At 37.7% G+C, this 103,987-nt stretch overlaps 7 protein-coding genes and 1 long non-coding RNA gene across 11 annotated transcripts; 7 read left to right on the top strand and 1 right to left on the bottom strand.

Moving 5' to 3' along the window:
* Positions 1-2,420: 2,420 nt before the first annotated feature.
* Positions 2,421-3,239, bottom strand: LOC138908202 (uncharacterized). Its single transcript, XM_070198850.1, has one exon. The coding sequence runs from the start codon at positions 3,237-3,239 to the stop codon at positions 2,421-2,423; it is 819 nt and encodes a 272-aa protein (XP_070054951.1).
* Positions 3,240-9,075: 5,836 nt separating this feature from the next.
* Positions 9,076-9,748, top strand: LOC104100266 (uncharacterized). Its single transcript, XR_687208.4, has 2 exons — positions 9,076-9,273; positions 9,537-9,748. It is a non-coding gene; the product is annotated as an uncharacterized lncRNA (long non-coding RNA).
* A 1,395-nt stretch (positions 9,749-11,143) lies between these two features.
* Positions 11,144-18,528, top strand: LOC104100265 (ERAD-associated E3 ubiquitin-protein ligase HRD1B-like). 2 transcript variants are annotated; one of them, XM_009607467.4, is made up of 8 exons: positions 11,144-11,330; positions 11,805-12,366; positions 13,304-13,480; positions 14,735-14,884; positions 14,969-15,162; positions 15,531-15,690; positions 17,240-17,480; positions 18,124-18,528. In XM_009607467.4, the coding sequence occupies exons 2-8, from the start codon at positions 11,834-11,836 to the stop codon at positions 18,253-18,255; spliced, it is 1,587 nt and encodes a 528-aa protein (XP_009605762.1). In that variant the 5' UTR covers positions 11,144-11,330; positions 11,805-11,833; the 3' UTR covers positions 18,256-18,528. The 2 variants fall into 2 exon arrangements, with proteins under 2 accessions (XP_009605762.1, XP_009605761.1); XM_009607466.4 differs by having other exon boundaries at positions 11,147-11,330; positions 11,822-12,366.
* Positions 18,529-23,088: 4,560 nt separating this feature from the next.
* On the top strand, positions 23,089-42,885 carry LOC104100264 (protein EXPORTIN 1A). 2 transcript variants are annotated; one of them, XM_009607464.4, is made up of 32 exons: positions 23,089-23,571; positions 25,830-25,946; positions 26,474-26,566; positions 26,688-26,759; positions 26,916-27,023; positions 27,103-27,185; positions 27,923-28,061; positions 28,182-28,250; positions 28,347-28,424; positions 30,047-30,109; positions 30,185-30,229; positions 30,349-30,456; positions 30,531-30,629; positions 30,712-30,918; positions 31,096-31,155; positions 31,726-31,836; positions 32,123-32,220; positions 32,402-32,510; positions 32,985-33,050; positions 33,152-33,250; positions 33,558-33,638; positions 33,818-33,907; positions 34,883-34,968; positions 35,080-35,160; positions 35,237-35,419; positions 36,463-36,529; positions 37,062-37,172; positions 37,330-37,437; positions 37,516-37,653; positions 37,726-37,863; positions 37,952-38,056; positions 42,306-42,885. In XM_009607464.4, exons 1-32 carry the CDS (start codon positions 23,473-23,475, stop codon positions 42,426-42,428), a joined length of 3,234 nt encoding a protein of 1,077 aa, XP_009605759.1. In that variant the 5' UTR covers positions 23,089-23,472; the 3' UTR covers positions 42,429-42,885. The 2 variants fall into 2 exon arrangements, with proteins under 2 accessions (XP_009605759.1, XP_009605760.1); XM_009607465.4 differs by having other exon boundaries at positions 23,095-23,571; positions 30,715-30,918.
* A 962-nt stretch (positions 42,886-43,847) lies between these two features.
* LOC104110220 (uncharacterized) lies at positions 43,848-51,803 on the top strand. The gene is made up of 7 exons (XM_070197298.1): positions 43,848-44,206; positions 46,117-46,207; positions 46,992-47,107; positions 48,642-48,701; positions 48,826-48,891; positions 51,200-51,399; positions 51,476-51,803. The coding sequence occupies exons 1-6, from the start codon at positions 44,150-44,152 to the stop codon at positions 51,389-51,391; spliced, it is 582 nt and encodes a 193-aa protein (XP_070053399.1). The 5' UTR covers positions 43,848-44,149; the 3' UTR covers positions 51,392-51,399; positions 51,476-51,803.
* Positions 51,804-53,591: 1,788 nt separating this feature from the next.
* Positions 53,592-73,473, top strand: LOC104110216 (uncharacterized). Of its 2 annotated transcripts, none has more exons than XM_009619667.4 (18): positions 53,592-54,218; positions 55,177-55,235; positions 55,318-55,449; positions 55,639-55,779; positions 56,236-56,292; positions 61,207-61,301; positions 61,509-61,641; positions 61,728-61,907; positions 62,548-62,738; positions 62,842-62,908; positions 63,147-63,280; positions 63,552-63,618; positions 63,738-63,800; positions 63,969-64,207; positions 64,289-64,415; positions 71,752-71,844; positions 72,113-72,316; positions 72,945-73,473. In XM_009619667.4, the coding sequence occupies exons 1-18, from the start codon at positions 53,867-53,869 to the stop codon at positions 73,233-73,235; spliced, it is 2,625 nt and encodes an 874-aa protein (XP_009617962.1). In that variant the 5' UTR covers positions 53,592-53,866; the 3' UTR covers positions 73,236-73,473. The 2 variants fall into 2 exon arrangements, with proteins under 2 accessions (XP_009617962.1, XP_009617963.1); XM_009619668.4 differs by having other exon boundaries at positions 54,080-54,218; positions 55,314-55,449.
* Positions 73,474-74,508: 1,035 nt separating this feature from the next.
* Positions 74,509-75,613, top strand: LOC104110218 (uncharacterized). Its single transcript, XM_009619670.4, has 2 exons — positions 74,509-74,701; positions 75,032-75,613. Exons 1-2 carry the CDS (start codon positions 74,668-74,670, stop codon positions 75,484-75,486), a joined length of 489 nt encoding a protein of 162 aa, XP_009617965.1. The 5' UTR covers positions 74,509-74,667; the 3' UTR covers positions 75,487-75,613.
* Positions 75,614-86,813: 11,200 nt separating this feature from the next.
* On the top strand, positions 86,814-99,087 carry LOC104110219 (serine/threonine-protein kinase TIO). The gene is made up of 23 exons (XM_070197297.1): positions 86,814-86,991; positions 87,250-87,361; positions 87,480-87,554; positions 87,799-87,891; positions 88,035-88,109; positions 88,252-88,344; positions 89,840-89,903; positions 90,058-90,142; positions 90,522-90,594; positions 90,679-90,747; positions 90,833-90,913; positions 91,001-91,100; positions 91,179-91,328; positions 92,231-92,360; positions 92,871-93,042; positions 93,365-93,463; positions 93,545-94,066; positions 95,061-96,164; positions 96,598-96,831; positions 97,459-97,602; positions 97,778-97,858; positions 97,972-98,160; positions 98,414-99,087. Exons 2-23 carry the CDS (start codon positions 87,272-87,274, stop codon positions 98,657-98,659), a joined length of 3,969 nt encoding a protein of 1,322 aa, XP_070053398.1. The 5' UTR covers positions 86,814-86,991; positions 87,250-87,271; the 3' UTR covers positions 98,660-99,087.
* The last annotated feature ends 4,900 nt before the right edge of the window (positions 99,088-103,987 follow it).

Here is a 103,987-nt window from a genome sequence, read left to right as displayed (position 1 = left end):
ATACTTCTACCCATTTAGAGAAATATTCATTTAAAACCAAAAGGAATCGTACATTACCTCATCCTAATGGGAGGGGGCCTACAGTGTTTATTCACCATTTGATTAATGGCCATAGAGAGGTAACTCAGTGGAGATGTTCGTCTGCTTGGTAAATTATTGGGGCGTATTTCTGATATTGCTCGTATTTCTTCATGGGCTCTAAGGCATCCTTTTTCATGGTAGGCCAATAGTATCCTACCCGTATGAGACGCCTAACGAGCGCTCTATTGCCAGATTAAGCATCGCAATGGCCTTCATGGACTTCTTCAAGGACGCGCTAGGTTTGGTTTAGGCCCAAACATTTCGCTAAAGGGTCGTTGTATGTCCTCTTATGCAGGTCGTTGTGGAGGAGGCTGTATCTGGCTAGCTGCATTCTCAGATTCTTGACTTTTTTTTTGTTGTTTGGGAGTGCGACATCCTGTAAATAGGCAATAATATGACTGTGCCAGTCCTAAGTTAAGCTTACAGTTCTTACCTCGATTTGTCTAGCGATGAGTTGAGGAGGTGGACTACACTTTTATCCCCGATCATGATGCTTTTGGTAGTTGCGGCCAATTTGGCGAGTCCGTCCGTTTCGGCATTCTGCGCACGCGGGATCTGGTCGAGAAGGCATCCGTCAAACTCGGGCAGTTGCTTACAAATCTCGGTCTAATCTTTTTGCAACCTTTGCTCTTTGATTTGGAAAGTCCACATGACTTGGTTGACTACGATATGGGAATTATAGGAGAGTTTCAACCGCTTCGCCCCATACTTGAGTGCTAGCCTCAATACTATAATTACGGCCACATACTCAGCCTCGTTGTTAGTTATATCCGGAAATCTTATGGACTGGCGAATTACTTTGCCTGTAGGGACCTCGAGTACGAGTCTCAGTCCGGATCCAAAAATGTTGGATATGTCGTAGGTGTATAGGACCCACATATCTTATGTTTGGACGGAATCTTGGACGGGTTCCTTCTCGACTTCAGACACTATCTTTGCACTGAAGTATGAGACGAAGTCACCGAGCACTTGTGACTTTATCATCATTCGCGGCTGATATATGATATCATGCTCGCTTAGCTCGATGGCCCACTTGGCCAGCCTCCCCGATAGCTTAGGTTTATGCAAAATGCCTCTTAGGAGAAATATGGTAACGACCGAAATAGGGTGGCACTGTAAATAGGGTCTAAGCTTTCGTGAAGCTATGACTGGTTCCAAGGCAGTTCTCGAGGTGCGGGTACCTAGTCTCGGTGTCGACGAGTATTTTGCTAATGTAATAGATGGGAGATTGCATACCTTTGCTTTCTCGGATTAGGATTGCACTTACTGCTACTTCGGAGATGGCCAGATAGACGAAGAGATGTCCCCCGAGTTCGGGCTTTAAAAGAAGAGGCGGTGATGAGAGATACATCTTCAGTTCTCGCAGAGCTTGTACGCACTCGGGCGTCCATTCTAGGTCGTTGTCCTTTTTGAGCAAGCTGACAAATTTGTGACATTTGTCGCACGACCTTGAGATGAATCTCGATAAGGCGACGATTCGACCAGTCAACCTTTGGACTTGTTTCTTAGTAGTTAAGAGCTCTGGTATTCCTTTGATAGCTTTTATTTGGTCTGTGTTGACCTCGATCCCCCGTTGTGACACTAAGAAGCCCAAGAACTTTCCAGAGGCTGTGCCAAATGCGTATTTCTCCAGGTTTAGTTTCATTCCGTACCGTCTTAGTATGTCGAAGAATTTATTCAAATGGTCGATATAGTCCTATTCCTTTATGGATTTGACCAGCATGTCGTCGATATATACTTCCATGGTCTTGCCGAGCTGATCTTTGAACATCCTCGTGACCAGTCTTTGATACGTAGCCCTCGCATTCTTCAGTCCAAATGGCATAACCTTATAGCAATATTTTCCTTGGTAGGTGATGAACGTAGTTTTCTTCTTGCCATCTTCTTCCATAAGTATCTGGTTATATCCTGAGTACGCTTCCAAGAAACTTAGCATCTCGTGCGTTCGAGCATGCTTTGTTCAAGACCGTGAAATCCACGCACATCCATTATTTCCCATTTTTCTTTTTGACCATCACTATGTTGGCAATCCATTTGGGGTACTTCGACTCTCTAATGGAGCCATTTTCTAATAGTTTCTCCACCTCTGCGCGGACGGCATTGTTGATGGCAGGATTGAATTTATGTCTGACCTGCCTTACTGTGGTATAACGGGTCGACATTTAATTTGTGTGCGGCGATCTCCCTGAGGATGCCCGGTATATCTGCATGGCTGAAGGCAAATAAATCTGCATTAGTTATTAAGAATTGACTTAATTTACTTGGTTCTCGGAGTTTGCGGCTGATGTAGGAATTTTTGCTACAGTTATTGGGGTCTAATTAAACGGTGTTGAGGTCTTCTATGGCAGAGTCCGCAGCCTCGACCATTTCGGGATCCATAATGAAGTCCATAGTCTCTTCTTGCGTCGACCTCGGCCCTGTTGATTGTTATGCCTCTTTTTCATTGTCTTTTTCTGTTGGGTTATCGTGTTGTCCAAGGCAATGCGGTAGCACTCTCGAGATGTACGTTGTTCTCCGTGTATGCTGAATATCCCCCAAAGTGTTAGGAATTTAACTACTTGGTATAGGATGGAAGGGATATCTCTCATGGGATGTATCCATGGTTGTCCTACTATGGCATTGTACGTGGTGGCCTGGTCCATGATGTAGAATGTCGTCTCTAGCATTACACCACCGATAAAGATGAGGAGTGTAATTTCTCTCGATGTCCGCTCAAATGCATTATTAAAACTGGTTAACGTGATGTAGAGCGACACTATTTTATCCTCGAGTCTCATTTGGGTGAGGACTCGGGGATGGATTATGAAACACGCTCCACTTCCATCGTCCACCATAATATGGTTGACATCAGTATCTAAAATGTGCAAAGTAATGATGAGTGTATCATTATGAGGGATCAAACCATCAGCATTTGATTCGTTGAAGATGATACTTTCTTCGAGTCCGTCACACCATCTGTAGGTGATAGATCGCTTGAGCTTGTGAGTGGAGATGAATATAATGCCGTTAATGGAAGCGTCGCCGCTGCCGCCGATGATTATGTGGATAGTACGAGCTGGTGATGACGGCTTCGGCGGACCTTGGTGTTCACGTCCTCTGGCTAATTTATTCCTCTCATTGTCGCTTATCAGCTCTTTGAGGTGTCCCCGCAACAACATGTTTACAACTTCTTACCTGAGGGTGATGCAACCTTCTATTTTGTGCCCACGTTCCTAGTGGAACTCATGGTGGAACTCATAGAGGGCATCAGATTTTCTAGTGCTCGGATCGGACCTCATCTTCGGCGACCACTTTACCTTCTTTTCGAGTTTCTCCAGATCATAGACTATTTTTGTAGGTGATACACAAAAGTTGCGAGTAGATAATAAGGATGCATACTCTGTCATTTCAGTGAATCCCTATCCTCGGCCTAGATGGGTCTTCTTCATATCAGGGGGAAGGTGGGGCGTGGGCCCTGACGTATGGCTGATGTCTTTCCCTGTTGGGTCGTAAGACCGAGTGATCACTCCTAATGTTGTCTCTTCGTTCTTTTTTGGACTCGGCTTGTAGCGAGGTGAGCCGATGGGTTGGTCTATTGAGGTCATCCTCATCTGCTCGTACTTCAACACATTAAGCATTATGGATCTCGTCCCAAGTGGTTGGAGGATATTTCATCAACCGGCTCAGCAGTTTTCTCGTTTCTCTCGAACCATCTCTACTCAACCCGTTCTAAAAAGTTGTGACTGACATCCCCTCGGACAGGTTCACCAAAGTCATCTTTATCGTATTGGATTGGGTGAGGAAGTCCCTCAGTCCCTTTCCCAAGGACTGCTTGATGGCGAATATGTCGTTTACTCTTGTTTCAACTTTCTTGGCTCCGGCATATGTCGATACGAACTTATCAGCCATTTTCTCAAAAGTTTCTATGGAGCGGACTGGTAGCTGTGAGTACTGTGTTAATGCCCCTCCAGTAAGGGTTCCGCCAAACTTCTTAGCAAAATATAGGACACTTGTTCCTTGGTGAGGTCGTTGCCTTTCACGGAGGTGACCTAATGAGTCACAAGATCTTCGGGATCCGGTTTTCCATCGTATATCCTGAGGTAGGGTGGCATTTTGAAGGTTTTTGGTATGGCATGCGGGGCTGCTTCTTCGTTGTACGACTGCTCTACGAACCTGCCGGCGTCCCTCTTTGGCAATAGCATAGGAGCGCCCGGTATTTTGTCGACTCATTCTTGGTGTTCGTTCTTTGTTTTCATTCTCCATTTCCACCATCCTCTTTAGAACAACGACGAGGGCGCTATCACCTACATTATTAGTAACATTGTGAGCTATACCTGATGTTGAAGGGTGTGGTCGGTTACTTTGTTCGTCTGCTCATTGTACTGTGCAAGCTCTTGCGATTTATGTAGTCGTGCATATAGCAGGCTTGTTGAGCACGCTCGCTAGCGTATCAATCATCCATGCTTCGAGGAGCTTTTTCACGGCCGGTGGCGTCCCTTCTTCTGCGGACGTGGAAGCCCCCTTTCCATCGGGTTTTGTTATATTGTAATGGGGAGGAGTCGACCTCTAGCGCCTAGGGGAGCCAGTTGGTATCACGTCCTCGCCTAGCATTTCACAACTCTCGTTGATATCATTCATGAGGTTGTTATGGAAATCACTTGTTACTTTTGTCCTCTCTCCTTGGTTACCTGCCATATAGGATTTTGTACGTGCAAAAAAAGAGAAAAATCTTGGGGTTTGTGAGGTTAGTGATTTACGTTGTAGATCTAAAGAAAATTAAGAAATCCTCACAGACGGCGCCAAACTGTTTGACCAAAAATATCGATCTTGGTTCAACCAATTACATTTAAATGAATGAGAGTTAATCTTAGTTAAAAATAATATCCTAAATATAAAGTTGTTGGGACCGTAGCAAATAACTAGTATATTTGTCTGGATGGCAGTGAGTATAAGCAATAATAACAATATTCAATGATCCAAAAAGGTGAAGTATGACATTAAATAGTAATAAATAGCAATAAATGACGTCTAAGTAAATAAAACGTGTGAGTCACCCGAAAATGGATGAGATCAGTGGATATTCTTTATGACAATGATGAATAATTGATGAACCTTTAATTACTTAGGTTGTTCTTAGATCATGTGGAAAATGCTAGACATGAATCTTAGTAAAAATATTATTTTTGTGAGCCTGCAATAGGACAAGATTCTCTTTAAAAAGTCAATGTGTTTTCTTACAAATGAATTTCTGTCCTCTATCATTGTATCTTTTTCTATTTATATGAAACATGTTCCTAGAAAACCCTAATAGTATATATGCAGAGAATATCCACTAGAAAATTCTCCTTTATGTCTTATCTTAGTACTAGACGTTCTAACTCTGCCAAATATGCTCAACCTCGACCTCCACCTTGATCCTCGGTGACTTCGCGACCTTGATCTTTGCTGACTCTTCGACCGCATCCTTCATTGCTTTGAAGCTACTTCGCCTCGAGGCCAATCTTTGTGGGGACCTTACTGATAACACGTGCTGGTCGACGATGGCTATAGTAATGCTGACGTGGCTTACCCATATCAAAGATATTTTTGGGTCCATACAATATTGTGGTCATATTTATAAGGAGGTGACATATTTTTGTTATGTAGAACACCCTTCTTATCATTTTGTTAAATTAGTAAGAAATAAAATAGGAAATAAGTATTTTGGGGCAGCCAACCTTTTTATCCTTATCTAAGTAATATATATCTATTTTGTAATACTACTTTCGACAAGCACCTCTCATTTCATTCTTTTATGACAATGAAACCCCAATCCTCTCTCCTTCTTATCTTTAGAGAGATTATACCAAAACACTCCGGGTTCTTCAACTAAGTCAACCATCAAGTATTGTTCTTGTTAAATCACAAGTTGTACCTTTCTATTGTGGTAAGCTACTAAATTATTATGAATATCTTTTTAGATTAATATCTTCTTAGTATTTTAAGTAGTAAATTAGCTTTGTTTCGTAAGTAGCACCCTCCCAAAGAGATTGCTATATGTTTTGGTATCAGAGCTTTAGGTTTGTGATTCTAGGACTATTGTTGTGTCTTGTTAGTGCACTTGTTTCTTGTTAACATGCTTCATTTCGTGTATTGCCTACATGCATCATGTAAATGTCCATAATGCAATGTGATCTCCTTTATGTGGGAATCAAGCTGTGACTTCTTATTCTAATAGACATATGAAATCCACTCGTAAGGGTTCTAATAACTCTTATGCCCAACCTCACTTACATAAAGGTGTGTGAGAATATTTTCATGATCTTAATTTTTCTCGTACTAGTGGATCCGAAGAGAGAAATAATCAGGGTGCAAGAGTTGGTTCACATCCTCATATAATTCATAGTACTCCTCCTACAAACCCTTATTTTTAACAAGTGGCTAATTTATTTTATCACTTGGCCGAAACAATGTCTAATCCTAATGAAGTGAACTTTGAGAAAATGAGAAAAAATGGGTGGAGTTGAGTTTGAAGGCACTGTTGATGCTACTGATGCTGAACAATGACTTAGAGGCATAGAGAGAGTATTTGAGTAATTTGAGTGTTCAAAAGCTGCCAAATTTAAGTATGCAATCTCACTGTTACAAATGGATGGGCAATTGTACCATGCCAAAGCAAAACCTCTGGTGCTTACTTGGGATGATTTTGTCAAATAATTCCATTGAGTATGTCTCACTTGCTTATCGTGACATAAAGAAAAATGAGTTTCTGGATTTAAAGCTAAAGGGTACATCTATTGTTGAATATCAACAAAAGTTTCTCAGGTTTTCTCGTTGTGCTGGAGGTATTATCGATGATGAAAAAGATAAGTGCAGGCGATTCGAATATGGTTTGAATGATTCTATCTGAAAGTCTATAGCGGTCCTTCAACATGAACATTTTTCACTTTATCTTCAGTTTGTTGCACAATCTCACGACCAACCAATTTTCTTTAACCAACTTCACTCCAACATAGAAGAGTTCCATTTCCTCCCATATAAAGCTTCATAAGGAGACATGCATATACTTGATTAGCAGCTATTATTGTTGGCAAATTCTATCAAGGCTAAGTGTTTATCCCAACTACCTTCAAACTCAATAATACACGCTCGAAGCATATATTTTCAAGATTTGCATTATCCTCCCAGACTCGCCGTATGTGTAAGGGTGGAAAGAAGTATGAAAATTCAATCTAGTACGTACACAAAGCTTCTTGCAAGCTTGCCCATAATTTGGATGTAAACCTCTGTTCTCGATCATAAATAATAGAAACATGAACCCCATGCAGCCTCACAATCTCGTTGATGCATAATTCTGCTAAGTGTTCAAGTGAGTACTCCATTATGATTACCAATAAACGAGCACTCTTGCTTAGCTTATCAACTATAACCCAAATTACATCATGATTTCTTTAAGTGCACGGAAGTCCAGAAACAAAGTCCATAGTTATCCTTTTTCATTTTCACTCTAGTATCGACAAGGATTGTAGCAAACCATCAAAGAATAATATTGGTGGAATGGTATGAAGAAAGACATTGCGGCACCTTTGTGAGGGTGCCACTAGTGCAGCTTTTAAGGATGCAGTTTCTACTTTTTTATTTTATTTTTGTATTCAGTACAATTTTTGGTGTTTAGACTTATGAGATTTACGGGACTTTCATGCTGTTTTTTATTTTTTTTAAAATCACATTTTCTATTAAACTTAAGAGCCTAAATCTGCTAAGTGTTTGAGGAGGACCAAAAATGTTAATTTTCGAATAATTTAGAGAACCAAAATTATTCAAGAGTATACTTAATGGATTTCTAATCTACTCCAAAATGCAAGGTATCTTTTTTTTTTTAAAATATTTCCCTCACATTACGAAAGTGAAAAATTACAAAGTGCAAAATTAATTTTGATATTAATTTCTATTGTCATTAATATTGCATTGAGATGCCTTGCAAATTGATAATTATAGTATAATTCATGTGCTACGGTTCGGAAAGTACGTGCCTCATCAGAATAGTGATATTTTCAACCGCATTTTTTATTTGTTTGTTAGGAATTGGATGGTCTATATGCTCATATATATAGGATGTTATTTCGGTAACTGATAATTTAGCCAATTTTGGCCTTTAGTCAAGAATCTCATTTTAAATGGTATACGCTTATACCTTGACTCGTTTTGAATTGCATGCGCTTATGCCTCCTAGAATTTATTCGCTAAGTGGGAGAGACATTGTGTTTCATTCCCTTGCTTGATTTCTAGCTAGTTCATTTTGTTAAATTATTTTATTTTCAAATAAAAACAAATGACATATGCTAATGGGTGTCAATTTGCATCATTTGTGTCATGTAAATATGAACAAATACCTTATCGCTTTATAAAAAAAAGTCTAATGACATGTAATTTGATAAAACACACAAAGGAGATGTATAATTATTTTTGTACCCTAAAAGTTATCACTTTTTAGGCAAAAAATCAATCTCATGCGAAAATAGAAGATAAAAATTATACATAATTATATTCAAATTACTATCTATTTTTTGTAGTTCTTTATTTGAAGTTCCTTTGATTAGGATAGACTTAAATATATATATATATATATATATATATATATATTGGAAAAATCTTAATTTTGAATGATGGAAGTATTTTGTAGAGTTGCCAATAGAAGACCATCCTTCTATAAAATAAGCACGAGAAGAAGAAAATAACTCATAAATGCAAAAAAAATAGTGTAATGTCACATGACTGGTGAGTTAGGGCTGTTTATTTGGATCAGATATCCGAAATCCGAATCGATCCGCTTAATTTTGCATTTCGGATATTTGTACTGGATATGGATTATGTTTTATAAAATTTTGAATTTTCGGATTGGATTCGAATTGGTATAATTTTAATTCGATCTGATCCGAAATCCGAAATTATATAGACCTATATACTAAAATTTTAGAGTTAGGGAGTATTTCACTTTTTCACAGCCCACTAACCCATCCCACTGCCCACTTATGTTAGGTTATAACTTATAACCTATAAGTTATATCGAACTACTCTCTCTCACATTTCTCTGTTTCGGCTTCCGCCTTTCTTCTACAAGAACAAGAGTCCAACACTCTCCAACTCCTTGTTCGACTTCCGCCTCCAAGAGTCTAACTCCTTGCTCGACTTCCGCCTCCCTTTTCTGTCAAGACCAAACTACTCGACGCGACGGTAAGACACTTCTTGTTTTGTGTATTTTTTTTTATTGAATTTTCATGCTGTCTTTTTCCAATTTTTCTGTGTATATGTATGTATCGATTTGGCTTTGCCACTAGTATCTTCGGATCGAGTCTTTGCTCGTCAATGAATTGATTTTTTAGCTGTAATTTGCAAAAATTATGGAAAATTTATTGCTTTATGTGCTCATTTGAGCTCCGTAATTTATCTTACTTCTTCTTTTTTTGAAATGCTCTTTGAATTGTTTGAAATTGCAGATTCTTGACTGGTTGTCTCACAATCCTACTGAAATTGAGAGCTACATTAGGTCTGGTTGTGTTGTCTTAAAAGTATATATGCGACTTCCCGAAAGTTGGAACTTGGAACTCTTTTGTGTAATATGTTAAAGAATTTTTGTTGATTCAGTTTATTAGATAATTGTGGGAATTTTGGTTTGTTTTATTTTGATATGAAGATTGTGTTTTGTTTATTACAATGAAAGACAATTTTTGCCTTTCAATGTAATTCATATTGTGGTTTGAAACGTTAAGCACCATTCTTATGTTTTTATTGATAAACACCAATCTTAGTGGGCGTTTGGATATAAGAATTGTAAAATTCCAAAATAGGGGGAAAAAATTTTCAAGTGAAAATGAAATTTAAAATTTAAAGTTATGTTTGGACATGAATATAATTTTGGGTTATTTTTGAAGTTTTGTGAGTGATTTGAGTGAAAATTTTGAAAAATAATTTTTTGAAGTTTTTTAAATTTTCGAAAATTTTCAAAATGCATCTTCAAGTGAAAATTGTAAATTTTATGAACAAACGCTGATTTTGAAAAAAAAATATATTTTTTTTTTGGAAAAAGGGAAAAAATTTCTTATGTCCAAACGGGCTCTATAGTGGCAAAAAACATAGAGCATTACGAAAAAGTGAGTATGATTGGCAATAAGCCATAATAACGCGAACAATCCGATCCGACAATCCGAAATATTTATCTGATCCAAAGTTTAAAATCTGATCCGATCCAATATTAATTCATATCGGATTCAGATTGCATTTTGTAAAATACGAAATTCGAATTCGAAATGTACTAAATTCGATCCGATCCGATCCGTGCACAACAATATCCATAATGATTCAGTTAAGCATGTGTATAGTCTCCCTTTGTTCGAGGGTTCACTAGATCAAAACTTATTTTTGGCATGCACCATTAACATGTAGTTTATTTTTTATCACCACAAATAACTTACACTCAAATAATTTTCTACTTGTTCACCACCAACAAATAACGCAAAATATTTCTCTTACTTAAAAAATGAGGTCTTTATCTAGCACGATGAGAATTATTATGACTTTTATTTTTTCTAGAATATGGTTTATTTTTAGTAGCATGAACAACTCTTTTTGCAGAGTATATTATAATAAGTATAATTTGAAACTCTCACAATTTTTTAAATACAATAATATACGGTACTGATATTCAATCTTCATACTTGATCTTTGGATTTTTAGAACTTTTTAATTGCCTTAATCATTTTTCAGTTTTTTATATCAAATTTCCCTATTTGTCGGCATTCGATTCTTACATAATTCATGTTTGTGCATACCTGATTGATCCATGGATATTTTAGAAATGGCTTATTCCTAAGTCAATTAATTGATTTTGATTCTTTATTGATTCAAAGGTCTTTTCCTTAATCTTTGGAAGTATTTTAAAAAAAATATTTTTTCACAAAGTACATGGGTTGTAAGTGTTTAGTTTTTTATGCAAAGAGTGTATTTGCAATCAAGTTCACATTACTAAGGATGTAAATGTTTATTTCAGAAATACAGGGTGTATCAAGAAAATAAATTCAGTTGAAAACCGATATGGTTACCGGATCGGGTCAGGTTGTGCGTTGTGAATTCACACGTGGCGAATAACAATTGGCTAAACCTCCCTCGATGACGCGGAAAACAAATTCCTTCCTCCTCCTCATCCACCTTCTCCCATGGCTATCAAACTTACGCTTTAGACGATTTCAAGGAATAGCTAAGGAATCGCCGCGAGGATACAGTAATTTTGACAGGTAAATATCTGCGATCTGAACGCATTTCGTAACCCTTAATTTGCTGTTTCTATGTCCAGTCAATCAATCAATCAACTACTGTCTATTCCAAACTGGTTCAGTCAACTAACCGAATCCTCTATATCCATTATTTTGCTCCATTCGCGTCCGGTTCATACAAAAATTAGTTAAGTGTTTTTGTTCTGATTCCAGAGGTAATTTAAATCTCAGAATCATAGTAAAAGGTCTGAAATCTGTTCCCTAATTCGTAAGTTTATTGTTTCCATTGCGCCATTAGGTTAGGATCATAGTATCCTGTGGAATCGATCTACACACATGCATTGTTTTGATATTTGGCCTTTTTTATAACCTAGGATGTAAATTAACGTGATGCTCTTTCATTTTTTAGCTTATAAAACCAAAAACCATCCCTTTTAACACTTGTAATTTATGGAGATAAATATATTCTCTTCTTTTATTTGATCTGGTTTAAAGCTTTTTGATATTGACAGGATTTAGAGAAGATGGTGAGGTTACAAACTTATGCGGGGCTTAGCATAATAGCTACACTGGCCGTTATTTATCATGCGTTTAATAGCAGAGGCCAATTTTACCCAGCAATGGTTTATTTATCAACGTCCAAGATCAGTCTGGTTCTTCTTCTTAACATGGGTCTTGCCCTCATGTGCATTTTGTGGCAGCTGACTAAGAAAATCTTCCTTGGTTCTCTTCGAGAGGCTGAGGTGGAGAGGCTGAACGAGCAGTCTTGGAGGGAACTCATGGAAATACTTTTTGCCATCACAATTTTCCGGCAAGACTTCTCAGTTATGTTTCTTGCAATGGTAACTGCACTCTTGCTTATCAAGGGCTTGCACTGGTTGGCTCAAAAGAGGGTTGAGTATATTGAAACAACCCCAACTGTTACTACGTTGTCCCACGTTCGCATAGTCTCCTTCTTGGGCTTTCTCCTCCTCATAGACAGTCTCTTCTTGTACGACTCTGTCAGCTATTTGATTCAGACAAGACAGGCATCTGTTTCTCTATTCTTTGCATTCGAGTAAGTCAAGCTCTTCTGACCCACTGTTGTTGCTCCCTTTTTTGCTTAATATGTGCTCCATGAGTCCCACTACTAGTTTGTGGTGATTTTACTACTGTGAGTGATATTCCAAGAGAAGAAGCTAAAGATGTTAGTAGTCTTACTACCTTACCTTTTCAAAAAATAAAAAAAGAGACGTTAGTAGTCTTATTAGATTGAGGGCCTCCATAGTCGTGTTTCATGCCTTACAAATCATTTGGTTGGAGCATGGGATTGTATCATGTTTATGTGTGCGCTGGCGCGTTAGCAAAGTTGACAGTAGGCTTTGGATCTAAGAGTGCTATTTTCTTTTACGCAGTTCCTACTTTGCTTATCTTCTAAGCTGATGCAAAATGCCGTGATTTCGGTATACTTATTAGTATTGCATTGTTAAAGCTCGTGTTTGTTAGAAACCTGATTTGACTATTGTAAGGGCTGGATGATGTCAAATCTCTTGGAATAGCAGTCTTATCTCATATGTCATGTAAACTACGTTACAAATCTTAATCAGGTAAAGATGTTAGTACACCCAAGTTTCAATCCTCTTTGCTAGGATTGATCTTTTATAATGTATATTTTAATGATGATTCACTGTTTGGTTGGAATCCTTTGGTTTTTTCATGCATGTACTAACATTGTTATATCCATGAATTCTATTAACACATGGCTGATCCGCGTATCGTTCTTAAGTTCTGGATCATAGCTTTCAGTATATACTCTCCAGATGTCAAGTTGAGGATCATCATGAGGGAACTTCAAGACTGTGGTTACTAAGTATTAGTATTTCTAGCTGTTGGAAATATGTTCTTGAACTTGATTACTTCTCGTATTCTTTTTCCTAACTGCAGTTTGATCATGTTAACTGTATCCTATATTCTTCTCCCTAATGAAGAGCAACTTCTTTTGGGTAATGATTCAGGTACATGATACTTGTGACAACAACTGTCTCAACTTTTGTAAAATATGTCTTCTACATAAGCGACATGCTTATGGAAGGACAATGGGAGAGGAAGCCTGTCTATACTTTCTACTTAGAACTTATCCGAGACTTGCTCCACTTGTCTCTGTACTTGTGCTTCTTCATGGTGATTTTCATGTAAGTCAAATTTAACTTCTATTTTGCTATTGATTTCTCTGCTCATAAAGTGTCTAGAGGTTTTTCTACCAACAGCAAAAAAAGAGTAATTATATAGAGGTGTATCTCTTCTGGATATAAAAAATTTCATCCTTCTCTTACATAAGTTTCTATTGTGATCAAGAGCAGCCATAGTTTCTTGTAGAAAGCTCCATCCATTTATTTGACTGCTTTCACTTCTTTTTTTTCCGTAAGGAAACATTTATTAGTCCATTCCATTTTCCTTATCTAGACATTTATTGATGATATCAGTTGCCAATTTTGTTGCAAAAAAGCTGCTCTCGTCTTATTATACTTAGTCTGACCAACACAAGATTTAGAATAGAGTTGAAAATATACAGAATTTGGGATTATAGTATTAATGAACCGAGAGCTATAAGTTTGGCCGCACACCAGCATTCATATAATTGGTTGTCGTCGCTGTGAACCAAATGAGCCACATTTATAGGTTTCCCTGAAACGATTTTTTTTCTTTTTTAAATTTTCTTACAGTCAAGTTTCTGGATCAATAGGCCCTGTTAGATCTCTCTGCACGTTCTGTGGCCGGCTTTGCCTATGTGTTGGAAGGAGTGCCGAGGATACATAATTTTTTGGCCACCCTAATGGAAGTTATCATTATTTTGTGATGATGAAATAGGTGACAGTGAAGCATGTTCATTTCTTCGATGTGCTTGGTACTTTCTGTTGGTAAACTGGTACTAAGATGAACCCACTTGAGTACATCATTTCTCTTTTTCCCCTGGAGGCTTTCCTCTTTTATGATAGGTTCTGAAACACATTATCGATTCATGTACGGTTGGGGACATTCTTTTTGGTAAAGAAATAAACCTTGCAGCTGCCAGCAGTTCACCATGTTCTTTTTTATCCTCTGCCTCTTTTATGAGGGACATTTAGAAATAGGGAAGCACAATGTTCCAAAACCTTACTAAGGTTCCTCAGGTAGACATAGTTACATAGTCAAGCTGGTGTGTGATACTTGTTGCTTGTTCTGCAGATCTGTATGCCTTTTGATAGAAGCGCTCATTCTTCTTTATCTATGTTGATGTTACTTTCAATTTTTTGACCCAGGCTTGTTTATTAAGCCTTTTTTTTTCTTTCGCTCCTGTTATTAGTACATTGAGACACCTCACTTGGTTTTTCTCATGTTACTTGTTCATCTCCGTTTCCTTTTCCTTGCTTAGCACTTATATTTTATTTGTTTCTTCTACTTTCTAGGAACTATGGCGTGCCCCTGCATTTGATTCGGGAGCTTTATGAGACATTCCGCAACTTCAAGATTCGAGTTGCCGATTACATACGCTATCGGAGGATCACTTCAAATATGAATGACCGTTTTCCAGATGCTACACCAGAAGAGCTCGATGTGTAAGTTGATCACTCATAGCATTTGTATATTTTTGGTTTCTTCGCAACTTTCTAATGTAATCAGTTACTTCTATGCTTATGCAGAAGTGATGCTACCTGCATCATATGTCGTGAGGAGATGACCACTGCTAAGAAACTTATTTGTGGGCATCTGTTTCATGTACATTGCCTCCGTTCATGGCTAGAGCGTCAACACACCTGTCCTACTTGCAGAGCCCTTGTTGTGCCAGCTGAAAATGGGACGAATGTGGTAGGATCACGACCAGATGCTCAACAAGGTATAAGTTTTTCCATTCATTGCTAATAATCTGTTTTCGAGCATCAAATTGTAGCATAAGTGCTGAAGTGTGAATCACATTAATAGCAGGCCGTCCAATGGCAGACTTCTGACTTTTGAGGACGGTTTTGAATTTTTTTTCCCGAGGTTTATACTTTGTTGTCACTATGATTGTTGGATTGTATGTCTAGTTTTTTTTTTTTTTTCGAGAAGTGAATGTATGTCTAGTTTTCGTATGCTAAGGATGACAGTCATGTCGGAAGAGCTAATCCAGAGATGGGACACTTTTATGTATATATGTTTTTTGTACAAATGGATGAATGTGGCACTTGTATATATTTTACTGAACCTTTGTTAATTCTCTCTCAGGCCCTGGATCAAGTGGTGCAAGTACATCTCAGAGTGCGCAGGCAAATACCGTGGCAAATAATAATGTTAGCCAACACCAGGCTAGACTCCAAGCTGCAGCAGCAGCAGCAGCAGTTTATCAGAAGTCCTTTGTTTACCCTTCTGTACCAACGCTAGCGTGGTATTGATTTTCTTATCTTTTATGTAGACACATTATTGATTATTTGCTTTGCATATTTTTAGACCTTTCCTCATCTTACAGATGTGAAAAGCTGAAGTATACCTGTCTATATTCCTTTTTCAGCCTACTAGTTAGCGATAAGTAAATTGAGGAACTTTACAAGCAGGTTAGATAGGATTTCATTATAGACACCAATAAGAGGGAGTTTCATCTTTGTTATACACTAAGTTGCGCGGACTCTTCGTTTTTGGTGCCGCACCCGTCTCGATACGGGGCGGGAGCGGGATACGTCCCGGATTCGGTCAACTAACTTCGGATATTTTGACATGAGTCCATCAACAAATTTGGGGGGAAATTGAGATTTTGATTTCTCAAAATTAAAAATAAAACAGATTTAAGACATGGAGATGGCATACCTTCAATATTGTAGTACTTTTGTCTCATAGCAATGCTTTGTGTTTCGGAAAAACCAGGAATTTAAGGGGTCGTGTTCTGAGTTCGGACTTCTGGTAGACAGTGACAGCGAGAGTTGGTGGAAGGCCTTGAATTGCTTTCTTTTTCTCTTTATATCTCTATTTTTTATAATTTTGAATTTTTTTAGCCGAATCCCCGCGCCCGTATCCATACCTGGATCCACACCCCCAAATCTTAAAATTTAAATTTTGCCGAATCCGACACTCAGATCCGTGTCCGTATCGGATGCCCGAGTCCGAGCAGCTTAGGTTATACATGCTTCGTTTAACAACATAAAGTTGTTATCACTTGGTAAAGGGTCCACTCTGTTGTGCACTTTATTACTGCACTGCTCTTTTACACAGAGCAGATCTATTTTGGTTTTTGTATTCTATGGATAAGTCAACTCCTGCTTTTTCTCTTTGCCCTTGCGTTGCCACTGGATGGCTATGTTCATTTCTTGTGCTTCTCAAATAAATATCTTTCTTAAAAAGAAAATTTTGTTAGCATATTACGTGGTACAGAAGTTATTATCTATACCTTTGTGCTTCTTTTTTCGTATTCCGATTTTTACAAAATTACAAAATTAACTTGTGCCTCTTACATGCTCCCCAAAGAACATTTAAAATAGATCCATTTTAAGTGTCGTCTTGGTATATGGAAAGTCAAATATAGTTCTGCTTGAGATGAATTGAGCATGAAATTGTGAATTTGCAAACAATGTCTCGCACTAGCATGCCTTCAGGGATTGTGATGTAATCACTAGTCTGATTGTGGGTCATTTCCGATTCACTCAATTGGGTCAGTTTCCTAGAAATTACTTGCTTGTCATGGACCCTCTATTAATAGCTGCTCATTTAGCTGTCCATGACTGTCAATGAGGTTGCCTTCAACTTGTAGTTCTTTGTTCTGCGATAGAAACTAATGGTTGATGCAGAATGAGGTGGAAGGTGGCTGCTTCAAGTTCAACTTTTTGACAATGCACCCCCCTTCCTGTTTTCTTTCTTTCTGTTTTGGCAGTTGAAGATGGAGTCTGTATTTTAGTAAGTTTCATAACTGTTGGAAGGAAATTGAAACAATGGGGTCTTGCTTGCAGGTCTCCTGGATATGCTCCAGTTCCTCCGTACTATTGTCCAACAGGCAGTTCTGTCAATGTGCACCCAGATGGGGAGCGGGCATCGAATGAACAGTCACCGCAACATCAGTTAGCAAATATGCCCTTTGCTCAATATCCACAATGTGGTTTCCTCCCTTTTCAGTATCCTGGTGCTAACAACCTTAGTATTCCAAATGCTCAACTTGAGGCCCATAAGATACTTTTACAGCAACAAATTGAGGTATTAAAGTTTCTTTGCTTGATTGGTAACATTTTCTATATGCCTCTATTATACATTTGGTATTGCTCTGTAAAAGAGCAGGTAAATTCCAATGCACAAATCAATTCTACATGCGTGGAACTTGAAGTGTGGTCTTTTCTTCAATTCTACTCACCTATGTTTGTTTAGAGTTATGAAGTTATTGAAATAATCTTATGCTCCTTTGTCAATTCTACTCACATTTGTTTGTGTAAATTATTTCCTTTCTTTGTTCTCTAAGTAATTTATAGCTCACATGGCTCCTGTTTGGTATTTATGATTCATTCGATTCATTAGTTTGTTTGTGGACAATGATCTCTAGATAGAGTTCATTAACAGTCTGGATTGGAATGTTAATCTGGGATTTTGTTACTATTTTTAGACAATTGCAAGCTTTGCTTTATTTGTTATCTTATCATTTTTCTTGTTTTGGGGGGGGGCTAATAGGTGGATGAGATATATGAATCATGCACATGGCTGCTTTATAGTGGACCGGATTCTTATGTTGGATGATTGTTTTTTCTTACCTTCTCTCTATTTTTCTGTAATGCTTTTGTTTATTCTCTCATGGAGAGCTTAATTCTCATTCAATTATGCCGCTGTTGTACACTGTATTTATGATCAGGTTCTGCAAAACCAGCTCAAGCTTTTAGAGAATCCAAACACACAGAAACCAGCAGATGCTTTAGGAATTTCTGATAGTAAGGGAAAAACAATTTCGTCAGAGAACTCCCAAGGACAAAGCGAAGGTGCATAAATGTGAAGCTAGCACAACTGTATATTTGTCGTAAGTGCAGACTGAAGTTTGGACGTACAGTTAGAAATAGCAATTGAACAATGGAATTTACAAGAGGTTCTGTAAGTTGTATAAGTGTTGTATTTTAGTTCAGCAACTGACTACTTTTGTCTTCTGATAGGATTTCTTCTTGAGCATCTCAAAAATCTTGTACTCCTTTTGAGTTTTAACTTCACTTATTATATGCTACACCCAATTTTCCTTAAATAAACTTCACACTCTTGTTCTTTCTCATTCTTCTTCTTTAGTTTTTTCCCTTATGTGAGACATTTCAGGGGAAATAACAATTTTGTTATTCTTTTATAACTCACACAATGGGAATATATAGCAGTTTATCTGCCAGAGCTTAGACTATATGATTTTGCTCTTTCCCATACAATAGAATAGGAAAAACACTTGATAACAAAGCACTTACTTAGGACTGCACGTGAATTAGCATTTATGGAAAAAGATGACAGTATTAGGAATACAAATACAAGCAAAAAACAGTTTAACTGAAATGTTCTACTATCTGATTTAATTTGTATGATATTCTATATGTTTTTAACGTTTTTGAAACGTTTGGCCCTATTATTTATAATTTTCAGATTTGGAACTTTACGTAATATCTTTATACCAAACTAACATTTCGACCATTGTGTTAATATCTTTATTCTATTGTTACCAAACATAATATAAAGTCAAAACTAACGTATTGTCTATAAAATGTATCCCCTTGTTCAATAAAATGTGATGAATAGAATATTGTCTATGTGAAAATGAGGGTATACTACAAACACTAATAAAGAATAGAATACTAAGGATTTGTTTTGGTAATAACTGCGAAATATTACCATACAAAAACAAAAATTTAATACACCTAGAGAGCACCTCTCGATCACCTTCTAGGAAGAGTATTATGTCGATATAATAGAATACCATCAGTACTAAAAAGAGGAATTTTCTAAATCACTACAATTTAGAGCCTAATTATCATATGCACCTACAGTTTGTCTAATTATCATCTATAGTTATTGTTTAGTTGTTACCGGTTTGTATCACTTGTATTCAGACGCGCAACGAGTATAGCTTATATCAACTGTATTCCTTCGCGCACGAATACAATCTGTATCAACGAACACAACCTATATCAAATGTATTCTTTCACGCAATGAATATAACATGTATCGAATGAACACAATTTGTATTAACCTTATGTGTTCACGTAACGAATAAAACCAAGGCAAAATACAGGAGTGTGTACAAAGAATATTGTATTCGGGGTGGTTTAACAAATTGAGCTAAGAGAGCTTGTTGCTCTATTAATTCAGTTCAAAACAATTGATCTCTTGTTTCAGTATTATAGGTAGATTTGCTATAAAGATCAAATATAACTACGAATGAGTATATGTTTATTGTATCACGTAATTTTTCCTACTAAACAATGGTTAAGAGACCAATTCATAACTTCATACCAATAGTGTAATTATGGCCAATATTTGGCTAATGGAGTCCATCTCATATAAGCATAAGTATCTTTGCAAAGTGTAGACTTTGTTGACAATATTCTTTAGGACCCAAAAATATTGCATTATGTGGTGGATATCATTTGCACAAGTTGTATCTCTTCTTTTACACCTAAGAGGCCAAGACTTTTTTGCCCATAAAAGGGAAGGTAATTAGTTCATTTTAGACACATCAACAAGACTTGAGTCTTCATTTCTTGTTTCTTCCTTTATTAAGAGTGTTTTGTACGAGAGTTAAGTGTTGGGAAGCACTTGTGTGAACCCTTTCTTTGGAGTGATCTTGTGCGGTTATTTTCTTAGGGTATTTGGGATTAATTAGAGTGTTTACTCTAATTTTGTACTCTTATTGTTATAGTAAATTGCTCATCTCCACTTGTGGACGTAGATCACTTTGACCGAACCACGTTAACTTTGTGTTTTCTTTATCTACTTTAATTGTCGTTGTTATCAACTTCCATTGTCTTTGTTATTGTCATTATACCGTTGTTTGGCTAAATTTCGCACTATCCGGGTTCCCGATCCTAACAAATTGGTATCAGAGCCGAATCTAACCGGGTTAGTTTTAATAGCCAAAATGACTATAACAAAGATCTATGTTGAGAAATTTGACCGAAGTGCAAACTTCGGAATGTGGCAATCAAAAATATAAGTTATCCTAATTCAAGATGGCTTAGACTTGTCGTTGCAAGGAAAGGAGAAGAAGTCGGATAAAGTGACGGACGAAGAGTTTGCCATCATAGACAAAAAGGCAAAAACAGGTATCATTTTAAATCTCTCAAATGAGGTTTTACGTGAAGTTTCTATAGAAACCACAGCTAAAGGCATGTGAGAAAAAATAAAAACCTTATATATGAAGAGGACGGTGGAAAATAGACTTTACCTGAAGGAAAAGCTTTATACAATTCGTATGGGTGAAGGTACCTCTATTCTCTCTCATCTTGACACCTTTGATTCCATTCTTATGGATTTGAGTAATATAGATGCTGAAATTAAAGATGAGGATCAAGCCGTGTTACTGCTTTGTTCTCTACCCTCACCTCTTAAGCATATAAGAGATACTATGCTTTATGCAAAGGATAATATCTCTTATAAGGATATTAAATCTATTTTAAAATTAAAAGAACAAATAGATAGTGATATTACTAGGGAAGCTAGTGGAACTCAAGCGGAAGTAGGCTTGTTTGTTATGGGCAAATCCGACTCCATATCCAGATACAATAATTTAGAGTGTCGCTATTGTCATAAGAAAGGTCACACTATCTCTGAATGCTATAAGCTGAAAAATAAAGAAAAACATAAGGAAAGGAAAACTGAACACAAAAATACTGGCATTGCCGAAGCAAGTGTGGCTGTTGATGAGACTGAGGGAACTATTTTTTTAGCAACTAATAATAGTTTCAAATCTAACAATGAGTGAATTTTAGATCCGGGTTATTCTTATCATATGTGTCATAATCAGTATTTATTTACCACATATGAATCTATTGGAGGTGGAGTTGTCTTGATAGGCAACAATGCTGCCTGCAAAGTTTTTGGAAAAGGTACAGTCTGAATCAAAATGCACGATGGTGTGGTGAGAATTCTCACTGATGTTAGACATGTTCCTGACTTGAAAAACAATCTCATCTCTTTGGGCACTCTAAAATCTCTTGGGTGCAAGTACACAGGTGAAGGTGGAGTTCTGAAAGTTTCTCATGGTGCTCTTGTGATCATGAAAGCACACAGATCTGGTTCGTTGTATACTTTATTGGGATCCACTGTTATAGGCCTTACTACAGTTTCGGTATCGAATAACTTGTCTGATTTTGATGGCATTAAATTTTGACATATGCCCATTGGGGCTTTTGCGGAGAAGGTGGAGAAAATTTACTATTTCAGCTAAAATTAGACCAAGGTGGAGATTTATAATTATGGCCAATATTTTGGCTAATGGAGTCCATCTCATATAAGCATAAACATCTTTGCAAAGTGTGGACTTTGTTGGCAATATTCTTTGGTACCCAAAAATATTGCATTATGTGGTGGACATCATTTGCACAAGTTGTATCTTTTCTTTTACATCTAAGAGGCCAAGATTTTTTTGCCTATAAAAGGGAAGACAATTAGTTCATTTTAGACACACTAACAAGACTTGAGTCTTCATTTCTTATTTCTTCATTTATTCCTTTATTAAGAGTGTTTTGTATGAAAGTTAAGTGTTGGGAAGCACTTGTGTGAATCCTTTCTTTGGAGTGATCTTGTGACGTTATTCTCTTAGGGTATTTGGGATTAATTAGAGCGTTTACTTTAATTTTGTACTCTCTTTTATACTCTTATTGTTATAGTAAATTGCTTCTCTCCGCTTGTGGACGTAGGTCACTTTGACCGAACCATGTTAAATTTGTGTCTTCTTTATCTACTTTAATTATCGTTGTTACCAACTTCAATTGTCTTTGTTATTGTCATTATACCGTTGTTTGGCTAAAATTCGCACTGTCCGGGTTCCCGATCCTAACAAATAGGAAAACTACATTTCATATATGATCGATAATGTCAAAAAGATTTATATTGATCAAATAACGCGATTACTTTCCTATCATACTTAATAGTTACCATACCACAAGCATGAAACGTGATAAAATTTTATTGTGAAACACTCGCTCTCGCAATTCTAATCGTAACCTCTAAATCACATACAATCCTATTATCTTTGAGTGTAGATTGCTGATTCAAAGAATGAATATAATATCATTCAAGCACAACTACAGGGAGCAAAGTAGATCTTTTGGCAAAACAAGGAATCAAGAAGGAAGTTTTTGAAAAATTGACCATGTTCGTAGTTCCTGAGTGATTGCAAATGAAGCATTTTTGGCAATATTCTAGGAAGTACATTTACTAGACATATTACGGATTGTAAATTTGTAATATTAGCGGCCTAAATACAGTGGCTCAGTACCCGGATTTGATGGGGAATTCTAGCATTCCCTTTGTTGTACCTATTCAAACAGTTTAACTAATCTATGCATGCATCCCTTTAACCAAAAAAAAAAAAAAATCTCTAGAATCACACACCAAAGGTCCAAAACCAATGAAAAACAACCTAAAAGAAAAAAAGAAGAGTGAAACAGAAACTCCACTTTCACTGTTAAGTGTTCACTATTGGGAATGTGAGTGGGGCAATACCCTCATTTTCCCTCTTTTCCCCCTTTCCATATAAAAGCCAAAGCGGGGGACATTGCGGTACTCAAACCAGTCGCAACTCCCAAAACTTTGCCTCCTTGTTTTTCTAATTTCCCCTTTCACTAACCCTTTTTAAAAAAAAAAAAAAAAAACACGTAAAAAACGCTCCTCGCGCACACACTAATTATAAAAGGGAGGGAGGAGGGAAAAGCGCTTAAAATATTATTTCCCGAAGCCCCTATTTTATCTCTTTTTGTTTAGTACGTTTTGTTATTACTCCCCTCTAGTCTCTAGAAGACTGTTTCTGCTTCAAATTGAAGCTGTCTCTGTGTTTTTTCCTTTTTTGGCCTCTTTCTTCTAGAACTTAGCTTCAAAATCCCCACAACTTTGAACAGACTTAAGATTGAGCGCTCACGTTTTTTGCTAGGGTTTTTGTCCACATCTCTCTGTTTCTAGGGTTTTTGAACTGGACTGTTGATTTCTAGGGTTTATCACTCATTCATCTTTTCTCTCCATGGCGGCGGATAAGCTTAGAGATTTGAGTCAGCCTATTGATGTTTCGTTGCTCGACGCCACTGTTGCCGCTTTCTATGGCACCGGATCTAAGGAAGAGGTGAGAACTATTTGCCTTCTCTCCCAATTTGTCTAATTTTCTCCAGTTCATTTGCGTGACAATCTATTCCCCCTTACAATTGCTGGTTGATTTTGTTTTCAATTGCGTGGGACGCCAATTACTTTTCTGACTCGGTTGTTGAAAGTTTTCTGATTGCTAGTGTTTAGCTGAACAGTTTTACTTCGTTCTAAATTGGAAAATTGGCTCAACGAAGATAAATTTGTTACTTTACTGATTTTATGGTGCTATAAGTTCTACGGTTGGCTTTTAATTGGTTTCAAGGAAGCGTCACTTCCTTTCTTAAACTTGAAGATTTGTATTGCTTACGCCAGCCATTCCTATAGCTTTTCTCTAATTTTTTTAATTTAACTCATTGTTGTTATTCAAGATATTGACTTCTGTCCAATTCCTAAGGACTCTTAGTTTCAGAGGTCTGGAATATACATTGTTACCATTCTTTATTCTCACCACAAGTTAAAAAAAAAAGGAAAACGTGAGAGAAAACTGAAGGAAAGGGGAAAAGGCCCCACCTAAATACGCGGGCATGTTAAGAGGAGAAGTATAGAAGCCCCAGTCAGAAGGTGCGAGAGGTTAGCCTTAGTGGGTATCATGAGGGGTAGAGGTATGCCTAAAAAGTCTTGGGGATGTTATTAGGCGGGACATGGCGCAGCTTGAGTTGACTGAGGACATGGCGAAGCTTGAGTTGACTGAGGACATGGCGTAGCTTGAGTTGACTAAGGACATGGCCATAGATAGGAGGGTGTGGAGGTCGAGGATTATGGTAGAAGGCTAGTAGGTAGTCGAGCGTATCTCTTTGTCTTTCCCAGTTCGCTAGTATTAGTATTAGTATAATATCCTTTTATTCATAGATTGCTATTACTACCTAGAGTTTAACTGCTTTCTCGGCTTCAATATTTTTATCTTGTTGTTATTTCTTATTGTTGCCATTACTTTTGTCATCCGTTCTCCAGCCGAGGGTCTATCGGAAACAGCCTCTCTGTCCTTCTAGGGTAGGGGTAAGGCTGCCTACATCTTACCCTCCCCACACCCCACTTGTGGGAAAATACTGGGCTTGTGGTTGTTGTTGTTATCTTGAAGATAGATAGATAGTGGCATATTGGAAGGATTCTCAATCCTGATATGTGGATACGGAAAAATGCAATTAACTCTGCGGTTATTCAGTATGACACTAATTAGTAATTACCCAGTTGGTGTATATTGCCAGGCTGCTGCTAGAACACTTAAAAAGATGACCTACTGCATTCTATTCAGGATCATTTAAATGCTTTTCATACCCGTAGATTCACCAATTGGATAATGGGGTCTGTATTCTGTGAATTAGTAAGTATCAGATTTGGAAAAAAATGTTAAATATCATTAATGAGTGTTTAGTGTGAATAACAATTCAGTTAGGCAGTGTTAATTGTCCGTAGTTATAACAAGTATGTTAAGCAGTTACTGTTCGGTGCAGCAATTATTATTATTATTTTTTTGAATTCTAGGATTTGTGGTAGACCAGTCAAAGCAGTGTATCAACAAGCCTTAAATAGTGATGCTTCACGGAGACAGTTGTCTAATTCTGAGTTATTTCATGTCGTTGAAATGTATTACGATTGTGACTGTTTCTATTGATCAGCTGATAATGCCTTAAAAAACATCATTTTAGCTGGACTTATGGTTTACATGGAATTAACAAAGAAACAGGATGCGCGAAAGGGAATGATAGGTATAGTTGCATACACTAAAGGGTTTACTTTGAGGGCTGGAACTCGCAAAATCTTGTTCATGTTGCTAGCCATATTACAAGAAAATCTCAAAGACTCCTTATCAAAAAAAGAAAAGAAAATCTCAAAGACTGGAAAATAATAATAGTGGTAACTGATAGAAAATTCCATCTGGTATTTGATGTGACTTTTACATCTGCTTTCTTTTTGGAACCAGATATTTACGAGGACCTCTCTATTCTCTGATAGACTCGGAAGAAAAGAAACCTCAAGTATTTGTTGTTCCACGTTAGACATGTAGATTATAAATTAAAATTTATGTGGATAAATGGGAACTTCGGAGATGAACAATTATTGAGAATAAACAACAGAAGATGACTTACCCCCAAAGGATCACATCTATAGCTTGTCTGATGATGTGCTATGTCATCATCACTGATGATTCCCTTTTTTGGACGCATATACCTAGCTTTAGAAAGATTTGTTTTGCTTTTGCTCTTTTGGTAAGTATGTACTAAATTTATTGCTTTGCAGCGGGCTGCAGCTGACCACATTTTGCGCGATTTGCAAAATAACCCAGATATGTGGCTGCAAGTGGTTCACATTCTATCGAGCACTCAAAGCCTGAATACTAAGTTTTTCGCTTTGCAGGTCAGTTTTACAGTGTTTTTTTTGTGAAGTTTGACTTACGGCTATGACTTTTTTTTTTAAATTTTTAGTTTGGTGTTTAAATTAGAATAGGATTGTTTAACGCAACCGTCATACTATCATTAATGTTTTCTCTTATAAGTGTGACTTTGACTGATGTTGTACTGGCGAAAAAAGTAATTCATGTATTAATTTCTCATGATTTAAGATGAGAGCTTAAGTTCAGGAATTATACTTGGACATTGGAGAGATAAAGGAGGGCTGACAATCCAAATACCTTTTTTTAAAAATGGGAATTTGAATTGAGTTATCTAGTTTCGAGGAAAAAAAATTGAAACAGATGCTAAAGTTATGTGTTTTAATATTGATTGGTTACGATAGAGATGTTGATAGGTGGCATTTACCGTGTAACTGCCCAAAATAAAAAAATAACTGTTCTTTTGGCTCACTTCGTTGTCTTTGTTTGTTTGCGGTTTTTGATATATATGGCAGGAAACCGAGTAAAATACTTGACTGGCTTCACCCTGCAGGTTCTAGAAGGTGTTATAAAGTATAGATGGAATGCATTGCCAGTCGAACAACGAGATGGAATGAAAAACTATATATCTGAAGTTATTGTGAAGGTATAACTACATAATTCTTGTCATTTTTCTCTTTAAGTTATTGAGGATCTTGAATTGAATATTTCATTCCAATGGATTTTATTATCCGTTACATTTATGCATATCCATATATGGATCTCAGCTTTCCAGTGATGAAGCATCTCTTCGGCGGGAAAAGCTGTATATTAGCAAGCTAAACATAACATTGGTTCAGGTACTCTTAATACACAAAGCTCTCTCTCTCTCTCTCTCTCTCTCTCTCTCTCTCTCTTGGTGATTGCAAGTGATGGGACTGATTGTGACTCAAGATACACATGAAGTTGAAATGTCTTACAGAAATTATCTTTTTCTTGTGAATTTGTATTTTCAGATTTTGAAGCATGAGTGGCCTGCAAGATGGAGAAGCTTCATTCCTGACTTAGTTGCAGCCGCAAAGACAAGCGAAACTATATGTGAAAACTGCATGGCCATATTGAAGGTTCCTCTACATTCCATTTCCATCTTCCAGTGAAAACATTAGAATGTACACCTTGATAACTTGAAACACTATTCTTCAGCTTCTAAGCGAGGAAGTTTTTGATTTCTCGAGGGGTGAAATGACTCAACAAAAGATTAAGGAGCTCAAACAATCTTTAAACAGGTACAACTCCTGATTTATATGAGTTGTTTCCTGATACATTTTTTCATGTTTGTGATTTTCGACATAAGATTGTTTGATTTATAGGACTCTGAAAAACTAGCTTTTTGACATACTGATGTTGAATAGTGTCTAGAATTTGCCATCAAGTCGGGCCTTGGCTAAAGTTTTGAAGCTGCGGTATAAAAGAGAAGTAATTCAATAGAATTATGCAAATGGTAGAGAAATCCGAAACAGTTTGTTTGGCTGCTATAGAAAATAGGATAGAGTTATAACTGTTTTAGTGTGAGACTTTGTGGGCACAGGCGAAAATGTTTCGCCATTCTATTTTTTTCCCTTCACGAAAGAAGAAGATTTTATGCATAAATTTATCTTTTTCACCCCTTAATGCATACATTTGTATCTTTCTGTGATTAAATACTATTTTCTTCTTTTCGATTGTATTAGTCACTTGTTTTATAAACATAACACTTGTTCTTCCCTGCTAATTTTTATTTTTATTTTTCTCTTATTTGTTTTTCAAACATTCAATGCGATTAAAACCTGTTTATTTCTTCTATGCTTGGGTAATATCAGTCGGTTTTGAGAATTAAAAGAACCTATACACTGTATGAATTGCGGAGCTCCTTTTATCATTTTGAAGCCGAAGGTCTTTTATATAAGCATTATTTACATATTAGTTTATAACGAATTCTATTTAGACTTATCTTTTCTAAAGTGTTGGTTTTCTTTATTTACAGCGAGTTTCAACTCATCCATGAGCTATGCTTGTATGTGCTATCAGCATCCCAAAGAACCGAGCTCATCAGGGCTACTCTTGCTACACTCCATGCTTTCCTTTCATGGATTCCACTTGGCTATATTTTTGAATCAACACTGGTTCGTATTACTCAGCTGCTTATTATTTATCTTTTTGATTGAAGCATGTCTACAATTTATTGTTTCAATACAGATTGTGTTTGAGAGGTGCTGTCTGACCTTTGTCTCTTCATATTACAGCTGGAAACCCTGCTTAAACTTTTCCCCATGCCAGCTTATCGCAACCTCACACTTCAGTGTCTAACAGAGGTATATTATGACAAGATCTCTAGTAGAGTTTCTTCTAACAATTAAATCAATCCAAATTGATTCAGTATACTGTTGGTTGCTGTTTTAATATGACAGGTTGCTGCCCTTAATTTTGGGGAGTTTTATAACGACCAGTACGTCAAGAAGTACACCATATTCATGGTGCAGTTGCAGGTGGAGTTAAATTAATTCTTGATGTTGCGTTATGCTTTTTTAATTAGTTCAAGATGTACCAAGATGAAGGAAGTCTATGATTCTTAATTACATCTTTGTATTGTTGTATCTACACCCTCCATTCGCTTTTACTTTTGAAATGCTATCATTATTATGGGTATTATTGTAATACTTCATTTATTATTTCAAGGGGAGTGCAAAGTCCATTGTGGACAAGTAAAAATGAACGAGGGAATACTTTTTTTGCTTCTTTATAACGGCTGTCGGTGGAGTTGTATCTTTGGGTGTGGTACGGCCATTTGGTTTTACTCTGAAGCGAGGCTACCCTTCTCTTTGTTTCTCAATTGAGCCTTAAGAAATGTTCTCCTAGAATTGGTTGCTTGGTCTACACATGGATAGAAGTTATTAGAAGAATTACTAAACCTTCTGTAGGTATCAAATTTTGAATTGTTGTATGAATTGATGAGAGCAAGTGTCTTTTTCTCCATGTATTTCTGTAAAAGCAGCGCTCTTATGGTATTCCTATCCGTTTCTTTAGCAGTTAGCCAAATATATATCTATGTTTAAAGTTTCCTGTGAGCTTTGAAGGTTGTGGTTGACCTTGTACCGAATGCATGGTCTTCTTCTAATAAATTTGAAAATTTTAAAGGTGAAAGTTAGTCTCATGAAAACCTTTGTGTAGAACATTCAATCACTGACATACTGCAAACAAAATTTCATTATAGGAATAGCGGACAGTATTGATGCATTATGTTTGGAAGTTGAATTATTTGGATGATCTGGTGTGGTCCGAGGCGAACTATATTTGTCTGTTGGTCCCTTACTATTTTGTATACCACATGTATACCAGTGCTTCCTCACATCTGTGAAATTATTACTTTATCAATAAGAGTTATGTAGTCCAGTCTATCGGAAACAGCCTCTCTACTCCTCCGGAGTAGGGGTAAGGTTTGCGTACACACTACCCTCCCCAGACCCCACTTGTGGGGTTCCACTGGGCTGCTGCTGTTGTTGTTGTTTATGTAGTCCAGTAGGTGCAAAGGGAATCTTTTAAATTTTCTCCAAGTCTAGACACTGGCTGAAAGCAACAACAACACGATCAACTTGCTGATTGCATACAGTTTGGTTGCTTTGATATCCGAGTTGGAATGTCCCTGTAAACTCAGTTGATTGAAGCAAAATGTCCAAACTTCAGCTGAACTTAATTCATCTGCCGTCCTAGGTGTTAATGTTGTTGATAGAAAGCAAAGGTGTTAAAACTCATTAGACTAGGTTATTGTTCTCTTGTTAACACAACTGAGGCCTCCTTTAAATTGCTTATACTAGTCTTCAATTGTGTCTTTCAGCAGATGCTATGATAAGTTTGAGTTTGCCTTTCGATTTAGATTAAGTAACACATCACGTTCAACTTGCTGATTGCATACAGTTTGGTTGCTTTGATATCTGAGTTGGAATGTCCCTGTAAACTCAGTTGATTGAAGCAAAATGTCCAAACTTGCAGCTGAACTTTATTCATTTGCTGTCCTAGGTGTTTATGTTGTTGATAGGACTTATTTAGTTATACCTTATTGTATTAGCTAACTATCTTTGTGCTTTTGTGCTTTTGTGCTTGTGACATCTAGACTATTCTTCCTCCCAACACAAACATTCCCGAGGCCTATGCAAATGGAAGCAATGAAGAGCAGGTTTGTTTGAGACAGTGAATGGTTAGTCTATTGTTGTATCAACATGTAACTAATGCTTCTCTTTCCTTTATCCAGGCATTCATTCAAAATCTGGCATTGTTTTTTACGTCATTTTTTAAGGCAAGCTTCTTTACTCTGTGTTAACTACATGACAGCTTTCACTTTGTAGTTGCTTATTGACAATATGACTTTGGACCGTAGTAGTCAGCATTGTGTCTGAGAAGCTACTTTGTATGCAGTCTCATATACGTGTGCTAGAAACATCACAAGAGAATATAAATGCCCTCCTGTTGGGACTTGAGTATCTTATCAACATCTCGTACGTGGATGACACAGAGGTTTTTAAGGTATTGTTCCACTGTTTATTCGTGATGGATACACTTTCTTGGAAGTGTCTGATTCCTAATGTGTGGTTTCACAGGTTTGCTTGGATTACTGGAATTCCTTAGTTCTTGAGTTGTTTGAAGCGCATCATAATCTTGACAATCCTGCAATGACTGCAAATATGATGGGGCTTCAAGTATGAGAAGTTACCTGTATCCTTGCTGACTAAAATTCTCCAAAAACAAACTGCTCATATGCAAGTTTTTGTGTTAATTAAGCAGATACCATTGCTTTCCGGTATGGCTGATGGTCTTGGAGCGCAACTTATGCAGAGGAGACAACTTTATGCTGGTCCAATGTCCAAATTGAGGTTACTTATGATATCTCGTATGGCAAAACCTGAAGAAGTTCTCATTGTTGAAGATGAAAATGGGAACATTGTCCGTGAAACTATGAAGGACAATGACGTCCTTGTGCAATACAAGGTATCTATCTTATTACAGAATAACCTGTTGAATTTGATTGACATTTTTAGGCTCCTCTTGTTTGATTGGAGTAAGATGCATGCTATATTTGGCAAAAGGCACTTTGCCTGATTCTTGTTTTGCAATGTTGTGTCTTTCCCCCCCTTTTTATGTGTTTAATGATGTCTGATGTTGCAGATCATGAGGGAAACTTTGATCTACTTGTCACATCTTGATCACGACGATACCGAAAAGCAGGTGCACTTCTTTTGAAGCCATCAACTTTGATATGACCTAAATAAATGTAGTCGAAGCAGCATGCTGAATTTTTGTGTAATTCGTATGGGCAACATTATTTTCACATTATACTTTTTTGGTTGGTTAATCGGCACCCAAGAAGTCTACTTTAGAAATAGCTGGTTTGGATGTGTTATTATTACTTTTCTCAATTATGGTGAGCGTATGGGTAATTGCTGGGGATTCATTAAGTCCTGATATGTTGTAGTTTTAGTCGAGATAATGATCCTATCCTTCTTTACTAACTCCTGGAAAGGAGGTTCTAACAATTTCAATTGTCTTCGGGTTAATTTGCAATTTGTTTTATACTTCAGCGACTTAGTTATGGTTGAGCTGTTCATTTGTTTATCTTCAACATATTTTCAAGTGACTGTTGCTAGTTGCTTCTGGCTTTGATGAACCTTTACTTTTCATTGGGTGTTGTTAATTATCATTTCTTTACTTTGACATGGTGTTTCTGAAAAGATTGTTTTATGGTCCGCAGCTATGTTTCGAGATTCATAATGTTTCCATATTCTTGTATCACTCCAGATGCTGAAGAAACTTAGCAAACAACTCAATGGGGAGGATTGGTCATGGAACAATCTAAATACATTATGTTGGGCAATTGGGTCCATATCTGGGTCGATGCTGGAAGAGCAGGTATGCTTATAATAGTTTGTTTTATGTAGTTATTAACCAAATTACATGATTTTCACTGAGGCTCACAACTATATTTTGGCTGTGCAACTTTCTTGCTTAGCCCTCACACAAGATATGTCCTAAGTGTTGTTGCATGCTGTCATTTTTTGGTAAAGTTTTGCTTTATGTTCTTCTGTGTGCATCACTATTTTCTTGCATTGAACCAAGCAATATGACTTAGATCTTTTGTATCATTTGCATACTAAGATCTTGAATTTTCACATTTTCCTTGTGTTCACTTTGGCAGGAGAACAGATTTCTTGTCATGGTGATACGCGATTTGCTAAACCTATGTGAAATCACCAAAGGGAAAGACAACAAAGCTGTAATTGCAAGTAATATAATGTATGGATGCGATCTCATTGTTGTCTGCCAGTTCTATTCTCTTGCCAGAATTTTCAATTCTCGTGCTTTATATTTACAAATCTGATCTTCCAGAATGTTGCTTATACTAAATTTGTTAAATGGTTGTATTGCCTACGGGTACACTGAATTCTTTTCATGGCTTGTGTTGATTAAATGCTAGGTATGTGGTTGGGCAATATCCTAGATTTTTGAGAGCTCATTGGAAGTTCTTGAAGACTGTTGTGAACAAATTGTTCGAGTTCATGCATGAAACACATCCTGGAGTGCAGGTTTGACTACTGATTAATGATTTGGCTACAAGTTACTGTTTTGCTGTTTATCCTTATTTAGAAGTTTTTTTTCCCACTCAAATTACTGATTGGTTGGTTCACAAATCACCAATTGTTGTGCTGGCGCTTATGACTTGGTGATCGTTTGGGATGTCCTATGGAATAATGTCATATGGTATCAGGAATCAGATGTCTTTTTGTTATTAGTATTGGCCTCTAAATAAATTATCAAATGACTTACATATGAGTTGAGTTGCCACACACACCCTCCACACCCACCCACCCCCCCCCCCCCCCCTTTTTTTTTTTTTTCCGGGTAGTGTGGGTGGGGAGGGGTTAGAGTGCATGGTACTTATTTCACCTTTTGGCCTAGAAAACTGCACTGCAATAAACTATTTTCTTGTGCTTATATGCTATGGTTCATTGTCATGGCTTCATTTCTGTTCCTGATGACCTTTTGTCTCTGCTCTCTAGGATATGGCCTGTGATACATTTTTGAAAATCGTTCAGAAGTGCAAGCGCAAGTTTGTTGTAGTCCAGGTAAGAGAATTGTTTGTTAATAGCATCAGTTTTTATGACGATACAAGAGTTACAAAATGACTTAACACTGATCTTGTACTGACCACTATCCTTGTTCTCAGGTTGGAGAAAATGAGCCATTTGTCTCGGAGCTCCTAACCACTCTCCCGACAACTATTGCAGATTTAGAACCTCATCAGATTCATGCCTTCTACGAATCTGTAAGAGTTTTTTTGTTCGAAAGAATATACTTCATTTCGTTTTACTTGTTTCCTTAGATGTATTGTATTCACTATGTCTTATTCTATATATCAAGGGGTACAGAGTTAGGAAATAAAGATACTTTCGTTACATACTTGAATTCATTATTGGTAAAATGGGGAGTTTAAAATTAAAGAGTTTCCAAATATGGGAAGGTGTACATTTTTCCGAAACAAACTAACAAGGAAAGAATGATATAACATTGAAAAGAGGGAGTAGTACTTTATCTTTATTACTGAAAGGTGGGGTTCTATATCATTTTGTTAGGTTGGTCAAATGATTCAAGCAGAGCCTGATCCCCCCAAAAGAGATGAGTATCTGCAGAGGTTGATGGTGCTTCCAAATCAGGTATTTACCTATGGTCTAGATAAGATGTATTTGGGTGGTGCTATCTATTTCTTTATTTGTTTATTTATATTTTTTTGTGTATTAATATCTGGCTTTTGCGTTCGTTAAATGCGCCACATAACAATACGTGGAGTATACACTGCATATTATTTTGGCTTACGAACATATACTTTTTACAGAGATGGACTGAAATTATAGGACAGGCACGACAAAGCGTGGACTATCTTAAAGATCAAGATGTTATCCGAGCTGTGCTAAATATATTGCAGGTTACCTTTTATAGATGATAAATTCTTAAGCTCTTTCTGTAAATGTATAAGTTGGCATGCGCTTGTGATTTTGTTTTTTCCTTTCGCCTTCTTTCTCTTCTCATTGTAGTTACTCACAAAGTCTTGCGAGTTGCCAGAGTAAGGAAGAAGCCGGGGGCAGGGACAAGTATCCCAACCGACTGCTTTCTACTTCCAATAGGCCATGAACTGGATCAGATCATTTTCAGCGAGTCCATAAGAAGTGTTCCATGCTCTTTAATAGTCATTTTTTATATAATCTTACTAGTGCTATCAAATCTTTCAGGTTTAATTTTGGTGATTTACTTTTCTCCAAAATAGAAAATACTTTGGTGATTTAGACTTAAAGAAAGCGTGTGGTATGATATATGATCCTTTTCTCCTTATGCATGATCTGTTTGCACATTTGTCAGACCTCAGAAAATCATCCCAGTTTTAGTTTTACCGCATGTTAAATTTTCTACCTTGAATACTGTAGTCACAAAATGTGGTACACAGTTTGTCATGTCATTATGACAGGATATTAAATGGGACTTGCTAACACAAGCTGGCTAGTATACTTGGGGTTCTTAATGCAGGCCTCTCATTAGTACTATATGTTCCTTTTATTTTTTCTATGACAAACTTAGCAGGCACTTGGACCTGCATATTATTTGAAAATAATGAAATATTATTTGCAAATCAATGTTCATTCTATTTTGTCCATTATTCCAACTTTAACTTGAAATAGAGAATTTTGAAGTTGAGAAACTAGTTTGAGGAGTATTCTGAGCGTCAACCAATATGTCCAATCCGGATGCTGTGTTATTTTGAAATCACGTGGCTACTTCTGTGTGCTGGTCAGGGAGCTTTGATGATCTCCTATTTGGTTTTAAATGTTATCCTAGCAATGCCTTTTGCATAATATTCTCTTATTCTGAACATGAGTTTTTTTTTTTTTTTTTTTTTGCATTGCAGACTAATACAAGTGCTGCTAGCTCACTTGGGACTTATTTCTTACCTCAAATTACTCTCATCTTTTTGGACATGCTCAATGTTTATAGGTATGGATATCATATTTATTTGATTTTATGTTTTTTAAATATTTAGATGGCATCTTTATTATAAATATTTGGTGCTTTCTGATTTTTAATTGCGAACCTTTTCTGTTGCAGAATGTACAGTGAGCTTATATCTACAAGCATAGGACAAGGAGGGCCCTTTGCCTCAAGGACATCCATTGTGAAACTCTTGCGGTAGGTTCCAGTTTAGATTTCCCATTTTTTTTGCCAGCTTTAAGATGCATTTACTTACATGTGTCATATGTGGCAGCTCGGTAAAAAGGGAAACATTAAAGCTTATTGAAACATTTTTGGACAAGGCCGAAGATCAACCACATATCGGGAAGCAATTTGTGCCACCAATGATGGACCCAGTTTTAGGAGACTATGCAAGGAATGTGCCTGATGCTAGGGAATCTGAAGTTCTCTCGCTTTTTGCAACAATTATTAACAAGTAAGCTAACTGCCTCCAACTCCCAACTGGCACTAAGGATGGTCATCGGTCGCTTCGGTTGTCAATGTTATTGGTTCGGCATATCGGTTATCAGTTTATAAATATGCTAAACCGATAATCGAACCGATAAGATATCGGTTATCTGGTATCGGTTAGTCGGTTATCGATCCTTATCGGTTCAGTTATCGGTTTACCCGATAAGAATCAAAACACCCAAAAATTTTATGTTTTTATTATAGAAATCGCGATCATACTGTTTTGAGAAAGGAACTAAATTTTTGTTCTTAAGAAAGGATTAAATTTCAACTTTAGAAAAGAAAACTTTCTTTGCATTTAAAAATCCCGTGAATTATCTCAATTTTCAAAGTTATAAGTTAGTAGGAGTAAAGAAAAAGACATCAACAATTTAATCTTACTAACTATCTCACTGTGGGCGAGCATAATTCCTAGAAAAAAAATAAAATCCTAATCTTTTAAATGCTAAAGAATCGGTGCAAAAAAAGAAACAAATAGAAAAACTAAAAGTCTGAATAATTAATTCTTTAAAGTTTAAAACTAAAAATCTTAACTGAAAAAATTAATATGAGAAACTCAAAAAAGTTTAAAACTTACTCTAAGAATTAAGGTCTGAAGATGAAGAGTAACTGCTGAGAGAATTGAGAGAATGAAGCCGTACTTAATGGAAAATTATAAATTGATAAAGCTTATTGGGTTATCGGTTAAACCGTTAATAAAATTAGGCAAATCGAACCCAATAGTCAAATAATATTAAACCGTTACCAAGCTGTTTACTCAATAACCCGATATCGATAACCCAATAACATTTTGTCGGTTCGGGCTACCGGTTATACCCCATATATGCCCAGCCCTAACTGGCACTCAGCAGGACTGACAATTCATAAGTTGTGACTGTCTGCTCCATACATTAACTGACTGTCTTTGTAACACACAATGCGCTCAAGATTCCATGACTTTCTTTTGTGCACAATACTGTCCATATTCTTATGGTGCATTTGCTTCTGTATCTAACATTTTTTTGTTAGGTACAAGGGTGCTATGATTGAGGATGTCCCTCGCATTTTTGAAGCTGTTTTCCAGTGTACTCTGGAGGTTAGACACCCCCCCCCCCCCCCCCCCCCTTTTTTTTTTTTTTAAATTTATTCTGAGTTGATAAGTTTTATAATATTATATGTAGTCTCTTCTGTACTAAATATTCCCCAACGTTATGTAATTAAAATATATACTTATAAAGTACTTTTTTGATGATGTGTTTTCCTAATTTAACAATGCTGCATCTTCTCATAAATGTTATAGATGTATTCATTTAAATCTTTAATTTAGATGATACTATTCACCATCTTCATTCATTTGATTGCATGTTTCTTTGTTCTGCTACTTTTGCATCCTGTTTCTTGGTGACTAACTGCTTTTATCATCGTGGTTTTATTAGAGGTAACCTTTTGTTGACTGCCAAACAATTTTAACGGGTAGTAAGGTCATTATCATATGCCCTATCAGGGTGACTCAGCTGCAGACCTGTTATATGCTTTAGATATAATTTGGTTACTATAATAAACATTTGGGAAGCTCAGCATTGAGATGACACATGATCTGTTTGATGAATTCATTCTATGTATAACAGATGATTACAAAAAACTTTGAAGATTATCCAGAGCACCGGCTTAAGTTCTTTTCGTTACTTCGTGCAATTGCTACACATTGTTTTCCTGCTTTGATACGGCTGTCGAGCGAGGTATGTTTTTTTGCCTGCTCTTGGTATCTGTATGGACCACCAATTCTAATTTATGAAGCTTAGAATTCTTCAGAGATTTATTTATACGGTATCACATTTATTTTAGTGTCTGCATAAGCTTGTGCTGGATTTTCATAATGTACTGATTATTTTTCAGCAACTAAAACTTGTTATGGATTCTATAATATGGGCGTTTCGGCACACAGAGAGGAACATTGCTGAGACTGGACTTAATCTCTTGCTGGAAATGCTAAAAAATTTTCAGGTGCATCTTTATTGTTGGCCTTCCTATTGATTGTTAAATCTACGCGGTGGGGTTTAATAGTTTCTTCTTTCATGGCAGGCTTCTGAATTTGCTAACCAGTTTTATAGGACTTACTTTTTGACGATCGAGCAAGAAATTTTTGCTGTACTAACAGATACGTTTCATAAGCCTGGGTTTAAATTGCATGTATTGGTGCTACGGCATTTGTTTTGCCTGGTATGTGTCTAGCTAACAGATTGGTTTCCTATCTATACTTGCATTTTTTGTAACATAGTGATGTGATTCCAGGTGGAGTCTAGCATATTGACTGAGCCACTATGGGATGCATCAACAGTACCTTATCCATATCCAAATAATGCAATGTTTGTTCGTGAATACACCATTAAACTTCTTAGTACATCCTTCCCCAACATGACATCAGCTGAAGTATGACCATAAGTTTTACATAGTGTTTTTTCACCTAAATTTGTTTATAGTTTTTCTTTAGATGTTAATAATGCTTTGCTCTTTTCAGGTGACTCAGTTTGTCAGTGGGCTATTTGAGTCAACAAATGACCTTCCCACATTCAAGAATCACATAAGGGACTTCCTCGTTCAATCAAAAGAGTTCTCCTCTCAGGTTAGTGTTACTAGTAGACCATTTGTTTCCGAGCTTTATTGGTATGTCTTTTGTGGGGGAGGGGTTTTAAGTGGAGGTTTTCTATTTCTCTACCCTGCCCCTTATATACGTGCTCCAGAAGATCCAAACAGATTGTCATGCTTTAATTTTGGCATAATGGTACCCAGTTTCCTTGAAAAGAAAACTCATAAGATGTAGGACCCTACTTTCAATCTATTCATTACTCATTTTTCTCAAATTCTTCAAAAGTGTAAAAATCAGCGCATGAGTCACATGTTCCCACAAAAAATAAAAAATGGTTCACAATTTCGAAGTTATCTCTAATGTCTATGCTAGGTCATACTGAGACCATTTAAACAGGATGGAGTTACTAAGAAATTATCATGGATCTGATGAATTAAATTGTGTAGGGCTTTAGAATGTCTTTTTTTTTGTCATGGGTTAGCACTCGTGGTCCTTCTGTGAATTTCATATCAGCTTACATGCTAATTTTCTACCCTATGTCCACTAATTCATGTACCTTTAAATAATTCTTTGGCATAAACGTTTCTGAATTGAACTCTGTTTAGGTCGTATTGTGAGTTCCAGACAACCTGCTTGTTCATATCTCAAGTAGAGCTGTTTGGATGACTTGTGGAAAATGTTTTGTGAAAAAAAAACGTGCTTGGATAGTTGTTATTTTGAAGATCTCTGAGCATTTCTTGAGTGAATAACTTTTTTCTACGTAGTACCCTAAAACAACTTACTCAAATAACAATTCTTTGTAAAAACTGCTTTTATAAAACATCAACAAAAATGTGATTTCAGAAGCAATTTTTTTGCTGGATATCAAAAAGTTGCACAAACAAAAGCCATTAGTTTTAGAGCCGTTTGGATGACTTGTGGAAAAATTCTATGAAAAAATATTGGGAAAAAAAGCTTCTGAAAAAGAAACGTGCTTGGACATTTATAGTTATTTTTGAAGATCTCTGAGCATTTCTTGAATGGAACAACTTTTCTCTAAAAGGTACCGTAAAAACATTTTTTCGCAAAAACTTCTTTTGGAAAAAACTTAAAACAAAAACATGATTTCATAATCTCCTGTTACTGGATATCAAAAAGTTACACAATCAAAGTTCAGTAGTTTTATCCCCTTTCCTTCTGAAGTTTGATATATGTGGATTGCTTTCTCATGAGTCTGGGCTTAGTCTATTAAGGTTTTTGGTTCTTCAATCTTGGTCTTATAAGTATAACGTTCGAGAATGGCAATGAGCGGGGAGAAACCTTAGATGGGCATGGGCGAGTGGGTCAAAATTTATTTCCTGAAAATCTATAACAGGGCAAGATGGGTGGCAGGTTGTGAAATACTCAACCTAAACCGACTCAAATTAGCAAGCAATGTACAAAGTCTCTGGCTTTCACAGTTTGCAGCTTGAGGACCTTCTCATGGTTGGCTGCCTAAGTTAGAGCCCATTTGGTCATTTAGAAGTGCTTTTTGCAATATTTGATAAGCAAATGTTATTTGGCTAATCTTTCCAAAAAGTATTTTTGAGTATCAAATTACGAAAAAAGTACAGTAAGTGTTCAATTTACAATTGATATTATTTGTAAAAGAGAATTGTATTTATAAAATATAAAGTAAAAATATATATTAAAGATTTTAATGAATATAAAATATAGTTATCCAAAGAAATAATATTGCATATATGGCATTACTTATTGTTTACATGATGATTCAGACATATCAATATACATTGTTCAGTATAAACTAAAAACCCACTCCATAAATTCTATATAAAAGAAAGCTATATTTATAGCGGAGAGACTATTCCAAAGAAAAATAGGAGAAGAATAAAAAACGATAGAAAATAAGAAAAATGAAGAAATGGATGGTAGAAAGAAAAAAGTTAAATTAATGAGGGGATAATTTGGGAAATATAAATTTTCAGTAAGGATATTTTTGTGTTGAATTTTTTTTCTGCTTCTACTTCTCGGAAGAAGCTAGAATTTATTGCTTTTTTCCAAAAGCCGAAAAACTGCTTCTGCTGGTGCTCAAAAGCTAAGTTGCTCGGACTCTTCACTTTCAGTGCCGCACCCGTGTCGACACGACGGGGTGTGGGTATGGGTGTGGGATCCGTACCGGATCTGGTCAACCGATTTTGGGTACTTTGACCAAAATCAACGGAGAAATTTGGGATAGATACAATGATTTTTGAAAACAAATCAAAAGCTAGGGTGATATGGAAGAAAATGGAATACCTTGTATATATAAATTTCTATGTCAGTCCTTTTCCTTTTATCTCCTTCTAAAATTCTACTCTTGTTCAATATTTTCTCCTTCTCGGAATACCTTGTAAGTTTTTCACATAATGTCTCATAATTTAGACATATTTTTATAACTCTATTTTTAAATAATTGAATTATTTTTAGCCGAATCCCTGCACCCGTATTCGTACCTGGATCTGTACCCCCGAATCTTTAAATTTAGATCATGAAGGATTTGACCTCTAGATCCGCACCCGTATCGGACACCGCACCCGAGTCTGAGCAACTTAGCTCAAAAGCAACTTCCTTGTATTGGCCAAATGCCTTAAATATCCAAAAAAGTGCTTTTGGCTTCTTAAATTAGCCAAATGGGCTCTTAAACATCTATACAAACATGATTGTTCTTGTCATTTAGTTCTGGGAAGTTCTTGTCATGTCTAAGATTATGACATGATCTCGTCCAAGATTTTGGCATGATTGTTCTTCCGGCAAAGGGTGAAATATACCCATGTACTTTCGAAAATGGTCTAAGAATACCCCTCGTCATACTATTGGGCTATATATACCCTTCTCGTCATACTTTGGAACAAATATACCCTTATTTTGGATGGAGTGCCACGTGGCAGCGCCAGATGAAAAGACCTATTTTTTTTACCCGATCCGTTTTAAAAAACTCACCACCCGACCCGTTTTAAAATTCAGTTTTTTCAGTTTTTTTAAAGCATATATTTTGTAAAAACTGGAAATAAAGAAGGAATTTGCAATATATATATATTTAAGTCTTTTCAGTTTTTAAAGTATTTTTTTTTTGTAAAAATTGAAAAAACATTTTTTTTTTTGTAAAAACTGAAAAAAAAAACTCTCCTAAAGCAGTGGACTACATATGCATTAGTTTAAAAAAAATAAAAATATTTTGCAAAATCTTTTTTTCTTCATTTTTTACAAAAAAAAAATACTTTAAAAACTGAAAAATATATATTTTGTAAATTCTTTTTTTTTTCTTTTCAGTTTTTACAAAATATAGAATTTTCAGTTTTTTAAAGTATTTTTTTTTTTGTAAAAACTGGAAAAAAAAAAGACTTTGCAAAATATTTTCATTTTTTTAAAACTAATGCATATGTAGTCCACTGCTTTAGGAGTCTTTTTTTTTCAGTTTTTACAAAAAATATTTTTTTTTCCAGTTTTTACAAAAATATACTTTAAAAAAACTGAATTTTAAAACGGGTCGGGCGGTTGGTTTTTTAAAACGAATCGGGTAGAAAAAAAAGAAATGGGTCGTTTTCATCTGGTGCTGCCACGTGGCACCTCCATCCAAAATAAGGGTATATTTGTTCCAAAGTATGACGGGAAGGGTATATATAGCCCAATAGTATAACGAAGGGTATTTTTAGACCATTTTCGAAAGTACATGGGTATATTTGGCCTTTTGCCGTTCTTCAAAAAGCTTTAGCTTCTTCACAGCGACTTCCTCTTTCTTGTTGTACATGACCTATTAGCATCATTTGGAGGATACCAAAGATGCAACGCAGCAGGTTTGGATTCTATCTAGCCAAAACTGGAAAGAAAAAGCTCAAATGTTTGTTCTAGATTTCAAGAAATCACTTTCTGTGACACAATTCCCATTCTCAGTATTAAAAGAGCCATTTTCCATTCTAAGAAAATAAAATCGAAAAAGTGAAAAAATAAATAGAATATTATGAAGTGAAAAAACGAAAGAACATAAATGGGGCATGCCAGGGCAGGAGGCAAAATTATGGAAAAATGCTAAACGGGGCAGGGCTGGCGGGTTGGAATTTTAGGGGGGTTAAGGCTTGCCTATCCCGCCCTGCCCCATTTACATCCAAACTAATGTTTTTCTTTCCCTAGTAATGTTATTAACTAGCTTGTCATTTTTTTCCGTCTTTTGCTGTTCTTTGAACCACTTAATCCTGTTCAAAATAAAGATCTATCTTTTCCTTTGCTGGATTTTTGATATCCTCACTTGGATGCTTCATTTTTCTTGCAGGACAATAAGGACCTTTTTGCCGAGGAAGCAGCTGCTCAGAGAGAAAGGGAACGACAGCGAATGCTTTCTATTCCCGGTCTAATTGCACCTAATGAGATACAGGATGAAATGGTGGACTCATGAGATACAAAATGTCCACCATGTATTGATACTTCATTCCGTTTTATGCCCCTGGAGGTGGTGTGGGTGCTTGGAGTGTGTTATCACGAACTGTAGTGGCCAGCACATCCTATTTTAAAAGAATTTCTATCGTGTTGCGAAAATTCTCGGAGTAGTAGTGGAAGTGGTTTCTAGGACTCATGACAATGGTTCCAAGAAAAGGATTGGCTGGGTGTAGAGTAGTTAGATCCTAATCTAGGAGTACAGTGTGTTTATTGGACATTCATGGTTTCATTCGATATTGTAGTTTGTTAGAGTAGTTGATGGATTGTTGAATTGACATAATTCAGCCATTGAGAGTAGGTTTATTACGTATACATACAGGCATCGGCCAGTGGTGCAGAAATCATTTTTGTTTATTGGTGGAAACAACAGTGTATTTCTGGACTATACTCAGAAATATGATTTTTGGTTATTGGTATATGCGGTTTGTGGTTTGAAATGTATTAATGAAGGGCATCTATGAATTTTCAGCGAAGTTTAGGGATAATATTCTCTGTTTCATTACGGGAACATTACCGTTGGTTTTGCACAAAAGGAATAGAAAGGAATATAGGCACATGTGCTGAGTATTCTATTTTATTTGTTTTATTTTCGCTGGAATATAGACCACGCGTGGCTGCAGAAGACGCAGACTCATTCAAATTTATTGAATGACTTAACAAATTAGAGCAATGAAAGAAATTTATAGCTTGTTTGACCAAGTTCTCCACTCCTAGAGGCATTTTTTTTTTATTTTAAAAAAAGTGCTTTTTTCCAAAGTTTAAGTCTTTGGCCAAGCTTTTGAAAAAAAAGTGCTTTTGCGGAGAAAATAGTTTCTCTCCAAAAGTATTTTTTTGAAAAGTCTTTTTGAGAAAAATACACGTAGAAGTAGTTTTTAAAAATTTGATCAAAAATTAATTGCTGCTCAGAAGTATTTTTTAAATTAATTAGTCTAACACAAACTGCTTTCTCAAAAAGTAGCTGATTTTCGCAGAGTGTTTGCTACATTTAAATTATAATTTGTTTTCTATTTTGATATTATCACTTTATTTATTAGTGTAAAGTTTAAAGCGGCTAGAAGTTATACGAAAAGGTCGACAACATGCTTATGGTAAACAGAAAATTATGAGAATATGAAAGTTACTTAATTTACGGCAGTTATTACAAGCCGTTCAGTTCAATGAGTTTGACTGTTTGGATCTGAATTAAAATATTTGCTCAATTGTACAGCTTTTCTCCCTTTGAGAAATTTCTAGAAGTTTCAAGGCAAAAACAATATACGTATATTGTGATGCGACTTGATTCCAGTGGCAATTCTTCTGGAAATATAAAAAAGAGGGACAAAGAAAAGTCAATTATGATGTGTTACTTAAACAATGGTAAGTACAAGGAAAGGGGAAAAGGGGAAAAGAGCAAATAAAAGAAACTCAGAGAAGTTGCCAGCAGAAAGTGAAACCAAAAGGAAAAACAACGCAACCTTCTCTTCAAGCACAAGTTGTACTCTTTCCGCCTGTCTGTTTCTCAAATTCGATCATCCAATTAACAAGCTGCTTTATCATCAGATCATCTAAATATACTTTTAGGTGAAATAGCTTCCGTGGCATCGATTCTTGAAGTTTCACTCTCCAGTTTCATCTTATTTGCTTTTGGAGACAGACAGAAGGAGGGATAGAGAAGCGAGAAGAAGAGAAAGGCGAGGTAAAATGGGGCAAGCCTTTCGCAAGCTCTTCGATACCTTCTTCGGAAATTCTGAGATGAGGGTATAACAATCCCGGCCTAGTCCTTCTCCTGTTATTTGTCCATTATAATATGATCTATTGATTGCTCTTTTTCTGTAGCGCTTTGTCTGAATTTGCGTAATTTATTTGCCAATTTAAGCTTTCCGCACTTGTTCTTAGCTCGTTTTCTTTCATATGTTTCCAAATTTCCTTTCTTTGGATTAGAAGAAGCCAAGTGTTATATGAAACATGTTTGAGCTTATTCAGGACTATCTGTAATAAGCTGGATCGTGCTGAGCCTTCAACTAATGTGTATTTCGTTTGTGTTTCTAGCCAGCATATCACAAATATTGTCTTTGTGTATGAGCTGGAAAACTTTTTGAGTTGATTTCTAATTTTAAAACTTCCCGTTTTTTTTTTTTTTTTTTTTTTGAGAATATTGAATGAGAAAGAAACTTATCTTTGAAAGCACATGAAAATAATTAAAGGCACCTTAACATAATTAAGTATCTGTTGGTAAGGGATATTGGACGAATTTATGACAAGTACTGTGATGTATGTTCCATTTTTCGTGTTAAGTGCTAGTTAGAATGATTGATTGAAAATGTTTTCTTCCGCAGCAGACCAATGTTAATAATATTTTCTCTGATGAAGGTAGAATTTTACTAAATAGGATAGTACCAAGGCAGTACTAATCTGTAAACAGTGTCTGGTCCTTTACTACTCCTAAGCCTGTAAGGAATACACAAGAGCTAAAATTTCTACAATTTCAGCTGCTATGTTTCTAATCCTCCAACACTACAAATCCTGAATACAGCTAAACTTAGTATGGGGAATACAGTCTTTTAACCCCACTAATGTTAGTAATATCTGTTGTGCACTTACTGCAGCTAGTATGCTTCTTCAAGGTTGCTTCCTTTCTGACATTGATTGAATGCACTGTTGTAGTGCATATAGTTAAGTGATAAATTAGATCCTTTGAAACATGAAAGTAGTTTAATTGAAATACAAAACTGCACATTGTCAGTTCGGAATAACAAGTGAGAGATTTCCAAAACTACCTATCCGTATGCAGGTTGTGATTGATCATAGGTATAAGGAATGGGAAGAAATAAGAGTATACATCACTTCACATCCAAGTGTCTTTTTAGTTTTGTCAGAGACTTGTATGTTGGTGTAGAGATAAATGTGAGATTTAGAGAATCCCTAATTTAGTTTGAAAGATAAATTACTTAGTACCAGAATGAATTCATATAGCCGACCCAAAGTAGTTGGGGTTGAGTTGCAGTTGAAGAAAACAATGCAAGATGTCAGCTAGCAAATTGGAATAAATAACTTGGAAATCAGTTTCCACTTTCCCTTCAAGAAGGGCCTTAAGTAGATAGGGTAACCAGTTGAAAGTCAGAGAGGGTAAAAGGCCCTCCATAAATTTGTTGGCACCTTCACTGTGTCAGAGGTAATATGATCCTAGTCAGCATCCTTAATTTCTCCTTTAAGGCAAGCCCGAACATATGAAATATCATCAAATAAACTTTTCTCCCTTGGGGTATTAGGCATGTGGTACAGCGTCCAACGTGTTGAAACATTAGAAGGAATGGGTTCTTTGAGCCAAATCAGTCTGCTTCCCCTAATGGCTATTATTGCTCTCTCTTAGCAAACAACTGGTGCAAGTTGTTCGGGTTTCCGCAGCAGAAAATTCGTTTTCTGCAGAAGTAATAAATGATCACAAAATGCAACTTTTATTATCCACACTTCAAGAATTTGCTTTCATTATTCGTCCATTGCTATCTATGTTCACCAACCTCAGTTTCATCTTGAATCATTTCCTGCAGGATGATCTTAAATTTTCTGCTTGTATGTGTAGTTACTTTTTAATAATACGTGTTTCTTGTTCTCTTGTTTTCCCTCTACTGTTATTTGCTTGTCTCTGATTCTAATTTCAACTGGGATAGGTTGTAATGCTTGGGCTCGATGCGGCTGGCAAAACAACTATATTATACAAACTGCACATAGGAGAAGTTCTATCAACCGTTCCTACCATTGGTATGCTGTTTGTTTTAGCTTCTGCTTACTGTGGTATGGGAACAATTATGAAGTTCGTATTTCTAGAACTTCAATCAATCTGGTTGTGGTAAAGTCATTGTCAGCATGGGCATATTGCTTTCTTTTTTGTTTCTTGTTGTTTGACAGAGCTACCCGGTATCCAAAAGAATAGATGGGAAAATGTTTGTCGGAGACGACAGTTTATAACTTTCTATTGGTCATTGTTAGTTCATTATGAATTTCTGAGAGTGGCTGGTGCATACTACTTCATGAAGTAACTTATTTGGGAAATTGCTCCCAGCACTAACCAAAATAGTTAATGGAACCTTAACAAAAGCTGGCTTATCCTATCTAATTGACTTCCTCTTTACTTGCAAACTGCCTCCCGGTTATCAGGTGCAACACTTGATTCCATGGCATACTTTCTACATCTTTTTTTTTTCTTTTGGGGATAAATCACATACTTCTCTCTTCTTCCTTAGGTGAATCCTTTTCATTTTCTTACATTACTTTGGCTGTCGCGTCTCGGAGTCAGATCTTATCTTATGTGACTTAAAATACGTTATGGTTTTTCTAATTTTGATGTCATTGCTTTTTATCTCAACATAATATTTGCATCAGGGAAGTTTGAAATCTTGAGCGTTGATGTGAAAATTCGTCCTGCTTGTAATGTCATTAAAGCTTTGGGAGAAAATACCCTAAAACATCTGCATCACCAGGTGAATACTTGTCTATGCGTGTCTGAAACCACTGTAAAAAATGATTGTATTTGCATGTCTTGCAGGATTCAATGTGGAAAAAGTACAGTACAAAAATGTAATTTTTACGGTGTGGGATGTTGGTGGACAAGAGAAATTAAGGCCACTCTGGAGGCACTACTTCAATAACACAGATGGACTGGTAACTGCACCCATTATTATTCTTTGTTTTCTATTTCTTAAAAGAATAAAGATTGTATTCTTTCGTTTCTACTCTATATCTGCAAATCATTTCTTTACTTTGCGTAACAACAAAGAGGAATTTAAAGTCTTGAAAGTGATGAAATTAATTATCAAGGATCTAACTATACACTCAATTGTATACTTCTCCCTCCAACTTTGGGGCCAAGTTTATTTGCCCCTTCCTTCTGAGCCCCACCCCTCCACAGACCACGCAGAAGGACAAAAGGGAATGAAAAGAGATGAATATTTCAAATAAGAAAACATATGAATATTTTTATCCAAATGCTTGAATTTGGTATACAAAATAAACATGCATTATTAAATATATTTTTGCCCAATCCTTACGATTGACAAAACTTACCGCTTCTCTTGTTTACGAGACGCGAGACGGTGTGAACACGCAATTAGAGGTATGGAGGCAGACCCTGGAATCTAAAGGTTTCAAGTTGAGCCGGACTAAGACAGAATACTTGGAGTGTAAGTTCAGTGGCGAGACTCAAGGAGGGGAAGGGGAGGTGAGGCTGGACTCGCAGGTCATCCTTAGGAGAGGGAGTTTTAAGTACCTTGGGTCTATTATTCAGGGGGATGGGGAGATTGATGAAGATGTCACCCATCGTATTGGGGCGGGATGGATGAAATGGAGACTCGCTTCCGGTGTTTTGTGTGACAAGAAGGTGCCACCGAAACTTAAGGGTAAGTTCTACAGAGTGGTGATCAGACCAACGATGTTGTATGGGGCGAAGTGTTGGCCAGTCAAGATCGCTCATGTCCAGAAGATGAAGGTAGCAGAGAGGAGGATGTTGAAATGGATGTGCGGGCACACCAGGTTAGATAGGATCATAAATGAAGTTATTCGCGACAAGGTGGGTATGACCCCTATTGAGGACAAGATGCGGGAAGCGCGGCTTAGGTGGTTTGGTCATGTGAGGAGGAGGAGCACATACGTACCGGTGAGGAGGCGTGAGAGGTTGACATTGGAGGGCCTACAGAGAGGTAGAGATAGGCTAAGGAAGAGGTGGGGAGAGGTGATTAGGCAAGACATGGTGCAGTTTCAGCTGACCGAGGACATGACCCTTAATAGGAAGATATGGAGGTCGAGGATTTGGGTAGTAGAGTAGGTAGTCTAAAGTGTTCATAACAGTAGTATTGGCACGCAGTCTCGCTTTCTGTTGGTAGTAGGTTTTTATGACTAACTGTTTTCTTTCATTGTTGATCACCTTACTGTCTTGTTGTTTTTATTCTGCTTTTATATGACTTTTTGGTACCGTCTCTTCTTGTCTATATTTTCATTAATGTGGTGCTTATGCTTTCCTGAGCCGAGGGTTTATTGAAAACAACCTCTCTATCCTCACAAGGTAGGGGTAAGGTCCGCGTACACACTACCCTCCCCAGACCCCACAGTGTGGGATATTACTGGGTATTTGTTGTTGTTGTAAATTGCCTCTCTAAACTATATACAATATCTCTTCACTAAGTGTATTAATGTTATACAGATTTATGTCGTCGACTCTTTGGACCGGGAGAGAATTGGAAAGGCGAAACAAGAATTTCAGGTTGTTTCTCTAGACCTTAATTTATGAGTCAGGCTTCTTTGTCGATGACAGAATTAAATGGCCTTTATAATGTGTTTTCCTGTTCAAAAATAGGTTTTCCTTATAAAAATTATTGTGTTTTCAGGCCATCATCAGAGATCCATTCATGCTTAATGCAATCATCTTGATTTTTGCTAACAAACAGGACATGGTAAGTTGCTTTTTGTTCCAGTATGTTACTCGTCCTCAAAATGCAATTAAATGCTTATTTTCCATTTTTCTCTTATTACTTGGTCTTTACACAACAACAACAACAACTAAATACCCCATGTAATCCCACAAGTGGGGTCTAGGGAGGGTAATCTTTATGTAGACCTTAGCCCTAGGTAGAGAGACTGTTTCCAATAAGACCATCGGTTCAAGGATTACTTGGTTTTTAGACATTAAAAAAAAGTAGGCTAAAGCTACTAAATGAATCCAAGAAACTATAAAGGTTCAACTTACTGTTACCATTTTTATTTTAAAAAGAAAATAAAGGTTCAAAGGTGTTGTAGATGTTATTGAGCAACGTATCAGATTTATTGTCCTTGACTTTGAGATGTTCTGCTCTGTAGTTTGTTATAACTAAAATTTCCTTTGGATGAGGATGATATGCTGTAGTCCTTGATTCCTTGATTAGTGAAACTGAACTATTGTCCATATCTCATAAGATAGGTTCTACCTAAATCTAAGCGGACTTAACACATGTATTCTGATCCTTTATTATTGAAACCAAAGTGGTATCTGTCTCAGTAGATAGTTTCTCACTCAGTTCCGGTATTCAAAGTAGGCAGTGGCGGATCAAGGATTTAGAGGTTGCGGGTGCCATTGTTTATATAAATCATATATCTACCTCTAGTCGCAAAGGCCGAATAAAAAAGGCGGGTAGATTCAATAAGGTTTTTGTTACTCCGATTAAGTTGATTAAGTATTTCATTTACATAAGCAACAAATAAGTTCGATTTTGTCTAGTTACTTTTTTTTTCAACCTTAAATTTAAATTATATCATGAAAGGAAATTGCGGGAAAAAAAATTAATGAAGGAGCACCCCCAATTATAAAATTTGCTTATAAAATAGCTTAACCACTTCAAATTGTTTGTTTAACTAGATTAATTTACCTTCAATATTCTCGAGTTCATTATTTCTCTTAATTCCCAAGTTTGTATAGCAATTCTTTGCAAAGCAAAAGCTTTAAAGTTTCAATCTATGAGAATCAACTCAAATATATCTACAACTCAAAGAGATTTATTTTTTTTTAAAAGTCAATAGAAGAGAGTGATATTGCTCAATTATACTCCAGTATATATAGATTAATGTCGCGTCATCTTAAAAAAGAGATACTTCCTAAAATTAATTCAAATGACTTATCAAAAGAAGTTGCTTCTGAAGTAAGTATACTTGTGGGCAAAAAGGAAGGTTAATGCAAAGATTTTTTTTTTAAGAAAAGAAGAAGCAAAAAAAGAAAAAAAAAGAAGAAAAAGAACAAGAGAGAGGGACACATAGCAAACAAATGGAAGAAAAAGAGAGGTTAGAACAAGAGCTCAGCAGAGGAAAAAAAGGAAATAAAAAAGAATAGGAACAAGGAAAATGAAAAGCACACCAGCAACCTAGAGCATTAAATGTGTCCATAGAGATTCAAGCTCAGGTTCTTTAGGATACAAAGACCTTAAAGCCTTCGACAAACCAGTGGCACCCACATCTCATTTTTGTATTGCGGGTGGCACTTAATTTATATATTCGTCTTGTACTAGATATATGGATACATTTTCAAAATTTTTGCAAAAGCTTGCGGGTGCTGTACCACCCCTATCTCTCAAGGTAGATCCGCCCCTGAAAGTAGGTTAACATGGTCTCCAATGAACAAGTGCACAGACCACCCTTATTTCTCTTTCTTGCTTTCCAGTTTCCACCAAAGAAACAACTCATTCTTTTTCCTTATCTTTCTGTCTTGTCTTTGCAAATCTACCTGCATAAGGTAGGGCTAAGGCTGCGTATATAATACCCTCCCCAGACCCCCTATTTGTGGAATACACTGGGTTTGTTGTTGTTGTTATTATTTCTGTCTTTGCAATAAAACCTTCAGAAAGTAGACGTCCGTAATCATTGAATTGCTTGGCTCTGCCTGGATGCTGATTCTTGTAGCTGAGTGAGCTTCTAGAAAAGCGTTGTTAAAAGCAAGAATTTTATCACTTAAAAGCAATAGTCTGTCAAAGCAAGAAATTGTGGTAAGATGGATTTTGTAAATGACTCAGAGACCCAGGTAACAGTGTACAGAGAATCTGCATAGATAGTAAACAGGCACAATCGTTGTGCTATTCCAATTCTATAATATATTTACCATTTCGAAGAAAAAAAAGATGATGTTTCATGTAGTCACGTAGTGGCAAGAAACTATAAGTTTCATTTATCCACATGCTATTTCCTCCCTTTAGTGTTGGTCTCTAATTTTTATTATCTTGAATATCTTTTTTTATCCAGAAAGGAGCAATGACACCAATGGAAGTGTGTGAAGGCCTTGGTCTCTATGAGCTTAAAAACCGAAAATGGCATATACAAGGTACATGTGCTCTTAGAGGGGATGGCCTATACGAGGGACTGGACTGGTTAGCCAGCACTTTGAAAGAACACAAGGCTGTTGGATACTCTTCGATAGGCCCTTCATCCTTCTGAATGATCAGGTTTAGACCTAGCCTAGATGTCTTCACAGTTGTAGCTAGTATCCATAACCTGCTGATCTTACTTGACCCTTTGCAGGCTCAGTGAAGAACTTAAACAACTTTTGAGGGGCAACACTCAATACCCGGCTGTTTATAAATTCAAAGATTATGAACTCGCGATGATAGTTTTTTTCCCTTCTCTTCTTGGCGCTGTGCTTTTGGTGCTAGTGGAGTAGATAAGGCACTTGATTTCGGGCCTAATGTGAAACTTGATCTTTGATTTCTGTTGTATACTGAAACTTGGGCCTTACAATTGATGTTAACTTGACGCTAAGAATGCTTATGTCGATACCTACTGCACTACTCTCAGTATAAATGCTTTCATGTGAATATGGTAACTAATCATCTAGTTTCCAGATGCCCAACTATCGAATTTTTTGGAAAACATGCTTTCCCAGATGGTGCACGAGAAGCTTTTGCTTTCAAAAGTCAAAATATTAATGTCATTTTCTTCTTAAGCAAATCTTATTCCTGGAACAATTTTGTCATCCTGGAAATACATGTATCAAATAAAGTAGTGTTCTTTAAAAGAAATTCAAACCCACCAAGCGGTTGTGTATAGACTTTACCTCATTGTACATAATTCCCTGTGCTTACTAGTTCTGTATTCAGAAACCAGTCTTGTCTCGATCACTTAGCTTTTAATTCAATAGTAGGTCGACAGCGTCGATACACAGAAGACTAACTCGAGAATATATGTATATGTATTTTGTGCTCATCTGCATTGCCAGTTTGGGAGTTAAAATTGAGTTGATTAAATTTCTTTTATAGTAGTATTATATTTGTTAAAGTTGTGTGTGTGTGTTTGGGGGGGGGGGGGGGGGGGGGGGATCTATGAGGCAAGACGACCAATAATTCTGGAGGAAAAGAAAAGCAATAATGGCAATATAAACCATTCAAAGGCCAGCCTCTAATAAAATATGAATGTCAGACAGATAAGTATCAATTCTCAAACAGTCAAACTACTCCATTGATAAGGACCTAAAGAGAATGAAAGAATGAAAAAATCAATTAACTTGCTCGCTGGTATCATTCTCGTCTGCGTTCATAATGCAACTCTAAATTTTTTGTTTACCACTGACCATTGTTCTTCTTATTCTTAGTATAGACAACGTAAAATTATATGTGATCGAAGTTATAAATGCACTTTATTGCTGTCAAAATTTAGATTCACTAGTTTTACCAGTAGAGAATTATGCGGACATGACCTACCTATAATAGAAGAAAAAATATTACTACTACATTTTCTTTTTTCTTTTCTTTTTTTATTTTTGTTATGGATAAGACCAATACTATTCTGGTGGATCCAATTTTCCTTTTTAGGTTTCCTAGGATAAGAATGAAAAACTAAACTATTGGACATTTAATAGTACTATTTTCTAAATTTCACCATTCACCAACAAAGAATGATGTGGACGACCTTAGAGAGTTCAATCATTCTTAATATAGCAAGTGCAGACGCTTTGTTTTCTTCCTAAAATGAGTAAGAGAAATTCAAGTTTTTTTTTTTTGTGCGTGTGTCGTAAAGAATGAAATGGGATCCAGTTAGCTTAAAAACTACCGCATGATTATCAAAAAAGGAAGGTTTAATTTTGATCAATTATGATGGTGTAAACATCTTTTGTACTTAAAAGATTAACCTAATATGATCATACACTTGACATTTTGCCATTCAAAAACTAAAGAATATCACAGAAGGTCTCCTAATTGCACCATATACTTTTAAAATTAAGATACAATATGTACCATTCAAGAAGTTAAATAGAAAAAAATTATACAACTCTTGTACTTGGTAAATTGCTATTAAACCTTACATTTTAGCTTTCTTGGTAGTATCAAACTTTATTTTGGTATTTTCAATTTTTAATAGTCAGAATTTTGAAGCAATAGTAACGTTATCTCCGAATTATTTTTAATTCAAGCTGTGAAAACAGTCGGTAATACTTGCAATACAGCAAGCTATCTACCTCGTGCCCAGATACGATACTTCATTGGACTCACACAGAATTCCACGCGCATCGGACTTTTCTACCCACTTTTTGATCGTAGTACCATTTGGGGGAAAAAGGAACAGTGTTACTATTTTTTTAAATTATAAATTATCAGGAAAACCGCAGTGCAGCACACACTGGTTAATCTGTTCAGTTTGCAATAGCTCTCTTACTAATTTTGTTCTATCACATTTGACCCTTTTTCCAAAAGAAATTCACTATGCTGGAACCATAACTGATTAACTGTCACTGTCTCTCTCTCCTCGGTGGAATAAAAAAGAAACCACAACCACCAGTAACCAAAATAAGGTCTCTCACTTGTACCACACATTACCTACTGTTAAATCACACATATTTCATGTTATACTCCAATTTTCATGGATGGAATTATTTGAAGTTTAGATTTGATTTATCTCTCCTAAAAGATCAAAATAGAGATGCGTTCATGTCAAAATCCCGCTATGTTTTGCCATAAACGCGCCTTGATTTCGCATAGGAATCCGCTGTTGCTTTACTTCCCCTGCTGTCAAGGTTTTCGTAGAAATGCGAAATTCCGATGTGTTCTCGATCAGATAGTCCCCAAATTCGCCGTTTCCTCTTCTCTGAGCTCAGTTTTGACTTCCGGCAACGCGATTGCTGCAGCGGCCGCGGTGGCAGGTACCGGCTCACTTCACGGAGCGGTTTCGTCGGCGATAACTCAGGTTGCCGTCACGGCGGTGGCGATCGCCTCCGGAGCTTGCCTTTCCACTAAGGTGGATTTTTTGTGGCCCAAAGTAGATGAACAACCTGGTGAGCTCCTACTTTTTGTCCTTTTTCCTTTCCTATGTATATTTTTGGAGTTAAGTTATATATACTAATAGTGTAATGAATTTTTTACTCTATTAGTGTAATTTAACCTATTATAACAGGTTACTTATCATTTATTTTAGGCTACAGTTCAATGTTATTAAATAGAGTTATCTGCAATTACCATTTCAGTGACATGATTGTGGAAATATTTTTTACACTGTCAGAGTATAGCTTAAACTCTATCTTTTTATATTTATTTTGATTTTAAAAAGAAAAGTTGCATTGAAAGTATATGTTCCATTAGAAGTAAGTGATGCTGTTAGTAGAGTTGCAGTTTTGGTTATCAGGGAAGCAACTTTGACTGCAATTGGGTTTTGGAAGAATTGATGTGTTCTGTTAAACTAGGAAAAACGTATAGCAAGATATATTACACCTTTTAAATTTAGGAATCCTAGTGGACAGTGACAGAGTCTGTTAGTTTTTGTTTCTACCTTTTGTAGTGGACACCCTGGAGCTTGTCCTTTCAAAGATTTTAACGGGAGCTTGACCCTAACGTTTGCATGTATTATGGTCTTTAAATTGGAACTGCGTTTAGAACTATTGCTAGGGCAATACTTACATTTTATGCAATTTCTTACATGTTCAACTAAACTAGAAAGAAGCAGCTTTCACTTTCTTATTTCCTTTGTTGCACGTAGCATGTGCATTCTGCACCATTACCTCTAAAGCATTCATGGAAGATGTCTTATGTTCCATTCTATATTTGAAAGTGTAGGGATTATCAGATTATGTGTGCCTGAGATGTAGATAGGAGATGAGAAAGCTCCTTAGTTCTCTGGTTTTTGGAAGATAGAATCCGATAGTATACGAGCTTTGACTCAGTAACAGATTGACTTCTTTTTTTACTGTAAAGAGTATACATTAGAAGGGCTAGTAAGTAAGTGTAATTATTCTGCAGGATCACTCTTATTGGATGGAGTAGATGTCACCGGATACCCCATATTCAATGATGATAAGGTTTACCATCTCAACTTGCACCTGTTGATGTCCATATAAACATTTGTCAATAGTACTTAAGATTCTGAATCTATGAAGGCAGGTGCAGAAGGCTATTGCATTTGCACGAAAAGCTCACCATGGACAGCTACGCAGAACTGGAGAACCTTATTTAACACACTGTATCCACACTGGAAAAATCGTAGCTGTCTTGGTTCCATCAACTGGGAAAAGGGTACAATTCTGTCTTTCCAATGGCAGTAGTTTTTTGATCATCTCATATCACTTGAAGGTCTATGTGTCTCTCTTCATATATAGCTAGGTTCCTTGTTCTCATTTAATTTATATTGGAAGTAATGCATGAACTGTATTATGCATATCTCATAAATGAATTTGCTTACTGTAACTGCAAAATTTTTTGTAGGCGATTGATACGGTTGTTGCTGGAATTCTCCATGATGTGATTGATGATACTAGTGAAAGTCTGGACACTATAGAGAGAGAGTTTGACACTGATGTTGCAAATTTAGTAGCAGGTGTTTCTAGGTTAAGTTACATCAATCAGGTACAGTATGCACTATGATCACTAATGAGGGATTTGAAGTCACAACTATGGTTGATATGAGTTTAAATCAGGACATGATAAATAAAAAAAGATAGATGAGTCAATGATATGCCTCAATTTAAATTCAGAAAATTGCAGACCCTCGGAACCATATTATCTGGGTTACTTTGACTGGGCACAGAACAAGAATCTAAGATCACTGTGTTTAAATGGAAGTTATCGGAAAAAGGAAAGATAGAGATAACTCCTCTGGAAAAATGTATTTTTAAGGTAATATGATCTTTGAAATAGACTGTGGTGTAAAAGAAAAGTATATCTTTTAGACAAGTGACATAGTTACGGATGCCCCAAACTGGCCAACAGGATTGTTGATTTGGGTGAATCAATTGGTTTTCTCCTTCGTCTTCTTCATGGTTCTCTGTTCTCTTCTAACTTTTAACTAAATTTGCCATGCAGCTGCTAAGGAGGCATCGCAGGTTAAATGTGAATCAAGCTGCACTTAGCCAAGAAGAGGTACTTGAATGCACATTAAGATAGTTCACCATTGCATATAATCTGAAATAATGTGATGGCTTGTTTGGAGAATGTTAGTAATAAGAGGATCTCTTAATTCATTCTTGTGTATTCTTTGATATTCTGAGAGTAGTCCTGCTACTTCCATCTTGCCAGCATACTCTTCTCATTGTTTTCTGAGTAAAACTGAATATATGAATAGATGTGATGATATCCATCCTTTTTGTAAGGCAGTATGTAAATGTAATGTTCCTCTTCTCATATTTTATATTCGTTCACACTTTCAGCTCTTTATTATTTCTAAAGTTATCAAACAAGTGTGACTTCTGAGAGCAGCGAAAAAAAGGGCTTTGAACTGTTCTTTTTAGCATCATAATATGGTAGTGGATAAAGTATAAAACTTTGTTTAGTCCTGAAGTTAGTAGCTATGATAGAGGAAGGGTTCAGACACATGCTATAACTCCTCTAGTATTCCATGATTAATACAATATTTTGGAATATAAGGGAGGTGAGGTCTAAAAAGGCCATATATAGATTAAAATATCTTATTGACATTAACAAGGTTGTCTTTGTTGCAATCATGGAACCTTTTGTTGATAAGAACAAGATTGAAGGTTACAAGAGATTTCTGGGATTCCAACATGGTGCCGCTAATCCTAATGGCCAAATTTGGTGCTTCTGGAATAGTCAATGTGACCCTATAATTATTGCAGAAGATGATCAACAAATCACTCTTAATATCAAAGATAAGATGCAAGACAAGGGTCTCTATGTTACTGCAGTATATGATAAATGCACAACTGTGGAAAGGAAAGATCTTTGGAGCAGTATTGAGGATATTAATTTGCTCATAGATGGTCCATGGTGTATTGGAGGTGATTTCCATGTTATCATGGATCCGGAAGAGAAATTAGGTGGCAAACCTCATAGAGCTTACAAAAGTATTGACTTTATCACTACTATGGAAGCTTGTGGATTTAGTGACATTGGTTTCACTGATCCCAGATTTACTTGGTGCAACAATAGGAGACCTAGAAAAAGGATTTGGAAAAGATTAGACACGATTCTTGTGAATGACCAATGGAGTTAGGTCTTTCAACATAATTGTGTAAAGCACCTGGTGAGGACTGGCTCTGACCATAGACCTCTTCTTTTGAAGTGTCACAATGATCATCAGGAAGTCATCAAATATTTCAGATTCCTTGATTTTTGGACTGAACAACAGGACTTCTTGGAGGTAGTTCAAAAAGCTTGGGATGTGCAGGTTATTGGGAATGCTATGTGGAGGCTGAAGAGCAATCTTCAGGAGCATGGTAAAAAGCTCGGTCAATGGTCCAGAGATAAAGTGGGAGATATTCACCGGCAAGTAAGTGAATGGGAAGCTAAGGTCCATATACCGGAAGATCTTGATATTCAGCTGAATTCGAAACACAGTAGGGAGGACCTAATTAAAGCTCATGCAGAATACACAAATTGGTTGGGATTACAAGAGAATCTTTTGAGACAGAAGACTCAAACTAAGTGGTTTCAAGAAGGAGACTACAATAGTAAGTATTTCCATTGTGTGTTGAGAGAAAGCTGAAGAAGGCTTCAGCTTCATAGAATAAAGAACAACAGAGGTAGATAGGTAGAGGGTGATGATAAGATTGCAAGAACAGCGATCAGACACTTCTCCAAGTTGTTCAATCTTCCTCAACCTAAGATCAATCACAATGTGTTTAGTTGTATACCAAAATGCCTCACAAAAGATGAAAATGCTATGCTCTTTGAGCTTCCAGATGAATCAGAGATCAGGAATGCAGTATTTAGTCTGAGTGTAGACAGTACCGCTGGACCATATGGGTATAATGGAACATTTTTCCAACACTGTTCGGAGATCATTAAGAAGGATGTGGTGGATTTTGTTCTGGAACTTTTTAAAGGAAAGGAGCTTACAAGATTTTACTCACACACTTGCTTAGTCTTAATCCCAAAAGTTGAATCACCGACCAGCTTCTCTGAGTTGAGACCAATCAGCCTTAGCAACTTTACCACAAAAATCATTTCTAAAATCTTGGCTGAGAGGCTCAATCCTCTTCTTCCCAAACTGATTTCAGACAACCAAAGTGGTTTTGTCAAGGGTAGACTCATCACTGAAAATATTCTATTAGCACAAGAAATTATTCAAAATATCACCAAGACCAACATGAGAGGAAATATGGTTATTAAGCTAGACATGGCTAAGGCATACGATAGGATGTCATGGTCATTTCTAGTAGAGGTCTTAAAAAGGTTTGGCTCTGAGTAATTTTGGATTGATATGATTTGGAGGGTGATTGCTGATGTATGGTATTCTATCATTATCAATGGTACTAGAAATGGTTTTTTCACCTCTTCACAGGGTCTTAAGCAAGGAGACCCACTGCCACCTTCTCTCTTTATCTTGGTAGCCGATGTCTTGTCTAGATCTCTTATTGCTCTTCATGACAATGTTGATTTCATTCCTTTCACCATGAGTCACAGAGGCCCTCCCATTAACCATCTAGCCTATGCAGATGATATAGTCATCTTCACCAGCAGTAACAATAAGTCAGTAAAGCTCATAATGAAGCAGATAAGTAACTATGAAGCCTCCTCTGGACAAAATGTAAACACTGACAAGAGCTTCTTCCTCACAGATCCTAAGACTGGTGCACACAGAATTAATAGAATGAGGGAGTGTACTAGCTTTCTGGAAAAAACTTTCCCCTTCAATTATATTGGTTGTCCCTTGTACATTGGAAGGAATAAGTTAGAATTATTTGATGGCATGGTTACTAAAGTGGTAAAAAGATTAAATGGTTGGCGGGGAAAGATGTCCTATGGAGGAAGAGTAGTGTTGATTAAAAGTGTATTGCAGTCGGTGCCTGTGTATACTTTGTCAGCTATGAGTCCACCTAAGGGTACTTTGAACCTATTGGAGAAGCATTTTGCTAATTTCTTTTAGGGCTCCAAAAGTGATAAAACTAAATATCACTGGAGTTTTTGGAAGAATTTATGTACTCCTAAGGGTGAGAGAGGTATTGGTATTAGAACCATGGAGGATATCAGTAATACTTTTGCTATGAAAAGATGGTGGAGGTTCAGAACTCAACCATCTTTGTGGGCTTCTTTTATTGAGGCAAAATACTGTGCTAGAGCTCACCCAACCACTAAAGTTTGGGTCTCAGGTAATTCCCATGCGTGGAAGCATATAACTCTTGTTAGGAAACAAGTAGAGGCAAATATTGTTTGGAAAATAAATGCAGGTACTTGCAACTTCTGGCTCGATAATTGGACAAAGAAGGGTACTCTAGATACTATGTGTCCTGATTCAGGGGGCAGCAGAAAGGCTAAGGTACAGGAATACATTACACAATGTCAATGGAACCTGGAAAAACTTGGTATGATCATAGATAATGAAACTCTGCAACATATAGCTAACATTAGGATTGGGGAGCAGAATGAATAAGACTATGCCATCTGGAGCCCTACAGAGGATGGTAAATACACAAATAAATCTTCATGGCAGAGCACTAGATGCAAAAGGCAGAGAAATGAAGCACTTTACCGGCTATGGCACAAGTGCGTTCCCTTCAAAATTTCCTTCCTGTCCCGGAGATTATGCCATAGTAAATTACCTTTGGATGAGATAATCGCCAAGTTTGGTAACCAGCCAGTTTCTAGATGTAATTGTTGTCAAAGACCAAAATGTAATTCCATTCATCATACATTCAGTGAAGGTGATGCTGCTAGATACCTTTGGAATAGATTTGGTATGCCTCTAGGCATCAGACATCAGAATTGGCCTATTAGGATGATTCTCAAGAAGAGGTGGGGAGTCGAGCATAAAAATAACATTCATAAATTATTGCTGCAGATTGTACCATCTTCTGGGAAATCTGGAAAAGTTGGAGTTCTTGCAAGTTTGGAGACCAAAAATGGTTTGTCTATATTCACATGGAGCAGCAAATCACCTGGACCATTCAAGTTGCTGTTACTCTAGCATATCCTAACTGCAAACTGAATTGGCCTTGGGTGAGACTTTGTGAAGAGGTGGAAAGAATGAAACCTATTGTGAGATATTGGCAAGTAACATGGATGAAACCATCATGAGATATGATTAAGGCAAATACAGATGGGAGCTTTTTGGTTGACACTGGTATGGCAGGTATAGGAGGGGTAATAAGAGATTCACATGGAGATCTCATCATGGCCTTCTCCATACCAATCCACTGTAGAAGCAACAATGAAGCAGAGGCAATAGCAGCCAAGTTTGGTGGAGAGTGGTGCATTAAACAAGGATATACCAAACTCTGCTTAGAGCGTAACTCTCTTATAGTGACCAATATGTTAAAAGAGAGGAACACCAACAACATGAAGATGAACCATACAATTAGTGCCATCACACAGATTCTAGACCAGGCAGAAGTTCAAATTACCCATTGCTATAGAGAAGCCAACCAGGTGGCTGATCTTCTTGCCAAAAAAGCTGCAAACATTGGCAATAGCTCATATTACTACACATTCCAGCAGTTGCCTCGAGAAGCTAAGGGTCCTTTTTGCTTAGATAAATGACAGTTGCCTAGCATAAGAAGTAGATTTGACAAAGCCAATTTTTTTGTAAGTTAATGTAGTTTCTTTCCTCATGGAAGAGAAGCTGTATATGATTAGCTCTTTCATGAGTTTTTTTTAAGGCTGTTGCAGCTACAGTCTTGTGTATATGGAAGGTCAGGTATATGCCCCCTTCTCTTTTGTCATCTTTACCTTCTATATACATGGTAGGGATCAAGCCCCCCCCCCCCCAAACACCTCAGGATCCTCTCCCTGGGTGATGGCTTTTAAATTTTAAAAAAAAAAAAAAAGTAGCTATGCACTATGCTTTATATGTTTATTTCTTTGTATATCTGTTTACAGGCAAATAGTTTACGAGTGATGCTACTGGGCATGGTTGATGATCCACGTGTGGTGCTTATCAAACTAGCAGATCGTCTTCACAACATGAGAACCATGTACAATCTTCGAACCAATAGTTTTAGTTTGTTTCAGTTAGATTGATTTATGCATGAGTGTGTCCAATTGGGTTTCGATAATTAGAAAAATGTTGACTTTTTTATTTGAGTTCCTAACTTCAATATTTTGTCTTTGCAAATCCTAAACACCGACGCGTGACACTATTTTTTATGTGGTTGATTACTTGTTCATGGGAACTCTTCTAGATATGCATTACCTCCAGCCAAGGCTCAAGCTGTTGCTCAGGAGACTCTGGCTATTTGGTGCTCACTTGCTTCGAGATTGGGTCTTTGGGCATTAAAAGCCGAACTTGAAGATCTATGTTTTGCAGTGCTTCAGGTGTGTCATGCTTTATTCATTTATACAGCAAATGCTGTCATGTGAGAAGGCAAAAATTTGTAGTAACTGGAGAGTATATAATGCAGCCTCAAATTTTTCTTCGCATGAGAGCTGACCTAGCCTCCATGTGGAGCCACCCAAACAGGACAGGCAATGCAAGAAAAATATATGGCAAATCCAGCTCTCTTTTGCACCAGAGAATGAAAAGTATGACTGCTGAGCATGAAGAACCCGCAGAAACTGATGAGGAATACATATGCATGAAGGTGAAGACTGTTTGAAATTTAGTTTCATCTTTATTATTGAAACCGTTATTGATGCATTGCAACGATAAATTGATAATTAACTGATAATTTGGGTCTGTTCTTTCTGTTACCGGTCACTATATGAATGATCTATGTTCTATCAAGAGAATCACCATGTCATTCGAGCTCATATGCTTCTGCTTTGGTTGATTTTTCTTTTGCCTTTTTGTGCCAAATCATCTTTCACTAGTCACAACTTGTCAGAAGAAGCTTCTTATTAGAATTTTCTAAAAGCAGATATTGCATTTCCAACTGACGCCAAAGGTGCGCAATAAAGCATTACAACTTTACAAAACTAGAAGTTCAAACTGATCGTATTTCTGAACTTGTAACTTTCCAATAGCAAATTCAGTGTACCTGTTTCTGCACAGTCTATCAGTCATAACTTGACTTGAACAAGAATTTGATATTTTTACCAAAACCTTTTCCTTTGCCCCCTATGTGGGCAGGGGATGCCAGTATTATTCTTTCCTCCAACAGTTTTCGTCACTCTGTTTTTGCGGGTGGGTTGGTGCAGGTTGTTCATTCATCTGTGTTTATGTCTGCTCTTGTATTACCTAAACAGCTAATGAATTTGAGTCTAACTATCATTAACCTCCAGGTTCTTTTGCAAGCTGTACTTCCTTTTGATCTTTTACTAGATAGAAAGAAGCGTATTGACTTCTTCAACAAGCTTGTGGAAAATTCAAATTTGGAGACAAAACCAAAGGTCGTAAGGGATGCTGCTTTTGCACTAGGATCTCTGGTAGTTTGCGAGGAGGCTTTGGAGCGTGAATTATTCATTTCTACCTCGTATGTTTTGCTCATCAATCAACGCTATACATTTGGAATAAAAGAAAGGGCACATGACCTATTATAATGCTCTTTAACATTGTGTATCTGTTTTATGTTGCAGATATGTGCCTGGGATGGAAGTCACATTATCTGCACGCTTAAAAAGCTTGTTCAGTATTTACAGTAAGGTAGAAAGATAAATTCATAAAGCACAATAATGCAAAGTTGTTGCTTGTTAAAAATTATCAGAAATGTGGAAAATCTATTGTGGTGCTAAAGATGCTTTAAATTATAAAGATTTTGAGGTCTTTGTTGATTATCTTTCTTCTTTTGCTACTTCATACTCGGATATCTTCTCGTGCATTGCTTCTTTGTCATATTGATTTTAAGGACAATCTATTTATATTTTTATTTTACTTGACACAGATGAAAAGGAAAGAAATTGGCATAAACAAAGTATATGATGCCCGTGCCTTGAGGGTTATTGTCGGAGATAAGAACGGAGCACTACACGGCCAGGCAGTTCAGTGTTGCTATAATCTTCTCAACATTGTGCACAGGTGTATAAATAGATATTTTTTGTTTTGTTTAATATCCACCTTTATACATATAATTGGATTAGACATGCGAGCAGCAATGGCACAAAAAGTAAGAAAATGGTTTGTTCCCTTCGAAGAATCTGCACATTTATTAAGAACATATTGATCATCTGCTTGTTTTAATTTAATTATCAGATATCATATAAACTTTCTTAAGCTAAATTGAATATGCATGTCAATAATGTGCCTATAGAGGTTCAAACTTGACCTATTCTGCTTTTCAATTGTTTAGGCTATGGTCCCCTATTGATGGAGAGTTTGATGACTACATTGTTAACCCAAAACCAAGTGGCTACCAGGTTTGAACTTCCTTTTTACTTCAGTGGGTTACTGCTTTTATTAAGTTAGATTTGCCATCTTTGTGGCATAACCACTGTTCTGACTGCTATCCATCCTTAAATTCTCCTTCTGATCTCAGTCCCTACACACTGCAGTACAAGGTCCCGACAATTCACCCCTGGAAATTCAAATAAGAACCCAGGTATTGATCCTCAAACCTTTCAGTTGATAATAGATAGTTATTCTCTATACTTTTGGTCTTTCCTTTTCTTTTTTTCTTTTCTTTTTTTAATTTTCTTTTGTTAGTCGGTAGAGTGGTGATTATCGTTAAGTTTTATGTAGCTCTAAAATGCTGATCTTGAATATTCAGAGGATGCATGAGTGTGCTGAACATGGACTTGCTGCACATTGGCTTTATAAAGAAACTGAAGATAAGCTGCCCTTGGAGACCAGTGTAACTGGTTCTGGAACAACTACACCCTTCTCAACAGATATTGAAGATCAAGGTTCTATTGTAGATGATGGGTCACATAAGTATAGCTCGTTAAAAGTGGGACATCCTGTCCTCAGAGTGGAAGCAGGTCACCTGCTTGCTGCAGTTATTGTGAGGTAGATCATCGCTGAATTCATAGTATGTATCTCGAAAGCTTTTCATTTAACTTGTATGTGCATAATTTTCTTTTTCACCAGAGTGGACAAGGATGCAAGAGAATTGCTTGTTGCTGTAAGCTTTGGGCTAGCAGCTTCTGAGGCAGTAGCTGACAGAAGATCTTCTCAAACAAAAAGATGGGAAGCTTATGCAAGCTTATATAAGAAGGTACTCGGTGGAAGTTTTATAACTTATCATTTCAGGATAATATGGTTCTTATAACTCGCAAGTTCTGTGCTGAATAGTTGGCTGATCACTGCATGTCTGTTAGCCTATTCATGTTTTGTGCCAAGGAAATATAAGTCACATCTCTTAATGAAATCTCAAGAACTACTCCTCATTTTCCAATTCATTTACTTTGAAGTACTTAGAGATGGTTAGTTGACCTTGATTGCTGGATGAAAAGAAACCTTTATATTCTCTTGATATAACCTGATAAGCTAGCTATCACCCACACTAATCATGAAAGTGGCTTAAGTTTATTACGGGAAACTTTTCCTCTTTCATAGTTTTGTTGACCTTAAAAATGGAATACTAGATAAATAATAGAATTGTGAAACCAATATTGCCTCTTTAACTTACCTGATAGCTAGCTTGCTCTTACATCTGTGATGATAGCATTAAATAGTTGCATGGTGCCCGTAGATCAATATATAATGGGGGAGGCCAAACACATCTATCTGCAAGTGCAGATAGAGCAGCAGATCAAAATCTGAAAGCAGGTAGGAGGAAGAAGCTAATCAATCAGAATTGAGACAAGGAGGAGAGACAATATTGTCAAAAAGAGAAATTTACCTTGGAGTATTGGAATATGTAATTGAGTCCAGGAAATCTGCAGTTGATATAGCAACATTTAGTGTTCCTAGTTAGCCCTTTGATTGAGAATCGATATTCAGATTATAACTTTTAGGTATACAGGATCATCATCATCATCAACAACAATAATAATAACAATAATGATGATGAGATGGTGACGTAAGTTCTGTCATGGGCGGCTTTCCAACCATGCCCCATGACCCCTTGGACGCGCCCCGTGGCGTCCTGGCCAGCCTCCCAACGCCCGTCGCCACGGTCGGCCCCGTGGTCTCGGCAGCTCCAAGTGACAAGCGCGCATGTGCCTCTGTCGCCCCACCGATAGCCATCGCCAGCGCCCAGCCACAGGCAAAAGCCAACAGCGCCGCGCGCGCAGACAATGCCGCGCGCGCAGACCCTGATGCTGAAGACAAAGTTGCTGCCAACGGGCTTGTTGCTGCTTTGTAGAAGACTAAGTCCTTTTCATTGTAGATATAGAGTAGTTTTGCTGCATTTTCTTTAAGTGTGATTTTCCAGCTTTCATAGATCTAGTCTTGTAACTTTGGTTTATTTTTTTTAAGCATTATTAAGGGGGACCAAGCAATCAAAACTTTCAAGCAAGCAAACAATTCTCTGTACTGGTGTCTCTCCCCCCCGACACCGTCTTGTTTTCTGTAATAGCTTTCATTCAATGCAATCAAGCTTTCTTTCATTCTCAATTCTCTTTTCTGCTCTCTTTCAATTGCTCATGACATTGGTTTTCCCGTACGGCACTGACAATCTAGTCTAGCGTACGGAGGGGACCTCAGTTGGCGGACAGCAACCGTACTGACATCGGTTGCTTAGCCTTACGTCGCCCTTCCAAGGAACTTCAGGAAGGCGCCGCGTAACCGTTGGTATCAGAGCCTAGGCTCGACATCGGACGAGGGATTACATTGCAATCACCACCATTTCTGACTATGGTGAATTATGGGGATCGCATCGCGACCCTTGAGGGAACGGTTGACTCATTACGGCCCATCGTGGAAATGGTGCCCGATCTAAAGACCAGCCTAGTGCAAAGGTTGGACGACCTGGACCGCAGACTCATCCAGGCCGAAGTTGACATAGAAAACATCAGTCGCGACTCTGAAGGAGACCGACAAACAGCAGCCACAGAGGCAGCTGAAATTTTTGGTAAATTTGAGGTCCTCCAGTAGGAGCGTGCCGAGGATTTAGCCAACAGGGAACAAGCGGCAGACAGGGTGACTGCCATGCAACAAACTATAGACAACTTGACAGGCCAGCTCAATGTTGTCAATGCTGCTTTACAAGGCCTACTTCGAGGAGGCGGAAACCAATTTGGGGGTGGTGTGAACCTCGCCCCTATGGCACAAAAGCTGAAAATTCCTGAGCCAAAGCCATACAGTGGAGCTCGGAATGCCAAAGAAGTGGAAAATTTCATTTTCGACATCGAGCAATACTTCGATGCCGTGGGAGGCCTAGAAGAAGCTAAGAAGGTAGCAACTGCTGCCATGTATCTTCAGGGTGATGCCAAACTCTGGTGGCGGGTGAAGTACGAAGCCATCAAGGCTGGTGACGATGCCCTCGAGACATGGGCGGAACTGAAAGCAGCCATACGCCTACAGTTCTTCCCCGAAAATGTTGAGTACAATGCCAGGAGAAAGTTGCGGGAGCTCCGCCAGACCAAATCAGTGCGAGATTACGTGCGGGAATTCTCCGCGCTCATGCTGAACATCCGTGACATGGGGGACAAAGACAAACTCTTCACCTTCCTGGAAGGGTTGAAACCTTATGCCCGGATGGAGTTGCAGAGACAAAGGGTAGACACGTTGCCTAAGGCAATCCAAGCAGCAGAGTGCCTTGGGGATTACCAAGTGGAAGCCCGGAAGGATAGGCCTCAACAGCCTGTCCGAGGAGGATACAAAGGGGGCCAACCAAACACTAGTGGCCCTAGCAGAAGTGGAGGAGACCGGAGTGCACCCAAATCCAAGGCTCCCTCTTCCGGCAGTACTAGTGCTGCATCTAACAACAATGATCGGGGGAGGAAGCCCCCCTCAGGATGTCGCCATTGCGGCGGACCACATTGGAATAATGAATGCCCCCATGCACAAATGAACGCCCATCAAGCTTTTGAGGATGGGACGGATGACGACGCCGATGATGCGGACCAGACCGAGCCAGTAGGTGCATTCAATGCAATTGTTGGCTCCATTTCTGAGCTCTTAGCGGGAACCAGTGCCGGTATCCGCAAGAAGAAGGACCCCTGTCCAATTGCCAGGAAAGGAAATAAGAAGGCGAATTTGAGGACTCCTCCTCATCAGGAGAGGACCCTAATGTTCGTTGACATGAAGGTAAATGGCAAGCCCATTCGGGAAATGATAGACACGGGTGCCACCCACAACTACTTAGCCTCGACTCAGGTGGAGCGTCTTGGACTAGTTGTAGGAAAGGGCAAAGGTCGTGTGAAGGCTATCAACTCACCACCTCAACCAGTGGGTGGAATAGCCAAAGAAGTACCAGTGAAGCTTGGCCCTTATGAAGGAAAGTTCAACCTGCGCGTAGTGATCATAGATGACTTTGAGTTAATAGTGGGGTTGGAATTCCTGAGACAGACCAATACCATGCCCGCACCGTATGCAGACATGCTACTGATGATGGGAGCAAATGGGGCCAAGCCCTGCATTATTCCGTGCATTCCCATGAAGATGGCAGCCGAGAACATCTCGGCCTTGCAGTTGAAGAAGGGGGTAAAAAGACATGCACCCACGTTCCTGGCTACCCTCTGCATGGAAGATATAGAACGCTCCTCGAGTCCCATTCCTGCACCCGTGAAGGAGTTGCTTCTGAAATTTGAAGACATCATGCCACAAGACATGCCAAAGGCCTTCCGCCTAGGTGAACTGTGGACCATGAGATTGAGTTGGTGCCGGGTGCGAAGCCACCTGCCCGGGCGCCGTACAGAATGTCACAACCCGAACTCTCCGAGCTTCGGAGACAATTGACGGAAATGCTAGACACAGGGATCATCGTGCCCTCCAAGTCCCCATACGGGTCCCCTGTGCTATTCCAAAAGAAACATGATGGTAGTTTACGACTCTGTGTGGATTACCGGGCTCTAAACAAAATCACCGTGAAAAACAAGTATCCTATTCCGCTAATGGCAGACTTGTTTGATAGACTGGGTGGTGCGACGGTATTCACCAAAATAGACCTGAGGACAGGTTATTGGCAAGTTCGGATTGCAGATGGTGATGAGCACAAGACGACCTGTGTGACAAGATATGGGTCGTACGACTTCCTGTTTATGCCCTTTGGCTTGACTAACGCGCCAGCCACATTTTGCACTTTGATGAACCAAGTTTTCCGAGAATACATTGATGAATTCGTCGTGGTTTATTTGGATGACATTGTGGTATATAGCCAGACACTAGAAGAACACCTGGAGCATTTGCGGAAGGTCCTAGCCCGATTGCGGGAGCACGAATTATATGCGAAGCTATCCAAGTGCTCCTTTGCTCAGAAACAAATTGACTTCCTCGGACATGTCATCGAGGAAGGGAGGATCAAGATGGACCAGCAGAAGATTCAGGCCATTACAGAATGGCCGCCTCCTAAGGATATACATGCCTTGAGGTCGTTCCTTGGTCTATGCAACTTCTACCGGCGTTTTGTGAAAAGTTACTCCCTCATTGCAGTGCCGCTGACAGAACTTCTCAAGAAGGCTACCCCGTGGGATTAGGGCCACAAGCGGGCAGAGGCCTTCGACGCATTGAAGATGGCTATGTCTAGTAGCCCAGTCTTGGCCCTCCCTGACTTGGCCAAGCCATTCGAAGTGCAAACGGATGCCTCCGACTATGCACTTGGTGGAGTATTGCTACAAGAAGGGCATCCCGTAGCGTACGAGAGCCGGAAACTGAAGGATGCAGAGCGGCGCTATGCCGCCCATGAGAAAGAATTATTGGTTGTCGTTCATTGCTTACGCCTTTGGAGGCATTATCTACTGGGAGCCCCATTCGTGGTCAAGACAGACAATACAGCCGTTAGCCATTTCATGACCCAGCCAAAGCTGAATGGACGACAGGCTAGGTGGCAGGAACTCCTAGCGGAATTTCACTTCAACCTGGAGTACCGAAGTGGAAAGACCAATCATGTTGCTGATGCACTCAGTCGGAGAGCTGATCTAGCATCGATGTGTGTACTCGCCGCCCTAAAGGGAAGCGAAGTAACCACCACCATAAAAGACCAGATACAGGATCTACTCATCAAGGATCCTGCTGCACAGTATTTGGTTGATTTGGTAGGACAGGGCAAGACTCGCCAGTTCTACACCGAAGATGGGTTCCTGAAGGTGAAAGGGAACCGACTTTATGTTCCTAAAGGAGGAGATCTGCGACGGACTCTTCTTGCAGAATGCCACGATACTTTGTGGGCCGGTCATCCCGGCGAGGAACGCACCATGGCATTACTTCGCCGTGCATATTATTGGCCTCAAATGGTCGATGACGTCGCTCAGTATGTGAAGACTTGTCTAGTATGCCAGAAAGATAAGTCAGACCGCTTGACGCAGGCAGGGCTCTTGGAACCACTAGCTGTCCCAAAAAGACCTTGGGAAAGCGTTTCCCTGGACTTCATCATCGGATTGCCCAAGGTCGGAGATCTCACAACTATCTTGGTTGTGGTGGATCAGTTTTCCAAGTATGCTACCTTTATAGCAGCCCCACAGTATATATCAGCAGAAGATACAGCTCGACTATTCTTCTCTCATGTCGTCAAATATTGGGGCTTACCTAAAGACATTGTTAGTGATCGCGACTCACGCTTCACTAGCAATTTTTGGACCCAACTCTTTAAGTGCCTCGGGTCAAAATTGAGTCATAGCTCAAGTTTTCATCCGCAATCTGATGGCCAGACGGAGCGATTCAATGGCATGCTAGAGGAATATCTCCGGCACTTTGTGACCGGATCGCAGAAGAATTGGGTGAAGCTTCTGGATGCTGCTCAACTGTGTTTCAATTCACAAAAGAGCTCAAGTACCAACAAAAGCGCTTTTGAAATTGTTACCGGACAGCAACCGCTACTCCCACACACAGTGAACGCACCAAACATGTCAAAATCTCCTCGGGCTGCCAGCTTCTCAAAAGAATGGAAGCAAAATTTGGAGATAGTGCGGAGCTATCTTGTCAAAGCCCAAAAGCGGATGAAGAGGCATGCTGATCAGAATCGCCGCTTTGTGGAATACCAGGTGGGAGACAAAGTGATGGTCAAAATCCCAAAGCGGTACTTGTTTGCAGGGGTCCATGACCCTCGCCTATTGCAAAAATATATTGGACCCTTGTCCATTGAAAGGCGCATTGGGAAAGTTGCATACCGGGTGGATACCCCAGCTTGGTGGAAAATCCATCCTGTTTTCCATGTCAGTCTCCTGAAACCTTTTCGGGAAGATATAGAGGATCCTTCACGAAGCCAACTCACAATACCAAGTATTCGAGGCCCCAATTCAACCGGGAAAAGGCGTGCTGAAGCTATTCTTGATGATCGAGTGATTCACGCCTCAAGAAAAGATCACCAGGAGTTCTTGGTGAAATGGCAGGGATGTGATGCAGAGGAGAATACTTGGGAGAGGGGAACAAACCTCAAAGCCTACAAGAGCCTGATTGATGATTACCTTGCAAGGAAGGCGCCGAGGACGTCGCCAACTCAGGTGGGGGAGAATGTCATGGGCGGCTTTCCAGCCATGCCCCATGATCCCTTGGACGCGCCCCGTGGCGTCCTGGCCAGCCTCCCAACGCCCGTCGCCACGGTCGGCCCCGTGGTCTCGGCAGCTCCAAGTGACAAGCGCGCATGTGCCTCTGTCGCCCCACCGATAGCCATCGCCAGCGCCCAGCCACAGGCAAAAGCCAACAGCGCCGCGCGCGCAGACCCTGATGCTAAAGACAAAGTTGCTGCCAACGGACTTGTTGCTGCTTTGTAGAAGACTAGGTCCTTTTCATTGTAAATATAGAGTAGTTTTGCTGCATTTTCTTTAAGTGTGATTTTCCAGCTTTCATAGATCTAGTCTTGTAACTTTGGTTTATTTTTTTTAAGCATTATTAAGGGGGACCAAGCAATCAAAACTTTCAAGCAAGCAAACAATTCTCTGTACTGGTGTCTCTCCCCCGACACCGTCTTGTTTTCTGTAATAGTTTTCATTCAATGCAATCAAGCTTTCTTTCATTCTCAATTCTCTTTTCTGCTCTCTTTCAATTGCTCATGACATTGGTTTTCCCGTACGGCACTGACAATCTAGTCTAGCGTACGGAGGGGACCTCAGTTGGCGGACAGCAACCGTACTGACATCGGTTGCTTAGCCTTACGCCGCCCTTCCAAGGAACTTCAGGAAGGCGCCGCGTAACAGTTCCATCGGGCGCAAAAAATACTAGGCGATTTCTTCCCATCTGTCGAAACCTTGGTGGGCAGAGTTACCCGGTACCTGTGTTGGTGGAAGGTAGCAGGTACCCGGTAGAATTAGAAGAGGTGCACGCAAGCTGGCGTCGACACCACCGTTATCGAAACAAACAAAAAAGATGGTGATGTAAGTTCCTGTCTCTTCAAATTTCTGTTTACAACATACATCTTTTTGACATTATCAGCATATTTGCAGGCAAGTAGTCATCTCTTAGTGCCTAAGATCGTCAAATTTTAACTTTAGGGATTACAACATGGTTTTCAGGTATCTGATGAATGGTGGTTCGAACCAGGACATGGCGATTGGTGTACTTGCCTGGAAAAGTATACACTTTGTCAAGATGGCATGTACCACAAGGTATGAATCTCATACCATGGCTTGAAAGTTTAATTTTAAGAATGCAAAAGTAAATCATGATGTTATGTTTCCTTTGATACTTCCCAAACTGCTCCTTGAATATGTTCTTATTCTAGGATCAGCATAATTCACAAGTCAACTTATTAATCCCATGTGCAATCAATTTGTGTTACATAAAATGGGATGTATGGAGTAGTTGCGAATGAACAGTTAACATGTCTCTTTATTCTGCTGGGATCTTGTAACAACTACTATTTTGTTGATGCAGCAAGACCAGTTCCAGCGCATGTTGCCGACTTTCATCCAAATCATTGAATTGACAGAGGAGGAAGAAAATCTTTATTGGGCTATCATGTCTGCCGTCTTTGAGGGGAAACCTGTTGCTTCTGTTACATCTAACCCAAGTTTTCAGAATAAGCTTGGCTATACCTCTGCTAATCCAACACTAACGGACTCTGGCATCAACAATAAGGTACTGACTGCTAGTACATACCCGAAGTTCGCAATAGCAGTATGATGAACTTCTTATCATTGTTGTGCTCTTATCTAATACTAGGGAGAAGTAGTACTGTCGTCAGTGATGATGAATGAAGTTAGCCACTAAACCATGTAAATGGACTTTAGGTGTCTTTGTCTGATCAATGTCCATCCAATGTATGGGAAGAGACTAACAAAAGGGCATCAGTAGATGTTGTCACAAGATAGTGTTTTGCTTCATGGTCAGCGACAATGGTGTGGTGGGTGGGTATTTGGAAAAAAAAGAGGGAAAAGTTAGAGGACGGTTTGGTTCATTAAAGTAGTTGACTAATTCGACCAATGAAACTTTAGCTGCTTTGTGAGGTGACTAAAGATTGTAGAACATGAACTTATTTAAAAAAAAAAAAAGAACAGAAAGATTGTAAAACATGATACAGTGACATGATAAGAAAGCATTTTGTAGATCCTGTCTTTGTATCTCTTTTCAGTCTCAGGTGATCTATCCATTCCTATTTCCTTCAATCTTCATTGTTTTGCACATAAATGTACAGTGTATAAGCTAAACATGTCCCCCATATGACCCGTAATGGTTCATCTAGCTGATGAATTTTGAAAATGTACAGGTATATTTGCTAAGGACAATGCTTCAATGGGAGAAGCAGCTGCGCTCTGAAGCAAGTCTCCAGCAAGTGGAGTATGCTACAAAACCATACGATGCTAGCTCCGGTTTGCTAGGAGAGGTGGTGATTGTATGCTGGCCCAATGGTGAGATAATGCGCCTGAGCACTGGCAGCACTGCAGCTGATGCTGCTAGGAGAGCAGGCGTAGAGGGGAAGTTGGTTTCAGTAAATGGCCAGCTGGTAGTGCCCAATACAAAGTTAAGAGATGGTGATGTGGTTGAGATCAGAATGTAGATATGTTTCATTACGTTCAAATCTAGTACAGGCTGTACAGCATGTATATTCGTTGCAGTTGTGGGAAGCGCTCGCAACATATTGAAGTTCTATGTTCTTGCTTTGATTTGGTCACAGTAGTCATAGTACCTAGCTGCTGTGCAGATTCCCCTTTTTGTTCATAGTTAGGCCTTGAAGTGGCTCTTCAAAATGTACATATTTTTAACTTTAAGGCTCAAATGAAAACACTCTTGACGCAGGGCAAGCGCGATACCGTTCAAAGAAAAATGAAAAAAAAAGAGGTTAAACTAAACACCTTTTAGTCATTCGATCTGATTTCACAAAACTTCCTTTGTTTCTGTTGCGTAAAGAAAAACACGTAGGAAAAAGGAAATGTTTGTGATAAATTACAACAGATTCATGTACTTTATAAAATATGCTTTGCAAAAGTAGTTTTTAAGTTTCAAATAATTTGATATTTTTAGAATAGCCTGGAAAAAGTGTTACTCCCTTTTTAAACAACTTTGTGAACAAACAAAGCTTCAAACATTGTTAAGCAAACGCGAATGCAATTTTGACAGGGCAGTAATCAATGTTGTGCTGTTGCCTGTTGGATGAAGTAATTCAACTAATTAGATGCAACATTTTTTCTCAAAGAATAAATAGTAATATATCATCCCTATTTCATCCTCACAAAATGAACTCTTTTTGATTTTGTAAATAAATGAAAAGGTAGAGGATCAAATGGAAAAAGATAGAAGGATCGAGTGTAAAATCAAAGAATAGTATATACATCAAGGGTGCGAAATGCAAAGAAGTCTTTTTATCATTTTCATAACAAAAGGGCCTTCCCATAATTTGGATCAAAGTGAAATTATTGTTTAGGCTGCTTCTTTTTTCCTAACAGCTTGTTTGGATGATATCGTTTCATAATATATTATATATTATTATATTGTATTGTAATGTATCGTTCTGATATACACAATGTTTGAAAAGATTGTATTGTTTAACGTTATTTTATGATGTTATGCACCAACAATACGAAGAATAAACTTGTAATATTATTTTTTTTAAAGTATGAGTAATAATTATTATATAACAAAAATAAGATAAAAGATAAAATATAATTATTTAATAATAAGAAAGGGAAAGATGAAAGAAAAAATAAGTTAACGATGCGATCACACCAAATGAGTCATTCCATAAAGTATAACTATAAATTTAACATACGATAAAATAAAATTTAAATAACAATCAAAACAAATATTTAAGTAACAATACAATACATCCAAACAAGCTTGAGGAAGTGAAACCGGAGGACAAGCCACCTGTAACACAGTGAAATGTGCACTGAATTAGAAGAATGCAATAAATAAGCGACTAAAGTGAAACCAGAGGACAAGCAAAAGCAAAGAGAAATTTGTGATCCTACTTCTCCTCTCCACCTTCCTCGATGGTTCGCAAGCGATTTCATGATGTCAAAACAGGTGAAGAACCAATAATTTTGAGCTTATTTTGTTTGCTTTTCAAGTTTTTCCCCCTCTTATGATTCGACTATCACTTCTAGTATTTGCCGCAACCCATTTCTAAAAGCTCCAAAATCAGACTAAAAGAAGTATTAACTCTGTATATTCTTCTGTAAAACAGGATATATCATCCAATGAAATGGAATTTTAGGTTTAACAAATGTTGAGTTTACTCTAACTGTATGAGGCATGACAGTTGTTCGACGGAATGTTTGAACTAAATTTTCGTTATGCAAACGACAAAAAGATGAGTAATTTTATACATATATGTGAATGCGACTGTTTTGGTAGGTGCTTTGGTTGCAAAATCATTCGATGCCCAGAAATTCCTGAAGAGAGTTGGGTTAGGAAAAGAAGACTATCACTTCTGGAAGCAAGTGGGCAAGGCGTTGCTTTGTACTTACACTTTGTTCGGCGTAGCGTGGTTATGGAATGAGACTTCGCCACTTGGTTGGTGGACCCTGAAACCCAAGCCAAAGGAAGAAAAAGAACTAGCACACCTATACGAACGCCGGAAATTTCCATATCCAGGTGATGAGAAGGCAATGGAGGAGTTTATTGCCAGAGGTGGGATGATTGGTACCACTATTGGTCCTAAGGGAGTTGTTGAATCTGATAAAGATTCCTATAATTTTCAGGAAGCATTGCAGGATAAGAAATTTGATCAAGAAGCCTTCAAGTTGTGGATGAGGATGAAGAATGAAGTTATTTCGGAGCTCCAAGAGAAAGGGTTTGATGTAGAGTGAGTGAATATAGTTACTTCCTGCAATCAGATTATGTCTTACATTCATTGGTTAGAAGTGGTGTGATTATGTGTCAAACTTATGAGACTGCTTTGAAGTTCTTGTTATCATATCTGCTACTTTTCCGCGAGTTGATTTTTCCTATATTTGTATTCTTATAGAATCATTGTTATGCTCTTATATAATACTCTGGAGACGTAATAATGTTGTCAATGATGATGAATGAAGTTAGCCACCAAACCATGTAAATAGACATTAGGCTTGTTCTTTTGATCAATGCCCATCCAATGTATGGGAAGAGACTATAACAAAAAGGCATCACCAGTTATTGAAAAGTACTTATTCCTGGCAGGCTGGCACTGATCAGTGGTTACGACACCAAAAGTGTGGCATGTATGGGAATTTCATTTCCTTTCCCTCTAATAATCTTGCTATTTCAGCTTCCTGTTGTTTGACATAAGCTATCATTTTGATAACAAATGTTGTCAGAAAGATAGTGATTTGCTTCACGGTCAGCATAGTGCAGGTGGTTGAGAATTTGAAACAGAAAAAAAAAAGGGGGGGGAAAAGATAGAGGACAGTTTGGCTCATCAAAGTAGTGGATTAACTCGATGGATGAAACTTTAAAAGCTGGTTTTGTCAGGTGACTGACTAAAGATTGTAGAACATGAACTTATTTTTAAAGAAAGAGAGAGAGAATGTAGAACCTGAAACTGTGACTTTATAAGAAGGCATTTTTTGGATCCTGGGTTTGTATTTCTTTTCAGCCTCGGTTGATCTATCCATGCCTATTTCCTTCAATCTTCATTGTGTTTGCACATAAATGTACAGTGAATGAGTTAGCATAGGCTAGGAATTATCCCAAAAGTGATCATATTCAATAAGTCATGCATAACCCATTTTCTATCTGTATTAAATATGGGTCGGGTCAGATAATTTATCCGTTTTTACATTACCCATTTTCGACCCGCCCATATCCGATCTGACCTGCCAAATTGCCACCCCTACTGAGATATAATGCGCATGAGCACCACTAGCACTGCAGCTTAGCTGCTAGGTGAGCTGGCGTAGAGAGGAAGTTGGTTTCAGTATATGGCCAGCTGGTAGTGCCCAATACAAAGTTAAAAGATGGTTATGTGGTTGAGATCAGAATGTAGTTATGTTTCTATCTGGTTCGTCTTGCTTAAAGAAAACAATGGAGGAATAGGAAAAGATTTGTGTTATATAGAATAATAATAGAAGTAGTTTTTCAGTTTTTCAAATAAGTTGATTTGTTCTTAAAGTTGAAAAAAAATTACTCTTTTTGCCAAAAACTTTGTGACCAAACGAAGTTTGATGTTCTGAAAAGAATGTGCAAAAGTTTAAATATATTTCCAAACAACGCCTTTAATTTCGAAATAACAATCATAGGAGTACTTATTTTCAGTTATGCGATAATAGAAATTTCTTTTGGAAGCATTTGGTGGAAAATTCGAAAACTTAAACATATTTGTGAACTTTATAAGTTTTTCTATACGCTATTTGTACGATGATGAAAAACTTTGAAATTCGACTTAAAAAATTTTGTTGCCAATGAAGCTGAATTTCTTAATTTGGTAAAATGGCACAACTAAGTCAATTTTAGTTTTTCTTTGCAGAAAATGTGAATAAGAAAAACTTTTTTATGTATTTGCTCTGAAACTCACTAAAATCAATAAAAAAAAATAGATTCTGTTTTTATAGAACGTATATTATTAATAAATCAAGAATATAATGAACATACTCGTGTATAATCATAGTTTCTTTTAAGACAAATTTGTAAGCCACATAAATGCTTCTACGTAAATTTTGATGTACAATATATATGATTCATCGAAATAATTTTTACAAACAGAGGAATGTGATATAATTTCCTAAGTTAATTTTGTCATATATTTTAGCAATTTAAACTCATTCCCTAAGCTAGATGGAACACGTGTTATAAATCTTGATACCCAATTTTGCCCTCATATTTTCTCGAATAGTATATATACTTTTAAAACATCATTTGGCATCATTATTTAGTTACAAATCTATACAAGCATTTTTCTATAATTTTTCATAATTTTCAGAGCTTTAAAATTGATTTTTCTGTATTTAAATTACTTAAGTATTTTTTAATTACTCCTTTCAATTATTTTGTGATGACTTAATAACCTAAAATTATTATTTTGCATCTATAATACTTGCTTCAGATATTTTACTCTGTTTTTTATAATTACATTAGTATATTTAGGACATTTGCACAATCTTGCAATAATAGCCCGTATTTTATAATTTTTATTGCATTTATCATTTTATTTAAGGTAAAAATAATATCTTACATTTTTATAATCTTCTACTATTATTTTAAAATATTACTTTGCATAAATAGTATTTTTTATAATTTATTATTAAATTATTTTCCTTAATTTTCTATTTTTAAAATCTGGCCCAAAATTAGGATTAATTTTGGACCAATAGACCCTTGGCCCAATAACCCCACCAGCCCAAGCAACCTAATGAACCTACCTAGTCCAAAACCTGACCCAGCCTATTTAAATCTCAGTCGTTGATCAAAATTGATCAAAATTGATCAACGGCTCACAACACTCCCCTCATTTTCCTTATACTCCCAATACCCAAACCCTAGAGACAAATCCCACTACCCGCCACCTCTAAACTCTCTCTGTCTCGCCTCTCTCTGAAGAACCCTAATCGTCGCCCTTCACCAATCCCTCTTCTAATCCCATTAGACATGGATTCACCTGTTATTTACTTATCATATCCATATTTCTTCTCCATTTGTTACCTCTTTGTGGTATTACATAGTACTTGCTCTATTTTTGGCAAGGTACAAATCTTCAAATCAAAGGGAATCAGTTCTAATCGTTGGGATTCAGACAATATTTCGTCTAGATACATTTATATCAAGGCTATATGGGTCCTATTAGCCAAGATCTCCAGCCAATTTTCGATTTCTGTCAACTAGGGTTTACCTAATTTTTCTCTAATCTGACTTTTACTGATTCTACATGTTATTATTTCCTTATTTTTGTTGATTTTATGGTATTTCCTTGATTTGTTTGTTTGATTTCTACTACTATATAAACCCTTCCCCTTTTCCCCTTTGAAACAGACTTTTTAATTATCCGGATTCACTAAAAATATTGAAGCTATTACTCTATTGTTCTCTTATTCTCTTGTTCTATACTCTTGTTCTTGGCCGGCTGAAAGCCAAGGCCACCGGAATTCAATTTTTAACTTTTCTTGGTGCGAGCACTGCCCGGGATTCATTTGAAGCCCTTGAAAACTCTGACGCATTAAGAATCTGGGTTCTTGCTCTTTGTTGACATTCAGAGCACTGTGGAATTAGTTCTTTCTCGTTGTCTGTTTATTCAACTGATAACTGGTAAGTCTCTTGGCTTTACGATTTCATTCTTCTGTGTTTATGTCCTGTATATTCACGCCTCTGAATTTCATGACCTAATGTGTTCTTAGACCATCTCTGTGTGTAACTTTGCTAGTATTAAACTTGTCTTATGATCTGAACCTCTTTAGCATTTAATTTTTACCTAAAATTTTTAATTTTTGAGAGATGTTATTTGAATATACTTCCCTTGAATAATTTAGACCCTCTTAAGTTCATTTAGCCTAATGTTTTGGCACCTGAACGCTTACATTTACTATTTGACATGAGTTTTCATTCCTACTCTATTTCGAATTCCTGTAATGGCTGACTTGTATTTATAATGTGTTCTAATCTATGTTAAGACCTTCACTATCAACTATGACTTGTGATCACGCCCAATTATGCCTTATAAAAAGGACTAAGCGGTCGTTGTAAATATATTACGGTTAACAAGTCCGGAGTCGAATCCCACAAGGAATTAACATATTAAGCACAACTACTAGACTCGCACAAATTCACGCAATCAATATTCATAAATATTTAAATAATAAATTGGATATTTACTAACTAAATATCACGTAATGAAAATGCAGTAATTAATAACTAACTATGAACAGGTTGTAGACAAGAATTGGAATGGTCTAAGGTTTTGATTTCCCCTATTGTCGGAATCCTTTCCGCTATGTTTCCTATAAATTTGCCTAAGTTTTTTCTACTGATCATGAGCTCTCCGAGTGTCATAATTCTCTCCCGAGTAACTATCATAATTTACTAGACATATTTTTCCGAATTACTCTAGCTGGCACTAAGCTATGGCTCACTCGGATCGCACAGAGGTTTCGTTATTCCTAATCCCACCTTTAAACCCTCCGTATTGATCCCTCATATATGTTAGGAGTGATGTTGCTCAACAACTACCTAAATATGCACTCTCTTCCGAGTAATACACACTAAATAGGCACAGTCGATTGAGAGCTCTTCAACCAACCACAATATAAACGTAGTTGAACAAATAGAGAAAAACTACGGCAAATCTATATTAACGTAACAGGAAAATCATCCTCCAATAGGTTCCATCAAAACCCTAGATTAGAAGTTTAGCTACTGATACTCATAGTAACAATATCCCAAGTATTTTGCATAAATAAATTACAAAATAAAGAGATGAAGGAATGTAAAAACCGATGATTCTATCTCCCAACTGGTGTTTCACGAGCTATTCTTGCCTCCCATCGCAAAACTCCTTCCAAAGTGGTGTTAAATGTCTATTTATATGTGTAGAAAAAGACCTAAATGACATAGCCCAAGTCCTAGTCAAACAAGGAGACGAAATAAGCCTTCAAAATTCGGATCAGGCTCGCTCCAGACCGTGCGGCGCCAGGCATTCAATGCGCTCATCCTCGCCTTACCCCTCGCATCGCCTGCTCCCACGCGAGTCAGAGGCTCGCCTCGCCAGCTCTAACGCGAGCTCCATAGCTCGCTTCGCCAGCTTCTTCATTTTTTCGCTGCTCACTTTTTTCTTTCTTCTTTCCAACTGTTTTCGAGCACGCTACTTTAAATCTTCCTTTTTCTCTAATTTCATCTCCAATGTACCTACACATAAAATAGACTCAATTACGTGCAAATAAAGTATAGTTTGGCACCAAATCATCTAAAATGTAAGGTAAACAATGTACTAAAATATGAAATTATAGCCGAACATCAACTTGCTTCCCATGTTAATGTGTCCCTCGGCATGTCTTTGGTTTGCATGATTCTGTAGCCTCAGTGATTATTTGGGACCTTTGGAATGACTATCTTAATTTGTGTTTCCCTACCATGCTTGACATTGTTTTGCTTCACAATGTAAGTTAACATGTCTGTCTTTTGATTTGGGATGGATATTTAGCATAATTTGGATCCTTAAGCTTTAAACCTTCTAAGTTAGTGTCCTACTTAGACTTGTTTGGTATTATGCACCTTTGTATGTTAATCTTGTAATCTTAGAAAACTTGATTCTCCTCTAACTCTCTCAATGTGTTTTCTGCCAATATGTTATTTCTTGCTAAGTGTTAAACCTGTAATAGCAACCTGTCTCTAAGTCTTGTTGACCCTCTTAACTAGCATGTTCTGGTTTTAAGCAACTTTGCTATGTCTGCTTTCTAAAATACAAGTGCATCTCTCCAAATTTTGTCCCTTAATCATTGTTCTCCCACTCTCATTGGTTACCTACACTATTCTGAATCTATTACTCTTGGCCGGCTGAAAGTCAAGGCCACTAAGACTTTCTCTATTGATCTCCCTAGTGTGAGAACTGCTCAGGGTCCATTTGAGACCCTTGTGAACTCTGACACACTATGATTTGGGGTTCGTCTCTGACACTCAGTTATTTCCTCATTCTATCTACTGAATATGGAAACTGGTTTGTTTAAGTGATTTCCGTATGATTCAATGTTTGGGTCATATGATCAATCTGTGGTTGTTTGGTTTGGTTTGAGTTCCTCTATGGTTTGTGGGCTGTGCTGGTGAATATAGTCACTGTTGGGATTTGAGTATAATATTTGTGAAGAAAGCGTTTGTTGAAGGCCCAGGAAATACTGGGTATCTCCTTTTGGGCCTGCTATAGGTCTACTCTTATTGCTTGTATAATATTTTATAATTACATTCATCATTGGGTCTGTAATAATTTTGTAATAAACAATTGGGATGTTATTGAAATCGAAAAAATGGGCATACTCTAATGTTTGCATTAAAGAGTAGAAAACATGCCTATTGGGTTCGTATGATCTACTTGTTATTTTATCTAACCTGTCATTTGTGCTATTCAATTTACATGTACATTGGTAGAAATCATGCCATTAGGAGAATCACACACTCACACAACTTATCTACTATCAAAGCATACGTGCTTTATTTATTCCTATGTCTACTGCCATGTGTTACTAGACAACATGCCTATAGGAAACAAATATCAATAACCATTCCTTCAATAACTGTAGCATATTCATTAGATAGCATGCCTATAGGATTATACTAGCTTATGTTTTATTGATCTTCATCCAGAAATCATGCCTATAGGACTTTAATTGGTTAATTTGCTATTATTATTATACTGCTCACCTAGAAAATATGCCTATAGGGGCTATAAAAAATCAGTTTCAACCGTTAATCGTTAGAAATCCTGCCTATGGGGTATTACCACTTGCTTTAAAGTGTCAATACTGAACTTTCAAACACTGTTTCATTGCTTAGCCATGCCACTATTAGAGAGCATGCCCATAGGATCAAACACGAGTAATTCTGAATATTTCTGATGGTTCTTACTGCCCCCTATTGCGTAAATCACCTAGAGATCATGTCTATAAGCTTAAAGTGTCATCTTTGCATCTGTAACTGTCTGCACGTCTGAATCCAAGGTCATATAGAAACCATGTCTATAGGGCTTAAATGGCTTTAATTTGTCTCAGTTCTGAAACTGTCTAACGCCTAATGTGAGAACCTGCTTTTGTACGTATTTGTTGTTTAAGTGTGGAGGCTAACTTGAGCCCTTAACTATCCTTACATGAAGTCTAACTTGTTTTGTGTGTCGTCTAGTTTTATCATTTGAGTAGCCTAAGTAAAGTCTAGAACCAACCTTAAATAGAGGTCCAATGCCTCCTGGACCATAGGTACGGGACGAGCAGTGCACACATAGGGCACGACTTATAATTGAATTAGAGCGCTTAAATAAACAACTTTAACATAGTAATCAGGTAGTAGGAGGTGATAGTCTGTGCCCGCTGAATAATATGAGTAATTCCCTACCCCAAGAGAATTGCGAAGTATTATTTATGCTGCACGGGGTGATCCTTTAGGCTAAAAACTTAGGATCCCCCCCCTTCCCACTTAGGATCCCCCCCTCTTCTTTATACTTTTAGCCGTCTAATATAGACCGTCATAGTTATATCCTTGTAATCCTTATTTCTCATTGTGTTATAATAAATTTCTTTGACCCTTACTCTCTTTGTTTATCTTGCCTAATTATAATCCACATAATCTTAAGTTCGGGCGGGACCCACAGTTGTAGACCTCGAAAAGTACATAACACCTTCTCTTTGAGGTAATTTGAGCCCTTACCCGATCTTTGGTAGCGTTGACTAGTCAAACAGAGTTATCTACATAATAAGTGTCCTAACGCACCTCAAAAAACGTTAGGTAGTGACTCTTCTTTTTTTACCACTCTATCTCCCATCCAAAAGAGTTGTCACAAAGTCGAAACCTGCTTTTGCGAGAAAATAGGGCGCGACAATAAAGTTATATTGGTGTCTCCACTCGAGCAAGATTCGAATATGTCTCTTACTCGATATTAGGATATTTTATTGTTGTATTAATTGAAGTAAGTATGATATAAAAACTTATATTGTTCTATGGTTACTAGTTTAAATTGTAACATATGTAATCCTCATATACTTATAAACCAGTTAACGTGTTATTTACGTGAGATAATTGTGGAATAACAATATCACGGTTAAATAACATGCGCACTTGAATGACAGAACTGCCATTGAGGTTCTCCTCAAATTACTTTCCAAACTCTTATGCAGTTTAACCAAATACAAATTTAAGTTATGCATTGTATGTTTAATTTTTAATAGTGAACCAAATATCTTACTAAACAATCTTTGCATTACAATCTATGCATTACTAATCTTATATTATTAATCCAAAAATTACAACCTCAGTATAATTTGGTTCTAAATCAAACGACCCCAACATGTTTTCAAATTAGAGAAGATATCTGGCACATTCTAAAAGGGTGAAAATTATTTATACCCCTCAACTTTGCTTTAAAAATCAAACTCTCCCCTCATCATTGAACAATAATCATTCCCCCCTCCCTCTTTTATGTCCATTGTCTTTTTTAAATACCTATTTACCCTTACATATCAACCTTTATCTCTCTCTCTCTCTCTCTCTTAAATTTTTTAAAATCATGAAAAAATTCTTTCGTTTATTAAAATTTATATAACAAAAGTACCTGTAGAAAGCAGAAAAATTATTTCTGAGACGAAAAAAGAAGAGTGAGAAATAGTAATTTAAGTAATATATCCTATAGTGAAGTAAATGAGCAGAATACAAATAATTTTATTTTTTTTGTAGCAATCAAAGCTCTAATATATATTTATAAAGTGACAATAAAAGGGAGTAAAATTTTTATAAACATATTTGAATGGAAGTAATACAAAATAATTAATAAAAATATAGATAAATTTATAATAGAATTCTATATAGATAAATGATCAGTTTTGATCGTTATTGATGAAATAAAAATAGAGATAAATTTTATAGTAGATTTCTAAAAGATTATCTATTTATATTGTAAATGCATTCTAAATTATAATTTAAAAATTATTTCATTAATGACGATCAAAACTCATTTATCTATATAGACGATAGAGAATAAGAGAGCGAAACTAAAATCTATGCGTACGCATACATACATACATACATACTTGATGCACGTAAAATTTAAATAACAAATATAAAAAAACAGTGTTAGATTTTTTAATAAAATTATAAAAAAAATTATTTTACTTATAATGTTAATGAACTTAAGTAAATCTACACTAAGAAAGAAAATTATTTAAACTATAGGTAGGTTAAAAAATAAAAGATTATCCTATTTAATATAAAAAAAAGGCATTACATAGATGAAGAATTAAAAATGTCAAGGTCAAAATTGATATTGCATAGGATAAGAGGGAGAGAATGACTATTGTTCAAAGTTAAGAGGAAAGTTTGATTTTTAGAGAAAAATTGAAGGGGGTAAATGATTTTTACCCCATTCTAAAAACTTATGAAATTTTCGGGAGGAGGGATTTCAAATTATACATGGTTATATTATTTTTCTCGGAAAAAAAAAGAGGAAAAATGAAAAAAATAGTTCCTTTATTTTGGGGGATAAGTTAAAATTGACCCTTTAAATATATTGATGAGCACTTGTGGTTATTTAAGTTTGTGAAAAATAGCACTTTTGGTCTCTATCAAATATTTAAATTATATATTTATAATTTATTATGTTTAATGGGAAATGTGAGGGAAAAAAAAAAAAGATTTAACACGAGCACATTTAGAGGTGTAGTTTTTGTAGTTTTTCCAATTTATGTTTTTATATACTTCTAGAATCATCTATATTTTCACCTAGAGTCATCTATCTTTTCCAATTTATGTTTTTATATACTTCTAGAATCATCTATCTATCGGAAAACAGTCTCTCTGCTAGGGGGTCAATGGTTCGGTTCGGTCGGTTATTTTGTAAAATTTGTACCATACTAATTTTTCGGTTATTCTATTATATATAACCAAAATTAGACTTTTTGAAACCGTCCCAATCATATCGGTTTCTCTTCGGTATCGGTTCGGTTCGGTTAATTTTCGGTATTTTTTTAAAATATCATGTAAAAGTCACTAGTAGAAGTAGAATGCAATAACATACGTATTTTTATAGGACTTAGCAAAACTCTCTAGACATTTTTACTTTTTAAAGGGTGATGAATTAAGAAAATATGAAAGATGGCTAGAGTATAGATCCATCAACTATTCTATAACAACGTAAAAGAAACTAAGCAAATTAATATAAAAAAATATAAATCACACGAGTGGAAAGATGTTAACCAAGCTGGGACTGGGACTCAAGAATAAAATTTATAGAAGATTAAATATTCAAAAAGATAAATCTAAATTATACGAAAGGAAACATATTTAATACATTGTAGTTTACTACTCATAATCGCTACAATACCTTGTGTCTTGCTAGTGAATATACTGAAAATAATTTAGTTTTAATAGGAGTAGCATAATAGGTTTGGGAATTAGGATTTTGAGTTTAATTACTTGTTGGCTTGTAACTGTTTTCATAATCCCAAGACCCAAGAAAAAATTTAATATTTTATTATTTTTAAAATTAATATGTAAATATATTTTTCACATGTAAATTTATTCGATTCGATTCGGTATTTTTTCGGTTTATTTTCATAAAATAAAAAACCTACCTTAATTATCGGTACGGTTATAGGTTTATATAAAAACCTATGGTTTTATTAAAAGAAACCTAAAAATTTTGGTCGGTTTAGTCGGTTTTTAAATATCCATTGACACCCCTACTCTCTGCCCTTCTAGGATAGGAGTAAGGCCGCGTACATCCTACCCTCCCTAGTCCCCTCTGGTGGGATTGCATTAGATTGTTGTTATTGTTGTTGTATACTCCTAGAATCAGATACAACTTTTTGAGATGCACTATCCGTATTTTTATTGTTCTTAGTTTTCGATGCAATGTTTTGATACCGCGCTTATCGAATTTGCAAAGTTCTAGTGTTGTTTCTCATTAATTATTTTTTTCTATTTCACAGTTTCCATTATATCTGGGGTTCTTTAGCAAATACCCATGGGGCGAAAAGTATTTACCCGCCCTTATGCACTTTATTTTCTCGTACCCATCTTTTTAATATCCAACCAAATAAAGTCAAACTAAGCTACTATAAACCAAGTCAATTCAAGTAAAGTCAAGCAAATTCAAGCCAAAACAAAGCCAAGCCAAACCAATCCAAACTCAATCAAGCCAAATCAAGCTAAGCTAAGTCAAATGAGTAAAAAAAAGTTGGGATGAGTGGGTAGGCAGGGGTAATTAATTTTAATTGGGTAGGTATATATCGTAAATAGTTTTTAAATGGGTAGAAAAGGGTAATTATTTTAAGCTTAACGGGGTATTTTGCATAAATTGCTCAATGAAATATTTGATGGAGACAAAAAAATGTTCAATGTTAACAAGCCTAGAGGACCAAAAATGCTCAAGTATATATTTAAGGACTATTGTGAACATACCCTCAAACATAAGAGACCGTTTATGTCATTTTTCTCGAAAAATGAGTAAGTAAAAATCTGACAAGCGGGAAAAGGTTTTGAGGGGACCGTATGGTATTATTTCAAACGCAAATCCACCTCTCCATCTAAATTCTAACATCTACATTTCTCCCCTAAAAACACCCAAAATCTACTGTTCCCGTTTCGAATTTCACATCTCTCTGCAACATATATTCCAGTTCATCACACGCCAGGTGGTGCAGGCATTCATCAATTAAAGGGTAATACTCACTTGTTTCGGATTTAGCAGCATTCATCAGTTAGTAGAGAGAAGAAATTGTAACTCGAAAACTTGTAAATTAGTTCTACAGTGAAATAAATATATATTTATGCAAGAAAAACTCTATGTTTCGACTTATCCCGTCAGCTCCAATGCAGTTCGATCTAAATTTATAGCTATCTGTCCGCAATAATTGTGAGGATTTTAGGTTTTAGAATTTATTGGATGAATTATAATTATTTGTACATTTTTGTGCCAGAAAATTTCGACTACTTTTTAAGATGGGTGTGGAGAGCTACCATGTTATAGAGCTTGTGGGCGAGGGCTCTTTTGGGAAGGTGTACAAAGGGAGGAGAAAGTTTACTGGCCAGGTACAATTTTTTTAAGTCTCGGGCAAGACTGTTTGTTGTTCTTTCGGGATAAGGATTGTTAGTGCTTTTGCTAGTCATTCTTATTTTGGTTCTTACTTTTAAATTTGGTTACTCTCAGACTGTTGCGATGAAATTTATCCCGAAACATGGGAAAAGCGATAAGGACATTCACAACTTAAGGCAGGAAATTGAGGTATTCTCTGTGCTGCTGCCTTTTTTGGGAGTTATTATTTGTGAATATTCCTGTTCGAGAATGCAGCTAGGTCTATATAATGTGGTTTAAAAAAAAAACAACCATTTCCTTGGATTTTGCTGAAACAGGACTCGTATGCTTGCTCTTTGATCTTAAGTTTTAATTTCATCTTGATTACTGTTTTTTTGAGGTTCTGCTTGCACTGTCTCTATTTTCTCTGAAGGAGGTTATTTAAATGGTGCAGATTCTAAGAAAGTTGAAGCATGAAAATATTATAGCAATGCTCGATTCTTTTGAAAGCCTGCAGGAGTTTTGTGTTGTTACAGAATTTGCTCAAGTAATTGGTCTCCTCTCTCTATTCTCTCTTCCAAATGTTAGGTCACAATGCCATGTGCATTTTCTCCATGCATAAGACGTATTGAATTTCTATCCCGTAGTAGCAGGGCAGCATGGCTGACTAATGAAACCTATCATATCCAGGGTGAGCTTTTTGAAATTCTTGAAGACGATAAATGTCTTCCTGAAGAACAAGTCCAAGCAATAGCAAAGCAGTTGGTAATCTACACAAAATTTTGATTTCTTTTATATCTAAGCACTACTATTCTTCTATCGACTACTTATATGCAGAGGAATTCCATCACTGTCCCATATTATATATTTTATTTATTCATTTAACTGTTTTTTTCTTTCGTTTCAGGTAAGAGCACTGCATTATTTACACTCAAATCGTATAATACATCGTGACATGAAACCGCAAAATATTCTCATTGGTGCTGGATCTATTGTCAAGGTTGGTTATACACTAATTTATTATATGAACCAATAGTTTCATGGAATTGTGTTACAATTAGATATTACGAAAACATAATTGACGCGTTTATTTCTCATGGATATTATTCTAGTTATGATCTCTTACTTAGCCAATTCTGTAACAAAGTTTTGCTCATTCAAAATGTTGTGATTTCATGTTACCTGCAGTCTCAGAAGTTCCTTCTTTTTAGGTTTATGATTGTGTATGAGTGATGTCTTTCCTAGCACACCTAGAATTTGAAAAACAGTGCCATAAGCACAAAACTCAAGCAAAAGAAAACCATACAGTTCTCTATTCATTCTTTATTCACCATCAGATCCTCTGTGAGTATATTTTGACATCATTAAGCTCAACCGGAAGCAGTGGCAGAAAGGCAGTGTATCCTCTAATATGTTGAATGGAGGTTTGCATTTTGCGTATTAGAACAACTGCCCTACTGGCAATGTATGGGAGTGGATATTGGATCTAAACATATCCACAAGATGAGCGACCCATAAATGTGTATATTTAGATGGCTATGCTGTCATATAAGGTTAGAAATAATCATATTAGGCAGAAGGTGCAAGTAGCATAGATAGATGATAAAACAAGAGAAGGTCGCTTGAGATTGTTTGGTCATGTCCCATGTAGATCTTTAGAAGGATCGGTCTACATGGGTGAAATTCATCGGAGGTGCTAAAAGGGGACGAGGTAGACCTAAAATCAGATGGGAAGAAGTTATCTCGAAAGACTCAAAATTCATGAAAGCAACCTTAGCACAAAATACAGTAAAATGGAAGAAAAGATCCACATAGGCTATACCAACAAGTTGGGATTAAGATTTAGTCATGTTGATACAATTACTTTAGGTTCCTTAGCACAAAATACAGCAAAATGGAAGAAAAGATCCACATAGGCTATACCAACAAGTTGGGATTAAGATTTAGTCATGTTGATACAATTACTTTAGGTTCAATGTCCACTTTGAGTTTTGGAGTATTAAAGAGATCTATATGCTACTAGAAAATTTAAAGAGCTTCTATTTGGTATAGAACTTCAATTATTGAATATTGCATAGAGGCGCATCTAATGGAGTGACGTGGATACTTAGGATTCATATAGATTATTATTGCCGATCCAAACTAATTTGGGATTGAAGCATAGATGTTGTTTAGTTATTGTTATCATCATACATTCAAGTGATCTTTTTTGCCAGAGATCTAGTCTTATTTTAATTCCTTTAGGGAACATAATTTAGCTTATTCATTGGTATGTTCTGTGGCTATATGACAACTAGCCTGCAATATCTGTTAAAGCATTATTACATGATACGAACTTGCGATGATACTGGAAATGCATTTGAGCTTGTTTTATCTTCATGTTTTTGTGGATAATTTGGCAGTGTATAACTTGGTACTTATTGTACTCTGTGTTCAGCAGTAAAGATATAACCCTATCTTCTCATGTCTCCCTCTTATTATTTTTTATTTAACAGCTTTGTGACTTCGGTTTTGCACGAGCCATGTCCACAAACACAGTAGTTTTGCGATCCATAAAAGGTGACTTTTGCCTCACTTCGTAGGATTGCTTCAGTTTCCGGTCATAAATGGACATCAAGTGGTTGATGCAAGCTACATTTTCAAAAAAGTGGCTGATACAAGCTCCTGTTGGTCCATTCCTTACCTGATCTCTGTTTTCTTTCCATTTTCTTAGGTACACCATTGTATATGGCTCCAGAATTGGTACGAGAACAACCATACAACCACACTGCTGATTTGTGGTCTCTTGGTGTTATCTTGTATGTGACATCTACTTAATTTAGGAATGCTTTCGGTGTTTTGAGTAACTTCAAAAAGATTCCTTGTGATTGTTGGAAACGAATTGCCTTCTAGCTGGAGGGAAGCTTGACTCCTGTTAGATGAAATGGGCTCCTCTCTTATCAAAAAATGAAATGAGCTCCTCTAATGCTAAGAAAAAAAAAGAACAAACTTTTCAGCTTGGCGGCATTAAGAATCTGAACCTTCTAAAATAGGAACAAACGTCTGAATAGGAACATGCTCATACATTGACAAGGAAAACAGTTGCAGACTAGTCCAATTATACCCTTTATTGGCTTCTTTCCTTCTTCTGCATATTTTTATTTCTCCTTATGAATTTGATCAGCTGATTTTATGCAGATATGAGCTGTTTGTTGGTCAACCTCCATTTTATACTAATTCAGTTTATGCTCTTGTTCGCCACATCATCAAGGTAACCAAGGTTATGCTTGAATAGATTTTGGATCTAGAGCTGTGATTGATTAGACCACTAACTTGTAATCGCACTCGTACTCAGGACCCAGTTAAGTATCCAGACAATATGAGCTCAAGCTTCAAGAGTTTTCTGAAGGGCCTGCTTAACAAGGTTTCCATCTGTAAATATAAAAGCCCTTGCACTACTATATTTTTAGCTTCCTACTTTTGATCTAGTGATCAATTCTGTGAATCAGGTACCGCAGAATAGACTGACCTGGCCTGCACTTCTTGAGCATCCATTTGTTCAAGAAACATTGGAGGATGTGGAAGCCAGGGTAACTATAGATATTGAAAAGCAAGCTAATAATATTTAATCTTCCATTTTGGTCTTTCATTAATGGAGCAATTTATCAAAATAACAGGAGATTCGTGCTGCAGCAGCTGCTGCAAAGGGATCTGATGCAACTTGGAGGGGAAAGGGAGATATTCAATCAACTCAGTTGAATGTTGCAAGTCCCGAAAGTAAGTCCATCCATTAACATATTCCACACGCACTTCTAATTTTGCCCAATTCATCTATCTCAAATGATACCACTGCAGGTAAAAATCATATTCAAGCTGTAAGTGGAAATGGAAACATTGGGAGCCTTCAGACTGATGTTCATTTGAAAAGTCCAGACAACGTCACGGTCAATGCTTCACCAGAGGAGTTCCCAGGTTTCTCACAGCCTGATGATATTGTACAGTCAGGTAAGTTGTGTTCTGAAATGTAGAATAGACATATTTTTCTACTTATGTGATCATGCTGCAAAATCATAGGCTTTCTATGAGCTTACATACAATACAGCATTACAGCTGATACAATTGTTTTCAACATAGGAATAAAGGAAGAGCTTCATTCTTGTATTACCTCTTTGCCGATTGTAATCTAAGATATATGACCTGTATATATATTTTTTACTTAAATTTTTTTTAGTATTAGTTCCTGAATGTTGAAAAGGTCAATTTCACTTAGAAAAAGTCAAATCATGACACATTAGGATGGAAGGAGTAAACTAAACTCTTGTCACGACTTTCATTTAATTTTCTTTTTTAAATTGAATCAGTAGTGGCTCCACAGTTAATCTCTTTTGTTTCTGATCATGTAAGTAACTGAATATTTTCTTCTTCCGCACCCCTACGGGATAAAAGGCCACCGGGTTTTGCCTTGAGGTACATTAGTTCCTATCAGTTAGAGTTTCGTGTGTACATAGGACAGACAAAAAGTTCAACTTTTTGAAGAATTGTCAGTAGGCGCTGCATACATGTAATATAATATTTACAACACTATTCTTTATCTGAGTTTTATATGGATAAATAATAGCTCTTTCTTCATCTGTCAGTTTCTCCAGCTCATCTTTCTTAGCTTCGTAGGACATTTGAATTTCACTCACAAGATAGTTCTTGATCATGCTTTTAACTGCTTAGTTACTTATGATATCTCATTCATATGTTTCTGTTAGTCATTCTTGTGTTTCTTTCGGGAGGGGAGGATCAAGCAATCTTTACCAATTCTCCTATATCACATCCCGTATTTTATTATGTATAGCCCCGTGTGAGATTTCCATGATTTATGATGTGTACGATATCCATGATATATGTCATCTTATCAGGTTGTCAGGTTTTGGACAGACTGGAAAGCAACTCCCGAACAGTCAAGGGTGCAAAAATTATTGGGCAAGATAATGATGCATTATCAGCTATTTTGGTTCCGTTAAGAAACTTGTGTGAAGTTCCTGGCAGGTAAGAGCTCTGTATAAGAGGTGTGCATCATCTTATTTCATGATTAGACATGATATTTTATATTTTACATGATATTTGTAAAACATATTTGTTCAACGAGCAGGTAGTCCAAATGACCAGTTTTTGTTAGTCTAGATAAATCATTCGCCTTGTTTTTGATGTTCTTACTATCTAATTTGCCTCCAATTGAGAAAGAGTTTTTCATATTGAGGGATTCCGTCACCCTCTGCTGCAATAATGCTACTAGAATGAATTCCATCTGCATGTCTCTAAATACTTAAAGGAGAAAGATATAATTTATTTTCTCAGAGGTTTTGATATTATGTGTCACACGTATTAGAAGATCAGTTCAGAGAATTTTCGCTGCTTGCTGTTGTTTGACTTTGGTATCATTTATGAAGCCAAAGTTGGTAACATTTGATGGTTACAAGAACTGATATCTGGTTGAAGTAAGTAGGCACAACATTGCTACTTTTTTTAATATTAGTAACCTGCTTGTTTCTTGCACAGGGATCATGATTTTGTCATATTAAACCAATCACTTAGGATCCTTTCGAACTTAGTTGCAGCAGCTGCCATCAACTCAAATGGGACTCTTGATCAAGTTATATGTGTCCTTCTTGGTTTCACTTCTGCTGTACTTAAAATCAGGTCTTCTAATGGAACTGAATTGCTGATGAAGGTAATTTCATGAGAACGATCCTTACTTACCAGACCAAAGTAAAAGAGGAAGAGATTTTGCTCTGATATGGGTTTCTCTTCTTGTGGACTATAATTGCACATCTTTTCGTTGGACTTCAATGAGATAGCTAAAATCTCAAACTTTGTGCTTAATTTTTGTCCAAACTTAAGTGTTAAAATATGAAAAGAGAGCTACGTTTCACTAGGACTAATATGAATTTTGAATAACCCGTGTATCCTTCAAAACAAATTTTCAATAATATTGCTGGTGCTGTTTTGCTTCCTTAAAAACTAATAATTAACGTGGTCTGACTGTAATGCAGAGTTTCTCCGTCACCAGAAAATTGTTAGATATCTTTGGAGGTGCTATTGGAGGCTCATGTCTAGGGCATTGGAGAACACTTCATGAATTGTACTCGCAGGTTTCGTTTCCTAACTTGGAAAACTGTGCACTGATGTCAGCATTTTATACTTGCTTTTAACTGTTATATACTAATGTACAGGTGATAAATAACCTGGATGATGCTTCTGGTCGAGTTTTGTCTGAGTCAACTGGTTGCATTGCAGCTATGTTGTTTCGAGTGGCTCAGGCTCTTAAAGTATCATCTTCTCCGCCAACCCTTATAGGAACTCTCAAAGAACTGTTAGACCATGCTACCAGTTCTGGCATAGCAGACCTTTTGATTTTGTGCTTAGCTACATCAGGGTCAAACCTCATATCAGGTTCCTCAAATTTACTGCGAGCTGCTGCTGAAGCCTGCAGGGCTCTTTGGTTGCTGGTGGACGCATTTGAACTACTATGTCTAAGAGATAATAGATACCATTTTCCAATTAGCTGTTTGCGAAGTCCATCTTTACATCGACTTGACATCAAGGACCATGAGCGAGGTCCATTACTTGGAAAGGATTCAACAAAAATTATTGATTCCATGACAAAGGCATTTCTAAGGTCCAAAGCCATACAAGTTGCTGTTTATTATTGTCTGCATCAGCGTCTTGAGCCTTCTATCTGTGCTGGAGTACAGGTATCTATCTTTTTGCTGTCACTTACTATGTTTTACTGGAACTTGCTTAATGAGTTTGGAGCTGTTGGATTTTTGTGGATAGGTACCATATGAATCACAGTAACTTGGATTTTTTTTTTCTCTACTCTTTCTCTCTCTCTGTGTGTGTGATGTATTTACAAATCCACCAATGTCCATTTCTCAGCTAACTTTTACCATCTCTAGGCTAGTAATTTCATAGCAAAATGTTCTGGAACAATTATTAACTGACATTTGATGAAAGGTCCTGTGCTATTATCATTATATCTTGGAGCCATTGACCAATAGATCTATTTGGTGGTCCTGGTCGTGCATAGTTGGTTGCTTAAGTACTTCTATTCCCGCTCAAGCTAATGTAGTAAAGTAAGATTGCTCTCTACATTTTTCCTAAACATGACATCTAATAATGTAACGGGAAAGGGAAGAATAACGTGTGTCAGCTCAAAGTAGCAGGACAAGGACCATAGGGCTTGAAGGGAATAGCAAGAAGTTAAGCACGTGCTTTTTTGAAGTGAAGCGCACAAGTCATGACATTAAAGTAACAAACAAATGACTCTACTATTATTATGGTCAAATTGCAACTAAAATGACTGATCTCAGTATCCAATAATAATAATGCCAATATTAATCCAACTCCTCAAAGTTGATTTTCAAAGAACTGACCATGTTCAGGTTCACTTTGCGCATCATTGTTTGAAGCGGACATCTCTATGAAGTGATGCCCCCTTGCTTCGCTTCGCTTCTTTAAGCGACGAAACAATGTCTTTCAATAACACTGACACACTCTTTAAACAAATGGCTAATTGGCTTATTACATCTCATCAAAATATATTTTGTTTTCTGTTTTTCACATGAAGTGCACCCTGAAAGAAGGTTAGGTGGAGGAGACGTTGAATAAAGTAGCTATATTTTGTGCCTTTATCCTGATCTCTTGTCCTGTCACATGTCAAAATTATTAACTTATTCTTCTTTTCAGCTTGTTCTGAGGTGTTGCTTGCATAGTGGAGTTGTTGCCAATATCCTCTGTGGTCTACCTAGTTCTCTTCCTGTTACTACAGTGGTGAGTGGAGGAGGCGATGGAACTATTGTTTCAGAGATTTTCTCTGTACTGTCATCAACTAAGAAAGCACGTGGAGGAGAAGCAAACACCTTGGTTCTGCACTTAAGCCTTCTTCTTGCCACCATTGCACAATGTCTAAAGTCATCAGGAAGGAATTCTGCCTTGTTCATTCTCACTACATCTTCAAGAAAGCAGCTCACTCGGCTCTCTGACCTTGCACATTATTTCTCTGCTGATGTACAGTCATTATGCCAACCTCATTCTGCATCTGCAATGCTAGCTCTAGCATCCATTCTGTCTCTTGAAACTAGCTGCACAGTTGAAACTGCCATTCTTGACATAGCTGTGCCTATGATCCCTAGGACTGCCAAGCTATGTGAATACCTTAGGAATCCTGCTAATGAACAAGATGGAACAAGTATGTTTAGTGGAATGCTTTCACATTGGCATGGCCTAAGAGATGGATGTATTGGGTTATTGGACATACGACTGAAGAAGGAAGGACCATTGGCTGTGCAACACTCCTGTGCTAGTGGTATTCCACAGCTGCTTATTGATTTGTTGACAAACAACATTACAGAAGTCTCTTCTGAAGAATCCAATTTTTCAAAAGACCAAATTGAGCTATCACCAATCGGAGTTGCATGGAGCATTTCATTACTATGCCAATGCCTTACTGGGGGAGTGTCCACTTTTCGTCATATATTGCTTAAGATGGAACATGTCAAGGTCATATCTGATTTGATATTGGACATACATCTTAAGCTAGTCAAATCTTGGAGTGGACCCGGTGGCGGGGTGGATGGGGTTAGGGATACAATAAATGAGGTTATAGATCTTTTGGCATTTCCGTTTGTGGCTGTACAGAATGGTCTAGGTTTGCCATCTGCTACTGCTTCAGTGAATAGTGGATTTCTCCTTAATGTTGGTTCACCTGGTGGAAGAGTTTGTCCTGAAGACAGAGACATGGTGAAAGCAATTGAATCACATTTGGGAAAGTACACTCAAATCCTATTGGAGGTTTGACTTTTTATCTTCCCTTCAAACTCTTATAATCTTACTTGAAATATTGTGTACTTGAAGGATAAGGTTTCTGAGTGTGGTTTGCAGTTTATCGGCCAAATTTCTTGAAGGATATTTGTGGAAATGTAAGCATGAAATATCACAAGTACAAAGCAAATTGGAAGTTGGGCATTCTGCAAATTAAGAGTCGTTATGTGTGTCATCAGTATATGATTCTCCATATAGTTTTAAGCTTTCAATAAGCTACTTTGTCTAATGAGACATGCATTTTCCAGCATCGTTCTACTGCATGGATGACACACATGGTCCTCTGTACCTTACCTTTTGTCCTCGCTATAGGAAATTAATAAGATAACTCATCCTTGTATGACACGGATGGCAAGTGACTTTGGATTGGTTAACCCATGATAGATATGCTTTATGCTTGCAGGTAGGAGTTCCAGGCATTATTCTTCGGTGTTTGGAACATATGGAATCCAAAGATAAAGCCAGGCCCGTTGCATTTCTTGCCAAAATGACGACTTACCGACCTCTTGCTGTTCAACTATTGGGTAAAGGTTTGCTGGATCCAAGGAGAATGAAGTCTCTACTGGATGGTTCATGCCCCGGAGAAGTCGTTCTCGATGTTCTCATGATTGTTTCAGATTTAGCTCGCATGGATAAGGTCAATTCTTTACTGGGCATACACTCTAAGTTGATCGATGGTGAACTTTCGTGACTTTTAATTCTTCATTGGTTAGTGGGAGTCAAAGAATGGTGTACAGGAATGCTAAAGATTGACTTTGTTTATAATGTCATTGGCTGTGTTTTCTTTTCTCTCTCTCTATGTTTTACATGTTACTGCCTGTTTAATTTCTTGTCCGATGTATCCTTGATTATTATTTAAACATTCCTTGATACCTCTTATACTATTCCGAAGTTTCTTTTGGCAATATGCGGAAATTAAGAATGCTTGACCTTTAAAGTTGGATTTGTATGAGTCATAGTTAATTAATTTGTCAAAAGTAAGTTTGAAGTTGAGTATACGTTTTAAGTGCTTAACTGCTAGGGTTTGTTTATTTTTTTGTGTTTAAATCTGTTAATTATATTGAACGTACTATTATAGTCTAGTAAAAAAATTTACTCTTAAACCTTTTAGATAGTGTGAAATACTTATTTGATACGGATTGTACGTGGACTCATTTAGTGGTACTTATTTGATATGGATGTGCATAATCATTGAAGAGACTGATTGTATCATAAGTTTTCATAACTATGCTGACGTTGATTCTAACTGTACATATGCATCCAGGCCTTCTATGAATACATTGATGGGGCAGATATCTTGGAGTTTCTTAAGGAGTTCCTAACCGATAAAGATCCTAATGTGCGTGCCAAAACATGCAGTGCTATAGGAAATATGTGTCGTCACAGCTCCTATTTCTATGCTTCGCTGGTAACGCCCTCCTGTATAACCTCTGGTTTCATCTATGTCTAGTTTAAACCAAAATGATTTTCATTTATAATTTCAGCATTACTTTCTATTGAGGTTTTACAGTTCTAGAATTTACTGCATATACTAATTCTATCTTTCTCTTCCAACTCTCAATTGTTTTTTGCTGATTTTGTAGGCAAAACGTGGCATCATTAGTCTTCTCATTGACCGCTGTGCTGATTCTGACAAAAGAACGCGGAAGTTTGCTTGCTTTGCTGTAAAACTTTTGTTTGCTTCCTAGCTGTTTGATAAAACCAAATTATCCTTTTAATTTTTATCAAACTATTGTTATAAATGGTTAGCTGATTAAGATCTTTTCCGCGTTTGTAGATTGGCAATGCTGCCTATCATAATGAGCTGTTGTATGATGAGCTCCGGAGATCCATTCCTCAGCTCTCATATCTGCTGCTTTCAGCTGAGGAAGACAAAACCAAGGCCAATGCTGCTGGGGCACTCAGTAATCTTGTCCGCAACTCCAACAAGCTTTGCGGAGATATTGTTTCTAAAGGAGCCATGCAGGTTTTTCATGCCCCTATCATGTTTTACCTTCGTCATTGCTTATTTGCATAGCAAATCTAAACCTACTGATTCTTTTCAATTGCAAAGATATTGTTTCTAAACCAGAATATTTTCAGAGTCATGTCACTTTATACTAGTTTTGAGTGCCTGATGCAAATGCTTTATGCCTTAACTGCCTGTTCTATCCTAATAGAGAACGCTGAATTTGTTCCGCAAAGTCTCTTTACCAAAGTTGATGGTCCTTTTTCTCCAGGCATTACTTAAGCTGGTGACAGACTGTTCTGTCGTAGCTCTGAGCCCCAGTAGAAAAGATACAATAAATGAGTCACCTTTAAAGATAGCACTATTTTCTCTGGCGAAGATGTGTGCTCATCCACCTTGCAGACAATTCCTCCGATCATCCGAGCTATTTCCAGTAGTTAGGCAGCTTCAGCAGTCACCAGATTCAACGATAGCTAATTATGCCGCTGTAATTGTTAAGAAAGTTGCAGAAGTATAATTGATCATTGATTTGCTTGAAGTCTGCCAGCCAATGAATTGAAGCTCATCTTTCATGTGCCACTATGAAAATGTTGATGCACACTCAGTCGGTTTATCATGCATTTTGATCTTGTACAATTGAAGCAACATAAGGTCATCAATGACTTGGTTGCTGGTAAATATATGTATCTACCAACTTATTAAACTTCTCTATGCGGCTCAAATGTGGAAACATCCTTAGAATCAAGTAAATTTTTGGGCAGTTTTCTATTTCCTCTCACAGTGATGTTGTCTGTGCAGTAGGATATAATGCTGTTAGTCTTCACTTGAAGAAAATAATATGTATTGGTTCACTTTTGCGAAGCTCTGCGAATATCCTTCCTTTTGGTTGCACTGGACTAAAGCTCATTCCTTTGTAACAACTGGCATGAGAGACTTTTTTTCCCATTTTCCTTTTGTTATTTATTCATTTAATGCTGTTAAGCGCGATACTAAATTCAGAAATTCTGCCAAGATAACCCCTCTTTCATCCCCTCTCCGAACCTCACGTTATTATATGAATTGACTTAGTTGAGAACATGACCATGTCCAATACAGGAGAAGCTGAATGAAGTTGGAAGTGAGTTTGCTTCACTGCCTTAATGCAAAACAATAACTCTTCGTCTACCATTTTTCTTCATCATATCAGTCTTTGCAATTCAAACGTGATCTACGCCATCTTGTTGACTGAATGATACATAACTTGCATGATAACTGTCATGGGCAGCTTTCCAACCATGCCCCATGACCCTTTGGACGCGCCCCGTGGCGTCCTGGCCAGCCTCCCAACGCCCGTCGCCACGGTCGGCCCCGTGGTCTCGACAGCTCTAAGTGACAAGCGCGCATGTGTCTCTGTCGCCCCACCGATAGCCATCGCCAGCGCCCAGCCACAGGCAGATGCCAACAGTGCCGAGCGCGTGGACAATGCCGCGCGCGCAGACCCTGATGCTAAAGACAAAGTTGCTGCCAACAGACTTGTTGTTGCTTTGTAGAAGACTAAGTCCTTTTCATTGTAAATATAGAGTAGTTTTGCTGCATTTTCTTTAAGTGTGATTTTTCAGCTTTCATAGATCTAGTCATGTAATTTTGGTTTATTTTTTTTAAGCATTATTAAGGGGGACCAAGCAATCAAAACTTTCAAGCAAGCAAATAATTCTCTGTACTGGTGTCTCTCCCCCCGACACCGTCTTGTTTTCTGTAATAGCTTTCATTCAATGCAATCAAGCTTTCTTTCATTCTCAATTCTCTTTTATGCTCTCTTTCAATTGCTCATGACATTGGTTTTCCCGTACGGCACTGACAATCTAGTCTAGCGTACGGAGGGGACCTCAGTTGGCGGACAGCAACCGTACTGACATCGGTTGCTTAGCCTTACGTCGCCCTTCCAAGGAACTTCAGGAAGGCGCCGCGTAACAGTTGGTATCAGAGCCTAGGCTCGACATCGGACGAGGGATTACATTGCAATTACCACCATTTCTGACCATGGTGAATTATGGGGATCGCATCGCGACCCTTGAGGGAACGGTTGACGCATTACGGCCCATCGTGGAAATGGTGCCCGATCTAAAGACCAGCCTAGTGCAAAGGTTGGACGACCTGGACCGCAGACTCATCCAGGCCGAAGTTGACATAGAAAATATCAGTCGCGACTCTGAAGGAGATCGGCAAATAGCAGTCACAGAGGCAGCTAAAATTTTTGGTAAATTTGAGGTCCTCCAGCAGGAGCGTGCCGAGGATTTAACCAACAGGGAACAAGAGGCAGACAGGGTGACTGCCATGTAACAAACTATAGACAACTTGACAGGCCAGCTCAATGTTGTCAATGCTGCTTTACAAGGCCTACTTCGAGGAGGCGGAAACCAATTTGGGGGTGGTGTGAACCTCGCCCCTATGGCACAAAAGCTGAAAATTCCTGAGCCAAAGCCATACAGTGGAGCTCGGAATGCCAAAGAAGTGGAAAATTTCATTTTCGACATCAAGCAATACTTTGATGCCGTGGGAGGCCTAGAAGAAGCTAAGAAGGTAGCAACTGCTGCCATGTATCTTCAGGGTGATGCCAAACTCTGGTGGTGGGTGAAGTACGAAGCCATCAAGGCTGGTGAAGATGCCCTCGAGACATGGGCGGAACTGAAGGCAGCCATACGCCTACAGTTCTTCCCCGAAAATGTTGAGTACAATGCCAAGAGAAAGTTGCGGAAGCTCCGCCAGACCAAATCAGTGCAAGATTACGTGCGGGAATTCTCCGCGCTCATGCTGAACATCCGTGATATGGGAGACAAAGACAAACTCTTCACCTTCCTGGAAGGGTTGAAACCTTATGCCCGGATGGAGTTGCAGAGACAAAGGGTAGACACGTTGCCTAAGGCAATCCAAGCAGCAGAGTACCTTGAGGATTACCAAGTGGAAGCCTGGAAGGATAGGCCTCAACAGCCTGTCCGAGGAGGATACAAAGGGGGCCAACCAAACACTGGTGGCCCTAGGAGAAGTGGAGGAGACCGGAGTGCACCCAAATCCAAGGCTCCCTCTCCCGGCAGTACTAGTGCTGCATCTAACAACAATGATCGGGGGAGGAAGCCCCCCTCAGGATGTCATCATTGCGGCGGACCACATTGGAATAATGAATGCCCACATGCACAGATGAACGCCTATCAAGCTTTTGAGGATGGGACGGATGACGACGCCGATGATGCGGACTAGACCGAGCCAGTAGGTGCATTCAATGCAATTGTTGGCTCCATTTCTGAGCCCTTAGCGGGAACCAGTGCCGGTATCCGCAAGAAGAAGGACCCCTGTCCAATTGCCAAGAAAGAAAATAAGAAGGCGAATTTGAGGACTCCTCCTCATCAAGAGAGGACATTAATGTTCGTTGACATGAAGGTAAATGGCAAGCCCATTCGGGCAATGATAGACACGGGTGCCACCCACAACTACTTAGCTTCGACTCAGGTGGAGCGTCTTGGACTATTTGTAGGAAAGGGCAAAGGTCGTGTGAAGGCTATCAACTCACCACCTCAATCAGTGGGTGGAATAGCCAAAGAAGTACCAGTGAAGCTTGGCCCTTATGAAGGAAAGTTCAACCTGCGCGTAGTGATCATAGATGACTTTGAGTTAATAGTGGGGTTGGAATTTCTGAGACAGACCAATACCATGCCCGCACCGTATACAGACATGCTACTGATGATGGGAGCAAATGGGGCCAAGCCCTGCATTATTCCGTGCATTCCCATGAAGATGGCAGCCGAGAACATCTCGGCCTTGCAGTTGAAGAAGGGGTAAAAAGACATGAACCCACGTTCCTGGCTACCCTCTGCATGGAAGATGTAGAACGCTCCTCGGGTCCCATTCCTGCACCCGTGAAGGAGTTGCTTCTGGAATTTGAAGACATTATGCCACAAGACATGCCAAAGCGCCTTCCGCCTAGGCGAACTGTGGACCATGAGATTGAGTTGGTGCCGGGTGCGAAGCCACCTGCCCGGGCGCCGTACGGAATGTCACAACCCGAACTCTCCGAGCTTCGGAGACAATTGACGGAAATGCTAGACACATGGATAATCGTGCCCTCCAAGTCCCCATACGGGTCCCCTATGCTATTCCAAAAGAAACATGATGGTAGTTTACGACTCTGTATGGATTACCGGGCTCTAAACAAAATCACTGTGAAAAACAAGTATCCTATTCCGCTAATGGCAGACTTTTTTGATAGAGTGGGTGGTGCGACGGTATTCACCAAAATAGACCTGAGGACAGGTTATTGGCAAGTTCGGATTGCAGATGGTGATGAGCACAAAATGACCTGTGTGACAAGATATGGGTCGTACGACTTCCTGGTTATGCCCTTTGGCTTGACTAACGCGCCATCCACATTTTGCACCTTGATGAACTAAGTCTTCCGAGAATACATTGATGAATTCGTCGTGGTTTATTTGGATGACATTGTGGTATATAGCTAGACACTGGAAGAACACCTGGAGCATTTGCGGAAGGTCCTAGCCCGATTGCGGGAGCACGAATTATATGCGAAGCTATCCAAGTGCTCCTTTGCTCAGAAACAAATTGACTTCCTCGGACATGTCATCGAGGAAGGGAGGATCAAGATGGACCAGCAGAAGATTCAGGCCATTACAGAATGGCCGCCTCCTAAGGATATACATGCCTTGAGGTCGTTCCTTGGTCTATGCAACTTCTATCGGCGTTTTGTGAAAAGTTACTCTCTCATTGCAGTGCCGCTGATAGAACTTCTCAAGAAGGCCACCCCGTGGGATTGGTGCCCCAAGCGGGCAGAGGCCTTCGACGCATTGAAGATGGCTATGTCTAGTAGCCCAGTCTTGGCCCTCCCTGACTTGGCCAAGCCATTCGAAGTGCAAACGGATACCTCCGACTATGCACTTGGTGGAGTATTGCTACAAGAAGGACATCCCATAACGTACGAGAGCCGGAAACTGAAGGATGTAGAGCGGCACTATGCGGCCCATGAGAAAGAATTATTGGCTGTCGTTCATTGCTTACGCCTTTGGAGGCATTATCTACTGGGAGCCCCATTCGTGGTCAAGACAGACAATACAGCCGTTAGCCATTTCATGACCCAGCCAAAGCTGAATGGACGACAGGCTAGGTGGCAGGAACTCCTAGCGGAATTTCACTTCAACCTGGAGTACCGAAGTGGAAAGACCAATCATGTTGCTGATGCACTCAGTCGGAGAGCTGATCTAGCATCGATGTGTGTTCTCGCCGCCCTAAAGGGAAGCGAAGTAACCACCACCATAAAAGACCAGATACAGGATCTACTCATCAAGGATCCTGCTGCACAGTATTTGGTTGATTTGGTAGGACAGGGCAAGACTCGCCAGTTCTACACCGAAGATGGGTTCCTGAAGGTGAAAGGGAACCGACTTTATGTTCCTAAAGGAGGAGATCTGCGACGGACTCTTCTTGCAGAATGCCACGATACTTTGTGGGCCGGTCATCCCGGCGAGGAACGCACCATGGCATTACTTCGCCGTGCATATTATTGGCCTCAAATGGTCGATGACGTCGCTCAGTATGTGAAGACTTGTCTAGTATGCCAGAAAGATAAGTCAGACCGCTTGACGCAGGCAGGGCTCTTGGAACCACTAGCTGTCCCAAAAAGACCTTGGGAAAGCGTTTCCCTGGACTTCATCATCGGATTGCCCAAGGTCGGAGATCTCACAACTATCTTGGTTGTGGTGGATCAGTTTTCCAAGTATGCTACCTTTATAGCAGCCCCACAATATATATCAGCACAAGATACAACTCGACTATTCTTCTCTCATGTCGTCAAATATTGGGG

The sequence above is a fragment of the Nicotiana tomentosiformis genome, chromosome 3 (assembly GCF_000390325.3).
Source record: "Nicotiana tomentosiformis chromosome 3, ASM39032v3, whole genome shotgun sequence".
In the NCBI taxonomy this organism is placed as follows: Eukaryota; Viridiplantae; Streptophyta; class Magnoliopsida; order Solanales; family Solanaceae; genus Nicotiana; species Nicotiana tomentosiformis.
The sequence above is the reverse complement of the archived record's forward strand: the minus strand, read 5'-3'. Positions and strand labels throughout refer to the sequence as shown.

Bases quoted from the DNA above. Each gene is read 5' to 3' on its own strand.
- LOC138908202 (XM_070198850.1), bottom strand. From the start codon at position 3,239: ATGTTGTTGCGGGGACACCTCAAAGAGCTGATAAGCGACAATGAGAGG.
- LOC104100265 (XM_009607467.4), top strand. From the start codon at position 11,834: ATGGTGAGGTTACAAACTTATGCGGGGCTTAGCATAATAGCTACACTG. The intron at 12,367-13,303 runs GTAAGTCAAGCT...GTAATGATTCAG, and splicing joins TCTCTATTCTTTGCATTCGA to GTACATGATACTTGTGACAA. The intron at 15,163-15,530 runs GTATAAGTTTTT...ATTCTCTCTCAG, and splicing joins ACGACCAGATGCTCAACAAG to GCCCTGGATCAAGTGGTGCA.
- LOC104100264 (XM_009607464.4), top strand. From the start codon at position 23,473: ATGGCGGCGGATAAGCTTAGAGATTTGAGTCAGCCTATTGATGTTTCG. The intron at 26,567-26,687 runs GTATAACTACAT...TATGGATCTCAG, and splicing joins TATCTGAAGTTATTGTGAAG to CTTTCCAGTGATGAAGCATC. The intron at 31,837-32,122 runs GTATGCTTATAA...TCACTTTGGCAG, and splicing joins GGTCGATGCTGGAAGAGCAG to GAGAACAGATTTCTTGTCAT.
- LOC104110220 (XM_070197298.1), top strand. From the start codon at position 44,150: ATGGGGCAAGCCTTTCGCAAGCTCTTCGATACCTTCTTCGGAAATTCT. The intron at 46,208-46,991 runs GTATGCTGTTTG...CATGTCTTGCAG, and splicing joins ATCAACCGTTCCTACCATTG to GATTCAATGTGGAAAAAGTA. The intron at 48,892-51,199 runs GTAAGTTGCTTT...TTTTTTATCCAG, and splicing joins TTGCTAACAAACAGGACATG to AAAGGAGCAATGACACCAAT.
- LOC104110216 (XM_009619667.4), top strand. From the start codon at position 53,867: ATGCGTTCATGTCAAAATCCCGCTATGTTTTGCCATAAACGCGCCTTG. The intron at 56,293-61,206 runs GTACTTGAATGC...ATCTGTTTACAG, and splicing joins CTGCACTTAGCCAAGAAGAG to GCAAATAGTTTACGAGTGAT. The intron at 63,619-63,737 runs GTTTGAACTTCC...TTCTGATCTCAG, and splicing joins CAAAACCAAGTGGCTACCAG to TCCCTACACACTGCAGTACA.
- LOC104110218 (XM_009619670.4), top strand. From the start codon at position 74,668: ATGGTTCGCAAGCGATTTCATGATGTCAAAACAG. The intron at 74,702-75,031 runs GTGAAGAACCAA...CTGTTTTGGTAG, and splicing joins ATTTCATGATGTCAAAACAG to GTGCTTTGGTTGCAAAATCA.
- LOC104110219 (XM_070197297.1), top strand. From the start codon at position 87,272: ATGGGTGTGGAGAGCTACCATGTTATAGAGCTTGTGGGCGAGGGCTCT. The intron at 88,345-89,839 runs GTTGGTTATACA...TTTATTTAACAG, and splicing joins GTGCTGGATCTATTGTCAAG to CTTTGTGACTTCGGTTTTGC. The intron at 90,748-90,832 runs GTTTCCATCTGT...TCTGTGAATCAG, and splicing joins TGAAGGGCCTGCTTAACAAG to GTACCGCAGAATAGACTGAC.